This window comes from Artemia sp. Qi Xiang Cuo, chromosome 4 (assembly GCF_049724085.1).
Source record: "Artemia sp. Qi Xiang Cuo chromosome 4, ASM4972408v1, whole genome shotgun sequence".
Taxonomy (NCBI): domain Eukaryota; kingdom Metazoa; phylum Arthropoda; class Branchiopoda; order Anostraca; family Artemiidae; genus Artemia; species Artemia sp. Qi Xiang Cuo.
Window position 1 is genome coordinate 17,275,860 of NC_142797.1, and position 124,365 is coordinate 17,400,224.

The 124,365-nt window shown below is 34.2% G+C and overlaps 2 protein-coding genes across 2 annotated transcripts; both read left to right on the forward strand.

Moving 5' to 3' along the window:
* Positions 1–9,204: 9,204 nt before the first annotated feature.
* On the forward strand, positions 9,205–73,842 carry Ddx56 (putative ATP-dependent RNA helicase DDX56). The gene is made up of 12 exons (XM_089088120.1): positions 9,205–9,359; positions 29,487–29,645; positions 33,714–33,851; positions 38,803–38,996; positions 40,687–40,947; positions 47,207–47,398; positions 52,945–53,086; positions 60,038–60,141; positions 61,747–61,888; positions 66,255–66,387; positions 68,756–68,782; positions 73,536–73,842. Exons 1-12 carry the CDS (start codon positions 9,294–9,296, stop codon positions 73,826–73,828), a joined length of 1,851 nt encoding a protein of 616 aa, XP_088944246.1. The 5' UTR covers positions 9,205–9,293; the 3' UTR covers positions 73,829–73,842.
* A 14,899-nt stretch (positions 73,843–88,741) lies between these two features.
* On the forward strand, positions 88,742–100,827 carry LOC148952832 (uncharacterized). The gene is made up of 3 exons (XM_089087441.1): positions 88,742–88,835; positions 92,058–92,697; positions 100,707–100,827. Exons 1-3 carry the CDS (start codon positions 88,821–88,823, stop codon positions 100,733–100,735), a joined length of 684 nt encoding a protein of 227 aa, XP_088943567.1. The 5' UTR covers positions 88,742–88,820; the 3' UTR covers positions 100,736–100,827.
* The last annotated feature ends 23,538 nt before the right edge of the window (positions 100,828–124,365 follow it).

Here is a 124,365-nt window from a genome sequence, read left to right on the forward strand (position 1 = left end):
AAATATTTCATATAACATAACTTTTCTATTTGCATTTCTATAATATTTTTTTTTAAATATAATTCTCTGTTTATAAAAGGTTTTCGAAATATATTTATAACAGTAGATATTTTATCAATTACATTTGTTACAACTATATAACTTTTCCCATATACGACTATATACATTTTGTTTTAAAACTTTGGTTCTATTTCGAACCCACTTGTGTCATTAACTGTCATTAGCTTATAAGCCTGTTTGTTTATTCAGACTTTTAAGCTTTTCAATTCTTTTCGAATTTCTAGGTACTTGAGACAGTTTTATAACGTTTTTGTCTGTAATCTCTCTTTTTTTCAGCTTTAATGTGTTTTTGGTTTAAGGCTTTATTTACAGCTTACATCTGATAAGCCAAAAAATCTTTGCTGTTCACATTATACCTGTAATGTCATAATCAAATGACTTTGCCTGTACTCTGAAGGTTTGCTTACCAGGACTGCCTTCTGGTAGCTCCTTATAACGTTTCCAGGTCCTCTTGTCATGGGTTACAGCTAAAAAGACTATGATGAACCTGCACACACAATAATTAATTATTTAATCATTTGTGGCTACAATTTTCTCTTGGGCTATTCTTTTTTTCCAGAAAAAGTGGCCCTTCTGCCTCTGTATCATTAATACTACTAGTTTTGCACCTATTTAGTAATTTTTTGGAGCAGCTTTGTTCGGTAACCTCAACAAGTGCATATAACAGAGTGTAACTAACTGCATTCAGTTTCTTTACTTTGTTAATTCCTTTTGGCTATATTTTCAACTTTAAAAATTGTCTTTTTCTTTATTCGTTATTTCAATGGAGCCTAAGGGTTTTTTTCAAGTCTTTTCCCGCTTTTTCAGTAAAATATGTCTTTCCTAAGCCTATATTTATATGTTTCACGTATTTTTCAAAAACTCTTAACAATTTTTTTTGCTGATTGCCCTTCTATGGTCAAATTCATTATCTCCATATTTTTAATAGGTGGGGGGGGGGGTATAATTTTTGCAACCTGTATTTTTTCCAGCTGATTTTAGAACATTTTTATTTAAGTTTTGCCCCGCAATTGCTAGTTCTCATTTATTCATAAAAATGTACGTTTTTACGATATCCTGATTCCCACTAAATTGTTTGGTTTTCATTCCAGACACATATTCCTTGTCTGTGGTATTTTAATTAGTGCCTATTTCGTGCCAAGAGTTGTGTAGAGATAGGGATTATCAGCACCTTTTGTGGTTTCCCTATAAACTTTTATATTATTTGCGTCTGGAATTATCTTCAGTTAAATTTGCGCCTTAGTTTTATACAGTCACTGAGTGCTATTTGTCCCTTTCGTGATATTTTGACTATTACTTTGTTCTACGAGTTTATGGGTTTAGTGCCCGGATAAAACCTTCGCTGCTATTTATTTTAGCACGACGGATTTTACCCGAACATTCAGCCCCAACCATCTCCAAAGTTTGACTTTTATTCCTGATATACATTTGGTTAGCTTGGTGGATCCCCCCCAATGACAAGACCCTTAGCAGTTTTTGTTTTCAAATGCAAACAGTCCTGTCATTGTTTTTTTTCACCTGCAATGTCCTCACCCTGTTATTTCTGTTAATGGTGTTTTTTGAATTTATTTAATACGTGAAATTAATTATACCCGAGAAAACTTTGTTTTACACGGTGCTATACTTTTTAAATTGTGACCCATTTTATCTACGGTTTCTTGTTTATGTACACCGTCCTTATAGGTAAGTGTTTTATTTTATCATATCTTCTACCATTTATAACAAGATTACAGCTAGCTTGTACATGTAGCGCGCACTTAATGTAAACTCTCGCTTTTTTTCCTATTATAATTATTTTAAAATTCTTCAAAAACAATTTTTTTTTTAAATTATCCCCCCGATATATATTTTTTTAATATACATACCAAAAGAATCGCCTTTTAATGCTGATTCTAAGTGTATAATTTAATTAGTTTCACAACACCTATTTACAAGTTACGTGGCCTTATTAATTTATTTTATGAAACGAAACCTAATTTGTTTTGACAAGTCTTGTCACCATTCACAAAATTTTATCTCGTCTCGGAAACAAAAGCTTTTGCAAGAACCCATGATGTCACTTCAGATTGGAGCTAATAATTTAGCGTTAGAACGTGACGGTAATAATTTTTACTGGCGATATATATTTGAAAGAAAACTTGATGTTATTTATATACCGATTGAAAAGAAAATATAGATATTTCTTTAGAGGCTTTTTATTCGTTTTATTTTTATTTAATAGGCTATTTTTTTTGTTATAATTGTTTTATTCAAATATTAATCTGCTGGGGGCTGCGCTTGTTCTGCCTTTCTCCGTTTCCTGGTCCGAGTTTTGGACCCCAAATTTTTGCTTTTCTTCTTTATAATATTTGCAAGTTTTTCCGTGGTCTCTAAAGTGTGGTTTACAAGGCTTTGAGTCCGAGTGCTGTTTTGTTGCCTCGTCAAATATCTTTAATCTTTGTTTTTCTTGATGTTTGGCCTTTTTCATAAGTGTTTTAGCTACTTGTGCTGCTGACAAAAGAATTTCTTGCTGCCCCTTTGGTTTCTTTGCTGTTCTCCACAATTTTTCTCTTAAAGAAGGTTTTCTTAACGATGGCCCAGGTTTAGCTATATCGGTTTCTGTAGAAGAATTTTCAGTGTCACATTCTGTTAGCTCGCGTCTGGTAGATGGCATTTGTTCCAAAAGCCATTTTTGCGTTAAGACTGTAGGCGAGTCTAATGTATGAAAATCAGATAATTCATTGGTTCCTTCCAATTTTTATTCCTCTGTGAATTTTACCCTTGGTTTATCACATTTTAAACCCTTATGATGTGTTTGATTTTCTTCATCGCTAGTATCCGAGGAGTATCAAATATTTCTCTTTTTCTCTTGTTTGTTGTGTAGAGTTTGTAGCCAAGACTGGGCTAAATACTCCTTCCACTCCTCCCAACTTTTGTGGTCATTAAAAAGGTCATAACAATCATATGGTCTTCTGATATATACTGATGAAATCGTATCTTCCATTTCTTCTTCTGATAGTATAGGCTCTGTTTTCCATGGTTTTGAAAAATATCCCTTTTTCATTCTATTATGGTGTATTACTTCTTCCTTTTCCTTATGTTGATGTTTTAGAACATATGTTAAGTTATTTGGTAGAATTTTTATAATCCTGTAGGGTCCATCCCATTTCGGTTTTAACTTTTTTGTTCCTTCCAGATTTGTTTTGTAAACATAAACCAAATCTTCTAAACAGTAACTCGTTTTATTTTTGCTTGTTCCGTCATATTTTTCTTTTTGTTCTGTTTTCGTATCTTCCATATTGTCTTTAACTTGTTCCATAGCTTTTATCATTCGCATCACCATTTCTTGCTAATATTTGTCTAAGTTGTAATATATTCTATCATGTTGATTTCATCTAAACAAATTCTGGGATCTCTTATATGTTGCAAAAAAAAAATGGCGTTTCTTTTAAGGAACGTGAAAAAGCCGTATTTATTGCAAAGACTACAAATGGTAAATGTTCATCCCAATTTTCATTTTCCTCTCTTGCATGTATTCCCAGCATGTAAGCTAATTCCCTATGCTTACGTTCAACCTTCCTATTAGCTGCGGCCATATAAGACGAGGTAAACCATCGTCTAACATACAGATATTTTGTAATTTCGTCTAATAATTTTGCTCTAAAACATGGCCCATTGTCGCTAAGTAAAACTCTAGGGAAAATCCCGTGTTCCAAAACTAGGCGATTGATTAAAGCTTTTGTAATGGTTTTCTTTTTTTCATCTTCAATTGGAGAGATTTTTGAGTATTAATTCAAATGTTCTACTATGGCGTGTACGCACCTGTTTCCTTTCCCGGAAGCTGGTAAGCTTCCTCTTAATCCCCAAACGTCTATTGAGATTAATTCTCGTAACCCTGAAGGGGTGGGGTATTGACCTAATTCAGCCCTAAGGGTCCTTGGTGGTGACTTTTGTTTGGCGCACTCTTGGCAGCTTTGTATAAAAGCTTTTACTTTTGAGTACATTTTTGGAAAATAAAAATTTCCTTTCAGTCTCCCCATAGTTTTTGCTTCTCCCATGTGACAGCCAATCGTCGCATGTGCCATCTGTAAAACTTCTCCTTCCAGAGATTTTGGAATTACTTGGATAATTTTAAAGTCAGTTTTTCTATATTCTTGCGATGGTCTATGATATCTTACTAGCATATTTTTACTTTCGTCAAGATCGAAATTATCTAAGTCCTTTAAAAAATGTTTAAAATGCTCTGGCAGTTCCGTTCCTTTTGATAAAAAGGATTTCATTGCTAAACAAAATCATCGTTATCTTGATGCTCCGCAATATTTTCATTAGACAGTATTTCTGGCCCTTCCAGTTCGTTCTGAATGGTTATTACCAAATTTCCTTCCGTATCTGGATTTCGTGACAAATAGTCTGGTAAAATATTTGTACGGCCCTTTATATATATTGGGGTATATGAATATGCTTGCAGACGTAGTATCCACCGTGTCAGCCGGGCTGAAGTATTTTGCATCGTATGTAGCCAAATTAATGATTTTTGGTCTTACACGTAAAATAAATTTTTTTCCAAGTAAAAATTGTCGAAAATATTCTGTAAGAACTACAACTGTCAAAAACTCCCTTTCAACTGTCGAGTATTTTTTCTGCCTCCGACAGTGACCTGCTCGTGCATTGGACTATCGATTCTACTCCTTCAGAGTTTATGTTTAATAATATGGCCCCTATACCGTACCCCGAAGCATCTGTTTGCAAACAGAAGTCTTGTGACAAATCTGGTAGTTTTAGTATTGGTGCCAGTAATAATTGCCTTTTTATTTCATTTAGCGCTTGTTTTGCTTCCGCTGGACATTCGAATTTACCTGATTTCTTCAAAAGGTTTGTCAAAGGTTGTGCTATTGTGGCATAATTTTTAATATATCGTCTGAAATCGCTTGACAAACCACAAACTGATCTGCAGCTTTTTTTATCTTTAGGAGGCTGTAAATTTTCTACGACTGTAAATTTTTCTGGATTTGGTGAAATAGTACCTTGATTTATCAGGTGTCCAAGAAAAACTAATTTTGGTACTACTATTTCCAACTTTTCTGGTTTTAATTTTAAGTATGCTTTTTCAAAGTTTCCCAGTATTTTTTTAAGTCCAACCAAGTGGTCTTCCAGGTTTTCATTAAACAGAATTACTTGATCTAAATAAGCCAAGGTATCTTTTTTTCTTCCTGACTCGTTATCTTTTAACACCAAATTTATTAGTCGACTAAAACAATTTGGACTAAATTATAAGCCAAACGGCATACGTTCAAATGTGAACATTCTTCCATCGTCTAATATTACTGTAGCCTTATGCTTTGTTTCTACATCTAAAGCAACTTGCCAATATCCTGCTATTAAATCAAAACTAGTGTAATATTTTGAACCCCTAACGAATCTAAAATCGTATCAATTCTTGGTAACTTCATCAAGTCTTTAACCGTGACGGCATTCAGTGATCTAAAGACTATACATAATCTCCAGGTGCTATCTTTTTTCCCGACTATTACTAGTGGAAAGCACCAATCGCTAATACTTTCTTTAATTATTCCCTGATCTTCCATTTCTTTTATTTGGCTTTCTAGCCATGGCTTTAAATGATAAGGTGTTTTATACGGTGACTTTTTGATTGGAGGGCCCTCTGTTGATATCTTGTGCGTGATTAAGTAAGTTAATCCGTAATCCGCTTTGTGTCTTGCAAAAGTCCATTTAAAATCCCAAAGAATATTTTCCATCCTAGTTTCTGCGTTTTTCGGTAAATGTTTTAAATCAAAGTGTTGCAAAAAATCCGTTTTCGTTATTCCATACTTTTCTTGTGGTTGCGGTTTTAATGAGGATAAATGTTCGTGGCTAGTAGATTTTACGCTTAATTCTGGACTGCTTATAGATTTTTTTTCTGAATTTGAAATCTTTTCTACTGATCCAAGTTCTATCTTGTTCAGTTTTATTTTATTATTACTTAGATTTGATAGTTTTAAGTATGTTATACCATTTTCAATTTTTATAACTTGATTTTACACGAAAATCATTGGGTATTCTTTTATGGTGTATCCTCCTATCATGGCATCCATTGTTTTAACCTTTTCTACTTTTGCATTCAATGTTGCTAAAACTTGAGCTGTCGTTGCCCCTTCTATGGTAATTTTTCTGCTTATTTTTAGGTTATAATTCGAATCTTCACTTTCGTCATTTGTTGTTACGCAAATTTGCCTATTATTTTCATTTGCCTGGTTTATGGTAATTGTATCGGATATGGGTTCCCATACAATCCCATATTTTCTGATAGTATCTACTCAAAGAATAATAGCAAACTATAGCTGCTTGAATGTTGTGAATTTTGCTCTTATTGCTATATTTCCTGTACTTAATTTCAGCGCAAAGTCTCCCAAAAGTGTCAGCCGTTTCCATGCCACTGAAATCAAGGTCTTCAGACGTCGACTTATTTAACTTCTGACACTGAAAGGCCACCTCTTGGAAACATCCTCTCGAATTAATGATTTAGATGCACCTGTATCTAGTAAACACGGTAAATTTTGAAAACACTCAATTTTAAAACAACGCAGAATCGGTAGATTATTATTATTTGCATTTGTATCACAACATTCTAAACTATATAAGGGTCTTTGTAAGGAAACAGCTCTGTCGACCCTTACATGCTGGTTTCTCCGTTTAAATGCCCACTGTTTGGCCAAAAGTTTATGGGATTATCCCAGTTTTCTTCAGCGCTGCTACTTTGACCCTGGGTATTATTAACCGTTTGCCTCCTAGGCCTAAATACAGGAATATTATTAGGTGTTTTCCAAATATTATTTGTTCTCTGCCTTCCTAAATTTCTACCCTTCATGCGTTCTGAAATGGTTTCTTGTCTTGTACGACTGGCCTTCTTTGCATATTCTATGCCAACAATTTGCTGCATAGTGGTTTGATTTGGTACAGTAATAGCAATAAAATTTTGTCTTAAATTGTTTTTTTGTTTCCTGGTTACTTCTAAATATTTTTGATCTGTCCTTGTTGGTTCCCCAACTATCTGTCTTTGGTGGAGGAGGGTGCCCATATTTTCTATAGTTATTAGCTGCTAATCTCTCAAGGTCGTGGAATCTGTCAGCTATTCTCCTAGACGGCGACCCTCGGCCTCCGTCGCGCCTTTTTGGTTCACGATTTGGCTCCTCAATGCTCAGCCTTTTCTGTCCCCTTTCATATTTTATACTTTCTTGGGCTCCTGTGTTATTTATTGAGATCTGGTCAAACTTTTCATAGCTTCGTCAATTTTTACCTCTGTTTCGACTAGTATTATAGCCTGCTCTAAATTTTCAGGTTTCAGCGATAGTATTAGTCTTAATAACTTTTTTGGTAACCCTTGGGTAAAATTTAGTAGTTGTACTTTCTGTACTGTCTCGTCATTTCTTCCTTTCTCTAATTGTAAACACAAGGATCTAAAAAATTTTTCTGCATATTCCCTGATACTAGCTGAGGTATTGAATGTGACTACCTCTGTTCTTAACCTCTCGGAGATGCTTGTCTCTATGAATCTTGTTTTAAAAGATTCAATTAGAGTACTGATGTCCTTGGGCTCTTTTTCCTTAATTGCCTCAAAATGTTTAAGGGCGCTTCCCTTTAATCTGGCTGCAACGCATTGCTCTTTGACCTTATCCTCAAAGGATTCAGTTAGTTCGTCAAAAATTTTTAATTTTTCGATAAACTCATCTACATCTGACATTTCCCGCGTATTTTGGTATAATTTTTGCAATTTCAAGGACTGTTGATAGGGAAGTCATTTTTTCCTCTGGTAAAGCCATTTTATTTCAATCTACTATTTTTATCTAGCCTTCTCGACCCAGTTTTTCCAGCGACCACCAGTTGTTGTGAAGTATATATTTTATGGTATTTGGGGGGTGTAATCGTAGATGCCTTCATTCTCCCTTTATACGGGAGATAAACTCTGGCCCTAAGGTAATTTAACTTTGGTAGCGTGCTTTAGGCTATGACCGAACTAATGAGGCGTACCGACTGGGTATATTCAAGGGGCTAAAGGTAGATCGTAGAGAGGTTGTCTAAAACACAATACTTTTATTCAATTTACACATAATAATTACAGATATAGATATGCTACTGGGACTGGCTGCCCCAAGTAGACCACAAGTCTCAAAAACTACAATAATATATAATAAGATTCAGACACTTACAATGATCAAAAAAAATCCCAAGATATTTCTAATGAGAAAATAAACGGGCAGAGGTTCACCCTGCAAGTCAAAAGGTCTGCCCCAGTCTCAAAAATCGGGGTATATGTATGAAAAACTAACCAAGTCCTTCCGGTACATTGGCGCATTTAGCAGAGAAAGTGGTTATTTCGGACCTTATCTCTCCTCCTACATATTCCAAGATTTATATCCTTATCTTAGTATGTGGTAGTTTGAAACTTTGTTTTAGGGTCTCAATATATTTTTACTCAATTAATAATTAAATTAGTTAGAAATCTGTGTCATAATTTTGGCCAACCATTTAAAAATCCTTACTAAAATCGAGGTTGAACGTGCTTGGTGAAGTGAAATTTTTATTATTATTTTAAATCAGAAAAATCGGCGCGCCGTGGCGCGCCGCCAGTCTAAAATCAGCGGCGCGCCGCCAACAAAAATTTCGTCGCGCCTGGTGGCGCGCCGCCACCGATACTAAATCACACATTCGCCGCCGTCATGTCGGCGTGGCGCGGCTTCGGGGACTACTCTCAATCCAGGCAATCTAATGGTTCTATATCAATTTTAAATTCTCGGTCGACCTGCCTGAGACTCAAGGCAGGTGTGCCTTTCCAAAAAATAACACACAAGCATTTGTCCAATAAGAGAGTCATACTTACTCTCACCATTTACCCGTGGCATTTAAACATTTTTGCCTCTCAATTACTGGGACTATCTGTCTTGTTTTTTTTTCTAAAATTAGCCATATATTGATGCCTACTACAAAATAGTTGATTTTCTAAATACTCTATATTTTCACATACTCTTTGATTTAAACATAGAGTGGAACTGGATTATCAGCAAAACGTCAAATTTACAATTTGATCGTATTTTACAATTGGATAGTTAAAACGCCTCTTATTTTGCATTCGTTTCTATTACTCTATGTGCATGCTTCATCCACTTTTATTGAAGAAATAAACACATTTCGTTGGATGAATAATTTGCTTAACAGAAAAACTTGTAATTGTTAAAATCAGGCTATCAAAAATTTCAAATATGGCAGAAGAAGATATAAAAGATATGCAATTTCACAAAATGGGGCTTGATGACAGGATACTGAAGGTGAGTTTATAACCCTGTTGTGAGCCTAGGTTAGATTAAGTTTCAGTTTTTGATAGCTTAGGGTAACAGTTGTGTGGATGGCCTTTTCTGAATTAAACACTTCATATCCTTAATCAGTCGTGTTCCAAAATATAGCCCAACAGTCCTCAACATGACAATTACACTCAAGTCCCCTCCCTAATGGGACCAGAAAAGCCAATTGCTAGCTAGGCTAGGTTATTAGGGTAAGACACCCAGTAGTCGGACACTTTAATCACTTTGAAAACTTTTTGACATTTAAACTACTCTAATTACTGTATTATACCACCTAGAAACTTAATTTTTGTATCAAAAAATTTCTGAAGAATTTCTGAACAAGTAGGTTACTAATTCAAATAGTTTCACTTGTACAGCGCCTCCTATTTTTGAATTTACTAGCAAATGACAATTCTGCCTAAACTTGGACATACAAACGGCTCATTGTAAATAGTGATTAAAATAGTATAAAAGATTATGTCCGAGAATTGGCAGGTGGCCGACTACTGGGTGTCTTACCCTATTATTATTGGTAAATTTGCAAGTGGCACAATAATTGGTAAATATATACCAAAGCATATTATTGAGTAGTAACTAAAGTGAATATACCATTTGATGCCTTTTTTATGCTGATTACAAATAGCCTAGGCCTTTAGGCTAATAATTGTTCCTAGGCTATTGGAAATGAATTTTAGACCCCTCCCCCTATATATGCCAATTCAGGGTATATATTTCTACATTAGGGGAGGGGGTAAAGTTTAAACTTACCTCTCATTTACATCAGAAATAAAATATCCCCCCCCCCCCCCTAATGTAGAAATATGCATAAGTCAAACAGTTCATGGTAATGAACTGTAAGTAAGGAGCAACCTGGCTCAATAGTAACCAAAGCTCTAAAAAACCAAATTTTGATACCAATAGATACATTAAAAGAATCAGATTTTTGTTCTTATTTTAAATATATAAGTTTGGCTCAGAATGCAGGGCTGAGTGTAAGCAATGAATAGGTACTATTTGGAAGATGAAGATGGCTTTAAACAATTGTTTGCCTGTTATTCCAAGCAAATTAATGGTCCTGTGTCAATTCTAAATTCTTGGTCAACCTTCCTAAGACATAGGCGGGTGTGCCTTGTTTGCCTCTCATTCCAGGCAATCTAATGGTCCTACGTCAATTTTAAATTCTTGGACAACCTGCCTGAAATTCTAGGCAGGTGTGCCTTTCCAAAAACTAACACACAAGTATTTGTCCAATAAGAGAGTCATACTTACTCTCACCATTTATCCGTGCCATTTAAATATTTTGGCCTTTCAATTACTCGAACTATCTGTCTTGTCTTTTTTTTTTCTAAAATTAGCCTTATCTTGATGCCTACTACAAAATACTTGATTTTCTAAATACTTTATAGTTTCACATACTCTTTGATTTAAACATAGAGTGGAACTGGATTATCAGCAAAACGTCAAATTTGCAATTTGATTATATTTTACAGTTTGATAGTTAAAAGGCCTCTTATTTTGCACTTGTTTCTATTACTCTATGTGCATGCTTCATCCACTTTTGCTGAAGAAATAAACACATTTTGTTGGATGAATAATTTGCTTAACAGAAAAACCTGAAATTGTTAAAATCATGGTAATGGTAATGAACTGTAAGTAAGGAGCAACCTGGCTCAATAGTAACCAAAGCTCTAGAAAACAGACTTTTGATACCAATAGATCCATCAAAAGAATCAGATTTTTGTTCTGATTTTAAATATATAAGTTTCACCAAGTTTAGTCTTACCCATCAAAAGTAATGCACCTGAGAAAATCTGCCTTATTTTCAAAAAAAGGGTCAAACACCCCCTAAACGTCATAGAACTTTAATGAAAATTACACTATCAGATTCAGCATATCAGAGAACCCTACTAATGAAGTTTCAAGCTCCTATCTGCAAAAATGTGGAATTTTGTATTTTTTGCCAGAAGAAAGATCACAGATGGGTTTTTTTTTCCCAGGGTGATTGTATCAACCCATTTGTCCTAGAATATCACGGGAGGGCTCATTTGATTGGAAATTCAAAGGGGTAGTGCCCTTTTGAATATCTGAAAATTATTAGATTGCAACTAACCCCCCTCTCGCACCCACTATTTCCTCAAACAAATACAATGAAAATTTTGATATAGCCATTTTTTCAACGTAGCTGAAAATTCTGGAAATTATGTCTTCGAGGATGAAAAATTACAGGTTGTAAGTTATGCCCTGGAGGAATATAAGGTTTTTATAGATAGCAATGTTGTAGAAACTTCAAAAGGGGCTCATTCAATGGGAAATTGAGAGGGCTTGTCCCCTTTTAATAGTTGAGTGATTGGAGAGCAACTAACCCCCCTCTCATGCCTACCTTTTTCCCAAACACTTCCAATCAAAATTTTGAGATATTTATTTTGTTGAACATAGTTGAAATTCTTTTAAATATTTTCACTTTTCTAACTTGAAGAAATCAATTAAGATTTTAAGGAATAAATATCAGCATATGTATATTAAACTGATAATGCAGATTTTTTTCAGTAAATTCATTTGAGTTATTCTCAGTGAAACGCAAATTATATTAGGGTTATCAGAAGGCTTGGGGTTTATAACCCTAGTCATAATAATTTTTGTCCGTTTTTAGTTTGACTCTTTATTTATTTTAATTTCTGTTTGTTTTGTGTTTCATTTATTTATTGGTACTGATTTGTGGTAGTTGTATTCTTGGTAGATTATTTGATTCTATTTTTGTTCATTTGGTTTAATGGAGTTCTTTACTTTTTTTTAAAAACTTATTTTGTTGAAAAGTTTTTTTTTAATTAATATAAGAACAAAAATAGTGACTAGAACCTGTGTAGTCCCTGTGCATCTGTTCTGGATGCCTCCAAATAGTCATTTTTTGTCATTTTTTCTGAATGGAAAAGCACTAAACTCACTTTTCTTGTGCATCTTGTTGTGGCTGACCCTTGTGATGCCACAAAGGCCTACTACCCCATCCCCCCTAAAAATACATATCACCAGCTGCTGCATACGGATGCCCCCATAGATGTAGTAGCCTTTTTTAGATAAAGCCTGTACATCTATTTCTTTACCTTTGTAGAAGATCCTTCTTGGTACTATCAAGATCTCCACAATTATTTTCATTAATCCTGAGAACTTTGCCTGCAGCTTCAGACCTGATTAGGGATAGGCTAGCCTGCAACACTTTTCCAATGCATAATCTTAATGATATATTTTTCCATTCTCTTGAAATTTGTTGAAAATTCCTTGTTAAAACAGTTCTGCAACATACTGAACTTGTTGAAATCCAATTTTGCCTGAATGACTGATTAAAACACTGAATAAAAATAGAAACATGCTGAATATTATGGAATAATAATTTTGTTTGTTGAATGTTTTCTTAAAATTTGTAGGTTTTGTATTTTAGGGCTATATTTGGGACTATTGAAGGAGGGTTAAGGTGCATTGTCACAGATATAAATACAATATGAAAGAGCATAAAATAATAAATCCAATAGTGCTTTTTTTTACTGACATGTTTTCAGCTAAAGCCTAGAGATCTTACTGGAGAGAAGGAAACATGTTAAGAAAATGTTTTGTACTTTATAATATGAAGATTAATCATAGTTAACACATTTTGTATCTCCACTTATTTCAGTGCTCTTCGAATTTTTCTAATATAGGCCTATTTATAATTTCTTTAATAGCTTTTCTTCAGTTTTGAATCAACTTTGAAACAGAGCACCCTGTACACAATGTATTGAGAACATTTAAAGTAATTGCAGTGGCATTAACAAAAACTCATGAAAAAAGTCTATTGACTAAAGATAATTCTATGAAAAAACAAAAATAAAAAAAATATAGATAGTGCTTTGTTTCAGAAAAATGGCCTGAATCTTGAGTTTATAGTGCTGCATTTAGCAGACTTTTCAAAATTAAACAAAGTGTATACCAAAAAATTGATGAATTTCTTAGAAAAGTGGAAAAACACTGTAATAAGCAAAGATAAAGGCTACCTGCATGCAAAATGTTTTAACTATGATTATTCTGCATATCATGAAGTATGAATTGTTTTTTAAGATGTTTCCTTCTCAACAGATAGATCTCTAGGCAAACACCATCTTTATTCTGTGAAGCCACCCAACTAGAATGTTGCTTTTGATTGTTTCAGCTTCAGATTTGTGTATATATTTAGCTAGTAGGCCAGGCCATATGATAAAGTTGAATATTATAGTCATGTATGATGCTAGCTATCTTAAATGCAGTGATACAGTGTGGCCTATTTACAATTCAATATTTTGAATTGCAAATGTTTTTGTTTCATTGTATATAGGCAGTGAGCCAAGTGCCTGCCTCAACTCTTAAGAAGTATTTGCCTTAATTCTAAGTCTCTGAATTAGTGACAACTGAGAAGTTATTACAGAGAAGAATTTATTTATTAGTATTTTTTATTACATCTAACAAGGCCTAATGCAAACATATCAGCCCAGTTAAAGGTCATGATAGATGTGCAAGCACGTACTACTGAATTGACTGAGGGGTCTTGAGCCATTGAGTGTGACATTTGTGAGAAATGTATCTGTGGTGAATGCTTAGACCTCTCCCCTGGTGAATATGAACTTTTAAGTAAAATGATGCTGTCATTACATGTACAAGTTCCTGCCCAGCCTGTAAAGTTAGCCCTTCCCCATCCCCTAATAGTGAGCTGTCTATGATAGCTAAGCTAGCTTCTGTCATGGATAATTCCTTGAAAACTTTCAGGGAAGATCTAAAAAAGGAGTTTGCTAGAACTAGTCAATTATCCCTAGCCATTTCCCATCTGTAAACTGACATCATAAGTGACATTTCTGCCCAGGTCAGTGCTATTGTAAGTAGAGTATCACACAGAGAAAATTTGCTTCAATCTGTATGCTCTGTGTCAACTGTCAAGGACCTAGTGGGTTCCACAGTGAGTACAGAACTGTCCAAACTTCCTGTAGCCCTCCTTGACCAAGAATGATGTTTGTCTGATTACTTGTTCTGAGCATTGGCATTTTGAAAGACACTTGAATATTATTGCATATGGAATCCCCCCCCCCCCCCCGAGACTGACAATGCTGTTTTCCTGTATAATTATCTGGCCTCCACTTATGGGGTCAATATTGATACCCTCCCAGTAAATGTACAATGACTTACTAGTAGCCAACAACCCTCAGGTAGCTGCACCCCTCCTCTTCTCTGTGCCATTGACTGAATTGAAAAAGCAAATCATACAGAAATCTTCTGATACAAGAGGTACAATATGTTTCTATGGTGACAGTCCTAAGGACGATTGAAAAAAAACTCTAGTTGAGGAATTGAAACACCAAAAATGGATAGGAGGAATTGATAATTTGTAAGGGTGCAATTGTACAAAAAAACTTGGCAGTTGGAGCAATCCCCACTGATGACTGTGTTCCACTAATGACTCTGCCTCCTTCTACCCCTGTAAGTTATTTAAGTGATTACAGACTTGCACCATCTAGTCTGGTCTCTCAACTGCCTAGTAGTGTTCATAATAGTGTTTGTTCGTCTGATGCTGACCTTTCTTTTGCTTCTATTTCTAATGGTTCTTCTGCAATAACTTGCTCACCTACTATTTCTTCCTTGTAATTTCACAGCATGGTATCCAATATTATTCCTAGTTCTTTAGTTCCTGCTTATACTAGTCCTGCATCCTCTCAGATTCCTACCTCTCAAGGAATGAAGTGCCTTAGTTACAATGTTGACAGCCTTCCTAATAAACTTTCATAACTTTCTCTTCATATGCTAATGGAAGAGGTGGATGTTGCAGCAATTACAGAAGTTGCACCAAAAAACACCTTGTCAGCCTTACCAAACAATGAAATCCAAATTAATGGTTACCAACTCTTTTCTAACCTGAATTCCCTGCTTTGTGACAGAGGAGTGTGCTTATATGTAAGAGATGGACAAAAGGTTAGGTTCATTCATTTTAATTCTCTTACTACTGATTCAACTGAGTCTGTTCGGGTAAAAATACACAATTTCAATTGTAGTGGGTGTTGTTTATAGAAACCCCAGTGCTCCCTGTGCTTTGGATTCTGAATCTAATTTGGCTGTAATGCTATCACATGTGATATCCAATTTTGCAAGTTATGATCTTGTCCTTCTGGGGGACTTTAACCTTCTGGAAATCCAATGAATTGATGGATCTGGTTTTTGCACTAGAAATTCTCCTTTTTTATGTGTCCTCTCTGATAATTCCCTCTGTCAAACAATTTCCCAACCATCTCGTTTCAGGGAAGCTCAAGTTTCCAACACTCTTGATCTGGTTATAGTCAGCAATCCTGATCTTCTTATTAAGAATCTAATAATCACACCCATTGGTAATAGCAACAGTCAACTCTCTTCCAAGCAACAAATATATGTCAATTACAAACTAGTCTCTGAAAGACTTGTCAGTGCCAATTGGGAACAGCTTATCACCAATGATTTTGATGAGAGTTGGTCTAAAGTTAAAACTGTAATTTTACATGCTGAAAAGTTGTCCACTAGAATTTTTTGGGCTAAACAGGCAAAAATTCTGCCTTTTTAAACTGCTGAAGCAAGTAAGCTAATTAATATAAAACATCAAGCATGGAATCATTTCAGGAAAAAGAAAACTTCATAAAATTAACAACTTTCCAAAACTTTTTGTAACCAGACAACCAACCATATCAAGCAGTTGAAGGGAAAGTTTGAGGACCAATTGGCTGAGGATTCTAGGGAGAATCCTAAATAATTCTGGTGTTATGCCTCTCAGAGATGTCACTGCAGATGCACAGTCCCTGACATCCTGCATGATTGTCAACCAGTTGCTGATCCTGAGCTGAAAGTTGATATTTTTAACCAACAATTTGCATCTGTTTTTTCCTCCAATTCCAGCATTGTTTCTCCCCCATCTCCTATAGCCTATATGCTGTATCACATTATATGGAACCTATTCTGATTAATGATACAATAGTTCTAAAGGAACTTATGTCCCTAAATATGAATGAATCTCCTGGTCCAGGTTGCATTCATCCTTGTATCCTCCATTAATGTTGAACAGTCTGGTGCCAACCTCTTTCCTTACTGTTCTAGTTATCATTAATTCTTTTCAGACTACCTCTGGGTTGGAAAACAGCCCATATCATTCCAATATTTAAGAAAGGTTTTCAGCAGTTGTTATGGTTCTTCAAAGAATAATCAATTCTGTAGTAATTAGACATCTTGAAGCAAATAATCTCTTGCACAGCTCACAGCATGGCTTTCATTCTGGAAGATCTTTGATACCAGTCTCCTTGAATCATATGACTATGTCACAATCATACTTGATACTGGGTTGCCTACTGAAATGATTTTGATTGACTTTTCCAAAACTTCTGACAGAGATTATCATAAGTAACTTGCAATCAAATTACTTGCTGTCAAGCTTGAAGAGAAGTCCCGCTCTGGATCCTTGATTTTCTTTATGACTCTGATGACTCTGGTAGCAATATTCTTTCTTTGTCTAAGCATGTTTTGAGTGGAGTTCTTCAGGCAAGTGTTTTAGGTCCTGTGCATTTTAATATCTTCATCATTGATGCTCCTTCCACTATCAGCAGTAAACTAATGCTCTAACGCTGACAACCTGAAGCTCATTGGACCAGCCTTGTCCTGTGAAGATCATTCCCTTCTATTAAATAATCTTGGACTGCTTGATCAATGGGCTGAGTCTTGGCATCTTAAATTTAATATTGTCAAGTGCCATGTCATTCACTTTGGCAAAATGAAACCTTGTTGCACTTATTTTTTCTCAGATCACCCAGTTTCCTCTGTAAATACTGAGGAAGATCTTGGAACCACCATTGATAATGAATTAAAATTCAGTACTCATGCTAAGAAGTTTGCTGCTGGTGCTAGTTCAACTATGGGGCTGATTAAGTGTACTCTTTCCACTTGTTCCCCTAAAGTCATCTGTCTTCTGTATAAGGGACTTGTGCATCCTAAGCTTGAAGTTGGAATGTCTCTAGCCTCCCCTTGCTGTAAAAAAGGTACAAAAGTGTTGGAAGATGTGTGGAGATGTGCCACCAAAGGGATATCTGGCATGCAGGAACTTTCCTTTCCTGCAAGACTAGCAAAGCTGAAACTCCCAACACTTGTATACAGGAGAAATATAGGTGGTGCCATTTTAACCTATAAGTTAATGAGGGCTAATACACTCCCAGAATTTTTTCCCTCAAGAACTCAAGAACTGAAACTCCCACTCAAGAACTAGAGGTTACTGTTGAAACTTGTTAAGCAGACTACCCTATCCAGAGTCCGTGTTTAATTCTTTTCCTCGAGAATTGTCAACAGTTGTATAAACTCTCTGAAGAAACTGTTATTTCTGAATCTTTGGGCATCTTCAAACAAAGACTGGATGCTGAGTGCTCCTCCAGGGAGTGTAAACTCAACTGGGAAGCTATAGATCAGCATAGTGCATCTGGCCACTGAATATAGCTCAAATTTATTAATTAATACCAAGATACGGTAAGCTTTAACAAGCTTGTTGCACTAAACAATTATAAAAAAGTCTATAACAATGTCAATGACATAACAAAAACTTACAGTAACTGAAAACATTGAAAACAATATTACTGAAACATACAATAGCATAGCAACTTAACTGAAATATATCTGTTAATAATTGAAACCTACCAAAGAGTAAGCCTACAAAATAACTGAAAACACAGTCACACATCAGCTAATACAAAAGTAAAGATATTCTCAAAACGGATTGTGATAAGACCTAGCATAGAAATCTGTAGAGGTTAAACTACTTTTGAAAGACTGGACCATGGTACTTGCAACTATTTCCGATGGACGTAAATTCCAAGTCTTCCACACTTGGCTAGACAAAGAGTTTTGGCCTATTCTTTTCTGTGAACAGGGTGGGTATATTTTGTGTTGTTGATTACGGGTACTACTGTATTCTGTAAAAGTGAAGAAGTGAGTGGGAGTGGTACTATGAATGTTCCTAACAATGCGGAATGATTTTATTAGGTCGGTCCTATCACGTCTGAACTGTAGAGAAGGCCACTGTAGTCTTTGCATTCTCTGGTGGTAAGGTAGATGACTCAGGTATGGTATGAGTTTGGTGGCCCTACGTTGAACTCTCTCAACCCTCTCTCTATCTCTCTTATTAATGGGATACCATACTGATGAGCAATACTCAAGTACTGGATGTACAGTGGATATATAAAGTGAAATCAGTGAATGAAGATTAAACTTAGAAAAAGTACGCCTTAGACGTAGTGATTGGTAATTTTCCTTATGGGTGATATCTGATACATGTTTTTTAAATTTGAGACTTGAATCAAAACAAATCCCAAGGTCACGAACATATTCCACACTTGAAATTAATTTACCAACAACGAAGTAATGGTAATGTTGAGGGAGTCTATGCAAATAGTGCACAGCATTGCACTTCGTTTCATTCATGAACATAGAGTTTGCAGTACACCACTGTCCCAGAGCAACCAAATCCTCATGAAGTAAAGAAATCTCATGATCACTCATGACTGACCTATAGATTTTTACTTTATCTGCAAACATTTTTATGGTCAAACTACTAACAACGCCTAGCATATCATTAATAAAAAGACATAAGAGTACTGGCCTAAGACAACTGCCTAGTGGAACTCCGCCTATGACAGACATAGATGATGATGAAGCACCGCTTACTACAAACTCTTGGGTTCTATTTGTACGATAATCTGTTATCCATGCTTTAGTTTGTGGGCCTATACCATATAGTTGACATTTGTTTATCAGAAGTGAAATGGAAATTTTCTCAAATGCTTTGGAAAAGTCAATATAAATACAATCAAACAAAATACCATTATCAGCCATCAATTGAAAATCATAAATCACCACGAGAAATTACTTGTTACAAGATCGTCGTTTACGGAAACCATGCTTAGCAGAATGCCATAAGTTATTTTCCTCAAAATGTGCCTGGATTCTACTCACCACAATTTTCTCCATTATACAGAAAAAGATTGTTGTATTTCAAATTGGTCTGTAATTGTTGAAATGGAAGTGTGAACCCTTTTTGTACAGCGGCTTAGTGACAGTTGTTTTCCAATCTGAAGGACATATGTCAGATGGAAAACAACGATTAAAAATATATGTGAGTGGCCCAGCAAGCACTGATGCAAGTTGATGTAACATCAAATTGGGAAACCTGTCAATATCTTTTGTTTTTCCTGGATCAAGATTTCGGTGTGTCAGATAAATCTGCTGGACTGTAAACTCTGAATTAACAAATTCTTTTGTTAAATGTGGAGGAGTAAACTGAGTGTGTGTTTGAGTAAAAACTGAACCAAATACCTTATTGAAAGGTTGTGATTTTACAAAATCATCATCTATATGTGAAAAAGTTTCAGGATCTATACAGGAAGTGGATGATGGGGATTGTGAAAGTTGATTCCTTCTTACATACTTCCAAAATCTTTTTGGGCAACTTTGGACTGATGCTATAACATTTGACTCCACCTCTTGACAATTTAAACAAAGGAATTTAGTTGCTCTATTTCTAGCTCTTTTATAATTTAATCAAGAATCTAAGGTTTTAAATCTTAAATGATCACGCCACCTATCTCCTTTTTCTTTTAGTATTTGTACAATATACCAAGGAAGGATCTGTCTATTTTTGAAAAACTGTCTACTAGTATATATTGGTACATATTGATCTTTACCTTCTATAAGGGCGTGCTTAATAAATCAAAAGATGCATCAACAGTAGCATTACATTGCTGTAACTCCTCTCGTATAGAAAGAGATGAAATATAATCTGAAAATGCAATATAATTTCCTCTATCATAATCATATTTGGGAGAATGATTTGGAATATCAGAACAACCTACAACACAATTTAGTGATATCACCAATACCAAATGATCACTTTTTCCTAGTGGTGGCAAAAACAACACTAGCAACATCATCTGGTGATTTTGTAATTACACGGTCTAAAACTGAAGGAGTTGAATTAGCGCGCAAACGAGGAGGGTTTTGAATGTGCTGATACAAATAATGCTCATGTAAAGTTTCTAGGAAATGATTTTCAAATGACTCATCAGAAGGTTGTGTTGTACCCGATGTCCAATCAATAGAAGGTAGGTTAAAGTCACCAACTACTAAAAACTTAGAACTAGATAAAGAGACAGTGGATAAATACTGCAATATTTTTATATTATTAAATGAAGACAATTCACAAACACTAGGACTACGATAAATGGCTACAATGGCTCTAAAAGCGATTGAGGACCCGGGTAATTTCACATCAACTACTAAGGATTCACTTATAATTGAAGAAATTGGGTCATTAACTTCAATATACTTTAATGAGGTATGAATATAAATGAAAATTACACTCTTATAATTAGTATTTATAATGAGATTATAATCAGGCACTTTCAGGAAATATACATCTAGGTACTAATAATTCCCTGGTAGTAATTTTGTAATAACAGTAATATTGGGTTCATAGGTCGATATTAGGGTATGAAATTCATAAATTTTTGTAGATAAACAGTCTGCATTTGTATACAGAACAGTTAAATTACTTCGTTTGTTAATACTATGTAGAGGCAGGGAATAGGTTTTTAAAGGGCCATTCTATTGTTTGGGGTAATGGCTCCCCGTTTTAGCACATTTTTTGTCACTATACAACCATTTTTAATCCCTAACTTTTGACCACCAGCAGCAGCTCTTTTCTTGATTTCTTCTACTAATTCTTGTCTGTGTAGCCAGTCTTCTTTTGAGGTATCAGCATAGAAGCAAATGTCTCCCTTTTTAATGCGGGACTGTGTTAGGATGTCCATTTTAGTTTTAAAGGAACTGACTGAGAACGGTAAGGGATCTGGTCAATTGGATGAGTTGGGAGCGTTTGAGTTAGGGTTAGTGCTTGTCAGCCTTTGCAAATTGGTCACTGCACCTACATCAATTTGAAACCTGTTTTTAAGAAAATTTTGTAAGAACTGTAAGTCATTGGTTTGGGGTGGAACACCATATGCAACTAAATTCATACGTCTTTTCAGTCTGTCATTTTCTTGTAGCACCATCTTTTGAACTTCAGTTTTCAGCTTATCAACAATGGTATGATTGACCATTTCCTCAACGTTGGCCATGGGCCATGCAACAAAATGTATTTTACAGAAAACTACAATGCTCACACTATTTTTCAACAAAACTCCCCCAATTTTCTAGGCATTTAGCATAGCTTGATACAATTTATTATGTGCCATCTTCATAGAACATTGCTGTCTCTTCTGTCAACCATGTGGTAACATTTGTTTCAGCTTCTTTCATGCTGTTGAAGTGATGACAAAGGTGGTGATTATTTTTATTGCAGATAGTCATGGGGGATGAAACTTGAGTTGCTTAAGATATTCCTGAAACTGGAAAATTGATGGGATGGAAGCCCATTCATCACAAGTAAGTTAAACTCAAACAAATCTTGGCCTCTAAAAAGTCACGTGCACTGTATTTTGTGACAGATAAGGCACTTTAATGCTTGATTTTTGACCACCAGGGGAAATAATCAATAAAAACCTTTATTGCAAGACATTTAAAAAACGAAGCTGAAAAATTCAGAAACAGCACCAAGGAATGCTCACAAAGGTGTGGATTCGTTCATGATATTGCTCAGCTCTTTAATGCAGATGTGACAAAAGAACTCCCACAGGACTTTTGTTCAGATTTTTTGACCATTCTCTATACAGCTGCAATGTTGCTCCTAGAAACTTTCATTTGTTTCTCCATTTGAAATCTTTCTTTTGCAGTCATTGCTTCAATAGCAATGAAGAGCCTAAAGAAAACTCTACCACATGGTTGACAACACAGGTGGCAACATTCTGTGAAAAGTGTACACAAAAACTTGTCCTATGTTATGATAAATGCCTAGAAAATCATAAGTTTTGTCAAAAAATAGGGTAAGAGTTGTATTTTTTTGCTTTATTCGTGCATGTTTTCTTTTATATATTAAAAATGTAACTTACTTTCTGGATATACCTTGTAGGCTATTAAGTCTTTTGCATTACTTAGCTAGGTAGAAATTGAACACACCACTCAATATATTCAATTCAATTCAATTCAAACTTTTTGTTTCCTCCGAATACGAAGAGGAAAAAAAAAAAAAAATAAAAATAATAAACGCTAATCAACAGGCCATAAAATTATTTTAAACTATATAACAACAAATACGCAAAGGCCTTCAATCAAAATTACCACACAAATTAACACTTCATTCAATAGATAATAAATTAACACTTCACAAATTAACACTTCATTCAAAAATTAAATCAAATAAAATAAATTAAGCTTCGTGCGCAGCTCTATATAAATTATGAGAAAAAACATTTAATTTGGATAAAAAATTCTTTTGCTTTTTTTCCAAAACATCAACAGGGTTTTTTATTTTATATGCATTCATTAAAAGAGTATTTGATTCAGATTTAGAAAAGCGGCAAAGGAACTTAGCAAAATTAAAAAATGTGGTTTTTACATGCGCAATATTACTAATTCTAAAAAACGGGAGAAGCTATTAAAAAACTAAAATCTGAGGCAAAGCGACTGTATTATATACCCGAGCCAGTGATTTCTGAGAAAGAAGATCGCGAAGACAAATTACTGCCCTGAAACTAGACGCCATTCTACTTTTAACTGCTTTAGAAATAGAAGCACGGCATAGAGCTAAAGTTGGTCCATAAGGTACACCAAGACATAAAAAAGATTCTAAAGGTTTTAAAATACTATCATAAATACGAACAGACATTTCTGAATTAATGAGATCATTAGCCTTAGGACCAAGAATTAAAAACTGACACTTTTCAGGGCAAAAACGAAGTCCATGCTCACTAAAAACCTTTGCTAAAAAATCTAAATTTTGTTGAAGTGACTGAAGTGATCGACTCAAAAGGAGTAAATCATCTGCGTAAGCAATTCACGACAGAACATAACCTTTACCATAAATAAAAGTCAACTTAATTTGATCAAACAGCCCCGAAACAGTAATATTGAAAATCAAAGGAGAAATAATGCTTCCTTGTCTCAGCCCCCTACATAACTTAACATTATAATCACTAAACTGATTCTTCCACTTAATACAAATACAAGAGGAGCCATACCACTTTTTTAAAACCAAAACTACTGGTAGTGGGACATTATTCTTCAGAAGCGCAGTCATAGCCCAAGAATGGATAATTGAATCATACGCCGCCGCAAAATCTAACGCAAGTGTATAAACTCTATCCCATTGCTTACAAAATGATATTATTCTTGAAAGGAGGGTATGAGCAACATCCATGCTTAGACCCTTACGGAACCCAATTTGATTCAGGCCTTGGTTACAAGACTCCAAATACTTTAATAAAACTAACTCAAAAACTTTGCTAATCTGGTACGAAACAGTAATTGGCCTGTAATCAGAACATCGATTCGTATTCCCTCTTTTTTTTGAAAGGGGTGAAGTGGTAGCACGAGAAAAGCTATTGTGAGGAACTCCAGAAGAAAAACTAGTAGTAAAAAGAGTAGCGAGGAGAAGGATTGCTTTGGGGGATGCCCATTTTATATGGTTTGAATGTATACGATCATGACCAAAAGAATGCTTACATTTTAGAGCTTTAATTGCTACCATTACATCATCAACAGAAACAGATATTTTACTATTTGGGTGGGGCTTTGAAATTTCTTCCGATTATAAAGAGTCAAGCCGTGATTCAACTGCCGCATCACCGGGTGTAAATACTTGATTATAATGAGTTATCCAATCTTCTAGTTTCAGAGAACTATTAGAATCTGGTGAACAATTATTATTACGACGTCTAGAATTAACAAAACTCCAAAGCTCATTCTTATCACCAGTAATCCTTGAACCAATTTCATCTTTTATAATTTCATTATGCAAATGCAACTCAGCCCGAAAAACGCGTTTAGTTAATTTCATACCATCATAAAATGGTCCAGATCGCGGTTTTCCCGCGCAATTCCAAAGGTAACAAGCTTGAGAAGCATTCTTTTGGCTTTGCTTTAAAATCGGGTTAAGGTTCCAACCTAAAACACGAGATCCACGACGGAAAGAATCAGTTCTAAATGCTTTATTAGCCCCGACTTTTAAACACCTTGTTCCTTATTATGTGCCAATAGAAAATGGTTGCCAAACATTCTGAGAACAACTCTAAAACAATCATAAAGACTTATGTCAATACCAAAAGTGAATTACCTCGTTTGATCCACCCCCATCATGGATGAATATGCAGCCCACTATAAATATTTGCTCTATTTTTGAGAATGCCATGGCTCTTTTCTTCCTGATGATTGATTAGCATTTGGTGTAAAAAAAGAAAAAAAAGCTGCATTATTGAAAAGCATAGGCTATTTCAATTATATAGGATGGACAGTAGCCTATATTTATTCATTAGGGGGAGGGGGCTAAAGTGAAGCAAAACATTTTTGGGAATGAGATAAATAAGTTGGTCAACTTATGAATGTTTTAAGGTAGTTTTCGGAATTTCTGGTAACCATATAAGGAACAAGGTGTCACCTTGAGGGTTCAAAAAAAATTTCATTGAGTGACATATTCAAATCGTACCTAGCTAAAAAATGCGAAAAATTAGTATTTAACAAGCCTAATCTGGTCCTAATTTTGTGAAATATTGCCCAATCTTGGACGGGGGATCTTAAAGTTAGAGCTAGGTATCTAAATCACATACTTAATTATGGTTAAATTTAATCTCTGACAAGTGTTGGGAAGCAGAATAATTGTTTTTTAATTGGCTAGGAAGTAGGGGTAACTTTTTTCAAAGTTTAAATATATATAGGCCTATATATAAAAAGTTTCCCAAGATTGTAGTCAGTCAATCACCTAGCTTAGTCCCAACTATCAGCTAATCCCAACTGTATAAACTGTATACTGCTTAAGTAAATAGCCAAATGCATTGAATGTATTATTATTTGTTTTTCCCTTGGTTACTGATTGGTAAGTTGGTCAGAAATCGCAATCCCTTTTTCTGTAAGTTGAAAGTGATTGGATGGCGAACAAACCTTCTCCTGTGCCTTTTTTGCTACTGAGCCTCAAGACATCTGGGCATCATTCTAAGATAGCCATTTTGTTCAATATGAATTCCAACAAATATTCTTGCAGGGATGTGATGACTCCCATAGCTCCTCTGCCAAGGCCCATAAAAAACGCAGTTTGCCAATTGTTTTTCATAGGTTTTTAATGGCGGGAGGAGGAGGAGGGGGGTGTTTGATGTTGGGTGTGCAATCGGCTTGACAATTTCAGGGATTGTTCTCCAGGTCAAAGGGACCAAAAATATATGAGAAGGGTAGGGTTGCTGGAAATTGAGCCAAGCAAACCTTTTGTTCCTGGTCAGTTTGAAACATGTGTCAGTTAGTGCTTAGACCAAAAAGAAATCAATATACAGTAAAATGTTCTGGAGCATGGCCCCCTTAGACCCTTTGAAAATGGACCGCTAGAAGGGCCCAAAATTGTTTCCCAATCAGCTTGAGACTTTTATTCTTTTTTCCTGTGGCTAAGGGGACCCCAATGAAGATGAAAAAATAGAGACAAATCTTGCTCCCCCTTAAAATTGAATCCAATAAAAGACCAAAAAGCTTTTTTCCTCAGCCTCTTTTGTATGAAAATTTTGGTTATAGAAACTTAGAAGAGGGTTTGTGCAATTGAAAATTATAGTGCCCTTTTTATGGGCCAAAGATTGGATGGCAACCAACCTCCCTCCCATACCCTTCTTTATGGCCCCCATCACCTCATGATGCTTGATCATTTGATGCTGAGGTGGTCATTGCTGTTGTTACCTTTCTTGTCAATCGTGCCCTAACCATTTGCTCTGAATCTCACATCACATACGAACTAAACTTTATTAGAGACATACTTTTTGGAAACGGTTATCCTATTGTCTTTATTAACAATTCAATTAGCAGAAGACTGGCAAGACCCCCCATAAAATCAAGAGTCTTTTACCATTTGAAGTTCCCGCCAAGCCTCAAATATAATTTACCTTCCATATACCCCAAAAGTCACTACAAGTTTAAAAAAAGTTTGTACATAAAATAACTTTTTTGAAGTATTTACCAATAGTTTTAAAATCATGAACTTCCTAAACTCTGGTAATGATATAACCCCAGTTACTCGTCAAAGAGGGGTTTATCAAATACCATGTGACTGTGACAACTACTATGTTGATAGAACACATCAAAACTTAGAAAAATGCCTACAACAGCACAAAGATGACATAACTAAACCTTTTAGTTCTAATAGTACAAATATTGCTTTTGATTCTGCTCTAAGCAGTCATATCTTTGATAGTCTTAGCCATATAATGCTTTTTGAAGAAACTTCCCTTATTAGCAATGATTTAGGCATAAAACAAGTTGTTCCAGAGGCAATTGAAATTAGAATCAAAATAAATAATAATATTTCTTTAAATAGGGATTCGGGGAAATATTTGCTTAATGCCTAATATACAAATTTAATTAGAAATTATTTAACTAATTATATTGAAACTGACCGTATTTCTTAACTAATTATAGACTGACCGTATTTCAAACAATAGGCTGTACGAAAAATGTGGCTCAATCCCGCTTTCTAGGGCTATAATGAAAGAAAGGTTGAGATGGCTAGGGCACATTATGCAGAGGAAGGATGACAGATTGCCGAAGATTGTCCTTTTCGGGCCAACCATCTAGGGCTAAACGGAAAGCAGGTTGTCCTCGTCTGGGGTGGGAGGACGTCATAAGGAAAGATTTAATGGAAATGGGAACTTCGTGGGTGGGTGTAAAAAGGGAGGCTTTGAATAGATTGGGGTGGAGGAGGAGTCTGCGTAGCTGTGTTGGCCTCAGGCGGCTTGGTGTTGCGGTGAGTTGTTAGTAGTAGTAGTAGTAGTAGTAATTATATTGAAAACTTCCTTGAAGTAATGATGCTAGGGCTGTTTTGAAAAAATTCTAGTTTCAACAAGTGAATTTTAATGTGAGTTCTTTTATATTTGTTTTTTCTTCATTTGTTTTTGCTGAAGACGGCCCTTGGATATAAGGTCAAAATATTCATTTAAAGTTGCGTTCCACTGTCTTATATAAAAAAATTCTACTTGTTGTTTATGATGGAAAGGTAGTATGGTCTTTGTTGCTATTTGTTCTGCTTTTTTGCTTATGTTCTTTGTTTATAGATAGTGAGTCTCCATTAAACAATTTTATTTTAACCTGAAGTCTGACAAGGAAATATGTTACAATAGTTTCTACCTATTTGTGCAATGATTAAACTTTGAATAAACCTGCATATGCACATGCAAGATAAATAAACATACTTTTTCTTACCTTTTGTCTTCAATTACTGTATAGATTTCGATTTTTCTTATAGGTTTCAGATTAGCTTAAGGTTTCAGAAACACTATTGATATTGCAGTTGTTAAGACCAATGATTTGCCTGAAAAATCAGCCTGTTATTTTGTATATTGTTTAGTGATTTTTTTGTTAGTAGAATAATATTTATTTTTTGCTGGAGTTTCAAGAGAATTTAATTCACTAGTTTTACAGATGTATGTCACATAAATTTAAAAGTGATAATTTTGTTTTCTTTAAGCTTCAATTTTGCTCTTTACTTCCATCAGAAAAGATTTGTCTTTCTCTTAATCAGCACAAAGAACTAAAGTTATAGTTTGTTTACAGCTTCTATGTAAACAATAGCAGTTGAAAATACAAAGAAAATAAAATAAATAAGGCAACATTTCCTATCACAAAACTATAAAAGCAAATGCAGCAAGCAATGCAACAAAAGTAGTGAGTCAATTGATACATATTGATCTTGATATATAATAGTTTTATTGTAATATTGATAATATTGACAATAAGTAATATTGATATATAATAGTTTAATGCCACAAAGTTAATTTCTAAAAAGAATGTATTGCCTTTTTACATCACAATCATATGCAAATTATCAAACTGTTAATTCAACACATGCAATATTTCCTGTTGTTGTCCTCTCTTCGTCAATTTTTTCTTTGTATTTTTTAGATTGCTTTTAAAGTATTATTTTGATTGTTGTACATACAACAAGCTGATGATGTTATCGAAGTCTTTGATCGAAAATATTTATTTTTAAAGCTTTTATAATATTAATTGTGTATTTATTATATAAAATCAATAATAAATATTTAATTTAACTAAATGAACAATATCATCCTTGAAGAATTTTCATAAAAAACAAACACGCAACCACCTTTTTTTGTTAGATAATTCCTTTTTGAAGCGGCAAGGAAGTCAAACTTTAGCGTGAAAAGTGGGGGAGGGGGCTGATCGAGAAAGCCCCTCTGAATTTAGAATATTTACTCCTCGTTTTACACTTTAATTTAGTTCATTACTTTTATATGAAAAAACTTTTTTAAATACCTCACTTCTGTTTGTTATTAATGTCAAACTCAGGGTTGTCATACATTATTATAATTAAGGCAAACATAAATTCTCCCCCCCCCCACTCACACACGCATGTGCCTGCAAGAAATGCACTAATTAAAATAAAAAATCAGATGTCATAGTTCTCCAACTTATTTAATTGCTGGTTCGTTTTGTTTTTGAGTGAATGAATTGTTTTCTTTCAACTTCTCAGTTGTTTGCTAGTATCCGTCGATGGTAGTTCATAATTTTTTTTTTGGATTTTGTACAAATCGCGGATATTGGCGAATGACTCGCTTTTATGGTTTTTAGGTATTTGGTTTTAATTCTTGTAAATTTTTGGCTTTTACTGAGTTTTATTCATATTTTAATTTTTTTTTGTTTTTTTTCATTTTTTTCTTCGGTTTCTTTTCACATTGACTTTCCGCATTTGCTTTTGTTGTTTTTTTTCTTCGGCACTTTTCTTGAATACATTATTTCGTTTCGCGCGGAAGAAGAGAGGCGGTTGTCCTCTCGAAATATTCGCTTTGTTTGTTTTCAGTATTCTCGTTTGGCCTTAAAAACCCCATTTTTGATCGTTTCCTTTTCTTATAACACACACTTTTGTATTTTAAGACCTTATGTATTTTCTTAGGTATATTTAAATTTTGCACTAACTTGTCTTCTTTTCATCAGGCCATAGCAAAACTTGGTTGGGTAAAGCCAACATTGATTCAAGAGCGAGCCATTCCTCTTGCATTAGAAGGGAAAGATTTAATAGCCAGAGGCAGGACAGGAAGTGGGAAAACAGCAATTTTCCTTGTACCAGCTATTCAAAAGATTTTGAATCACAAGGTATTCTTTGGAAGGATTTTTTTTTACATATAAGGTATATACAACCATTGCTGTGATCTCAAAAGAAAGATGATCCAAGCAAAATCACCAATTCTTGAAAAATTGGCCTGGGGAAAACTCCCCCTCCATGGAAAATTCACCCGCGGAATATTCACCAGCGGAAAGTTCTCCCCCATGGAAAATTTCTCGTCGCGTAATATAACTATCGTATTATTAACTTTTAAAGTAGGCTAATTAAAACATCCCACAACGGAATTTCCCCCCGGAACACCCTCCCGCCTGCAGAAAAAAATTCTCCGCGGAAAATCTTTCTTAAAGGAATAGTCCTGATTCTGAGCGTGAATATTTATTATGAATATATTTTTCATGTTTGATTCAATAAAATTTACAGTGCTATTTTATTGCTACTAACCATGTGCTAAGGACACAGGTTCCAGATTTTTGTGTCAATAAGAATAAAAAATTAGTAGAAAAGGCTGAAAAATATAAATATTTTTATTAATGATGATTATTATTATAATTAAAAGAAACGCATGCAAAATGGCATCATACTATTTAAGATTGCTGTTACTGTTAAGATATTATAAATCAGAAATTTTAACAGCTTCTTCTTCATCTAGATCTTTATATGAAGTTCTTATGCGTCAATTTTTCGCATTTTTTATATCCTTATTTGTTTTTTTTTCCAATTTGTCCTGCTTCTTGAACACTTTCCTGCTTGATGGGAAAGTGGAAACACTTTGCTGCTTGAACATAGGTGTGGCACTTTTATTAAATCTAAATTTGTTGTAGTAAACTTCTCCCTGTCTATGTACAGTATCTAATCTGAATTTATTTGTGACATTCTTGGTTAGCGTGTGACATTCTGACACTCTTTGTGACATTCTTGGTTAGCTTTAAAGTTATGAAAGACTTGTGACATTCTGACACTCTTTGTGACATTCTTGGTTAGATTTAAAGTTATGAAAGACTTGTGACATTCTGACACTCTTTGTGACATTCTTGGTTAGCTTTGAAGTTATGAAAAACAACTTTTGAGCATAAGAGTGAGCGTTATGCAAGCCTAATCTTGTATCAAATGTATTTCAAAGGGGGCAAAGCTGGTGTAAGTCAGCTTGACTTTGTCTGGCTGGGCTAAGTAAAGCGATGACTCTTGCTGAGAGCTGTATATCACATAATGAGGACTAAGACTAAAAAGAAGTGGCAAAAAGATGATGCCTTTCTTCCTCTTATTCTTTATATTATTTACTCAATTTTTTTTTTATTCTGTTTTCTTGTTTTCTTATCCTCTTATTTTTTTATAAATAGAAGAGCAGAAAAGATGCCTGCATTTTCTCTTATTTTCTCATTCATCTTGTTTATTCTTATTAATTTTCTCATTTCTTATTATCTTGTACTTTATTTTCTAATTTTCTTATAAACTGAAGAGAAGAAAAGATTCTGTATTTTCTATTATTATCTTATTTTATTGTAAATAGAAGAGCAGAAAAGATGCCTGAATTTTCTCTTATTATCTTATACTTTATTTTCAAATTTTCTAATAAACAGAAGAGAAGAAAAGATTTTGTATTTTCTATTATTATCTTATTTTATTATAAATAGAAGAGAAGGAAAGGTGTCTGTATTTTCTCTTAATTTTCTTCTGTATTTTCAAGATCAGTGTTGTGGAGTCACTTGCTAATACAACCAGTTGACTCACTTTAAGCTAAAATTTTCCCCCGGCACCAATTGCATTCACAATCCTTTTCAGTTCTTCTTTAAGTTTAGGAGATGGAAACCTGAAATTTGTAGCTGATATTAAACTAGTATAAAACTACATAATAATTATTGAGCTATAACGCGGCTGAGATACGATAGAAAATGTTGTAAGTAAACTTCACGTAAATATTTGTAGTATTTTCAGGGAAGGAATTTTGGTACCTGTGTATTATGCGCCATTCACTCAAGTTTATGCTAATGTAATACTCGAGAACAAACCGGTTTCTTCGTTAGTTTTTTTTTCAGCTTAGCGCGAAACAAGGCAAAGGCAGGTGACAGAATATATGGGAAATATATAATTTGGGCTATATATTTGCACATAAGGGGGAGGGGTAAAGTATTTGGACAGTTTGAAGTCAGAAAATAATTTTTTCTTCGTAATATGCAGAACAATTGTACCTCATTTTGCATGCAGCCCTGCTATAATTTACCCCCCCCCCCCCCGGATGTGCAAATCTATAGCGCAAATTTCTTTATAAAGTAACAAACAAACTAATAAAAAACGTTTTTTTTTTCGAGTTTTACTCAGCGTAAAGTTGACTGAGTGACGCATAATACACAAGTACCAACATTCCTTCCCCCTACGGAAAAAAAAACTCAAATAAAATTCCAAAATTTGGAAAGCCTTATTTTCCACGGGGGGGGGGCACTTTCGTTGAGGGGTAATTTCCCGGGGGGGGAACCCCGGCCCCGGTTCAATACTGTTAAAGATAAAGAAAAAATTGAAATCTTAAAAATATGAAGTATCTCAAAAGCCAAATGAAATGTGGCAAAATTGGTTCATTGAGTTGATTTAGCATGAACACAGACAAAACGTGTGCAATACAGACGTCCACTTGAAATAATTTTTTTGGTACCAATCAGTTTAGTGCTTGAGCTCGTCTATCTTCAGTTTCTCAGGCTTTTACCCAGGTACCTGATCCTTTATTTTGACATTGTAAGGCAGGGCACATAGACATCTGTATCACATACTTTTGTCTCTGCATTATGAGGCAAGATGGTGAGTAGTTTCTCTCGCGCACGAAAGTGACAGTTTATTATAAGACTTGATCTGTATTGTTAATTCATTTGAGAATCAAATACAAAGAAAAGAAATATTCCAGAAAGAAAAATATGCATACTGAACGCATTAAACGCGGAAATTCCCTAGACTAAAGGTATTTAAGCCATAGCAGTAGACCTGTCCACGGACCTCCTGATAGCCGTTTTTGGTGCTGCCCCCTATTTTGCCTGTGTGTGTAGGGATAGGGTTTATCAGTTTTCTGTAATAATCTAGCTTTTAAACTTCCTTCAACAAGATGATTCACTATTTTTAAAATGTATATCTGCATATATTAAGTTTTTTCTTCTATTTATTTATTTATTACCCCTCAGAAAAAGATACTAAAGACGGAGCATTACTAAAAAAGAAAAAAACACACACAAAAAACAAATTGCAACACTTTACATATAATCGAACAAAATACAAAGACAAGAAACAAAAACTCAATTATACATTGCACTGCAGATACGCAAGAAATTTTACTTTTTAAACTCTCAAGTACTGAAGAAACATAAACATTTTCTGTCAGAATCCAGTTATCATCTTTCTTCAATTTGATCAGTCACTGTTTCGATATCGACGTTCTGTTGATATCAGTTTTTTTCTCCTTTTGGCTTCCTGTCAGAATCCAACTTATAATCTTTCTTCAATTTGATCGTTCACTGTTTTGATATCGACATTCTGTTGATATCGAGTTTTTTTCTGCTATTGATTTCCCATTGGAATCCAACTTATAATCTTTCATCAGTTTGATCATTCACTATTTCAATATTGACGTTCTGTTGATATCGATTTTTTTCTGCTATTGATTTCCCTAAGAATCCATCTTATAATTTTTCTTCAATTGATCATTCATGTTTCGATATCGACGTTCTGTTGATATCGAGTTTTTTTTTCTGCTAGTGTTTTCCTGTCAGAATACATCTTATAATCTTTCTTCAAACTGTTTCGATATCGACTTTCTGTTGATATCAAGTTTTTTCTGCTATTGATTTCCCGTCAGAATCCAACTTATAACATTTCTTCAATTGGTCATTCACTGTTTTGATAACTTAAGTCTGTTGATGTCTATTTTTCTGCCATTATTTTCCTGTCAGAATTCAGCTTATAAATTTTTTTTCAATTCAGTTGTTCACATTTTTTATATTTCTGATGATTTCGAATTATTCTGCTGTTGATGTTTCAATATTTTGCATTTGTTTCAGCTTTTCGAATAGCACTAGAGGGAATTCTTTCTGCCACTTGTTTAACTTTGTGTTTCTTTTAAGGACAAATTGAAAGAACAATGCACTAGAGTGATTATTCTGGCTCCCACCAAAGAGCTTTGCCGGCAAATTTACCAGAATTGCATACAGTTGACTAGTAGTTGCTCGAAAGATGTCAAGTGTACAAATCTCAGCTGGGGTGTGAGTATTTTTAAAATAGATGTTCAAGTTTCTATAAGCCCTTGAAGCTTTATATTGATTAACGAAATGATTTTTATGGTGTAAAATATATGTGTAATATAATGAGTAGTAATGCTTACATATGATGAATTGTGGCTTCAATTGGGGAGGAGGGGGATGGTGTCTCCAAGAATTCTTCCCCTCTCCAAATAAAATTTTAAAAATATATTCTTTTTTCGGTATTTATTGAAAAGGGCTTTTGTTTTACTTCTGTTAAAAAAATTATGAAAAAACAACGAACTCCCCCCTAGATTATGAAAATACATCTTTGTACCCCCCCCCCCCGTTAATCCGTTACGTGTTTTGTAATTTATGGGTGATTTTGAGGAATTAAACTATGACCAGGTTATGGAATCAATGGAAGCTCCAGAAGACTGTTTTATGTATCCACATCCGAACAAAAGATCTGACGCCAATTTAATCAAGAATAATTTTTAAAGTACCTCGTGATAACGTAGAAGATTAAGCTGCCCTCCTCAATCAGAAGTTGGACGGTTCAATCCCCCGTATAGCAAGGATGAGTCGCAGCAAATAACAGCTTAATATAGTTCTCCCACTTATGTAATCAATCGAAGCTCCAGAAGACTGTTTTATGTATCCATTTCCGAACAAAAGATCTGACGCCAATTTAATCAAGAATCATTTTTAAAGTACCTCATGATAACGAAGTAGATTAAGCTGCCCTCCTCAATCAGAAATTCGACGGTTCAGTCCCCTGTATAGCAAGGATGAGTCGCAGCAAATAGCAGCTTAATATATTACCAGCTTAATATAGTTCGCCCACTTATGTAATCAATCGAAGCTCCAGAACACTGTTTTATGTATCAACTTCCGAACAAATGATTTGACGCCAATCTAATCAAGAATCATTTTTAAAGTATTTCGTGATACCGTAGTAGACTAAGCTGTCCTCCTGAATCAGAGGTTCGACGGTGCAATCCCCTGTATAACAAGGATGAGTCACAGCAAATAACAGCTTAATATAGTTCGCCCAATTTTGTAACAAATCGAAGTTCCAAAAGACTATTTTATGTATCCACTTCCGAACAAAAGATCTGACGCCAATTTAATTAAGAAACATTTTTAAAGTACCTCGTGATAACGTAGAAGAATTAAGCTGCCCTCCTCCATCAGAGGTTGGACGGTTCAATCCCCCGTATAGCAAGTATGAGTCGCAGCAAATAACAGCTTAATATAGTTCGCCCACTTATGTAATCAATCGAAGCTCCAGAAAACTGTTTTTTGTATCTACATCCGAACAAAAGATCTGACGCCAATTGAATCAAGAATCATTCGTAAAGTACCTCGTGATAACGTAGAAGATTAAGCTGCCCTCCTCAATCAGAGGTTTGACGGTTCAGTCCCCCGTATAGCAAGGGTGACTCGCAGCAAATAACAGCTTAATACAGTTCGCCCACTTATGTAATCAATCGAAGCTCCAGAAGACTGTTTTATGAATCCATTTCCGAACAATGGATCTGAAGCCAATTTAATCAAGAATCATTTTTAGAGTACCTCGTGATAACGTAAAAGATTAAGCTGCGCTCCTCAATCAGAGGTTCGATGGTTCAATACCCCGTATAGCAAGGATGAGTCGCAGCAAATAACAGCTTAATATAGTTCGTCCACTTATGTAATCAATCGAAGCTCCAGAAGACTGTTTTATGAATCCATTTCCGAACAAAGGATCCGAAGATAATTTAATCAAGAATCATTTTTAAAGTACCTCGTGATAACGTATAAGATTAAGCTGCGCTCCTCAATCAGAGGTTCGATGGTTCAATACCCCGTATAGCAAGGATGAGTCGCAGCAAATAACAGCTTAATATAGTTCGCCCACTTATGTAATCAATCGAAGCTCCAGAAGACTGTTTTATGTATCTACTTCTGAACAAAAGATCTGACGCCAATGTAATCAAGAATCATTTTTAAAGTACCTCGTGATAACGTAGTAGATTAAGCTGCCCTCCTCAATCTGAGGTTCGACGGTTCAATCCAATGTATTACAAGGATGAGCTGGAGCAAATAACAGCTTAATATATTTTTTTCCGCTATTGTTCGAATATATTTTTTTCATTATTTTTAGATAGCTTTTTCAGCAAAAGCAATTTTCAACAAAAGAAGAGTAGAAATAAAGTCAACTAATATTAAACTGACAAACCATGAAAAAAGATAATTATTTTTTTTAAAGAAACAGGTCCAGGGTCGATGAAAAAGACAAGAAAGGTTAAAAATAAGGGAAACCAATTTTAAGGATATGTATTGTTGGCTTATGGCCTAAACCTGTCGCTTATTAAATCAATCGAAGGTTTTATTTATTTTTTTTAATAAAAGTTTGTATTTCCCAAAAGTGTCTATTCACAGTTTTTTTTATATATTTTTCAAAATATAGAGGATGGGGCAACTTTTGGTTTTATTCAATTTTTTCTGGGAAAATTCCAAAAACACGCATTTTATTTATTGTATGACTTTCCTCATATTTTATATATATTTTCTCAATATATATTTCAAATTTTTCAGCATGCTTTTACCGTTGGGTGGGATAACTTGACACCACTTTTTGCATTTTTTAAAGCAATTCTGGCTAAATTTTTTTAGTGGTTCATTTGTTTTACTACATTTTGTTAGTTCAAAACCTTGGCTACAAAAATCTGAGATATTTTTTTTATATAGCAATTTTTAACTGATTTTTTAAGTCGTAAAAAAATGTGTTGTCAAGTCACCCTATAGGGGGGGGGGGGGCTGAAAGCACATCTAAAATGGAGTATTTGTGATATTGCAGGCGATTTTATTGCAGGATTCGATCGAGTTAAGGCCAAATATGAAAAAAGCTAAAAAATTACCTGGAAGGTGAAAAAAAAAAAATAAAATGAAAAATGGTTCTAAAGCAACTGTACATAAAGCTGAAGAAAATGTTTCAACTTTTTGGGAAAAAATTCCAGTATGACAAAATTAGTCATTGATTGCTGTTTTAAAACAGTCCATTGTGTATCCGCAGAAACGGGAAAATATCATGAAGTACTAGAAATGTCACAAATGTCACAAAGTAGATAACACTAGTAAGTTTGTTTATTTAATGTTGCATATAAACTTTTTATAGACAGAGTAGAAGATACTTCCTAGTCTTTTACTTGTTCTATTCCTGCAAGACGCACTTCTGCATCTCAAGGACAGCATAAGTACCTCGGTCATTTATTGAACATGGGTGTTCAATGATTTTTTAATTTTCTGACTTGTGATATCAACCACAGTCCTTTACTTCTGGCCACTTCCAGTGTATGGTCACTCATAACCACTCAAAATAGTGCCAGTGCCAGTCAGGTATATAAGCACGCAGTTCATAGTGGTTTCATGTCACCTCTTACTACATGAAAAAGTGGTAGGATTTACTTCAAGTAATTACTAGCTTATCAGATAAAGTGAAAGATATGATAATTTTATATTCCCTAATAAATGAATAAAAAACACGTTTTGGCTTGTAGAAGCAATAGTCTGGGCTTTATACGCCACTTAAATTAACACGCGATATTCAGTGCTCAAAACAAAATTTTCGGTTTTATTCCTTGCATTACCATCTTGTCAAAATTTCAATTAATTTATCTCATATAATAGCCCAGAATCTAACCTTTAACTTAAGCTATTGTGGGACTCTCTAGAAGACACCGGTAGAGAACCAGGTAAACTCAAAACTTTATTTTTGCTTTTCGCGTCAAGTCACCCCTAGGCTTCAAATTACCCTGCCCTACAGTACTGATATCTGTAAAGAAAAGAGTTCTTATCGTTTTCGAATTTTTCTTTACTAAGACATTTTCTTGGTTCGTTTTACTATTAGATACTTTTCTTCCTTTTTTACCATATTTCTTTCTTTCTTTCTTTTCTTTCTTTTTTCTCTTTAACTAATTTCTTTTGCCCGATCATGACAATTACTTCTTTATTTTGATAAAATATTTAATTGCTTAGTTGTGAAAACAGAAGTTGATGCATTATAGACAATAATTTTTTTAGTGCCTTCAACGCGTTGACTATCTAGAAAAAAAATGCTGTACTCAACTATAGTGCGTAATATTTGATATTTAAATATATTTAAGTGGTTATGAGGGGCTTCACCCTCCTAAGATTAGTGCAACGGCTATCAAACCTCCCTCTAACCAGAAAAAGTGAAAAATAATGGCCTAAAACGCTCTTTCCTGGCTTTTTTGTTCTATTGTTTTTAAAATTATTTTCCTTTTTGATACATCTTGAGGATACACAGCTTCTTGCAGGCATGTAAACAAGGATACTGCGAAATTCCAAAATAAAACTGAAGAAAAGAGGATGTTCCCTGTCATGCCAAGCGGCTGTGTTCTCTTGAAAACTGTTTCACCAGTATACGTTTTAGCTATTTATATGATTTCTTCCATTATTATTAGTTTGATATCTCGTGTAATAAGGAGAAATTTTTGTGTGACAAGAAATTAATCCCTACCCCCCCCTTGTACAGGCATAAATATGAATATAATATCATATGTCACGCTTTAATTTGTTCTGATGAAGCTACCGCTCTTGATTGAGAATTGCAAACTATTATGTTATATATATCCCTGCAAATTCTTGAAGGCTCTCTCACATAAAGATGAAAAACTTCCATCTAAAGATCTACTGCCCCCCCCCCACACTCCACTAGAATAATAGATAGCAATAAATTCGACCTGAATTCAATCTTGGAAACTGGTTTATCGATAACATTTGTACACAGAGATATAAACCTTAAGAGGGAGGGATCCACAGTTTCGCCAGAGAGTTGGACTGGAAAAACGGAAAAGCAGATTTATAGAATGCATTGTTTTTAAGGGGGATCGTTTGGAAGTTCCCCATAGACCCCCTCCCTGCTAGTTGATATGGTAGTGCAAGAGCTAATTTTATATATTTTCAGAGTAACCTATCTGTCCAGAAGCCAATGCTCATGGCAGTCTGTCCAGATATTGTCATTTCAACACCCTCTAGAATTTTGGCTCATCTAAAAGCCCGCCATCTATCCCTCAAAACATCAATGGATCTTTTAATTATAGACGAGGCAGACTTGGTACTTTCGTTTGGTTTTAACAAAGATCTGAAAGAACTTGGAAGGTTCGTAATTTTTTCTATTTTTTTTTATTTTCAAATAATAATTACCAGAGATACCGTATTATATACATTGGAATTTGGGAGTATTCAAATCCAAGACACAATTCTTTTCAGATGAAAGTGAAGAGCCATGCTAAGAATAAGCAAATATAATTTATCCTGCTTCAAAATGGGACTGCCACCCTCTCAACCACTGCCTTTTGGGCTATAGTTTAACTAGTGCTTCCAGGGAAGTTTCTTAGAGTGAAGTAAAACTAGCGAGTTGGCTATTGGAAACGTTGGGAAATATTGGAAATTTTCACAATTTTTGCCTGATAGTATTTGCCCTATTCTGGCCGAAATTGATGTTTTGCGGTGCAAAATGTTAGAAAGCGGTGTTTTGCTTTGAGGAGGTCTCTATTGTTTCTTAAAAAGTATACTAAGACTTTCAATTTTGTTCTGAACCAAAAGTTCAATACTCTGGAATTCAGGGCTGTATCCAGGATTTTTGTTCAGGGGGGGTTTTACTAATTTTTGACTTTTTTTTTGGGGGGGGGGTTACTAATGTTTGACTCAGTTTTCGACTAATTTTACTGATTTTTACCTAGGTTTTACTAATTTTCGACTTATTTTCGACTCGGTCAAAAATTTCGGGGGGGGGGGGGGGTTAAACCCGGGAAACCCCCCCCCCCCCCTGGATACGGCCTTGCTGGAGTTACTGATTTGATAAGATGACCATTGGAAAATAAAAAGTAATTAGAGAGGATACTTGTGATCTAAAATGAACAGAAACTATCCTGTGAGATTGAGATCCATATGAGAGGGTGTGGCTTGCCCCCCAAGCCCCCCCCCGCTTTATGCTATGCCCTTACTCTACTAGTCGCATAACTGAATATAATTTTGGGTGCGGCAGATATAACTCCTTAGTAATTTCAAGTTTTTATTTGCCGATTGCCTTTGAACTGAAAATTGTATTCTTTTTGGCAAATGTGATTTAATGAGTTCTTTTATTTTAGGGACAAAGTGAAAAAACAAATTTTATCACATTGCTACTGTCCTTGAGTTATTGGGAGAGGTCAAAATATAGTGCCAAGAGCGGAATGTGGGGGGAGGGGGAGGATGGTTGCTCTGGTCATATACAGGACAGTCTTCGTTCGTTTCAAGTTTTGATGCCACTCTTCACGGTCATTTATAACCTTTGTTTTATTAAGTTCATTTAATGTTTGATCGTTTATAGTACCATATTCAGGATTATCCTTAATATGAGGCGGTGGCTAGAAAAAAAGAGCTAATTTATTTGCCAATTAATTTCAAAACAAAATAAGATTTATTAATTTATGAAAAAATAAAACCTCCACTTTTTCGCAGTACGAGGACATTTTGCATTAATCTGTTTTGCAATAAGAGGGAAGTTCTAATCCACCATATTGCACGACTATTCTGAACGTATTCTTCACCTTTTCTAAAATTATCTGAACCCTTTCTTCTAAATTTCTTCTATATTCCCCTTTGCTGAACCCTTTCTTCTAAAATTTTGTCATGGTTTCATGCTAATTACTTATGATGAGTGAATTTATAATATATGAATTTTGCATATTTGGAATCAGCCTAAAAACTGTTGTTTTAGTGCATATACTGTAATCCGTATTGTAGTTTTTTAGGGTTTTGGTTACTTGACTATTCATATTTCATATGCATTATTATATTATCTCAGCTATTTGCCACCAGTTTATCAATCAATTTTGACATCCGCCACATTGACAGCAGATTTGAGTGAGCTGAAAAGCCTTGTGTTGAATAATCCATCAGTTTTGAAGTTAGAAGAGCCATCCCTGCCACCTGCCAGTCAACTGGATCAGTTCATAATCTACGCAGAAGAAGAGGATAAAGCTGTTCTCATCTATACACTGTTCAAACTCAATATAATCAGAGGGAAAACATTAATCTTTGTTAGAAATGTTGATCGTTGTTATAAGTAAGGACTTTCATTTATTCTTGTAATTAAATTTTATTTACTTAGCTCTTTCAGTGTGTATTCAGACAAACGGGGTCTGATAGGGCTTAATTCTGTGGAAAAAAATATCTATAATTGCATACTGCAAAAACAAACGCATTTAGGGGTGTTGTTGCTCATTTTCGAAAAAATATTATTGCATGGACTGTTTTGGTTGTACAAGTACAAGACTGCTGAGGGGTGAGAGAGGGTTGAGGAGGGGGCAGCACCCCTCATAACCGGAATAATTTTTTCGTTTTATGTTTTGTTGTACACTGTATATGCAATAACCTTTATCAGTATTAAATATAGGCTTCAATATAAACATAAGCTTCAAAAAATTTCTCGACCTCTCCTAAATATCGTCGCTGTTACGACAAAAGGTCGCATCTAACATTTTCGTTGTCAGTAATTGTATACTGTAAAGTAATGCATATCGTGGCTGTTACGACAAAAAGTCATATGTGACATTTTCATTCAAAGGAGGTAATTAACAAAATCGTTTGCTACGCTGTTCTCAAAGAGATAATAAACAACAATTTAGAGGGTCAAAGTGTGAATTAATATATATTGTCTTGGTGTTCATAGCTTTGAGACCTGGGTCTAGCCGCTGTCATCCACATGTATTCTGTGCTTGGGTGAACCGATTTGGTGCCGAACATATACTTCTAGCGACTCTGATTATGTATAGGACAATGCTTTCAAGGGACCGTTTTAGTAGGAGTGGCAAATGTCCATATATTTTTCTTTACTTTGAGTAGTAGATCATTGAATACAAAGTGACAAGGAAATCCTTATTTTTTTCAAAAATAAAAGAAAATTTGGTTGAATTTTCTTCCATTCAGATGTAGAAGAGGATGGTGATAGTATTTAAATCCGTTCTTCCCGTGCTAAGTTCTTTCCTGGCATTTCATCCAACAAAGTATCACATAATTTTGTAAGAACCGACTTTTCTGCTAATTCTCTTTTTTTCAATTGCATCATTGATCCAAATTTTGCCATATAAAAAAAGTAATTTACTGTCCATACCGTCCATTGGACGGTCCATTGGACTTTACTATCCCTACCGGCGGTGCTGATCTCCGTTCCATGACACTTCAGCCAGGGAGTGCAATGGGGGTTTGGGGGTCAAGCCATCCTGTGCTTTCGCACACTTTTGCTCTTTATCTTCCCCAGGTTTTTCCAGGCACCCATTTAGAGCTGGATCGACTGGCTGAGCCGACAAAGTTAAGCCACTGACCCCCGTTTCAAATTAAGTAAACAGTGACACCAGAACTCCAATCCCTGTCCTCATGGGCCAAGGATTTCAAACCTAGCGTGCTAACCACTAGGCTAGCACGGCTGGAAATTATTTTTATATTTTTTATTTCCATCATTAATACAAATAATCGAGGAGTGACACACAGAAAAGAAAAAGAAATTGAAATCATATCAACATTAAATAGTAAACTCATTATAAAATATGTGACAAAGTCCTGTCAAAAACAAATAAGTATAATGATATATACAATTTTTTTTTAAAAAAGGGGAAATATATTTCTGTCATATAAATAGTTTTAGCTCCTTCTTACTAGGATCTCACTTGTTCATTCCTAACTCCAGCGGGTTTTGAATTCTACACATTCTTTTGAAAGGCGGATTATGAGTGCATAAAGGGAAACCAAATTAAAATTTATAATTAACATATAATTAATAATAAATTAAAGTTTATAATTAATATATATATATATATATATATATATATATATATATATATATATATATATATATATATATATATATATATATATATATATATATATATATATATATATATATATATATATATATATATATATATATATATATATATATATATATATATATATATATATATATATATATATATATATATATATATATATATATAAATATATTAATTCATAAAGGGGGACCAAATTAAAATATATAAAATCCTTCCCCTTAATTCTAGGAGACAAAGAAAGCCAAAAAATTGGTAAAATTACTGCCAGAAAACTTACCAAAGAGAGAACCACTGACTTATAAAGTTTAGCTAATATATCTTTTCCAATATAGGTGAAACTCTTTTAATGTATATATACATAACAACAAGGTACAGCACCAAATCCGAAGCATGAAAAACCCAATCATTACCGAAACCAAGAGGGGAGTACCATGGGCATTATTTGTTGTAATATATTGACATTTGACATAATGTTGACATTTGAAATTTGACATAATAACATTTCAAATAATGACAGTGACATTTGACATGACATAATATTGACCTGACATTTCGCAGCGTTAATTTCTAGACCTTATTTCTTTCACTGCACTAAAATTTAAAAATTGTCACCTAATATCGCTTTAGACTGACTAAGTAAAATAATGTCACCAGGATATGCTAAGTACTACAGCTAATACGACTACTACAACAACTCACCGCAGCACCAAGCCGCCTGGGGCCAACACAGCTACGTACACTCCTCCTTCATCTCAATCCATCCAAAGCCTCGCTCTTTACACCCTCCTAGGAAGTTCCCCTTTCCTTTAAATCTTTCCTTATGACATCTTCCCACCCCATCCGACGAAGACCTGCTTTCCGTTTAGACCTAGACGATTGACTAACTTTAAACGCTAAATAAATAAGTAAGGATTCTAAAGAACCAAAACAATCTACCAAGCATGAGATTAAAATTCAGAGGTCACCCACCCCTGTCTAACCCTTATTTTGGCTGACATTTTGTCAGAAGAAATTCGAGATACCGAAACAACACGGATTTAAAAATCAGAGTACCATGAACAAAAAACTTTAATCAGGCAAAACTACTTCATGTGGTACAGCATAATGTGGCGGTATAAATGATCAAAACTAAAAGTCTTTACCAAAGAAAAGGAGAGATAACTGTCCCATGCTTCCTTGTTAAAAAATAAGCTTTGAGTGTATTGGTTTATTTCTAGACGTCAATCGTTACATATTTTTCTAGCCAATCACATTGTTCCTTAAGGGGGAATGGAATAGCAAAACACCTCGCCATCTCTTCCATTTAAAATATTTTTTGTATCAAAAAGTTCATAGTAGGTAAATAAGGAGGGCATTAAGTAGCGAGTCAATCCATTGAGAGTCACTGTGGATAATCCTCTTAATTATGGTATTCTAAACAGAATTGTATAACAACCGCATAAATGTGTTAAACCACATTGTAACAAAAACTAAGCAACTCAAAGCACGTGATTTTTTGAGCGCTCTTTTTAGGTTTATCAAAAACAATATAAGGGGTCTCTGGGAGACTCGGGGGGGGGGGGTGGGTACAAAAAAACTTTAAAAAACTCGTAATTTTTTTTATATTCATTTTGTTACGTTTTTACAAGTCAGACAAACATTTCGGGGGAAGCGGGTTCAAACCCTCTAACGACCCCCCCCCCGGGATCTCCCTTATCCAGCAATAACTTATTATCAGAGAAGGTAACAATTATTTTTGAAGAGTTGAACTCTATGTCTAGGAAAATGCTGTCAAGAACAAATTCAAATGAAACAAGATTAGATCTCAAATTTGCCCAGGCTTTGACAAAGGTAGTGAGTGTCTCATTCCGTTTTTTTTTTTTTATATTTATATATAGGAAGCTCAGCTTGTAAGAATTATGGTTTAAAAAGCCCATTTTAAGCTGTCTCTGATTATAGATAATTTCGGAGACCACACTGCCTTTCCATGACGATAAAATAAAAGTTCAAAATAGGGGCAAAATCCTTTTAAATAGACAGTGTATAATAAATTTCACAAAAAATACCAGGTATTTCGGTCACATACGCAGTGACCGTCATCATTAGTAAAACATGTTTTACTTCTGATGACGGTCACTGCATATGTGACTGAAATATCTGGTATTTTTTTGTGAAATTTAGTATACACTGTCTATTAAAAAGGATTTTATCCCTATTTTGAACTTTTATTTTATCGTCTCTGATTATCCAGTTGTAATCAGAACTGCCGTCAGTTTGTTCTGAAATCGTTAATTTTTATTGTGTTATATTCATTTCAACTATTTATGAACATTAATTATCTTCATATTATTATTTATTTTCAATTTTCATTATAATTGTTCTTTACGTTCTTTACGTAATTTACCTTGAATTCTTTCTGTTGTATTTTGGATTAGTTCTTGCTCAAGCTCATACGGATAATAGTGTTTGTTAAATCTATTCATTGTCTTATTTTCTTCTTTATTTTTTTTAGAGTTTGTTCCACATAGTGTAAGAAACCGATGAAGGAGAAACGCAATTTTTCTATTAGAAAAAAGGAAAGATGACCTAAGAGGCACTGGTGCCTCTTAGAAATTTTTTTCAGAAATCCTTAGAAATTTTTGAATCTTAGAAAAAGAAAAAAGGACCTAAGAGGCACCAGTGCCTCTTAGGTCTACCCAGTGAAGTCATAACAATTATATAAACATGAAAACCTTTTTCAGTTGCGTAATGTCGTCAAAATCCTGGTGGAAGGGGGTAAAGTTGGAGCCGATTTTCCCAAATCAAGTGAAAATGACATTGAAAACTGAAAAAATGAGCCATATAGTACCATAAAGGCATACCAAAGAAAACTGCCCCGTTTTTATGGATGCTTGAATTATGTATGCCTATCACCGTTTTAACAAGACTTCTAAAGACACTAGGGGGGGGGCAGTTGCCCTCTGCACGTATACCAAATTACAGCCCTTAACTTTTTGTTTACTACTTTCGCTTCGAATATAAAACACTCAACTTTTTCGAAAAGGGCAGAGTACATATATGCTTGTATGTTTTTTTTTATAATCCTATGTTTTTGTATATGTAGTCTGAGCTGTCTCATTTAAAGAATGGTTGAAAAACAAAAGAATCTGCCGAACTTCAGAAAATTAAGGTTAGATCAAAGTAATCTTCGAAGTTGAAGGCTAGATTTCAGTAAAATTAAATTGAGTTTTAGTGTTTTATAGTCCTTAGTGCATTTTTTTTAAAGACAGTTTAGATCAGTGGTGTCAGTTGAAGGGGGGCATGTGCACCCTCCGTTATATCTTTTCCTCCCCCTAGTTTTGAAAAACTTGTTTTTTGGAGGTGGGAGAATTCATTGAAAAATGGCTTTTTTGGATGTTTCCATGAAATAAACGACAAATTTGCCCCCTCCGTAGAAATTGAAAAATAAATGTTGCCGCCACCCCCCTAAACTTTCGTGAATTGACGCCACAGATTTATATTAGACCTAAAACGTAGGAAGGAGAGGTGGCTATCGACCCGCACTCTTCAGGTCTATAGTTCTTTGGTTTTTGATGCTATACATGTATTTTATGTTTTTTCTCCATCACCCAGCAATACTTATAAATTCTATTTCCTTCCTCTCCTTAATTGTTTATGCTCATTATTATTTTTAAAGATGCATTACAGTAGATATGATAAACTTCACTAGCATGTATAGCTAAAATTTCATGCCTAGACATGGGTGCTAGGCTTGGTTTAATTTTTTTTTACAGACTGACGACTAATTTATAGGCTAATTTATTTGTTTTTACAGGTTTTTCAGGCAAACTTTTTCTATCTGAAATTGCTGTATAGTTTTAGAATAAAGTGTTTTCGTTCACCTTCAATTAAAACTAAGTCAACTAAGACGTACAATTTTCAATGCCTCAAGGATATATTTGTCTACTTAATGGCAGGGCCCTGCGACCTAGACATATTGAAACTCTTTCAATCATGACTGTTCAGGTTTTATTCTAGGAGTGCTCTCAAATGATTAGGCGGCTTTGCCCCCTAATAATTTGCCCCGTTTTGCCCCTAGCCAAAACGGGGTAAATGCATTTGTTCCGCATTCATGTGCCTTAGCAAAAAAAATACGATTCTTTTATCTGTATAGATAGATAGATTTATTCACACGAAAGCCCTATTGGGCCATGATGACCCCAGAAAAAAACAAGCAAAAATACAACAACTAACGTTATCTGACAAAACACTAAAACTGATTATTTAAGCTGATATTCAACTGATTATTAAAACTGATATTCAAGAAAGTCTTCACGATTCCTCGTACCTACCCAGATGAACCTTCCAATATTATTTATATCTAAATAACACCTGCTTTTCAAAATCGCCAAAATCCAACCTTTCCTATGATGTGTGTATAATTTTTAGTTATTTAGTAATCTTCTAATTAGTTATTCATTTAATCCTTAAAAATTTAAATTTTCTTTCAAGTTTGGTTTAATTTCGTTCTTTTTGTAGACTGAAGATCTATTTGGATTTGTTTGGAATTAAAGCATGCACTCTGAACTCGGAGCTGCCAACAAGTTCTAGGTGCCATATTGTTTCTCAATTTAACGAAGGTCTTTATGACATAATTATTGCGTCTGATGAAAGGACAGTTGAAGATGCAACTCACAGACAAGACCTAAAAGAAAAAAATCTAGAAAAAAGGTATGTTTCGCTTTTTTTGGCCTTGTTTTAGTCTTAGATGGTCTTTTCTTGCATACAACTAGAAAAATAAAAGGATTCTCATTCAACTGTAAAAACTTCTTCAGATGCCTCTGGAAAAATTTTTCGAATTTTTTATGTGAGTTAAAACGGAACTCTCTCTCTCTCTCTCTCTCTCTCTCTCTCTCTCTCTGTCTCTCTCTCTCTCTCTCTGTATCTATCCCTATCTTTGTCTCTCTGTCTCTCTCTCTTTCTCTCTCTCTCTCTATCTCTCTCTCTCTCTCTCTTTCTCTCTCTCTCTCTCTCTCTCTCTCTCTCTCTCTCTCTCTCTCTCTCTCTCTCTCTCTCTCTCTCTCTCTCTCTCTCTCTCTCTCTCTATATATATATATATATATATATATATATATATATGTATATATATATATATCTCCTAGTTGTGACAAGGATTTAGGTGTCCCTCTTCCCCCTGGCTCTCCCCGAAAGAGATTGAATCTATAATAGACCCTGGAAAGGAATAACTAGAAATTAACTGTTACTTTTGACTAAGTTTGAGTTGCGTAATTCTCCCCCCTCGCTCTTGTCTAATATTCAAAAATAATGTTTGTGTATTATGCGTATTATTGTATAAACACCATTGCGTATTGCGTAGTTCTGTATTATAAATTAGAAGGAATCATGCTTAGCAGAACTATTGATATAAAATCTGTATTTTGCGTCCGTTAAACGCAGAGGTTTAAAACGGAAGCTTGAGATTGGAGAGAAAAAATCATTAGTTGTAATAATAACTCTTTAATAATATTTTTTTTATAAAATTCTGGCTTATTATCGTTCTAGTTAAAGGTTTTGTCGGACAAAAGGTAAGAAAACGTGGCGTAGACTGTTGTATGAGTACCAGAGAAAAATATTTGGCCTCTTCCTCCAAAATTCCTACTCCCCCCCCCAGCCCATTTTAAATGAACAATTTTTTTGGAAATTCCAATTTTTTCACAGAGCCGTGAGACAAAACAGGGGATACAAACTATGCATAAAATTTGTCAAATTTTAGCGAAATCTATTACCACTAACTGTACGGTTTTAACATCTTAAAAAAGCTATAGCATTCACTTTTGGTAAATCAAAGAAAAATTACCCACCCTACTCAATAGAAAATTCGAAATTGCCTAGCCCCCCCCCCCTCCCCACCAGAAAAAAATAGTAGGTGTAATAATACTTCTATGAAAGTAAATTTTTGTATAAATATTGGCCATTATCATACCAGCAAAAGAGTCCGCCATAAAGAACAAAAAGAAACTGAACCGAACACATTTTGTGAGGATTGGGGAAAATATAGTTTGCCCCCTTCCCGTTAAGCCTCCATCCTCCCAAAAAAACTTTTCCTGAAAGTTCCAGCTCGGTTATAGAAATGTGGTGCTTAAGAGGGTACACTTACCAAGCTGCAAATGAAAATTGTTACCTTCTAATGAAACCTATTGATTATAATAATTTCTTATAATGATATTATAATAATTAATTATATATAATACTGTAGGCTATATATTATAATATAATGTTAGTATATATGATATTATATTTAATATATAATAACAATGACTATAAGGCAATCTCTGTAATAATACGTAGTCGTTCTTCTTTTGGCAATAAAAAAAAAGAAAACGCACACTCTCTTGTGAGCATCCAAAAACGACCTGACCTTTGCTGTCCAGGTGAATACCGGTTTTGTAGCATTCCTTCCTAGTTTTTAGAACAGCTCTTAGCTGGTTGGATGTCAGCGTGTCTTTAATGTAAATAGAGTAAGGTTTTTTATCAGAATTTATACTGAATAGTAAAAACCTAAAGAAAATATTCAATTTTAATTAATGATAGCTTAACTTATAATCCATTTTAATTTCAAGAAGTATATACCGTTGTAAATAGTATATATAAATGTATGTAAAGTATAATACGACGCAGATTTAGAAAATTTACATTTCCAACTTAAAATTTTGCCATTTCATTCTTATTAGCTCAATATAGATGTTACCTGTGGATTACTTATCAGTACCTCTAAAAACTGCTGATAACCAGTCAATACTTTGTACTGATTAGTAGACACCTACTAATCATTTCACTTCAAATAATCATTATTTGACATGCAATATACTAAAATTCAAGAAATATACATCATTGTTTACACCGTCAACTTAAAAAAATTGGCTTAGAATAGGTAAAATTTTTAGATCACTTATCAGTCCCTTCAAAAACTACTGACAACTTGATGTTTTGCTAATAAACTTTTTGACAAACTTAGCATCCCGGTAGTAATTATCAAGGCGATAAAATAGTGCTGGTAAAAATGAAACATGTTAGTTACAGGTACTTTACCTTATGACTATCTTACTTTAGAAAATAGGATAGATTCTGCTAATAAGTATAACATTCTGGAACTCTCAATGTCGGAATAACCTATACTGACTTGTTTTTTCTTCCGTTTTCTTCTTTTTTCCGTTTTCCGTTTTCCGTTTTTTTTTTGCTCTTCTGTTTTTTTTTTTTGTGGATTCTTGTTTTAGTGGCTCCGTAGATATATTTCAGTTGACTTGAAAAATATATTCACTCAATCATTACCCATGGAATTATGATAAAAACATAGAAGATCTGAGGCAACAGCTCAAAAATTCAGAGAAAATTTCAAAATGTCAAAGTAATTTTGACAGAAATTCCAGCTTTGTGAGCCAACTTAATATAATACACTGTTTCCCAATACCTAATTTTTTTTTTCAGGATTTATGATTTAATGCCGTTCTCTAAATTTTTCATAGACGTTTCAAAAACGCACACAACCACTCGCAATAGAAAAACAATGGATTGTTGTTGATGCAACACTATGAGCAAGGGACGTACGCATAGGGGGGATGGGCTTGGGTCCCAGCCCCCACCCTAAATTCAAAATTTTCTTGAATTCCCGGGCGCTTCTTATTCAAATTTTCAAATAAAACCTGTTTTTTCATTATCCCCCTCCAATTTTTTTTTATTATTGCCCTTACCTCCCTCAAAGATTCTCGGTACGTGCCTGCTATGGATCACTTTTTGCACGAAACACTTCCCATTAAAAAAAAACAAAGTATGCAGGATTAATTACATATCGGTTTATCTCTTCCGTTGCAACCAGTGTAATGGTATCCATTGTGTCTACTGATGCGAATTTATTCAATAATTAACTCGTACGAAACGAAATACCAAAGCACATCGTGCCTAGGTGCTCTTTTCTGCATGACTCTTTGCAATGACCAGTTTTTAGCGCGTGGGGCTGCAATTGACGCTTGAGGCTATAAAGAAATATAGTCCAGTAATTACTTGATCTAGGGTCCATTGCTGATAATAGGGACTTGTAGCTTGTTTAAACCCCGCCACTGCTACCAAACCTTTTCAAGTACCGAGGACAGTGAAAATGAAGCATGATTGTTTAAACTGGTACCGTCAACCGGGGTGAGCTTGATAATAAGGGAAAAATTACAACCATTTACAAAAACATAACCATGGAAAAATTTTTCTTTTGACTTTTGACTACAGGTGGTGTGACGAAAAAATCTGAGAAAATTCTAGATGGTTCTTTATATTATCTTCGTTAGTCAGTGTGGAAATGGCGTCCATCGAGTAAAGAGTGTCTGTTTATGAACTGATTGTGTAAAGTAAGTACTCTTCGTTATGTTTAGGGGTACTGAAAATTTGCTTGACCACGAAAGAATAGGTGACTGTTTTTTTGCTGGGAGGCTTGTAAATATGATCAGAAAGCCGCCCAGTAAGTATTTAGGGATTTACCTTAAAACGGAAGGAGACGGGTGAGTTTTCAAAGTCACTCCTTGGAGAAAGAGTATTTCGGGGGTGATTTTGACAGTTATCAAAATAAAAAACGTATGGTGGAAGGTCCTAACAGAATACAAGACGTGCTATCCAAACAAGTCCACAGTTTCCAAAGAGCACTTTAAGACCCTAATCGCTCGACTCTGAGATGAGATAGGGGAAACATCTGCAGAGACTAAAATAAACGGATTCAAGGCTTATTCAGTATTCCATATAAACAAAGATGCCGTCATTGCAAACATACCCAGGGAAGACTCAGCTACAAGCGATGCTGTCGAAACTGTCTGACAAGCAGTTACAGAGGTGCTTGCGCGTATGCGCTGTGAGAAATATGATACCGCTCCACAGCGTCGGCGTCGAAGATGGGAAATCAAACCAGGAAAAAGTATCTCGTCTAAAGACGTTATCATTACAATAAGTAGCCAGAGTTGACATATAATTTGATCTGAGCGAAGATGAAAACGAAAACGCTGGAATCGACATCGAGTTGGAAATTACATTTCTAAAGCACGTGACTTCTTCGAGCTACAAGTTCGTGCTGACAGAAGAAACAAGCTGTGTCTACACAGGCCAGGTAGAAATGGTGTTTCTAAGGCCTTCTGAGGTCGCGGCACCTCGAGAGCCTCTAGTCAGTCGGTTTTGGCGGGGGATCTGTCAGGCTTTACGATCCCCCAGGGGTTGTTTTTTTACTGAAGCAACTGTTTTGGTCAGTTTTGAAGGCTGTTTTTTGGTTTTTCTGTGATTTTTGTAATAACTGATGTTTTTTATCACTTCTGATATATTTGATACCAATAAACAAGCTTTACAGCAAATCTGAGGGTCTTAAAGCTGACGGTCCAAGCTGGTTGTGAAAGTAACCCCAAAGCCGGGTGACATTGATAATCGACATTATCGTTAAAAATGAAGTACTTGCATCAGAGATGCAATTTTAAGCGTCTCAGGCTGCCATCTTGTAGCAAAATTCGAACTTTTGCCACCAGTTTCTGATTTTTTTTTTTTTTTACCATCCTGCTAACTATTAGAGGGCCTTAAAGTTAAAAACTATCTAAAAGTCACCCGTTTGACGGTACAGTGTAAATTTACACCGTTATATATGTATTGAAAATTTATAAAATTATGCAGTTTTTGGCAGTAGTGAATGCCAAATTTGGAAAAGAAACAAGGGTAAAAATCTTCAAAAATTAAGTCGAAATCGTATGGCATTAAAAAGTTTAAGAAGCACTGCAGTTCTTTGAAGATGTGGCTGGCATGGGGAATCAATAGATTGTAAATTTTTGAGTTATCACGATTGAAAAGCGCTGTCGAATTTAACTCATTAGTTTTGCTTAGTTTGCTCCACCGTTCAACGTGGCAACAGTGACGAAAATGTGATACTGCCAAAAATTTTCTTTATTTGAAACAACGCAAAGAAAAATTTTAGAAAACGCTATAAAGCGTTTCCATCTACAAAGAGATCTGTGATTGATCAGTTGGGCAAAACACCTTTCATTGTTGATGTCCTTGGTACTTTCCACAAAATTTTATCTTTGGTAAAAAAAAATTACCTCGCAAATTTGATCTTTAGTAAAAAAAAAATTACCACAAATTTTATCCTTTTTGTATATTGCTTTCCGGAAATTTTTACCTTTTGGGGCCAGAACAGCAAAGCAATTGCTTTTTCCTCTTTATATGGCACATCCTTTTGCTTATTGACCGTTCTAAATTGTTTTTAGTAAAAGGAAGAAAGACAAAGAATCCGGAGTGGCCAGAGGCATTGACTTCCAATTTGTATCGAACGTCATTAATTTCGATTTTCCGAAATCCGTGGAATCCTACATACATCGTGTGGGAAGAACAGCTAGAGGAAATAGAAAGGTAGGCTAATTTGATTTTTCTTTTTTTTTGCATTTGGTTCCAATGTTTTTGTTAAAAAAAAAAAACTGTGTATTTGTGTCCTTTTTGCTGTTACGAACTATTGTTCAAAAGACAAATTAGTCACATTTGATGTACAAACATATGTCAAAATTTGGATTGGTGACTTAACATTTATAAGATTCTGAATTTTAGAAATATAATTCTAAAATTCATTGCTAGCTCAAATAGCTCCAGTCTTATATATAATTATAAATTTAGTATTAAAACATAATTGAAGCTTTTCCAACAGCTAAACAGGCTTATTTTTGTCAATAAATAGATAGATAGATCAGTGTATTTCAAAAGTCGAAGGGTCATATACAGAACAAAAAAAAATCATACAAAACAAGGAGATCACTGACAAAACAAACTACAAAACGATAAATACCTAATATGCAAACCAAATAACTCAGTCAATTAAACTTTTGTTTTCTTTCTAAACATTTATCTATAAACAAACTAACTCGAGTTATTGTGGTTGGGTTACTACTTTGTAAAATACCAGGAAGCAGTAAATAAATCCCATGTAAGTATTTTTCTCTTTAAATGAAAGAGCACCGAGCACTTCCAGACAAAATGGTCTGAATCTTCGTCCTCATCTTTACAAAAGGAATAAGCATACCCTACCGGAACCATTCTCTTTTTGTGTGCTCTGTATTGAATTACTTATCAGCACCTCTTGTCAGCTTACTTATCAGCACTTATCAGCACCAAAATTTTGCCATTTCATTCTTATTCGCTCAGAATAGATGTCACCTGTGCATTACTAATCAGTACCTCCAATAACTGCTGATAACTAGTCAATACTTTGTACTGATTAGTAGACACCTAAAAAATCATTTTCACTTCAAATAATCATTTTTTGACTTGCAATATACTAAAATTCAAGAAATATACATCATTGTTTACACCGTCAACTTAAAAAAATTGGCTTAGAATAGATGTCACCTCTAGATCACTTATCAGCCCCTCCAAAAACATATTTTGCCTGCTCTGGATTGGAAGGCAGTTTGCCGTAAGTTGATTCCATCGACACAAAAACATAGCAGGTAAATTAAATTTAAAATAAATTTCCTCTCCAAAACTAGGTTAAGCCAGGTTATAATGTTTCATTGTTGTATAATTTAAAATTAGCCTTTGCCAGTACTGAATTTCTTGACCCTCTAAAATAAATCGTACTTGGCTTTCTAAATCTGTAGGAATGACAAGTACCAAGACCCTCATTCCATAAGTAAGGCATTCCCAATGTCTCCAGTAATGACTTGATTTGGGATGGCCACCAAGTTTTCAAACCGTTATTGAACATCGGATTATATGCCGCTCTTACTAGTCTATCTTCATTTCTCTTAGTTAATTTCAATTAAAATCGAAGCACCAATGTAGACCTACGTAGCTTTAAAGAAAAAATTCGCATATCCCCTTTTAGAATCTGTGAAGGAGGTATCTCATGTCGTCCAAACGCTCTTTTATAATAGTGGAGCTGTAGGAACTCCAACTGCTGAGCTGCTCCTCAATCCCAAATCTTTGCTCCATATTAAATCGCTGGTAAAAACTTTTGTATTATTCTTTTATGCATTTTTAGGTTTTTAATTCACGATATCGTCGAGTTTCTAAAAATTGCAGACATGACCACTTTACCTCTATTAATTATTTCATCAGTAAGACTCTTTAAACTTCTATTTTCCGATAAAATAAATCCCAAATATTTTATTATTTTACTTACATTCCGTTCCTTATTATTAAATTTAAATCTACGATTTTCTTCACAACTTACTTTCCCTTTTTTTTAAATAACAACTTCGCTCTTTTCAACATTCAGCCTTAATTTTTTCATCTCCAAATATTCCTCTATGAAATTCAGATCTTGAGATCTGAAATCTTGAAGATCTGCAGACGATCCTTTATGAGATTTAGATCTTGCGGTGTACGAGCCACCATAGCAGCATCATCTGCAAATAATAAAAGGAATAGTTTTTGGCTCCCTAGACTAACTTTCGGGGCCCATTTATTCTCTAAAAAATCAACAACATCATTTATAAAAATATTAAATAATTTTGGAGAAAGAGTGATGCCATGTTTTACTCCCACCTTAATAATAAGGACCTAAAAAACTTATTAACGATTTGTACGATTCCACTCACGCAAATATACTTACTCACTGCCAACTTCACAAATAAATGGGGGAGGCCTGTTCTAAACAGGGCGTCTTTCAATAACTCTCTGTCGACACTGTCTAACGCCTTATGGAGGCCCTGAAACCCTACATAAAGACAAGTTTTTCCCTTTCCATACTTTTATATTAATGCCTTTAAAACAAATACTCTATCTGGCGTCCCATACCCTGTCCTGAAACCTCCTTGTTCCTCATATATGATATTATTTTCATTTAACCAATTAGAAAGTCTGGTATCTAATATTTTCTCCATTACCTTACTTAAAGCAGGGACAAGTGCTATTAAACGATAATTCTCACGAGCCTTCAGGTTTCCTCTCTTAAAAAGCCGTATAAACATTGATCTCTTCCATTCACTTGGCCATTCCTCTGTAGCACCTTATTACAAAGAAAATTATTTTCGGCCTACAAATTGAAAGAAGTTTTTTAAATAATGTTATTGGTACACCATCAACACCTGCAGCAGAACTTCCTCTTGAATTCATGAATATCAACTTAATCTCTTAATTATTCACTTCACCCACCAAATCATAATTATGTTCCCTCATAGGATAAACGACCATCTCTGGGGTATGTACTGCCTCTTGTATTTCTACACAATCACCTTCCAAGCTTTCTAGGTAATCAGGCCATGAATCTGCGACTGGAGCAACCTGAGTATTTCCATTTCTCTTTCCACGATCATTCCTTATATAACCCCAAAACTTCTTAAAAACTTTCTTAAATCATCAGCAATATCCAATTTCTTCTTATTATCAAACTCTTTTTTTCTTTTTATTAATTTATGTTTTCTCTTCTTTTATCATTATATTCAGGTAATCTTAAACTTTGATCTTCCGCACTATCACATTCTTTTAAACGAATCAATAAATATCTCACTTTTCCTTTCATTATCTTACAATCCAAATCAAAATACCGTTCATTCTTTCTTTCTTTTTTGTCAGGTTTCACGGTTTGGGGCAACTTCCCATTATTTCATTTAACTCCATAATTAACCTAAGTATATTTTTTCCATTGTCTTCTAACGCTTTCAACTTATGTTTTACATTTGACTCCAAAAGCTCCCTTTTAAATGCTTGAATATTATTATCTGTGAAATCATTTCTAATTCGTATTCCTCAACCTACTGTTCTATACTGGACACTACGGAAATTTCTTAATCGAGGAATGCCATCCTGATACTGCCCAACCTTAACCTCAAGCTTAATAGCTCTATGATCAGATCCAACTAAATCTAAATCTTCCATATTTATTAATTACACATTGTCTATTAATTAGCGCATAATCTACAACACTTGTAGTTGAACTCGGAAGGCGAGTAAACTTGCCCCTACCCTTATCGTTCCCAAACCTTCCATTCGCAATCATCAGAACATGTTCCCCGCGAAGCGCCAGGAGCTTTCTTCCCCAAACACTTATTTTTCTTTTTTCATCCTTGTTACTTTGTGGTATTCTGCAGCAAATTGGAACACAATATCCTAAATCCAGGATTAATACATTTGGGATCTCAACCTCAATACCGGTATAAGCATTAAAATACCCCATCAAAACGCACTCCAGATCACTATAACTCTCTTGTATTAGCGACAATTCTTCTTCTAAAATTACACAAGTATTTTCTAGACTATGCGAACTATTCTGCAGAGGAATATACACTACACTCAAAATTAACGGCTTCCCACATTTAAAACAAATACGTAGCCAAAGTAAGTTTTTAAGTCTACTATTCATTTTCTCATAACCATCAATAGTAGATACTTTAATCAAAACCCAAATACCACCATTATATCTATTATGACACTTTACGCACCACCATAATATCTTGATTCTTTACGCACTACCATAGTACCACCATAATACCACTTTACGCACCACCATAATACCACCATAATATCTTGATACTTTACGCACCACCTGTTCAACCAAATAACCGGGGAGAGGTGACATAGGAGGATTATCATTCCATGTTCCAATAAACAAAATGACATCAAATGAAAATAGATCATCATGTAAGTAAGACAACTTATCACGTAATCTTTGTATGTCCTATGACACTAGACTCAGTATATGGCCCTTTATTTCCTATGCATATACACTTTCTGTCAGCGCGTTAACATCACTAGCCTCTCGTTGGAGTTGCTCGTTCCTAGTCTCAGTCACTAGGCAACATAATAATACTCACGACTGTGACTATTAATACCTGTTAACACATCTTGCTGTCTTTTATAAAACAAAATCAGGTGAAAATGGACCTCGAGGTATCCCATTAAATCCCTTTCTTGGAGAATTGCTTTCTCTGGGTGCCACATTACGAGTACGAGTACCTGGTCGATGCAGGTCATTAGGGCTAACAACAGCACTAGCATGTCTTTTAGATGTCGATACGGCCTGAGAAAAGGCTGCTGATGGTACCACTGTCTTGACATCACTATCTAGCCCCATCGGGATATCATTGGGATCATTTAGGAGTCTAGCATTAGGGTGTGGACCAGGATTTTGAACTCGCATCAAATAACTTTCGACATCAACAGTAGTATTTCTATCGTACCTGAATAATCGACCTTGGATAAACAGCTTGTCGCTTTGTAACTTTGCATCACGACCATGATTCCAAACAAGATTCATCATTTCCTTCAAGTGTTTACGGGCCTCCCTTTGTGCAGCTGTGTAATATGGGAACACTGATAGACCCAGCCTTCTTAATAAGGAACCATTTCTTAAAATATAGTCTTTGATTTTGACCGAGTTTAGCTTCACTACTACCGAGATTTCATTTAGATTTCAATCTAAAAATCCCACGTATATCACTTCGATTTATTTCAAGAGATGGTATTGCCCGTTTCATAAACCCATTATTTCTTGCTTCAGAGTATGCTCGCCAGGGTGTTGAGGAGCATAATTATATATCATCAAATTCATTCTTTTCTGCTCGGCTTTGAGCCGGTTGGCTCGTTCGTAGGTGACTACTAGGTTTGATTTCGCATTTTCCAGATTTCTTTTAATCTCTTCATTTGCCTTAGCATTACTAGATAGCTGTGTAATAATGTTACTTAATTTTACTTTTAAGACAGCAATGCTATCCGAAAATCCAGGAGTTGCATCAACTTTTTGCGAAAGTGTCAGTATTAAATCCAATTTGAAATTAATCGCTCGCAAAAACTGAGCACTTTGCAATTTCTCGGCCTCTCGTGCTTGGTCGGCCATTTTCACACTTTGGATTTTATCGGTGCTCCCGATAATATATATATATATATATATATATATATCAAAACAACCTGCTTGAAATGCTGATTCCAAATATATAAGATTCATTAAGCTCATTGTTACACATAAAATGCTACGGGCCTGAGAAAATTTGCCTGATTTTCGTAAAAGGGGAGAAACATCCCTTAAAAGTCAACGGATCTTAATTAAAATCACACCATCAGATTCAGCGTATCAGAGAACTCTCCTGTAGAGGTTTCAAGCTCCTATCTGCAAAAGTGTGCAATTTCGTTTTTTTTTTTTTTGTCAGAAGAAAGATAACGGACGCTATAATAAGATCTTATCGCTCACTTAGTGGTGAGCACCTGCACTAATTTTAGCCAAAAATCACTACAAAAACGAAAAGCAGGAAAACAGATCACAAATAAACAGAGGGCGGATCTTGAATTTTGGGAAAGGTAAGTGAATAAAAAATATCCTTGGATCCACCACAGTTCATCAATTAACAACTAATATGAGATAGCGAGTATTGCTGCGGCAATTTTTGCAGCAATTCTTCCTGCAAGAATTTTGGTATTATATTTTGCTGCCGATGCAATTAGTACTTGCTGCGAGACTTTGATGAAACTTTTGGGTGGTCAAACAGTTCGTGGTAACGAACTGTAGGTAAGGAGCGACACGGCTCAATAGTAATCCCAACTTTTTCAGGGTTGACAGTATCGAACCTAATTAAATTATACTAAGCTAATTAAAAACTGAATATTTTGGCTTCACATTTGGAAACTTTCATAATATATATATATATATATATATATATATATATATATATATATATATATATATATATATATATATATATATATATATATATATATATATATATATATATATATATATGTATATATATATATATATATATATATATATATATATATATATATATATATATATATATATATATATATATATATATATATATATATATATACATATTTATATATACATGTATATGTATATATGTATTTAGAGCCAACAAAAATGTTGACGAATTTTTGTAACTTGGTGTTATCGTGGAAGGGTTGCCCTTTGATGGAGGAATAGCTTGTCAAAGGGTGAAGTATATGTTGTATTTGTTTTGATTAGTCGTAGATTAACACATTGGAAACTCCTTAAGTATTAACTGCTCATATTTTCTCGAGATAGTAAATTTTTGTAATTAATTTGTTTGCAATTGTAGGTGGTAAATAAATTCAGTTATTAGTTTTAGAAAGTAAAGAAATTAGCATCACTGAGAGGAGAAAAAATGGGGCAAAAAAAAGAAACCTTTTGATTTAAACAGTTTTTGATTCAGTAGCTTTTGAGATAGTATTAACCACCTCTTTCTATTTTGGGTACAAGCTGAAGAAATTTGTGTAATCAAATGATAATAAAGCAAAAGTTCTGCGTTGAGAAATTTTTTCGTAAGCACGGTTTTATTACTGTTCACTATTTTGAATAATCGAGTTGGCATCAGTTTTGAAAATATCTCTTTGAAGGGATCAGCATTGTCGTTCATCAGTGTAGCTGAAAAGCCACTAATGGAAGAATGTGAGGCGCATCTTCAGCAAATTGCTAGCGAGGATGAGCCTTCAGTTTTCAGGTAGGTTTTGGAACTATATTATTGGTTAGGCTATACACATTACTTTTTTAAAATTTGTTAATTTAGAAGAAGAAGAATTTAAGGCACCCTTCAACTAGAAAATAAAACTGTTGCTAACAGCTGGTCATAAGTCACTTGTGACATGTAACATTTTTTGTTAATATTTTTTTTGTATATTTGCTGCGAGTTTCCAAAATTTCAAGTATAAAAAATAAAACATATACATTTCTTTCATTAATATAAGATTTTTGACTGTTTAGTGTCTAAAGATTTCGATTCGAATTTTATTTTGAACCTTTGTAGATGATTTAAATTCTTTTTTAAAAGAAAAAGTTAGCATTAGTGAATTTCATTTGTTAAAATTATACAAAAAAATTAAATAGTGGCATGTTTCAATTGTCCCAAATGGTGTGTTTATTCCAATGTTTTGCTTTCCGATTGCCTCTGAAAACATTTGAACTTAAAATTTGATTTTTAAAGTAAATCATTACCAGCACTGTGAAAAACACCTTTTACCTTATTCCATTGCCCTTGTGTTAGAGAATTCGCTTCTGAAGTAATCTTTTGGGGGGTTTTCTTTGCGTTTGATGTACGGATAATTCTGTACGTTTTGCCACTTTTTTACTTTCATTTGAGAACAACTTCCTTTTTTCTTTAATTCATGTTTTTCGTACCATACAAAAATGAGAGGGGGATATCGCCCCCTCAGCTCCCGCTTTATGTTCAAGTGTAACTTGGGTGTTACAATACACAAGTCAACAGTTTGAAAGCTAATGGGTTTAAAATAAAGAAAACGTAAAGTCTCTGTTAAGCAAAGCGTACATTATCCAATGTACAAACAGTATAAATAATACGTCGTCTGTATCAGCAAGGTTTTTAATCAAGGCGGGTAACACAACAGGGGACTCCCAAAAGCTTTCAAATTACTCAAATGATCTCTCTTGCTTTGAGCTCAATTTAATGTGTTCATAATAGGTATGCTGGAATATTTTAGGGACTGTCCTTTCCTGCACTTAAAAAAAAAAATAAAAAAAAAATAAAAAATTTGCTCTGTTCAATTAAAAAAAAAAAAAATAAAACATTGTAATGATGTAAGTTTCATTAAATCTAAATATCTCTTTTTTCAACACAAAACAGGATATTAAAAATGGGTTTTCTAAAATTTCCGGGAAAGTAGCTGTCTCTTTGAATTGAAGCTATCAAGTATTTTGCAGTAGGTTGCATCAAGACATGGCTAATTTTAGAAAGAGACAAGCCAAGACAGATAGTCCAAGTAATTGAGAGGCAAATTTTTAAATGGCTTTTAGTTTTCTGTTGTTTATTCAGATCTCTTATCCAAGCTCTACAAGTCATTGCAACACCGCCCAACCAATTTTAAATACTTTGGCTAAAACTTATAGTGGACAAGATAGGCGATTCTTTAAGGTACCATATCCTCTTAATTGAGTTTGATCGGAAAGTGAATGCTCACTCTTCTTCACTGACTTCACTAAACTTCACTAAACCAATCATTTCACCACTTCACTAAACCCTCTTTCATTTTTTGCGCTTTGTTCATATATTCGGCATGTTTCCATATATTTTTTCTGCAATTAAATATTTCAGGCCATTTCAATTTAAAATGGATGAAGTTGATGCTTTCCGTTATAGAGTTAGAGATGCCTGGAAATCTGTCACTAGTATAGCAGTGAGGGAAACACGATTGGCTGAAATAAAAGCGGAACTTTTAAAATCGCAACAACTAAAGGTCAGTAAATAATTCCATTGTTTTTGTAGTTTTTGTTTTTAAATAAAGCGAAAAGAAAATTAAAAACTGTTAATACATTTAACTAAGACAGTGAACGAAAAATAAATTAGTACATCAGAAAGCCATGGATATACACAATACTATAGAGGAGTATCTCAAGCTTGTGTTTGAATTGTCATGTCGGATTTGCTTCAAAGACAGAATCATAGTTATATTGTTGTTATATGAGTTGCATCATTGTTTTATATAATATAATTTCTCTGATATGAGTTTCTTCCGTTTTTTTTTTGTAAAGGGTTTGTGAATTTGGTAATCTTTTTGTGTTGTTTTCTAGAATATGTTAGCTTGTCTTTTTCTCTCTCTTTTTTCCTCAGTGATGAAAGTTTCCAAATGTGAAGCCAAAATATTCAGTTTTTAATTAGCTTTGTATAATTTAATTAGGTTCGATACTGTCCCCCTAAAAAAAAAAAAACAAACAAAAAACACAATACCCAAAAAAAAAAAACACAAAATAACAGGCATTCGTGATCTTTCTTCTGACAAAAAAAAAAAAACGAAATTGCACACTTTTGCAGATAGGAGCTTGAAACCTCTACAGGAGAGTTCTCTGATACGCTGAATCTGATGGTGTGATTTTAATTAAGATCCGTTGACTTTTAAGGGATGTTTCTCCCCTTTTGCGAAAATTAGGCAAATTTTCTCAGGCCCGTAGCATTTTATGTGTAACAATAAGCTTAATGAATCTTATATATTTGGAATCAGCATTTCAAGCAGGTTGTTTTGATATATATATATATATATATATGTATATATATATATATATCAAAATTCTGTTTTTTAGAGTTGCGGTTACTATTGAGCCGTGTCGCTCCTTACCTACAGTTCGTTACCACGAGTTTTTTGACCACCCACAAGTTTCATCAAAGTCTCGCAGCAAGTACTAATTGCATCGGCAGCAAAATATATTACCAAAATTCTTGCAGGAAGAATTGCCGCAAAAATTGCCGCAGCAATACTCGCTATCTCATATTAGTTGTTAATTGATGAACTGTGGTGGATCCAAGGGTATTTTATATTCACTTACCTTTCCCAAAATTCAAGATCCGCCCTCTGTTTATTTGTGATCTGTTTTCCTGCTTTTCGTTTTTGTGGTGATTTTTGGCTAAAATTAGTGCAGGTGCTCACCACTAAGTGAGCGATAAGATCTTATTATAGCGTTATATTAACCGCTATAGTAAGATGTCAGGACACTTCAAAATTCCTGTCGCTGGTCCTCCACGTGTAAGGAGATGGGGCGTGGCTGGTCCAAACCCTGGATTTTGAACTCTTTGTTTGAAGACACAATAACAAATATCAGGCTTCGGAGCTCTATTTATTCCAAATTCAGCCAAAGATTGGAATATATAATAAAATAAACAAGGACACAAACAAGGTGGCTGGACACCATTTCCTCCAATTTTCTCAATTTCCTCCATTTCCTCCAAAACAAGGACGCAAGGGTGGCTGGTCCAAACGATAAACTTTGGACTCTTTATGAAGACACACTAACAAATATCAGACTTTGGAGCTCTATTGGTTCCATATTTGGCCAAACATTGGAGCCTATCATAAAAAAAAAAACGTCGAAGCGTTGACAGATTTCCTCCAATATTTCCTGCCAATTTCCAAATTTCCTGCCAATAAAACTCTGGCAGCATATCAAGATTCGCTCCAGTAAAGATTAGAAGACGGTTTTTTTCTTCTAGCTTTATGACTTTTAGTTGAAGGGTGACTCGAATACAGGGTTGCCGAATCAGATTGCCACCAAACGATAGTATGAATGGCACTGTATGCTCTGGTTTCTCTGATATATCAGATCTAGGCTCAGTTATGTTCTTTTGTTTCACGTTACAGTTTACTTTAGCTTGATGAACGGAAATTAAAGCACTATTTACTGCGAAAAACACTCACTGAATCTTGGCTCATATCCTAAAAGTGATGGCTATAGATCAGGAGGCAAATCCTGGGAGTTCAAACGCGGTGCACAACAGTGGCAGATGTCAGTATCAAGAAATCATTTAATAGAAATAGCTATCGTATGGCTATTGCAGCATTTAATTTACGCTACTCTTTTCAACATACTAAGCACTAAGTGCGTTATATCACATTAGTAAAAAAGGAACGAATGAATTAGTGAAACAATCAGTTCTGCAGTGCACTGGATCAAGCTTGTTTTTGTGGTGTGCGTTTTGGTTAACTGCAGTAGCGAGGCGTATTAGGGAACAGGGTTTATCCCTTAAAAGCACGGAATATCCAAACTTACACATCAGATGGTACCTGCGTTCTTTAAGGGTTGGGATTCGTAGAGCCGCAAGGGCAGACTCGTAAGTGACATATGTGGTTCCGAGGATGGTTTGTAAGGCCCATTTTTGCACTGTCTTGCCATTTTTACAATATCCGTCCTTTATATGGCTGAGGAGGACTCGGGAAGAGTGTTAAGACTTGGTCCAGCTTTTTATTTAGGAGGCTTTGATTTAAGAAGTAAATATTTTTTTTTGGTGAAAATGAAGTTTGATGACAACGTTTGTCCCTGGTTTTGTCATGGCTCTCGGTGACCCTGTTCTGAAGTATTTATGTCTTCAAGCATCCTTATTTTCAAAGCTAAAGAAAACTGCGAATTTAATTTGAAAGTTACGCGCCTGAGAAAATTTACCTTATTTTTGAAAAAACGGGGGAAACAACCCCTAAAAGTCATAGAACTTTAATGAAAATCACACCATCAGATTCAGCGTATCATAGAACCGTACTATAGAGGTTTCAAGCCCCTATCTGCAAAAATGTGGAATTTTGTATTTTTTGCCAGAAGAAAGATCACGGATGCGTGGTTATTTATTTTTTTTTTCCCAGGGGTGATCGTATCGATCCAGTAGTCCTAGAATATCGTGAGAGGGTTCATGTGAACGGAAATTAAAAGTTCTAATGCCCTTTTTAAGTGACCAAAAAACTGGAGGGCAACTTGGCCCCTCCCACGCTCAATCTTTTCCCGAAGTCACCCAATCAAAATTCTGAGATGGCCATTTTGTTCAGCATAGTCGAAAATCTAATTAACATGTCTTTGAGGATGACATATTAAGAGGTTCAAATTATTAAACCCTCCCCCTCCCGTGGATACGGCCTTGCTCCTGAGAGTCAGCGAGATATTTTTCCTGATTATTTGTTAAATTTACCAATGAAGCCCTTTACCAGACGGTTTATTCGATTGGTTAGTCTTCAAAAGCTAAGCGTGGATTCCCCCTTCTAAACACTGAAATTTAATAAGGAGAATTCAGTTTTCGTATTTCATACCCCCTTCCCCTCCATCTTCCTATAAATCTTTGAAGAGGTTTATTTTTTATGGTAGAGTATCATATAGAAGCTTTGCTATACAAAAGTTAAATATTAACGTAAAGAGGGGGAGGAGGGGGGGGGTCTGTTATTTCTAATTACCGATATTGGTCATCATTTATGGCTTACTTCGCGCGAAATTTCAATTCCCGAGGTTTATTGTAAGCGTATTGTTAATAAATGTATTAAAAAATTATTGATAATCCGATGCCTGTGTCTTTTTAAAGGAGTAAATAAATGCAATTGCTCTTTTAACTCCTCTTATATAGAATAAAGGAGTTATCTATTTATAAGAGAGAGAAAGAGAGGGAAGAAGAGAGAAGAAAAAGAAGAAAGAATACAGGATGTGTCAGCTATTGTAAAATGAAAATAGGGTTAGAGTTCGGAGTGCAACTTGAATATCACAACCATTTGTTTGCTAAGAGTTTGTACGAGTCCTTATAAAATGGACGAATGCACTGAAAAGTTGGTTTTTAGGCTAATATTTTCAAATATGCTACGAAACGGAGCGGGAGAGGGGGGGGGGGGCTTTTGAACAATTTTGGGTAGAGATATTATACTGTATTTTTCACCTGGGTTTGCTGTTCGATATCAACATAGCGTTGAATATATCATTTTATGCTAATTTTTTCATGTCATGCTTCAAAGATAATCCTCAAGAACTGAATATTCTTCGCCATGTTAAAGCAATACACATTGTTGAACCCCCAACCCTCAACACCCCCCTCTTGAATATTCTGAATTCTAAAGTTTTGTGCCATAGCGTCCGATAAATTTCATTAGCTACACTGTTTTTACTGTTTTGATAAAAATTCATTAGCAAAATTGCAATAAAAGTTGATTTTTAGATTCACATGTTCAAATGTACCTCGAAGAAGGGGAGGGGGGCCTTCGGAACAATCTAGGTGGCGGAAAAGTTCACTTATATCGTTTTCTGTGGCTCATTGTTTGAGGTTACTTTATTTGATGTCTATTTGTATGTTAAATCTGTCAAATTTTGCAGTCATACTTCGATGATAATCCTCAAGAGCTGAATATTCTTCGCCATGATAAAGCTCTACACACTGTCAAACTCCAATGCCATCTAAAGGACCTCCCCGATTATATTGTTCCTGCGTCTCTGAAGAATATCGCAGGTAGGTCTTGTGGTGCTTTTGTGCTTTTTGTGCTTTTGGTCTTTTTGTGCTTTTTGTGTTAATGTTCCAGCATTAACGTCTATAAGAGTCACTTTATATTTCTGTTTTGTTGCTCATTTTACGTTGGTCGTGAAATAATTAATGGATAGATTTACTGATCCTAGAATTAGAACTGCAACACCTTGCTAGACAACTTCATGGGGTGGGTGAGGGATAAGGTGAGCCAAGCTGGAGTTAAAACTGAAAAAAAAAAAATAATATCTGGTATAGGATTGTGCGTCGATATTCTCAAAAGTAACACATATCAATCTTTAATTGGTTACTTTGAAGGGGTTATAACCGAATTTGGGAAACAGTTACGTAATTAAATAAAAAAAATCACTGTATAGATTCTCTGAGCGTGTAAAAAAACTGAATAAATGAATTGACCTTGAGATAAGTAGTAGGCAGAAAGCTGCTGGGTGGAGTGTAATTTTGCGTGACTTTAATGGTCCATCAACACCGCCCGATGGGTCAACTACGTAAGAAACGTATTGAGTTGGAGAGTTAAACTGGTAACAGAGAATGGATCTATTTTAGCCGCCTTGGCTCTTCAGAGCATTGTGGCTAACCAATTCTTATACAATTTTTTCCCCTGACAATATGATTTGAATAAAAAAAACAAAATTTCTGAGAAAGTTGGAAAGCATGCTTGGGACAGTTCTGATATTTCACCATCAGTGCAATCGAAATTGTTCTAAAATAAATCTTTGGCGTTTTTCTGAAACAAGGATGTTTTCTTTGGGGAAGGGAAGTACTCTTTTTTGTATTTTAGTTCTTTATTTGTTGGAATATGATACATCAAATACCATGAAAGAAAAAATGAAAAGCAGATCCATATTCCAAAAACACAGGAAATTATATATTTTCCCAAAAGAGCTCAAAAGGCTGGGAACAAAACAGAACTAAAAACAGAAATACCATAAACAAATACCATCAAATACCATGAAAGAAAAAATGAAAAGCAGATCCATATTCCAAAAACACAGGAAATTATATATTTTCCCAAAAGAGCTCAAAAGGCTGGGAACAAAACAGAACTAAAAACAGAAAAGAAAAATTCGTTATCTATGATTGAAAATCATAATCAACAAAGTTAATTAGTATAATTATTGTTCATTTTAAAAATTAGATTCTAACGTGGAAATATTTAAGCCTTGGGGCCAAATTATTGAAGCCTCTTAAGACCCCTAGAGACCCAACTCACTTGTCCTTTTACGTACATCTTATGCATCTAACATTTTATGGGAGGGGAGAGGGGGGTGGTATTTTAAGCTTTGGAACCGTTCGACTTACATAAAGATAGATTACATAATTACGTCCCTCTACTTGAATTATTGTAGTGATACGTAATCGAAGGATTTGCCAAGAGGAGAAGAGGGTTGAGCAGTTGGTGTGCAGAGAGGTGCTTAATTAACAATTGTTTCTCATCATATGGATAGGTATGCTTTCGACTAGAGTTAAACTTATGAATCTACATTAGTGAACCAAGTTTTCTTATTTAGTTAAAAGAATTGTCCCCCCCCCTGTTTTTTTCTAAGGAGATTCTTAAAAACCCATTTCTGTCACCCATATGGGTGATATGTCTTGGCCTTTTCTATAAAATTTTTCAGCCAATCAGAAGATCCCGTGGAAAATCTGATTTGCTTAAATTGGCGCTAGCTACATCTTTGTATAAGTAAACTTTCATTGTGACTGGGCTACACTAAGTCGCAATTCCTATGAAATATCATTTTAAACTTGTAAATTTGATCAAAATTTCGCGGAAACATCTAAATAATTAAAAACTTCGAAGCGCTAGAATTCGATGTGAAAACCTAATATGAGTCCAAAGGAGAATATTCTGTGGCAAAAAAAGAATTTTTGTAAATCTAGATGGCATTATTCACTTGGCTTTTATTTCTGAAATTCATGATATATCCTTCGACCTGTATCTCTTTTTTTATAATCTGTTTAGTGTCATTCTCTTTCTTCTCCTCTGAATCTTTTTTTCATATTTTGTAGAGATTAGTTTTTTTTTTTCTTTAAAAAAGTACACACGCCTATTACGATCTCAAGAATATATTCTGTGGTGTGGCTGAAAAATACATTTTCAATAAGCCTAGATGGCGCGGCATCAATAGCTGTTAATTCTGAATCTCATAATATATCTGTTGGACAATGATTTTTCTTTTCTTTTTTTATGTTATCAGTGATCTTTGGACTGAATAAAATAGTCTATTTGGTCTATAAAGACGCAAAAAAAAGTTTAGGTAAAGCTGTCGAATATTTTGTTTTTTTCTTTTTGACGTTTTTTTTTAAACTGTAGTTGATCTTTTTTTTTCTCTAGGTGTGAATAGACCAACTGACAGTGAAGGTAAGAAATCATACTAATAATTTGTTGATTTAATTTTAGAGTTAGTGTGATTAATTATTAGACTAACGGAGTTAATTGTGGTAATTGAAGCATGGCAAGGCATAACTCTTTTTCAAAATATATAAATAATTTAATTAAATCGCCGAGAAAACTAGGGTAATATCAGCCAGTGGACAGAAAGGAAGTGAAAAGGACAAAAGCAGATATTTTGGCAAGGACCGGCTTTTCTTCAAAAGCTGTTTTTTTGTCGTTTTTTTTTTTTTCACTAAAGACTGCATAGCGGAGGTTCTTGCCGAAATGTCTGTTTTTGTTCTTTTCGCTTCTTTTCAGTTCGCTGACTGATGTTACCCTTGTTTTCTCAGTTATCTAATTATATTATATACATAGTTTTTTTTTCTTGTTTTTTATATGTCAAATATAACCTGTGTGGCTTAGAATGTATTTATTATAGTAACCATCTAGAATGAATTTATGCTGCTTTGATTTATAAGTTTTTCCTGTCATTTTTTAAAAATCCAATCGACCTTTTGATCTAAATTGGAGCAGCCTGCTATGTTTTACCCAATAAAATTAAAATTAAGGTTCCCTAAAACTAGGGTTGTCGATTGCTGGTTTGGGGGCTCAGGAATATAACTAAAACAGTATAGAGGATGATTTGACAGTAACTCCACGACAAAATCAAGAGTTAAAAATTTTTTTTTTACTAGAAAAACATTAATGAATAATATAGATGGAAGAAAACTCCTTTGACCCTCCCCTCCCTCAAAGACCTAAAGATGCAAAGTGACAGGTTGAATACTTGAGGAGGGTCTTCTTCCGTTAATTTCAGGAACAAGTCATCTTATCAGACGGAATATTTTGTATAATTTGGGAGGTAGGAGGAGCGTACGTAGCTATGTTGCCTCATGCAGCTTGGTGCTACATTGAGTTGTTAGTGGTAGTATTTGCAGCGAGAATTACAGTAGACCAAGTTTTTGTAGCGTATGCTCGTAACTAGCACATTCACGGGCTTTTACGACATGATGGGTACCAGAATTTAATTAAAATGACAAATGTTTTGAATAAAATTCACTTCGTTCAAAAATAAGCTGTTTTAATCACTCATTTTTTATACTAGAAGAACTTTTTTGGGGTGGAAATGACATTATTTCCAGTCAAATAGAAATTCATTCTTCTTTGTGGGCAATCATCACCTGGTTAATCATTAGCTCCTTTATGTGCAATTAATTAAAAAAATTTCCGCAAAATAAGTTTTTCAAAGAAAAGTAAAGAACTCCATTAAACAAAAAATGAGCAAAATTAAAATCAAATAATCTACCAAGCGTGAAACTACCACAAACCAGCATTGATAAATAAATGAAACCCAAAGCGAACAGAAATTACAATAATTAACCGAGTCAAGCTCAAAACGAGCAGAAATTAGCAAAAGTTGGGCGCAAAACCCCTGTGCCTTCCCAAGGCCAGAACAAAATTTGCACTTTACTGAAAAAATATAAATGTATTGTCAGTTTAATATACATATACTGATATTTAGTAATCAAAATGTTAATATTATTTGATTTATTAAAGTTATAAAAGTAAAAACAGTTATATTTTTTCAGTAAAGTGCAAATTTTGGTCTGGCGTTGGGAAGGCATAGGGGTTTTGTGCGAGCTCGTAAGAGCTCGTAACTCCTTATCAATAATTAATCTTCTGCTCTGAAAACAATCGCCTGACATTATGCAACGACCACCTGGAGCGAGTATTTCTCATTTCACACATACATTCAATACATTTCTGATCCTCCAAAGAGAGTGTGTGTATTATTTTTTCTTTTTTGTGCTGGTCGTCTGACAGACCTCCAGTCTCCTACCCGTGTATCTGAATTTTTGAAGTTTTCAAGTTATCTTGTTTGGAATGAGATGAAGATATAGGATTTCGTTTAATGTTTTTCTTAAGTTCGTTTCCTTCCCATCTTCACCTGTGCATTTTCTGCTGGACCTCCTAGGTTTTGAAACTCAAGGTTTCCGTATTAGGTATTGGCTATTGAAAACTCGTCTAAACTGTTTTGGTTTTACCATGCAATGACTTATTTGTCAATATGAGTCGTTTGTCTCATGCTTTGTTTGTTTTTTGCGGATTTTAATTTGTGCAACTGCTTTAAACATAGTTTTTAATATGAGATAACCAAGAAAATCTAAACATTTTTAATTTTAAATTAATCAAACTTAATTTACTAAGCTTTAGTTCTTATGAAATATTACTTAAAACTTGTAAACTAAAGTAAGACATGCTTCTACTTACATACCTTAGACCTTAGTTCCGTCTGTGGACCCGGAGGCACCCAGGGCATAAAGAAGATGCTGCCAATCTTCTTGCAAATTTGCGACTGCCAGTATAACCTCCCACTGAGGCTGGATTGAGGTGCTTGGGTTTCGCAAATCTGTCTAGTACGTTCGGTGCGTGGTGTTTCTGGTTCTGTGGTGTGTACCCGATGGTTGTGAGTAGAGCGGCGCATTCGGTAGCCAGGGTTTGTCTATACGTAGTACGTGGCCAAGGTATCTCTATTAACGAACTCGTATTACATCTGTCATAAGAGGCTGACCCGTTTTATCTTGGATGGAGTGGTTGCCAGTGGATGTTTAGAATTCTTCTGAGGCGTATGTTCTCGAAAGCAAAATTTCTTCTCTCTTGTTCCTTGTTCAAGTGCCAGGTTTTGGCTACGTAAAGCAGAACTGGCATGGTCTTGCTATTGAGATTCGCAATTTCAGCCATAGAATTAAGCTTTGAGACTGCCAAACTTTCTATTGTCTATTGCAGGCTCTATTGGCTTGAACAATTCTTGTGAGCACTTCTATTGTGGATATGTATTTTCAGTTATGTTTCCTAGTTGTTTGAAATGGACGACTTGTTCTAACTGTTGGTCTCCACGAGTGATTTTCAGGGCTAAGTCTGTTGTGGCCATGCTTTTGATTTTTCGATATTTATTTTTAGGCCGATCTCGAAATCACTCTCTCTCTCACACTTGGTCTAAGAGTACTTGAAGTCTTTTTTGCACGACTCTAGTACGGCGATGTCATCAGCAAAGTCTGTATCGCACAAGCGTACTTCAGGATTCAGCTGGATGCCGTCCGTGCTTCTGCTTCACATCATGTAATCAATTACAATTACGAAGAGTAGCGGCGACAAGACACAGCCTTGCTTAACTCCTGACAGGATGCAGAAGGAAGGGGTCTTGTCACTTAGCGTCTTTAAACAGCATTCATTCTCTTTAATTAGAGCAATGATTAACAAAAAAATGTTTCTGGGGATTCCGTAATGCAGTAGGATCCTCCACAGACTCTGGTGATCCATATGCCTTCTCAAAAACGGTGAACATCATAAAGATCTTTAATCCCCACTCTGCTTTCTTCCATCACTATCCGTAGCTCCGCACTAGAACGGTTCGGTCTGAATCCATGTTGCTCATGACAGAGGTGTCTATCGAGTTGGGAGCTGATTCTCCAGTTAGAATGTACACTGGTTGTCATCCAGATTGCTGCAAACAAAGCTTTCCTGACAGTCAGACACGTGAGAACCGTCACTTTTATTGTTTCCGCGGAAATTCGTTCTCCGCTTGGTGACTTCGGATTTTTTACCTTTTTTGCTGCTGTTGCAATTTCGGTGGATGACGGTGGATCTGTAATAAAATTTAAGGAGAACAAATTTGTTGCTTGAATTTCTGGAGTTTGACTAGTAGAGGTTTGTTCAACATCTCTTCCAAGTGGCTAGCCCAGACTACGTTCACCACAGACTGCTTTGTCATCAGGATGCCTGAGGGGGCTTTTGCTAATCCATGCTATATAGATTAATTCTTGCCAGTTATCTCGTTGGGGATTTTAATGACAGCTCTTGAGTCACCTCTTTTCTCTGCTTCTTCCACCTTTGGTGATTTTGAGTAGATTGAGCTTTTTAGCTAAATCTACCTACCCAACTTGAGAATTTATTTGAAATTATAGCAAAGCATCCAAAACATCTATGGTCACTAAACTTATGAAATATTCCAATTCGGTGTGTAAACATGATACAAGTCAAGTAAAATATTCGGAAGCTGAAATTTATTTTTGATGAATATAGATAGTACTTTTCCTTTGCAAACAATTTTGAATTAATAATGTATTCATTGTGTTTCTTCTTTTCGTTTTATGTCTGTTTAACGTGACTCTTGATTCTTGTGTTCTGAATCTTGCAGGGATTAGTGGAGTATCTCGTCTTTTCTTTTTTAGTGTCAACAACAGTTTTAGGGCACATTAAACCAATCTATTTCATTTGCAAATTGTGAGGGTAAAGAAGGGGGAAAAAGGGCTAGGCAAAACCGTTCAGTATTTTACAGCTTCCTTCACGTCGATTTTGTTTCTTTCTTATAAAACTTCTTATATGACTAAGCTTAGCTCGTGAGAGAAAGTACTTTGCTTTAAGAGGGCTAACATATTAATATAAGTCATATAATCAAAGCAGAGTCAACTTTCTGGGGTTTATTTTTTAAGTACGTTTATTATGCGACTTCAGATGAATTTGGGGATAATACCGAAGTAGGGTTAAAGTTGTCCAACAAGCAGGATTTCGTCTTTTTTTTTTTTTTAATATCAACAGCTCAGTCGTTAAACAAGTCAATTTGGTTTGGAAATTGCAGGGGCAAAGAAGGGAGGAAAGGGATTAGGCAAAACAGTTGAAAAGTTTCACATTTTCTTGGCTACGATTTTTTTTGTATGTTATTTTTATTTTATTTTTTTAGATTCTAGTCGACCAAATGGCAGTGAAGGTGAGAAAAAACTCCATAACAAAAAACGGAGTGCTAAACAGCAGTCGAATTCGAGGCGACAGACTAGCAGTGAATGTGAGAAAATGCGCTTTAACAAGAATAGGGGTGCTGAAAATCAGTCATACTCAAGGCGACAGACTGGCAGTGAAGGTGAGAAAATACGCTATAAGAAGAAAGGGAGTGCTGAGGAAAAATACAAAAGAAGAAAACTTGATCCTTTAATTGGTCTCCAGTTTACTGGTTTTGTTAAAGCTGAACCTGAATAAAAGCATACAACGTCTACCCAGATATCCAATAAAATGTCTCTTATACTTTTATCGTGTAGTAGGTTTTGTCGTTTGTAATGTTTGAATTTTTTTTTTTTTTACGGAAGATTTGTTTTCCATATTTCTTTCGTATTTTTTCCGTATTTTATTTTTATTTCTTTTGAAGACCACTCTCAGGTATTCGTTCGAGATATTCCACTTGTTAAACTAGAATACTAAAATAAGAACAAACTAAAATACTGAGAAAATTGGTAGCAATTAGCTCTTTGACTCTTTGACTTAATAGCTGTCATCCATTTTGCCCAGTAAACTATGGTATGCTGGCTCCAGAAAAGATGAGTTTGTAGATTGCATCATCCAAGTCGTTCACTAGGGCTCTAAGGAAGCCGGAAAGCTCCTTAGTATAGAACGATTCCAGTCACCCAGCCGTTTGGCTCCAGAATTAGAAATTGCCTTTGAATAATGACCAGGCGGACGTGTAGGACGGTGTTTAAGTTGGAACTTGTCATTGGCTATTGAACTGAATTTTTCCGCTACTGCTTTTGCTGCCTCAATTTGCGTCCCTATCTGATTTAGGTCTTCAAGGAGAGAATCTAAAATATCGCGTGTTGCCCTGAGTTTTTTGTTAGGAGTCATGCGATCAAGGTTTTCAGACTGCAACTTTTTCACAAGAATTTTCGTCCTGAACATGACCTGGCACATGAACATAAACGTCTGAATAAAGTCAAAACAGGGTATGCGGCGGTGCTAGATGTCATATCCGTATTTTTTTGTTCTTCAACTGAATTGAAAACTGGGGCACCAACCGTAAAATCACTGCACGAGTCGGTAAAACCGCTACATTTACCGACCGAGATAGATATTTCGTTATATATCATGTCAGTATCTTCATGTTCTGTGTTTAACCAAATTGAACATTGTGGTACCATTCGTAAAATCACGGCAGGAGTCTTTAAAACTGCTGCGTTTACCGACAAAGTCCGAGATTTTTGTAGATGACATGTCAGTATTTTCGTTTTTTTTTTCGACGGACATTGGCAGATAATATCACTAATGAATATAAAGATATATTGATGGAAAATAAGGCACAAGTGAACATTATTACTACTATTGATCATATACCCAATGAACCCAGTAATAGCAAAGATGAAACGAATATTGAACCTGTAGGTGACATCTCAGTAGAAATTGTGTATGACTCAAAATGGGATAACGATTATTCTACTGGTTACGAAGTAAGAGAAGAGAGTAGCTATAGTATCAAGGGAGAACATGAAGAATTATTTTATGGAACAGATTCAAAATGTCCAAATTTGTTCAATGATATTAATAATGTATGTAACATATTTTTATTTTAATATTCTAAATGTCGGCATTTCAATTAATATATGTAATGCAATACTTTGTTATATTTCGATTATTTTTAGGGTACACTAGCAAGTCAAACGTTTAAGAAGTTTGTTAAAAGGTCAGAAATGTAAGAAAAGGAATTTTCAGAGACATAGATACTACTAGCAGACTCATAAGTACATTAATTGTTGACTGAGTATTAAAAATTAATAAAAAAGAAAGTGCTTTTGCATAGAACAAATTCAACTACAGAGGTATTTCTTAGCATAAAAAGGATCTTACAACATTTCACAGAATCAAGAGACTATTCAAATGTTTCAGAATCTATGCTCTCTGCAGTTTACATGCAACTAAAATCTACCAATTACCAATTAATACAGTTATTTTTTCTTAGCATAAAAAGGATTTTACAACATTACACAGAATCAAGAAACTATTCAAATATTTCAGTATCTATGCCTTTGCAGAATGTATGTAACTAAAATCTTCCATTATCAATTAATACAGATATTTTTTTTTGCATCAAAAGGATTATACTACATTTTAGAGAATCAAGAAACTATTCAAATGTTTCAAAATCTATGCTTTTGCAGCTTGCATCTAACTAAAATCTTCCGTTATCAATTAATACAGATATTTCTTTTTTAGCATCAAACGGATTTTACACCATTTCAAAGAATCAAAAAACCATTCAAATGCTTCAGAATCTATGCCTTTGCAGTTTGCATGTAACTAAAATATTTCTATTATCAATTAATACAGGCATTTTTTAGCATCAAAAGGATTTTACAACATTTCACAGAATCAGGAAACTATTCAAATGTTCCAGAATCTATGCTTTTGCAGTTTGCATGTAACTAAAATCCTCCATTATCAATTAATCCTGGTATTTTTTAGCATCAAAAGTATTTTACAACATTTCACAAAATCAAGAAACTATTCAAATGTTACAGAATCTGTTCTTACCCTATGCTTTCTAAAAGTCAGAACATAATATTTATTTTACTGAAAAAATTCTTTTGTTTTCAAAAAACGAAAAGAGAATAAAAAGAAAAAATTTGAAAATCCTATCGATTAATGCTATTAACGAACATAGATTAAAATAAATAACAGAGTCAAACTCAAGACGAGAAGAAATTAATATGAGTAGGGTAATATTGCTTTAATTAAAATTTCGATAAACACTCGAAATATGTAAAAAAAAATTACAAAGAATATGCCTTGAATCAAATTGTAAGGTAGCACAAGAATAAAGCTTCATTAGATTCACAAAGCAGAATAGCTTCATAAAGCAGATTCATTCCACTACACTTAAGTCTGGGTACGCACACCCGACATTGACTTTCAGGACCCTAAGGAGATCCATTTTGGAATGAATCTGCTTCCAGTATTGTTGTCTCGAAATGTCTTGTCTAGGGCGAGCAAGTTCTCTTGTCTAAAAATAAAGTATCCATTAACTAGTATAGTTCAATACTTATAATTTTACATATAAGTATTTATACATAAAGCAAACTATTTTAAAAAATAGGGTATTATGCCCCTAATTTCTTGTTAAGACACAGGATAAGCCATCTCTCGAATCTGAAAAATGGTAGTTTTTTTTATCGAAAAAAAAATTGTTGACTATTTATCGACCTTCTTTTTACAAAATTGTTTAATCTTTCTTTAGAAGAAAACGTTCAAAACAACAAGAAAATGGTATGCAAGTGAAAACGATTAGATAAGCATGCCTAAGCTTACAATAAAATTAATTAAATTTTAGATAAACACTCGAAACATGAAAAAAAAATACAAAGCATATGGCTAAATTCAATTTTAAATAATAATAATTTATTTATGACCTCTATGCATACAAGGGTGTGCACAGAGGAGTATAGGAAATAAATGAAAAGAAAACTGAAAAAAAATTATACTTCATATGACAGCTCATAAGTGCATAACACTAAAAACACTTATAAAACATAATGCATAAACACTCATAATACATAAATAGCTGTTTCAGTAAAGCAATGGTGACAACGAGACAATCAAGGGGAAAATTTATTCTATTTTCTCTAGATCGTCTAGGAAATCGGTCGTATTGCTGATCCATTTTAACAGTAAAATCAAATATTCCGAATTTTCGTATAATATACCTGTTTTTGAACCATAGTGGAATTCCACGCAAATATTTACAGAATCTGAAAAAGTACACGCGGATACGCTTTTTATTACTTTTACTTTAAAACTTCAAAAATGGAACAATGAAAAATACATAAGGTTCAAACATTGAACTATAAAATATAGCAAGTGTTTGTTTATCAAAACGACCTTTCACCATGACTAGCAGGACATAAGTTTTGCCAGTACAGACGATAACACCAACTCCCGCGTAGCTTTAATTGTCGGGTCAAAAGGCAACCCAAGGTATTTAATGGAATCTTCATTAAAAATATTTATTGATCACATCCTAATTGAATGATGCTGGAAATCACTATTAATGTTTGCCACTAGGAATTCTTTTTTAGTAAGTTCAATCTCTAATCCTATCTCCCGTAGATGTGAATGTAATATGTTAATTGCATTCTATATTGATATTAAGTTGTTCGTAAATAACAAATCATCAGCATACGACAAGTGGCTACTGTCGATACTGTCAATCACATATGGGGGTAGGTACCGTGTGGCTGTTCTAATTGCGTTATTAAATATAACGGGGCTAAGAATTGACCCTTGTTTTACTCCACGACGTAAAGAAATTCGGTCTGAAAGTCGCCCTCCCGAAAAAATTCTCACAGAGGAATTACCATACCAACCCGTTAAACACTGGCTTATAAATAGGTTCACCCCACTACGCAACAATGATAAAAAAGCGTGGTTATGCAGCATACTATTATCAACATACGTGGTTATACAACATACAAACCATCTGGACCTGGGGTCTTCCCACATTTTAGTGATCTAATTTGAATCAAAACCGAAGATTGAGAAAAACAAATTAGGTTTTTGTATTGGTTCAACTGAGAAATATACTTATATAACAGTTCACGATAACTCAATTCAGTTGATGGTGGGTGACACGTGGCATTTTTTTAAGCTCTGTAATCATTTGTCAGTTAGGAACTGAGTAAAAATACTTGTTACTACCCTGATTTATCTAATTTGTAAAGTTGAGTTTTAGTTTTCAGAAATAAGAACATCTACGTTTAAAATACATCTGATTTTATTAATAATATTTGATTATTTAATAAACTTGGGTTTTAGTTTTCAGATATAAGAGCACCCACGTTTTAAATACATCTGATTTTATTAATAATATTTGTTTTTTTTTTATTAAAGTTGGATTTTAATTTTCAGAAACAAGAACATCCATGTTTAAAATACATCTGATTTTATTAATAATATTTAATTTTTTAATAAAGTTGGGTTTTAGTTTTCAGAAATATGAACATCCACGTTTAAAATACATCTGATTTTATTAATAATATTTGATTTTTTAAAGTTAGGTTTTAGTTTTCAGAAATAAGAACATTCATGTTTAAAATACATCTGATTTTATTAATAATAATCGATTTAAAAAAAATAAAGTTAGGTTTTAGTTTTCAGAAAAAATAAGAACATCCATGTTTAACATACATTTGATTTTATTAATAATACTTGAGATTTTAAGAAAGTTTGGTTTTAGTTTTCAGAAATAAGAACATCCACGTTTAAAATACATCTGATTTTATTAATATTATTTGATTTTTTAATAAAGTTGGGTTTTAGTTTTCAGAAATAAGAACATTCAGGTTTAAAATACATTTGATTTTACTAACAATATTCAATTTTCTCTTAATAATATTTGATTTTTTCAATAAAGCTGGGTTATAGTTTTCAGAAATAAGAACATCCACGTTTAAAATACATCTGATTTAATTAATAATTGATTTTTTTTAATAAAGTTGGGTTTTAGTTTTCGGAAATAGGATCATCCACGCTTAAAATACATCTGATTTTATTAATAATATTTGATTTTTTAATAAATTTGGTTTTAGTTTTCAGAAATAAGAACATTCTCGTTTAAAATACATATTATTTTGTTAATAATATTTATTTTAAAAAAAAATAAAGTTGGGTTTTAGTTATCAGAAACAAAAACAGCCATGTTTAAAATACATCTGATTTTATTAATAATATTTAATTCTCTAATAAAGTTGGGTTTTAGTTTTCAGATCCACGTTTAAAATAAGTCTGATTTTATTAATAATAACTGATTTTTTAATAAAGTTGAATTTTAGTTTTCAGAAATAAGAACATTCACGTTTAAAATACATCTGATTTTATTCATAATAATCGATTTTTTAATAAAGTTGTATTTTATTTTTTAAAACTACGAAGATTCAGGTTTAAAATACATTTGAATTATTAATAATATTTGATTTTTTATTAAAGTTGGGTTTTAGTTTTCAGAAATAAGAACATCCACATTTAAAATAGATCTGATTTTATTAATAATATTTGATTTTGACCCGGGTACCTGCAGCCAACCTAAAATCATCACTTTTTTTCAAATAACTTCATTTACATTTAAAAAAGTATAGATATTGACATATTTTCCCTACCACATCTGCTGTCCTCTTTTCATCTAGTTATAGGTGGCAGCACCCCAGCTCAAGCACAGGGACATGGTGAGAGAGAGACATGAAAAAAGTTAGGTTCACTTATCGTGGCACCACGATAAGTGAACCTAAATTAACCTAACTTTTGTCATGTCTCTGGAGTTTTAAGTTCTGGAAATTAGGTCTTTGAGGATCACAACCCCCACACAGCCTTCAGGGTAAGGGTTGTAAGTTATGCCCAGGGGGCATAAAAAGTTTTTATAGAAGTCCTTGTCGTAGAAACTTCAAAAAAGGCTCATTCGAATGGAAATTCAAAGAGCTAGTGCCCTTTTTAATAGTCAAAAGTGATTGGAGGGCAACCAACCCCCTCTCACGCCCACCTTTTCCCCAAACACATCCAACCAAAATTTTGATATAGCCATTTTATTCAAGGTAGTTTTCAGTTCTGGAAATTAGGTCTTTGAGGATGACAACCCCCTCACAGCCCTCAGGGAAAGGGTTATAAGTTATGCCCTGGGGGCATTTAAGGTTTCTCATAGACAGCGTTGTCACTTCAGAAAGGGCTCATTCGATTGGAAATTTAAATGGCTAGTTCCTTTTTTAATAGTTGATAGTGATTCTAAGGCAACTGACACCCCTTCCACGCCCACCATTTCCCCAAACACCCACAATCAAAATTTTAATATAGCCATTTTGTTCAACTTAGTTGAAAGTTCTGGAAATTATATGTCTGAGCAGGACACTTACCCCACAGTCTTTGGGGGCAAGGGTTTTAAGTTATGCCCTAGAGGCTTATATGGTTGTTATGGAAGTAATACTCATATAATTTTCAGAGATGGCTCATTTGATTGGAAATTGAAAGTCTTAGTTCACTTTTTAAGCGTCGAAAGATATTGGAGGGTAGCCAGCTCCCCCCCCCAAACCTGTTTTTCCCAAAAGCATCCAATAAAAATTTTAAGATAGCTATTTTGTTAAAAATAGTTCAAAGATCATATAACAAAAATTCCGGTGTCGACACAACCCCCAGGGCCCGGGGGCGGGCGTTGTAAGTTATGCCCTGGGGGCATATATTGGTCTTATGGAAGGGATGCTCGTATTAACTTCAAAGAGGGCTCATTTGATTAGAAATTGAAAGTTCTACTTCACTTTTTAAGAGTCAAAAGAGATTGGAGGGCAGTTAGCCCCCCCCCACTATACCCTTTTTTCCTCAAACCCATCCAATAAGAAATTTGAGATAGATTTTTTTTTAAATAGTTCAAAGACCATATGACGAAAATTCCGGGGTCGACACAGCCCCCCAGGGCCCGAGGGCAGATATGTTAAGTTATGCCCTGGGGGAATATATGGTTCTTATTGAAGGGATGCTTTTAAAAACTTCAGAGATGGCTCATTTGATTGGAAATTGAAAGTTCTAGTTCGTTTTTTTAGAGTCAAAAGAGGTTGGAGGGCAAATAGCCCCCCCCCCACGCCCCTTTTCCCCCAAATTCATCTAATAAAAATTTTGAGATAGCCATTAATTTAAAAATTGCTCAAAAGTCAGATGACAAAAATTCAGGTGTGGTATAAACTTCATAGAGAGCTCATTTGATTGGAAATTGGAAGCTCTAGTTCACTTTTTAAGAGTCGAGAGAGTTAAGGGCAACTAGCCCCCCCCCCCACGCTCTTTTTCCCAAAACTCATCCGCTACAAATTTTGAGTTAGCCAGTTTTTGGGAAATTTTTCAAAAATTAGATAACAAAGGCCCCCCCCAGGGTACGGGGGATAGGCGTTGTAAGTGTTGTCCTGCGGGTGTATATGGTTCTTATGAAAGGGATGCTCGTATAAACTTCAGAGGGGACTCATTTGATTGGAAATTCAAATTTCTAGTTCAGTTTTTAAGAGTCAAAAGATGTCCGAGGGCAACTAGCCCCCCCCCCCCACACCCTTTTTTCCCCAGGGCCATCCGATAAAATTTTTATAATACCCATTTCATTAAAAATAGTTCAAAGGTCAGATAAGAAAAGTTCCTGTGTCGACGGAACCCGCCAGTGCCCGAAGGCAGGCGTTATGAGTAATGCTCTAGGGGCATATATAGTTCTTATGGAAGGGATGCTCGCATAAACTTCAGAGAGGGCTTATTTGATTGGAAATTGAAAATTCTTGTTCACTTTTTAAGAGTCAAAAGAGATCGGAGGGCAACTAGCCCCCCCCCTCCTCCACGCCCTAAATGCATTAGATAAAAATTTTGATCAGAAGATACAATTACCATTGCATTCTCTACGATATAGTCATTTCAAAATCCAGTCAGTTTGTGGGGTTCACGTAATGAGGTTGTTAAGATCGTGGTCCGACATATATTGATAGCAAGCGAATACATGGCGGCTATATAAACTGTTAACAAGAAGTAAACAGCTTTAAGAGATACTTTTGAACTCATGTTTTAAACACATCGTAATTAGGGGTTCCAAAAACACCTGTACATAGTGACAATGACACTCATTTCTGCGCTCGCTATAAGTGCCGCTTTTGAAAGAGTTTTTTCCAAGGCTGGTCAGATAATTATGAACGGCGGAACCGACTCAGGGAAAATATTGACATGCTGCTGTTTTTGAATAGCCAGTAGTTTATTTTTCTCTTTTCCTGAACCCGAATAATTTGAAATCTGTGTTTTTATTATATTCATTTATATAATCGAAGTTTACCTCAATTATTTGATTTTATATTATTTAAATTTTGAAAAAAAGCTATACAAAATACCATTTATTTACCCTTTGCGTTACTGAACTTCGGCAAATCCATGAGATAGCAAAAAACTGATTAGAAATATCGATAGCGATATATCGAAAGTAAAAATATTGATATATGGATATATCGATTAATCAAGATATCGCCCAACACTAGTCACGGGATCTAAACCCCCCCCCATACCTGACGGAATGTTTTTTCATCTCTTAATCTTGTTTAGGAATTTTTCATTGTACATCTGTTTTCTCCTCAGACTCAAAAATCTCAAGCGCACTAGACACATCAATATTCAATACTTCACGAATTTAAAATAGCAAGTTGCTTTTTAGCGATAACTTTTTGGCTTAAAAGTATGATCTAGAATGGCCATGACTATGGAAAAATTCTCCTTTTTTTCAAGGGTGATCGTACTGAATGTTTTATAATGTTTATGACGTCATCTGAAACTATACGAGATGTATCCCAAACTACACGACAAAGCTCATAATTTGCAGCCCTTCTCCCGGGCACTGTGAGGCGGTAAGTCATCCTCAAATACATCATGGTTGCAGGGGCAGCTGCAATTCAGTAAAGAGCGAACCGCAGCCCATAGTAATCAAAAGTTGAAAAACATGTTTTCAAAAACTGCCTTGTGAAAAAAATTACCATCTGACACTGAATCAGAATAGGTAACTATTGTTTCGGTTGATCTTAGAAGTGAAAGTTTATTGCGAAAAGAAATTTTTGGTAATATCGAAAAAGAGCCTGAAACCCCTTCAAAATGGCGTCAAATCGAAATAAAAAGTGCACCATAGGAATTAGCATGGTCCAAAACCTTAGGTAGAATAATTACAATCCCCCACCTTGAACACCAAGGAAAATGACTTTTTTGCATGTGTAGCACTGATCTGTCTCCTTTTTTCTTTTGTTTTTTCTAGCAGGGCTAGGGGGTGGCCAGAGCATCATAGAGAGGTGTTTAATAGCTCATTAGAAAGGGAATTAAATTTTTAAGAGTCTTTTTTTAAATGACCAAAAAGATTGGAGGTCAAATAACCCCCCCTCCAGACCCCCTCCCCCAACTAGTCCTATAAAAATTTCGAGATAGTTTTTTAACATACTTCAAAGGTCCGATATATATGGTTTTGATGATGATAAAGCCCTCCATAGTCGCTGGGCAAGGGATGTATGTGGTATCGGGCGCATCGAGTTCGCGCGTATCGGTATCGGGTGTGTTGGTATCGCATGTATCGTATCGGGAATATCGGTATCAGTATCCGCTGTTGTTTTTTTTTTCAGTGATTTTCTAGGCTCATTTTTTAAAGCATGTACCGGCAAGGTATCATGGTTGCAGCGGCAGCTGCAACCTAGTAAAGATCGAACCACATCGCATAGTAACCAAAAGTCAAAAAACGCGTTTTGACAAAAACTTCCTAGTGAAAAACAATTGTCATCTGACACTGATTCAGAAAGGATAACTATTATTTCGGCTCGTCTTAAAAGTAAAAGTTTATTGCGAAAAGAAATTTATGGTGATTTCGAAAAAAAGCCTCAAACCCCTCGAAAATGGCGTCAGGTCAAAATGAAAAGTGTACCATTGGAATCAAAATTGTCAAAATTTTGTACAGGGAAGTTACAGTCCCCCTCCCTGAACAACAAGGAAAATCACTTTTTTGCATCGGTAGCACTGATCTGTCTCCCGTTTTTTTTGTTGTTTTTTTCTTTTTTTTCAACGGGTCTAGCAGGCTACTACAACATCATAGAGAGATTCCTAATGGCTCATTCAAAAGTCATTTCTCATATCTACGTTCTTTTTATAAATTCTACCACCTGCAAGTGCCACATGGCACTAAAATGGCACTTTTTGTGCTATTTCTCAAAGGGTTTTACCGTAATGTTTCAATCAACACGGTTTGAACTTCAAGAGTAGTTTGAAGTTTCTTGAATATCATTTAAATTTGACTATAGGACCATTGAAAGTAATATGTTCAGTATAAGTTCAATTCAAATATTTGAATTATAGCAGAAAAAGGGAAATGCTAATTGAACTTTGAGTATAAAAAGATAATTATTAGAATAAGGAAATATTTTTTTACTTTTAAATAAGTTGAGCTTTCTTGTCTGCAAAATGAACAAACATAAATTTATGTACAAAAATTATCTTTTAACTTTTACAATCGCTTTTTTAAATACATTTTCTTGTGAGTTTCTGTAGGTAGAAAATTTCTTAAGATACTACCCTAATCTTACATCATATTAGCATTTCTTATGAAATCAAATATGGCATCATATAAGTATTTTCTTGTATGATGTCATGCATAGCATAAATAAGATTGTTGAGTTTCAAACTCAACAGTTATATATATAATATATTGCCTGTTGGAAGGCCCAAGAAATGAAAATTTGCAGTTGCAGTTACTATAAATGATGATTTTTTTGAAACAACACCTGAACTAACGTGTCAAAAATGAAAATGAAGAGAAAAGACACAAGTGGTTAAAAGACATACGACAACAAACAAGTGAGGGAGTCAAAAATGAAAATGAAGAGCAGCAACTCAGTAAAATGAACCTTAACACCGAGTATAATAAGGCATCGAAATCGAAATGATGGCAATACTGATAGGGTTTGGGATTTTAACATGGTTAAGGTCATCAATGCCTACCATATTTTTGTTTAAAAAAAACAAAGGTCTGGCGATATGTATTTCATAATGACGAAAGATAAGCCGAGGTGTAACGAAGCAAACAAATTGAAAATGATAGCGATGATGATTGAGTTTTGGATGTTGATGCCTTATTAGCCAAGGTTGTGACAAATTTGCAAAATTATAAGCAAATCTGCTTTTCTGGGACTAGCCTCTTTGCTGAGCTTACCGCTTAGCAGGCCAAATAGAGGTCTATAGGTGAGTTTCGTCATTCCGGTATAGTTCCTGAAACTCTTGGTACGTGCAACAACTGCTTTTTTCCAACGGTTCATTCACTCTTGATTGTATTAAATAAAAAAAAAGTTTTTTTAACTGAAAGTAAGGAGCGACATTAAAACGAACAGAAATTATTCCGTAGAGGAAAGGGGCTGTCCTCTCCTTAACGCCTGGCTCTTTACGCTAAAGTTTGACTCTTTGTCACAACTCTACTTTTAAAACAATAAAAACTTTAGCGTAAAGAGCGAGGTGTTGAGGAGGGGACAACTCCTTTCATCTATGGAATAATTTCTGTTCGTTTTAAGTTTTTATGTCGCTCCTTGCTTTCAGTTCAAAAATCTTTTTTTTTTTAATTTTTGAACATTTTTTAACTGAGGCAGGTTAAAATTTGCCTCACCGTACATGAAAAATTAAAACAAGACTTGCATGTTAATTTTGGCCGATTTATTCCGTATATGAAGGGTTACATCCTTCTAAATACATAACTCTTTACGCTCAAGCTGTTGGCACTTTAAAAAAAAGCTTCATATTCTAATTACACATCCCCCGTGTTTCAGTTTTAGTAAACAGTCAAACTTTAGAGTAAAAAGTAAGGTATTGAGGAGGGGTAACCCTTCATATATGGAATAATTTATGCTCGTTTTTCAAATAATGCCGGTAATTCTGGCTCACCCTCTATGGGATATACCCTTCCCCCTCACGGAAAATTCCTCCGTGGTAATTTTATCCAACGTAAAGTGCACCCCCCCCCCCCTCGTCAAATTCCGTCCAGACAGTTCCATCCTCGCTGAGAATCCCTCCTCCCTTTAAAATTGCTTGCGGACGATTCAGCCTGAAAACTTCTCCTTAGCATTCTTTCATTTGAATAATACTTTAATTTCTAATCGGTTTCTCGATCACTCCGGAAATGCCCCCTTCCGTGGAAATTAATCCCCAGAAAACAAAAACCGCGGAAAAAGCCCCTGGATAATTCCCTCGTAACATCTCCTCATGAAAAATTTGGCAAAGAGAATGTAAGAAAATTAAAAAGAATTTCGTATAGTAATTTTGTTAAATCCCGTAGTGTAACATATCCCCTGGAATATTCATCCCCTCCCCCCAGAAATTTCCCTCCCCAAGGAATATCCTCCCCATAAGAATCCACCGCAAGCACACCCCCCCCCCCCCGAAAAAAATGTCTGTATGCTTCCCAATAACAAAATCTATACGCTAACAATGGGTGAATTTCACAACTTACAGGCCTCTCCTCACGGACTGTGGGGGGGGGGTGTAATTTGAAAACTAAAGACATAATTATTTGATCTTTCAACTATACTGAACAAAATGGCTATTTTATAATTTTGAGAAAAATGGGCATGGAAGGGAATGTAGTTTCCCTCCAATCTACTTGGTCATTTAAAATTCCACTAGAACTTTTAATTTCCGTTTGAATTTGCCCTCTCCGGATATTCTAGGAGCACTGGGTCGATACGATCACCCCTGGGAAGAAAACCAAACAAAAAAGCAAATAAACACGAATCCGTGATCTTTCTTCTGGAAAAAATTCAAAATTCTACATTTTTGCAGATAGGAGCTTGAAACCTCTATAGTAGGGTTCTCTGAAGAAGTGAATGTGATAGTGTCATTTTCAAAAAGATTCTATGACTTTTAAGGAGTGTTTCTTCCTTTTTTCAAAAATAAAGCAAATTATCTAAGGCTTGTAACCTTATGGGTAAGACTAAACTTAGTGAAACTTATATATTTAAAATCAGCATAAAAATCCGATTCGTTTAATTTATTTATTGTATCAAAGTTCCGTTTTTTAGAGTTTCGGTTACTATTCAGCCGGGTCGCTCCTTACTTACAGTTCATTACCACGAACTTTTTGATTTTCCCTATTATCACGGCTTCTTCAGAGCGCTCATTTAGCAAGTAGCATGCTAAACCAGGTTAAAACACTTCTCCGAAATCAGCCAGGAGTGGGCAGGTTGAATGGTCTTGCGCACATGTGTCTATCAGTTACAATGCCAAGAAGAATAGTGACGCTGTTTTAAGTGACTTTAGGAGGAGATGAGGAAGTATTAAAATAGAAGAAGTATTTGCAGTGCGGATTCAAGGGTTATAAAAATTAGAGCTCTTCAGGTTGGCTAATTAAACTCATTATTTTATCTTTTTTAATAGCATCGTTATAAATAATCTCAAAAACAGAACTATGACAGCAATAACTAAGTTGTTGGTAAGTTTCTGGACTTCCAGTGGCTTTTAGCTGGTAGCCCCCCCCCCCCACAAATAGAAATCCTAAATACGCTATTACCTAACATCTATGCGTATATATAACACATATGTTATTCAAGTTTGCTCTAAAAACTCATATGCGAATCAGCGGCGTCAATTAAGGCATGGGGATGGGCCGAGGAAGCTGTTTTAGGCACGGTGGCACTCCACGGCACACTTGGCATTATTAGATGTACATCAGTAGGCGAAAGGTGGGGGCTACCTCGAAAATAACTTAGCAATTGCTGTATTTACTTCGACGGAAGACTATTCTTCTGATAGAAGTATTAAACAAGCTATTTCACAAAAAAACAACAGTTCCGATGAGTACCTCTTTTATGACACATTAGTTGTCTTAAGTTTCGTTTCGAAAAATCCTAAAAAAAAAAAAAAATAACTGACAAAAAATAGGGAAAATATAACAAATTACTGCAAATGTGGTACAAAAAAATGTGGATTCATTTTGTTTTTTCCTTTGAAATATTTCTACAATGCATGATGGACTCACCAAGATTGTCTAAACTGTTCAATAAATATGTTCACCTTTGAAACCTTTAGTTGGATTTCACTATCAACATATTGATTTCACATTGAATTTCGCATTGATAAACATAGTTTTTATGCATTTTGATAGAAGTATTACAAAAAAAAAGCAATTCGTACATCTTTTATGAAAGACTAATTAACTTTTGACCTTTTTTCAAAGTTTTTTCAAGCAAAAAAGGCTAAATTATATAGAAAATATAAGAGGCTGGGCAGAAATACTTGAGAAAATTTATTGAGTCATATTGCTATAGTCATTGAAATTTTTTCTAAAGTAAGTTGAACAGTGGAGATTTTGCAATTGTGCAATAAAATTTTCCAGCTTTGAAATTTTTGAGCTTCCTTTCACTGTGAACAGATGAATAGATTAAATGCTACTCCATTTGTATTATTTTTTTTAAACTTAGAGAAGTCAAGCGAAACGCTTCTTGCAAAAACAAAGCAAATATGCATTAAATCCGAATAAACGTAATTTGTTCAGTGGTTTTTATGAATACTAATTTTCAATGAGCTAGGCGAACAATTCTTTTTTTAATAAGTTGAAGATAAGCATCCTTGAAATCTGTTTAAAATGATGAGAAATCAGATTTACCATATCAGTTATCTAGAGTTTACCGTTAGAAGAACATTTCCGGGCTAAGACATGTTCTTCAAAAAGGTGAGTAAAATTGTACTAATTTCGATTTCGATTAAAAAGAAAGAATACATTTCACTTGATGATAATCAACTTCATATTCTCAAGCACAAAGCCGTTAATTTACGAAAATGCAGGCGAGGATACATTTTTTTTTAAATTTAGATGAGAGAGGAGAATCCAGGAGGAAGTTTCAGCCAATAGTTCCTAAATTTGTTGAAAGAATAAAAACTTCAAAGACTGAAAAAACGAAGAATAAACGTTTGAAAGAACGAAATCTTAAAAATTATAGCCTAAAAAAATACTTTTACTAGATTTTAAGTATCTCTAGAAACACTGTCTTACCCTCCCTACACTAAAAGTTTGGCATTTGTGCACCGGGAGACATACCTTGAATGAACATTGAAACTGGAATTGGAAACTGGAAATTTTGAATGGGCAATATTGAGCCCAATAAATTCTGATTGGTGAATTTGCTGTTGTCACAGATTTACAAAACGAATTTTATGTCTTCGCAAATGCTCACTGATAGTTATCAAACAGTTCGTGGTAACGAACTGTAAGTAAGGAGCGACCCGGCTCAATGGTAACCGAAACTGTAGAAAACGAAATTTTGATACCAATAGATACATCAAAAGAATCAAATTTTAATGCTTATTTCAAATATATAAGTTTCATCAAGTTTAGTCCTACCCATCAAAAGTTACGTGCCTGAGAAAATTTGGCTAATTTTCGAAAAAAGGGGGAAAGACCCCCTAAAAATTATAGAACCTTAATGAAAATCACACCATCAAATTCAGCGTATCAGAGAACCCTACTGCGGAGGTTTCAAGTTCCTATCTACAAAAATGTGGAATTTTGCATTTTTTGCCAGAAGAATGATCACGGATGCGTGTTTATTTGTTTGTTTGTTTGTTTTTTTCCCCAGGGGTGATCGTATTGACCCAGTGGTCCTAGAATATCGTGGGAGGGCTCATTGGAATGGAAATTAAAAGTTCTAGTGCCCTTTTTAAGTGACCAAAAAAAATGGAGGGCAACTAGGCCCCCTCCTCCGCTCGTTTTTTCCCAAAGTCACCCGATCAACATTTTGAGATAGCCATTTTGTTAAGCATGGTCGAAAATATGATAAATCTGTCTTTTAGGATGACTTAATCCCCCGAAGTCCCCGGGGAGAGGGCTGAAAGTTATGAAATTTACCCAATGTTAACATTTAGTTTTGATTTTTGGGAAGTATACAGACGTTTTCAGAGGGGATATTTCCTGGGGGGGGGGGGGAGTGGGTTGGGGGTTGTGTGGGAGGATCTTACCATGAAAGGAGTTTTCATGGAAGAAGGGACATTGCTATGAAGGGGGCACCGGATTTCCCAGCATTATTTAAATAAAGATCAGAAATTATATATAAAAAAAACAACAAGTTTTTTAACTGAAAGTAAGGAGCAACATCAAAACTTAAAACGACAGAAAACATTACGTAGATGATTGGGTTCATCCCCTAGTCCATACCTCGCTCTTTAAGCCAAAGATTATTTAGTACTTTCATAAGAGCTATTTATTCTAATTAACGGTATTTGTGATTAAGGGGTCATTTTTAAAGAATTGGAACAAAATTCAAACTTTAGCTTAAAGAGCAAGGTATTTACTAGAGGGCGAACCCTCTAATATATGGATTAAAAATATAAGATTACAGAGGTTAGTTACGTAAGTTAATTCGTAAGTTACGTATATTTATTACTAATAAAAACGTTCGTAAATAAAATTAAACAGGTTTCGAGAAAGCCATTTACCAAATAAAAGTAAAATTAATATTCAAATTTTTTTTTAATTATTCATGTACAGTGAGCCAAAATCAAAACCTACATTAATTCAAAAACGTTCAAAAATTAAATAAAAAAAGTAACTGTCCCCTCCTCAACGCCTCGCTCTTTACGCTAAAGTTTGACTTTCTCACAACTATATTTTTTTTAAACAATGAGAAACTTTAGCGTAAAGAGTGAGGCGTTGAGGAGGGGACAGCCCCTTTCATATACGGAATAATTTCTGTTCGTTTTAAGTTTTAACGTCGTTCCTTACTTTCAGTTAAAAAAACTTGTTTTTTTTATTTTATTACACTGCAAAGTACAATGAGGAAAGACAATATAATTGCAACTGGTCGGAAAATTCGTAATAAGTACTTCATGACAGAAAAATTTGAGGTATTTAAGGGACTACCCAAAAAACTTAAATTAAGTGGAAAAAAATAATATGGAATTACAGAACATTATGTGCAGAAATTTCTAAGTTACAGAACACATCTATGAAGTCATAGAACATCTGACTTTAAGCTATAGAACGTCAGTTGTATTAATTAAGCGCACTTTCAGCCTCTAGGAATCAAGAGTAGACCTTCACAGGGCTTTATACTCCAATTTTTTGAGGGAGTATAAATAAAAATCAGGTGGCAATATCGTCAATTGATGATAGAAGTTGATTATTTGGCTAAATATGAGCTGATTTGGTCCAAGATGAGTACTTAAATAATGTAAAAAATGACACATCCAGGATATTCTTAAAACCTGATTCTCCCTCTCCCCGCGTCATTTAAATTGTAACAACTCTGATTTTGGGGCATATTTCAAAATACCTTTTATTAATTTTTCTTCTCTGTTTTCTTCCTGACTATACAAGAAGGGTGAAATCACAGAGTTGATCACTCTTTGATAGTTTTACAGAAATTCCCACTCCCATCGACACTTTCCTATATCCAGAACAAAATCGAGGGTAACAATTAAATTCTTTTCAGTTAAGACTTTTGAATTAAATTCCGTTTTTTTTTGGCATAAAATATATAGTTTTTAAAATTCTCTTTAATTTTGATATTTATTCAAAACTCAAAATTCATCTACTCTTAAGGAAAATTTTAAGTTATATTGTTGCCACAATAGTTTAGAAACTTAAGTTCAAACGGAGAGTTTAATTCTTAATTATTGTATAGCCAGAATACTATATCAGATAGGAATCAAGTCATCCTGAGTAGTGAGCAACTATTGACAAAATTTTGTATTGCCATTGAGCAACTCAAACTATTATTGTGATCTGATAATCCCTTTTTTGGGGATGAAGGTCATGATGCAAAAGTGTTCCACCTTATCTCATTATCAAAGGACTTAATTTAAAATGTGAATTACGTATGATTTCCCCCAAGGATGCCGTGTCTCTTGCTGATTTATTAATGAGGGACTTTCAGAATGATAAAATACATTTTTTTAGGTTTGCGTCATCTATTTCCTCGCAGTTCTGGGATGTACACTTGCTGGTTTCCTAAGTTCTGGCTATGGAGGCAGTGGCGGTAATTTCGGATTCAGTGGTGGCCAAGGTGGAGGATCGATTGGATCCACAGGAGGGTATGGTAGTGGACTCGGCGGCAGTCACGGTGGAGGATATGGCGGTGGTCCTTCGGGAGGTTCATTTGGATTTGGATCTAGCGGAGGCTATGGTGGTGGCTCATCTGGCGGATCTTTTGGATTCAACGGCGGTAAAGGTGGATTTGGATCTGGTGGAAGCTATGGCGGTGGCTCATCTGGTGGATCTTTTGGATTCAACGGCGGTAAAGGTGGATTTGGATCGGGTGGAAGCTATGGCAGTGGCTCATCTGGTGGATCTTTTGGATTCGGTGGTACCAAAGGCGGAGGATCGTTTGGGTCTAATGGAGGGTATGGTAGTGGCTCATCTGGTGGATCTTTTGGATTCAGTGGTGGTCACAGTGGAGCGTCTAGTGGAGGCTACGGTGGTGGTTCATCCGGTGGATCTTTTGGATTTGGTGGAACCAACGGTGGAGGATCGTTTGGATCTGGCGGAAGCTATAGTGGTGGATCATCTGGTGGGTCTTTCGGCTTTGGTGGAGGTCATGGTAAGTCAACTTTTCCTAACTTAATTCTGACATTTCAGGGAAACAATTTCTATCTTTGTTTTCAGTTCAGTGCCATGCAAAACTCCACAATTCTAACTTGCATTAAGTTTAGAATACTAGTTCTTTTTTAAATTAAAGTAAAGAGTGACACTAAAGCCAAACAGAACACAAACTATCGTGCTTCCGAATTGGACTGTCACTCCTTCATCCTCATCTCTTTGTGCTCCAGTTTAACTAGAGCTTAACTGAAAACATTTTAGAACGCAGAAAAAATAGTCAAGCAGTGGTGATAATTTTCTTACGTTCCCGATTGTCTTACAAAACATTGGACCTAAAATTTGGATTGTTTCAATAACATTTTAACAAACCATTGGTTTCTCAAAACATTATGAAAGAATAAATTCATTTTCATCACTTTGTTCTTTTGCTGAAACATTGGTTCACGAACCACTTATGCTAAAAAGTCAGACTTTAACACACAAAGTGGGGGGGGGGCGGAGGTTAAGGTGTATGGTATCCTCACTATCATACAGCACAATTTTAATTCGGCTCAAGTGTTAATTTAGCTCTTTACTGTCATACGTAAAAAATTGATTTTCGAATTTAATTTCTTACACCATTTTCATTGTATTTCAGGGAGTCTTCTGTGAGAAATATAGTGTTTATAAATTTCAATCCATCCCATTAAATTAACCATATGGACTTTTAGGCTCACAGTGTGTTTTTCCACGATATGACCCAGGCCAAGAAGGAGTCTTGTTACCCCTATTATCTTCTAAGTCATACAAAACATACTAAGAGATCGTAACTTCTATTCGAAAGAACTCTGTTCCAATAGTTTAATATTATTGGTTTGATGCAAACAACCCTTGTGGTCGTAGGTTTAGGGGGATATAGGAAAAAGCGCGCTGATTAAACATTGGCTTGGAGTTTTTAAGACGTGCAGGACTACATCCGCTCTCAATTTTCAGTTCAAAATGTTGAAATATGTTCTCCTTTATCCAAAATTGTTTCAGTTATTCATTGTGCTTAGAATAGTGAATTTGCTAAATTTGTTCATTTGCGAATCTTTCTATATAAAATGAACAATTCTCCTTGGCCTTTGGCTCCTTTCCTGGGCTGACCGTTAGAAGATTTATTCTATTTTTATTATATTACGTTTTCATAAACTAATATATATATATATATATATATATATATATATATATATATATATATATTAATTAGTTTATTCATGTTAGTTATTAATTAGTTATCTCATTAATTATTTATATCAGATTATATTGTATTTGTAAAAAGTACATTATATTTCTATTGCTTTGGTTATATTTACACTCTTTGGATTAAATTAGCGCCTTAGCTTGGGTTCTATCCTAATGCTAACATCCGTTTATTTTGAGGATGAAATGATTTTCTTTAGGAATGTTGTATTTTAGATATACAAGGGTATCCAAGCTTTGATTCAATGAGGCAAATTTCAAATCGCAATGAATCCCTGTGCAAATCTATTTAAGATGAATTTTTAAATTGTCCCATTAAAATTTTCAAAATGCACAACTAAAATTTGTTTTTAATTAACTAATTTTCAATTGTTATTTAATTTTTTACAGTCAATTTTTGATTTAGTTTTAGGTTAATTTTGCCGAGAAAAGATAAAATGAAAATTCGGCTCATTTGACCAAATAGTAAATAGTACTGTGATTAATAAGAAATGAAAAATGAAAAATAAGAAATGAAAAATGTTAGGAATTAGGACAATCGATCGATTTCTGAAATAAAAACAACGAAACATGTTATAACACAACGAAGACGGTATGTGCTATAAACGCAAGACTGAAACGTTTCTGTGCTGTTAGGGAGAGTCCAAAGGAGTGCAGACCCAGGACAAGAAGATTGGACGGTGAAAATGCTGTGGCTTATATAAAAATGCAAAGGTTGATATTCCTTATCACTGCTCCCCGGAGACAGAGACAAAGATAAAGTGTACGTAATAAATACGTCAAATGATTTTTTTTTCATCATTGAATTTGAAAACATTCGAGATCCCTTCACCAACGCTGTAAATGTTTCCCTCTTTGCTAGCAGCCACAAAACACCTACTGTAAAGAGATTTAAGAAGCATGCGTCACCTCATACCAATCTGGTGTCGGAAATTTCACTTTTCAATTTCTTCAGCCAAGTCTATGTCAATAGTTAGGTGAGCATATTTCACATCTTCCTTGACATGAGACCCTGTTATACTTATTTTTTCACACGTGGAACCCGTTGCAGGGCACCATAAGGCCAACTATTCTTTCTGACGCACCTCAATGAGGTCCTTTGCGCGGTAATACTATTTGGGAGATGCATTTCCTGCCGCTAGGGCCAGGTATACTAGCACCACCTATCACCCCTTTACCCATTTGTCCCTTTTTTCTTCACGTCATATTCTGAGTTCCTGTCCTTGAATCAGTTCTCTTCTAGACTCATAGAGAAAATTTTGGACAAAAAAATCAAACTGACTCAAGAGTTTGTTGTCAACTGCATCAAAATGCATTGTTTATCTTCTGCCAATATTTTGCCGCGTCTGCTTTTTACCTTGATTGGGATAAGTTTTGCAGCCTAAGCAAAACTTATCTTTTTTCCCAGCCAACTGACTAGGCTTTTTCTTATTCCGTGCACTTTTTCTTTGCTTTTTGATACCTTTGCCAACATTACCGGTAACCAGGGGCGTTTCTAAGGCCCCCCCCCAAATTTTTTGGTATTCGGTAAGTTTTCGCCAAAGGCAAAAATTTCAGCAGAAACAGGCATCGTGGCAAAGCCACGATGCCTATCTCTAATATTTCTTTTTCGTCAATTTCCATATAGCATCATTTAACGTATGAATTTGATTCCCATTTGCTACCCAATTTATGTGGATTCGGTAGTTTATCACACTAGTTTTGCCTGATTGAAAATTCGGTTATTTACCTTGTTCATTTGGTTCCCACTTGATATCGAGTTCGGTGAATTCGGTAGTTGTTTTGCAGTAGTTTCACTCATTTGCAAATTTGGTAATTTGACAAGTTCATTTGGCATCCATACATTACCGATTTATGTGGATTCAGTAGCTCTATCGCACTAGTTCCACTTATTTGTAAATTCGGGGATTTAAGGTGTTCATTTTGTTCCCTTTCGCTACTATAGAACGAATTTGGTGAATTTGTTAGTTCTATCGTGCTAGTTCCGCTCGTTTGCAAATCGGGTAATTTGACATGTTCATTACAATCCATTGGACTCCTATTGCAATTCATTAAACATCCGTAAATTTTGTTGTTGTAGGCAGTTTAAAAGCAGCCAAATTAAAACTGCCAAAAGGAACCCAGCCAGGTTCTTTCTTGTCAGTTGCTCTCGTTCTCTTCGGAAACAGTTTTATTGCAACTATTGCAAAAATCTTACTGGTTATGTCAATCAATGAAAATTTCCCGGCAATCTCCTTTTTTGAAAATAGGAATCATAGTGGCGTTGCGCTAGTCCAAATTTCTTCAAGCAGGTACTCCTCGCCTGGGATTCATGGATTTTATAGAATTCCCGACTTCTTCTGTTGACGTTGGTGACATTTCACGTTGGTTCTGCTCCTCTGGTGGCAGTGGTATTGAATGAGGTATTTGGCTCGACGCTTGGGGTCGAGTTGGGCATAAAATCCTTTTAATTTGGCTGCTTTTAAACTGCCCACAACAGTTTAATTGTTCTACTTATCCTGGTCTGCCACTAAATCTGTCAGTTTTTTCTTGGCTCCTATCTGATCCGTAGCCAAACTTGTAGAATTCGAGCGTTAGGCCCATACCGGTACTGAATTGCAAGGGTTTAGTACTTCCCCTTACAAGATTCGAAAATTTCAGCTGGTTCACATTCATTACTTAACTGTGTAGTTTGGTTATCAGTCAGAAATCCAACTGAAAAGGTTAACGGAGAATTGCAGACTATTGGATAAAATGGCAGAGAATTAAAAATGCAATATTACCAAAGAAAAATTTCAAAAAAAGTCAAATCTTGCATTTTACACAAACACTTCAACCAATTAAGCAATTGATTTTTCATTAAAGTCATTAGGCTATGGAACAAAAGACCTTTAAATTATGTCTGTTTTCCTCCATATTTTTAACCCTTAACTGGCAGGGTGAAAAAAAGTTACACTCACTGCAGGGTGGAATCTGCTGGACCCCAGTTTTTAAAAATTCGAAAAAAATACCATTTTAAATGTATTGCCATTTTACTTACTACACACTCAGATATATAAGTTAGAAACAATAAAATACAAAAATCATCCCACTTGTCGCATTTGAAGCATAGGAACTTGGCATGTTCCATACACCCCCTTTTTCGACATGCACCGCACGTATACTTTGATTTTCTGTCCTTTCTTCGGGGGGAAATGATGCAACGACCTTTTCGGTCATTGGAACCTGAAGAGGACACCTGGGGGACATTCTCAGCTGAAAAACTTGTAATGTTGTCAATAAAAAAAAAAACGCAGTTCTTGTGGGATAGTTTGAAGGGTTTCTCTGATCTTAAGTTGTGAGTTGATTAGGCATCGTCCTAGCTCTATCAGCATTTTCTTTGGGTCAAGCCATTTTCTTGGGGTCTTGAGTAGCTCAGAATTATGTTGATATTGACTCCACGTATGTTCATGATCGCATGCCACACCGCCATGAGCCGTTTTCTTATGCGGCAGCTGGTCTTGTAACTAGAACACCTTTAGTCTAAAGAGTCTACTCCATTTTTTGTTGGGTTCTACGTCATGATTATCTCTAGCTTACTATTCTAGTGATCAATATCTGGTGAAAAGTATATCGATGAAGTAAGAATTACTGCTTTGTTTTTCTTTGGAACAAACGACACCAGGGTCAAATGGTCAGCAAGGAAATGGGTGGGATTTATCTTTTGTTCTGTTTCACTGCGCCTACATAGTTAATTCCCAAGGGTCTGAGCATTTTTATAAGCTCTACAAATGTGAACCAACAGACAGATAGAATGTGGCAATTGTGACAATAGACAGAAAGAATGTCTTCAAGACTGCCAGGCATTGACTTTTCGTTCCATACTTCGTTCGGTTTTGAGGGAATGTACATCTTAAATTTGCACTGTCCTCTAATTGCAAATAGTATTTCATCAATCGTCAAGTACTCGTCTGGTGAGTAATTTGCTTTCCAGTTAGCGACAAAGGGGTCAAAAACCTCTTTGATGGGAGCTAGAGGTCCACTTCTTCTGTGGCGTTTGTGCCTATTATTGAACCAAAGACAACTTTTCAAATACTCGAATTGCTTCAGGCTCATTGTAGTGCGGAAAATGTCCCGCAAACTTCCATCAGCTGCAAAGATACTTTTTCAATCCTCATTGTCTGACCTGAACGCTCTAAAGAGATACAGAAAGCCTAAAAAGCCTTGCATTTCCTTGAAGTCGACTGGGTATAAATATTTACATCTCTGACACATTACGACTCCCAAAGTATCAGGAAGAGATCCCAGTTAAAAAAAAAAAAAAAAAAAAAAAAAAAAAAAAAAAAAATTAGCATTACAGCAGACTGTTAAATCAAATAACTCTTGGTTGTGTCAAATAATTCTTTGTTGTCTTTGTTGTGTTTACCAATGTTTTTTTTATAAATTACCAAGACCAATTTTATTGTTTTAAGATAAACACAATTCGGATAAACTTTTTCAGGGAACTTATTGTAATTTAGGTCTTTTTTTTTCTTTCTGCTTTTATTTCCCTTTTGGTTATGATATTTTGTTCCAGGCTTAAAAATAGATTAATTTTATTTCCATTAGATTTACTTTTTATCCTTTATCAATCAAACTGTCATCATTTCTTTCTTATTTTGTTTCATATTTTGTGCCATTATATATTTATCATTAATTTCAGTTATTATTATTGTTATCCCCTTTTTTCATTTTATTTGGTGTGTTGAATTGGCATGCATGATATCCAACCGGTCGCTTTTTAAATCATATTCTTTGTTTATTGTGACATTTTTTAACAATTTGTTGTTTTTTTTTTTTTAATAAAAATGTATGAACCTGAACCTATTCTACTATAAAATTCTCCTGGTTTCTCTACGTTACCCAAATTGTTAAATTACAGAATTTTGGCACGAAACCAGTGAAAAAGATGTTAAGGTGAAATTAAAATAGTCACACGGACCAAGGAAGGGCGTTGCATCAGCTGAAGTCAAACCCAGTTTAGGTTATAAGGAAAAAACGAAGGTTTATTGTCCAGTACTTGCTCATTCAAGAGTATGCTTTAATTTGTTGGTTTTCAGGAGTAAACTATAATATTGTTAATTGCTGAAAGACAAACAACCTGGTCTTTTAAAAATTGCCTATACATTAAATTCCTAAGGTCCCTAGCCTGGCATTATTTTAAATAGCTTAAACCGAAAATAATTGTTCTCTAAAAAGCTTGTAAAAATTAAGCTTAGTTTGTCTGCTAAGCCACAAAAAAGCTGCACAAACTGCAGGGTTGGGTCTGTCAGACCCCAGAGCCCTGTATCACCGCACCTGTAAGTGATGTCAATATGTACTTTCACCTCGGTTTAGAGCTCAACTGGTCCGAAGACTACACGTGATACCTCCTAGCTATACCTGGTGGTACGAGATTGACAAAACACTGTGAGCTGGGGTCTATTAGACCCCACCCTGCCAGTTAAGGGTTAAGAAGAAACAAATAAGTCAATTATACTCAGCTTGAGACTATCCAACCAGAAGTTCTCATTTCTTAGTCATTTTATTTTTGTAAACATGCATGACCAGATATTTTGACGTTTCTGCTGGAAATTCTCTGTTAACTTGGAGGGAAGTATAAGTTTTTCCAGAAATTCCAAAGATCATTTCGTACTTGTTTGTTAAACAGAACACAACCAAGAATTACTCTGTGTAAGATCTGACAGAAACCGGTTCGCCTCTCTGGGATTGGTTATTATTTGCTTATTTTGAGGTTAAGTTAGGTATTTAAAATAATGCTTTCTGCGCGCCCTTCTTTCCATAATTCTCTGTCATAGTTTCCATAATTTTGTTTCTGAAGTATTATAATATCATCATATTTTTGTATATTTCCTTAGGATTAACCTAACGTCAGTTATTTGTTGTGTTCTGTTTAACAGACGAGTACCGATGATTTTTCACTCAACTGACAAACAACTTGTCAAATCAAGCGCTTTTTGATTTAGTTTAAAAGAAAAACAATTTGAAAGTGACTACTGCGGCTTGATGGGTATTTTTACCATTCTATTTAAAGATTATTATTATTTCATATCCCGTTTCTTCTGTTCTGTAAACTTTTCAACTTCCTTTCAAAGCTTCTTACGCGTTAAAGTTACCATCCCTTTGTCTTACCCAAGTTAGGTGTTTAGTGCCTTTGGACAAGAGAATACTCTTGTTTAAGTATATTACAATTTATTAGATTATTAGTGCATCATAGAACGTTAAAGCTACCGCCGATGATCCGTCGGTGGCTGCCGTTAGCTCCCCTTCCCTCCCAATTTAGGTTCAAGATATTCATTTACGTAGTTGTAGCTTTATATTAATTTTTTCTTGAATATCTCTTACTGAATCCTAGAAACTTTACTTCCTTTACCAGTCCGTCTTAGTTATGCCAATGGGATTATAGAACAGGTGTGTAATTTGCTATAGGTCAGGGGGAATCTGCCCCTCCCAGACCTTGGTATCTCTCCTCCCCCAAGACCCTAATTCTTCCTAGACCCCAGCTGAAATTTATTTTCTTCAAAAATCTTGTCAAGACTAAGATAAATCTGCACAATTCAAGCATTAACAGAAACGAATCAGTTTTCTTTAGTATATATTTGCCTTTATAGTAGTATAAGGCTCAGTTTTCAGTTTTGACTGTCATTTTCACTGTATTTGGGAAAATTGGCTCCAAATCCCTCCCCTCTGGATTCTGACGAAATTTTGCCACTGTTATAGAGGAGAGTGAAATAGCTAGCATTGATAGTTTAATACAGTGTATGTGTTGACTATTTCTGTTCTATTTTTCAGGAGGAGGCTCTGGAGGCTACCGCGGATAATCATGATACAAGTTGACCAAAACAAAGTTTTTAGTTACGTTATTGCTTTTGTTAAAGTATTTTATATTACACAATTTATTTTTTTCAACAAAGGAATACTCCTGCTTTTGTTGTTGCTGCGTCGCTTCATTTACTGTAGAATCCTTCCTAACCTAATGGTAAAGGGCTCGAGATAAAGTTCGTTACGAGTTCATGCTTTGGGGTTGGTGTAATCAGAATTCAAGACCTTGGAGCCACAGGCAGTAGATATAAAGAAACGTTGACTCAGTACGTTTGTAAATTCAAATGTTTAATGTTTGAGAGTTGTCACGTGGCCTCGTCTTTTGTTTTACCAGATTATTCTTGTTCGTCAGTTCAGAAAGCTTGACGTTTCGGACTTAAAATGAATCTGAGATTTTGGATATCTTGACTCCAGAAATAAAACTAGTCAGGATTGGATTTGGAGCCACACTGCCAAAATTAAAGTAGCAAAGAGATGAAATTGCAAAAATTCTAGCGGCAAGAAAAAAAATGCAGGAAATCAAACAGATATCTTGTCACCTGTTAGAGCGGTGTGAGACTTGTTTTGGTTATGAATTAGTTCATCTAATCGTGCTCACAATATAATAATTTATTTGATAATGACGCAATGTCAGTAGCTGTACAAAATATGGTTTATTTATAAAGTCATGGAATATACAAGACGCCACTCAGTACAGATATGAAATTAGACTCTCTTTAACAAACGTACGCTCGTAGATTAGGCCAAGAACTTGTAATTGACCTCTATGGTATAACTAATCTAGTGCATAGTACGCAAACGACCCCTGGTCTATTACAAGCTATGGGTCAATTGTTATTACGATATACGAGTGGTCATACGGTATATGGTGGTCATAAAAATATCTAGGTTTATGTCCTTTGACCTTAACAAATATGTGTCTCGCATGATTTCTGACTAATAAAAGAAATAGACATTGATAATGAAGTTCACAACCCTCCTCCCGCCCCCACTTAAAGGAAAAAAAACTATTTTTTTTGAACTATTTCTTTATAAGTAATTTTTTTTTACTAATTAAACGGAATTTATTTTATGATAAAGTACGGTATATTGTAATTGATAATGCACTAGTTTTTATCGACAATAACACTTAGTAAGCATTGATAATAAAAATACACTCAAATTTAAAATGCGTTGTGTACATAGAATTTTATAATTCACAATAGGAAAAATTCGCTATGGCACTGCGAAATCTTTAGTTCACTTATAGTAAAATTGTCATGTTGACACCAAGTGTGAGCCTTTTTTTTCATAGATGAATGCGCAATCATCGACAATAATCCCTACACCTAAACATATAAATTCACTAGAGCACTAAAACGAGGGAATTTTTTTCTTTTCATTCCGTTTTTGAACAATTTAATTTTCTGAGTAAACTTACGAATTTGTGCCGAAATTTTGTAGTCCAAAATAGCCAAATTTTGAAGTCCGAAAGTCCAAAATAGCAAACTAAACATCCCAAATTATGAGTTTCATGTAACACACATTTACAAAAGGTTTAGAAACCTAGCTAAGAAAATGTGATTAATAAAATCAGATGTATTTTAAACTGGGATGCTCATATTTCTGAAAGCTAAAACCCAACTTTATTAAAAAAAAATTATGCAAAAATGTATCCCAATTATTAAAGGGAAATCAAATATTATTAATAAAACCAGATGTATTCTAAACATGGATGTTCATAATTCTGAAAATTAAACCCCAACTTGATAAGAAAATCAAATAATATTAATAAAACCAGACATACACCTACGAAAGGTTAAGAAACCTAGCTAAGAAAATGTTATTAATAAAATCAGATATACACCTACGAAAGGTTAAGAAACCTAGCTAAGAAAATATTATTAATAAAATCAGACATATTTTAAACTGGGATGTTCATATTTCTGAAAATTAAAACCCAACTTTATTAAAAAAACATATGAAAAATGTACCCAATTATTAAAAGAAATCAAATATTATTAATAAAATCAGATGCATTTTAAACATGGATGTTCTTATTTCTGAAAATTAAAACCCAACTTTATTAGAAAATCAAGTATTATTAATAAAATCTGACATACACGTACGAAGGGTTAAGAAACCTAGCTATGAAAATGTTATTAATAAAATAAGATGTAATTGAAACTGGGATGTTCCTATTTCTGAAAACTAAAACCCAACTTTATTAAAAAATATGCAAACATGTACCTAATTATTAAAGGTTATCAAATATTATTAATAAAATCAGATTTATTTTAAACATGGATGTTCTTATTTCTACCCAACTTGGTTAGAAAATCAAATATTATTAATAAAACCGGACATACACCTACGAAAGGTTAGGAAATATAGCTCAGAAAAGTCCAAAATAGCTAACTATACATCCCAAATCATGAGTTTCACGCAACACACATTTACAAATCAGATTAATTTTAAACATGGATGCTCTTATTTCTTAAAATTAAAACCCAACTTTATTAGAAAATCAAATATTATTAATAAAACCGGACATGCACCTACGAACGGTTAGGAAATCTAGCTCAGAAAAGTCCAAAATAGCAAACTAGACATCCCAAATCATGAGTTTCATGCAACACACATCTACGAAAGGTTATGAAAAATAGTTAAGAAAATGTTATTAATAAAATCAGATGTATTTTAAACTGGGATGTTCATATTTTTGAAAACTAAAACCCAACTTTATTTTAAAAAAATATGCAGGAATGTACCCAATTATTAAAAGGCAATCAAATATTATTAATAAAATCAGATGTATTTTAAACATGGATGTTCTTATTTCTGAAAATTAAAACCCAACTTTATTTGGAAATCAAATATTATTAATAAAACCAGACATACACCTACGAAAGATTATGAAACCTAGCTAAGAAAATGTCATTAATAAAATCAGACATACACCTACGAAACGTTAAGAAAAATAGCTAAGAAAATGTTATTAATAAAATCAGATGTAATTGAAACTGGGATGTTCCTATTTCTGAAAACTAAAACCCAACTTTATTAAAAAATATGCAAACATGTACCTAATTATTAAAGGTTATCAAATATTATTAATAAAATCAGATTTATTTTAAACATGAATGTTCTTATTTCTACCCAACTTGGTTAGAAAATCAAACATTATTAATAAAACCGGACATACACCTACGAAAGGTTAGGAAATATAGCTCAGAAAAGTCCAAAATAGCTAACTATACATCCCAAATCATGAGTTTCACGCAATACACATTTACAAATCAGATTAATTTTAAACATGGATGTTCTTATTTCTGAAAATTAAAAGCCAACTTGATTAGAAAATCAAATATTATTACTAAAACCGGACATACACCTACGAAAGGTTAGGAAATCTAGCTAAAAAAAAAGTCCAAAGTAGCAAACTATACATCCCAAATCATGAGTTTCACGCAACACACATTTACAAATCAGATTAATTTTAAACATGGATGCTATTATTTCTGAAAATTAAAACCCAACTTTATTAGAAAATCAAATATTATTAATAAAACCAGACATACACCTACGAAAGGTTAGGAAATCTATCTCAGAAAAGTCCAAGATAGCAAACTATACATCCCAAATCATGAGTTTCATGCAACACACATCTACGAAAAGTTAAGAAAAATATTTAAGAAAATGTTATTAATAAAATCATATGTATTTTAAACTGGGATGTTCATATTTCTGAAAAGTAAAACCCAAATTTATTAAAAAAATATGCAGGAATGTACCGAATTATTAAAGTGAAATCAAATATTATTAATAAAATCAGATATATTTTTAACATGGATGTTCTTATTTCTGAAAAATAAAACCCAACTTTACTAGAAAATCAAATATTATTAATAAAACCAAACATACACCTACGAAAGGTTAAGAAACCTAGCTAAGAAAATGTCATTAATAAAATCAGACATACACCTACGAAACGCTAAGAAAAATAGCTAAGAAAATGTTATTAATAAAATCAGATGTATTTTAAACTGGGATGTTCATATTTCTGAAAACTAAAAACCCAACTTTATTTTTTTTTACATGGAAAAATGTACCCAATTATTAAAAGAAATCAAATTAATGTCCTTAGTAAAAGCCTGGAAGAGATATAATGGCCTTGTTAAAGCCTGGGAAAGAGAGTTAATGTCCTTTTCATGCAACAAACATCTACGGAAGGTTAGGGAACCTAGGTAAGAGAATATTATTAATAAAATCAGATGTATTTTAAACTGGGATGTTCATATTTCTGAAAGATAAAACCCAACTTTATTAAAAAATTGTGCAAAAATGTACCCAATTATTAAAGGGAAATCAAATATTATTAATAAAACCAGATGTATTCTAAACATTGATGTTCTTAATTCTGAAAATTTAAACCCAACTTGATAAGAAAATCAAAGAATATTAATAAAACCAGACATACAACTACGAAAGGTTAAGAAACCTAGCTAAGAAAATGATATTAATAAAATCAGACATACACCTACGAAGGGTTAAGAAACCTAGCTAAGAAAATGTTATTAATAAAATCAGATTAATTTTAAACTGGAATGTCCATATTTCTTAACACTAAAACCCAACTTTATTTAAAATAATGTGTAAAAATGCACCCAATTATTAAAAATAATAAAATATTATCAATAAAAGCACATGCATTTTAAAAATGGATGTTCGTATTTCTTAAAAATATAACCCGAATTGATTAGAAAATCAAGTATTATTAATAAAATCTGACATACACGTACGAAGGGTTAAGAAACCTAGCTATGAAAATGTTATTAATAAAATAAGATGCATTGGAAACTGGGATGTTCATATTTCTGAAAACTTAAACGCAACTTTATTAAAAAATATGCAAAAATGTACCTAATTATTAAAGGCTATCAAATATTATTAATAAAAACAGATAAATTTTTAACATGGATGTTCTTATTTCTGAAAATTAAAACTCAACTTTATTAGGACATCAAATATTATTAATAAAACCAGACATACATCTACGAAAGGTTAGGAAATCTAGCTCAGAAAAGTCCAAAATAGCAAACTAGGTATCCCAAGTCATGAGTTTAATGCGACAGACATCTATAAAAGGTTAAGAAACCTAGCTAAGAAAATGACATTAATAAAATCAGACATACACCTACGACAGGTTAAGAAACCTAGCTAAGAAAATGTTATTAATAAAATCAGATATTTTTTAAACTGGGTTGTTCATATTTCTGAAAACTAAAACCTAACTTTATTAAAAAAAAAATATGCAAAAATGTACCCAACTATTAAAAGAAATCAAATATTATTAATAAAATCAGATTTATTTTAAACATGCATCTTCTTATTTCTGAAAATTAAAACCGAACTTTATTAGAAAATCAAATATTATTAATAAAATCTGACATACACGTACGAAGCGTTAAGAAACCTAGCTATGAAAATGCTATTAATAAAATCAGATGTAATTGAAACTGGGATGTTCCTATTTCTGAAAACTAAAACCCAACTTTATTAAAAAATATGCAAACATGTACCTAATTATTAAAGGTTATCAAATATTATTAATAAAATCAGATTTATTTTAAACATGGATGTTCTTATTTCTACCCAACTTGGTTAGAAAATCAAATATTATTAATAAAACCGGACATACACCTACGAAAGGTTAGGAAATATAGCTCAGAAAAGTCCAAAATAGCAAACTATACATCCCAAATCATGAGTTTCACGCAACACACATTTACAAATCAGATTAATTTTAAACATGGATGTTCTTATTTCTGAAAATTAAAAGCTAACTTGATTAGAAAATCAAATATTATTAATAAAACCGGACATACATCTAAGAAAGGTTAGGAAATCTAGCTAAAAAAAAAGTCCAAAGTAGCAAACTATACATCCCAAATCATGAGTTTCATGCAACACACATTTACAAATCAGATTAATTTTAAACATGGATGTTATTATTTCTGAAAATTAAAACCCAACTTTATTAGAAAATCAAATATTATTAATAAAACCAGACATACACCTACGAAAGGTTAGGAAATCTAGCTGAAAAAAGTCCAAAATAGCAAACTATTCATCCCAAATCATGAGTTTCATGCAACACACATTTAAAAAAGGTTAAGAAACCTAGCTAAGAAAATGTTATTAATAAAATCTAATGTATTTTAAACTGGGATGTTCATATTTCTGAAAACTAAAACCCATCTTTATTTAAAAAAAATGCAAAAATGTACCAAATTATTAAAGGTAATCAAATATTATTAATAAAATCAGATAAATTTCAAACATGAAAGTTCTTATTTTTGAAAATGAAAGCCCAACTTGATTAGAAAATCTAATATTATTAATAAAACCAGACATACACCTACGAAAGGTTAGGAAATCTAACTCAGAAAAGTCCAAGATAGCAAACTATTCATCCCAAATCATGAGTTTCATGCAACACACATCTACGAAAGGTTAAAAAAAATAGCTAAGAAAATGTTACTAATAAAATTATATGTATTTTAAACTGGGATCTTCATATTTGTGAAAAATAAAACTCGAATTTATTTTAAAAAATATGCAAAAATGTACCGAATTATTTAAAGGAAATCAAATATTATTAAGGCTGGACGGTATGAAAACCGAAAATTAGCTATGAAGAAGAAATTTACTGTGCAAAAATGGGGCGGTTATCTTTTGATGAATACAAACGGGTTTAGAAGGCGGTCTTTAACTTGACTCCGCAAAGTTTGAATAGCAGGGTTTCAAGCTCTCACCTGATTTTTAGAGACAAAATCGCAAAAAAGGTAAAAAGCGGATAGATATGTAGAATTTTTTTTTTCCTCTGAACATCAGCCTTTAGAAATTGAGAAAATAATAGAAATTTAAAAAAGAAGAAGGATCAATTAAAGAAAAAAATATGAACGTCTGATAAAACATTTACAGGAAAGAATACACTTATTTAGCAAGGGCACCGGAAGAAAATTTTCCGGGGGGGGGGGACAGACGCCAAAATAGCAGTGGTGGTTGGGGGACTGGAAATATATTTCAGGATATCTATTTTTGTAGGAATAAGTTTATTATTAAATACTTTTTGTGAAAACTCTCAAATAAAAAGAGCAATTAAATTGCATGCAAAATGAAACAAAATACAGTAAATTTTAAACAACAAGGATTCCTGGCAAAAGGATCGCTTTATTTAATCAATAATATATGTAATTATTATGCATTTAATCTTAAAAGAAAATCAAATTCAAACCAAAATTACAGAAAGATTTATTGCTTCCATAGATTATAACAGATCTAGACTTGGCTTTATGCAATTTCCTACTCCTTAGAATAGTTTACAGAAAGAGTAGAGATACTCAAAAATTATCCTGCCTGCATAGATACCTCTTCTTGATTTTATACCGGCCATGTAAAATGTACCTCTTTCATAACAGGACAATTCTCCACCTCGAACTTAAATCCCTTTTATATTCAGACATAGACCCCGAAGCCGCGCCGAAAATTCGGCGGCGCGCCGCCAGAAAAAAATGGTGGCGCGCCGCCGAGCTTGCATCAGCTCGCTGACGCCGCCGCTGATTCTATCGGCGGCAGCGTCACTAATACGCCGCCGCTTTTTTTTTGTTTTTTTCTCTCTTTTTTTGTTATCGATATTGACCTCCGGGCTTAAACCGTCATCCCCGCTAATCTGTTTCTTAAAAATAAATAATGTCATCTTGGGCTCGCCAAGTATATCGGTTCATAGGAAGGAGAAGAAGAAATTTTTCTTGAAACAAAAATTCTACCTTCCACTTTAAAATTCTGTTCATTTTTCTTTCTGATTTTTCGGATGAAAAGAGGTAGGTAACAGAGCATTAGGCAATTCAGGATGTTGTCATAGGCAGCGCAATCGAGCTGTCTAAGTAAAGAACAATGTTGGCACAATGTATTATTTATTCTTTTTTGTTTTTTTTTCCTTACCAGGGCAATTCGTATCGAAGGAGTTGTCGTAGAAACTTCAGAAAGGGCTCATTCGATTGGAAATTGGAAAAATTAGTGTCCTTTTTAATATTCGAAAGTGATTGGAGGGCAGCTAACACCCCTTCCACGGCCACCGTTTCCCCAAACACATCCAATCAAAATGTTAAGATAGCCATTTTGTTCAGAGTAACTGTTTTCCAGAGAGAAAATATGTTTTTTGAGGAGGTCACTCGCCCACAACCCTTAGGGCAAGGGTTTTGAAGTTATGCCCTGGGGTTATATAAAAACGATGTTGGCACAATGTATTATTTATTATTTGTTTTCCTTTAGACCAGGCCACTTCATATCAAAGAATTTGTCGTAGAAACTTCGAATAGGGCTCATTCAATTTGAAATTGGAGTGTCTTGTGTCCTTTTTAATAGTCGAAACTGATTGGAAGGCAACTAACCCCCTTCTCACGCCCACCATTCCCCCAAACACAACCAATCAAAGTTTTCAGAGATCCTTTTTTTCATTGGTATAGTAATTTCTCGAGATTAGGTCTTAAAGGATGACAACCACCCTCGCAGCCCTTCAGTTAAGGGTTGTAATTTATGCCCCGGGGGCATATAAGGTATTTATAGAAAGCGTTGTCGTAGAAACTCAAAAAGGGATCATTAGTTTGGAAATCGAAAAGCCTAGTGCCCTTTTTAATAATCGAAAGTGATTGGAAGGCTTGACATTTTTATAGTAGAGATCGATGTGGGTATAATGTATCATTTTTTTGTTGTTGTTGTTGTTTAGACCAGGGCACTTTGTATCGAAGGAGTTGTCGTAGGAACCTCAAAAAGGGCTCATTTCACTGAAAATAGAAAGGGCTGATGCCCTTTTTTATAGTTAAAAGTGATTGGGGGGCAACTAATCCCCCACCCACGCCCCTCCCCCCATTTGCCTTAATGTTTAAAAAGTAAATGTTGCCTTATGATTAAATCAAAATGCACTGTGTTTATATTAATTCCGAATAAGGCATCTCAGCAGTATCCCAAGAACGACTTAGGGTATTATGTTCAAACTTTCAGGGCTTCTTCCGCTTTTAAAATTTGACCAAATCAAAATAGCGTAAGTGTATCCAAGCTATCAAAGAAAGTGAACAAATTTTTTTGCGAATGTTATCAAGTTTTCCATTTCAGGCCAGCTAGAGGAGGTATGAAACTAAATTAAACACTACTATTTGTGTCCAGATTTTTATAAGGGTCTATGTTGTTAAATTTTGCTGAAAACTGTTTTCCAGTATATAAATAGCAGGCCAAACTATAAATTCTTAAAAAAACGAAAAGATTTAAAGTATGATTTTCTTTTTCCCTGAAAAGACTATGTCAATATAAAACGAACAGAAATTAATTAAAAAAACTGTTTCCAAAAAATAAGTTTTTTTCAAAGAAAAGTAAAGAACTCCATTAAACCAAAAATGAGCAAAAATAAAATCAAATAATCTAACAAGCGTGAAACTGCCACAAATCAGCATCGATAAATAAATGAAACCCAAACGAACATAAATTACAATAAATAACCGAGTCAAACTCAAAACGAGCAGAAATTAACATAAGTTGGGCTCAAACCCCTATGCCTTCCCAAGGCCAGAACATAATTGTACTTTACTGACAAAAATACAAATGAATGTGCATTGTCAGTTTAATGTACATACACTGGTATTTAGTAATCATAATGTTAATGTTATTTGATTTGTTAAAGCTATAAAAGTAAAAATATTTATATTTTTTCAATAAAGTGCAAATTTTGTTATGCCCTTGGGAAGGCATCGGGGTTTTGCGACCTACTCATGTTAATTTCTGCTCGTTTTGAGTTTGACTCAGTTATTAATTGTTATTTTTGTTCGTTTTGGGTTTCATTTATTTATCGAAGCTGATTTGCGGTAGTTTCCCGCTTGGCAGATTTTTTAGAGCTAGTATAGAAATATATGTATAGAAATGAATTACACTTTTTTTTGCGCAGTTAGCAGATCCTATTGAAGTTGAAGTAGCCTTAAACTTTAACTTGAAATGTCATGACTTGACCACTTCTTTCAAAAAATAATTTCTGAGGGTTATTCCGTGCTGATGAGAAAAGAGGGTAAAGGTGCAGTTTACTTTCTCCTGCAGTGTAGGGCACGGAAGCCCTGTGATGAAGGTGCAGGTTTGTTCTCCCTTATAAAACAACTTATTTCAGCAGATACAAAGAAGAAGCCCATTTGCGGTATTCTGTGGGACCCCAAGGTCCAATACTAGTATCAGATCCCGCGAGTGGCAGTTTACGCTCGTCAAGTTCTGGCTGTACCAGCCACATGTGCCCCAGTTAAACGGCTCTTTAGCACGACAGGACTGATAGTGACTGCAAAAAGATCAATGGCTCCAGGCAGAGTGAACAATCTCACTTTTGTTACATCAATTATAACTGAAGTGATGTAACCGCTGATTTAAAATTGTTGGTGTTGTTAAGCCATGGTATCTGATTTGTATACAGTTTTTTTTCGATGTTGTTATTTTTTTTTTTTTTTTTTTTACTTCCTTTTCGTATATATTTGATTAACAGGAGATGTTTGAACTTAAAAATTTGAAAGTTATACACACATTAGCCCAAATCATTAAAAAGAAGAAAATGACTAAACACGGGATTTTATAGGAACAATGCGATGTTAAACATTAACACAACATAGGTTTCACTGGGTCTAGTGGTTAAAAATGAGAATTCTACTTGGTCTGATCGACGGTGAACATAAACACTTTCCGCACGGCCCAAAAAATTCCTGTTTTGTCATATTGTTCTTGTATGTTTTTAGCCAACCATTTAAAAATCCTTACTAAAATTGAGGTTGAACGTGCTTGATGAAGTGGAATTTTTAATCAGAAAAATCGGCGCGCCGTGGCGCGCCGCCGGTCTAAAATCGGCGGCGCGCCGTCAAAAAAATTTCGGCGTGCCTGGCGGCGCGCTGCCGCCGATACTGAATCACACATTCGCCGCCGTCATTTCGGCGTGGTGCGGCTTCGGGGACTATTCAGACAGTTGAAAAATTTACAGAACAGCGAAAGAAAAGCTAAATTGAACTTACTATCCAGCTGTCAAATTGATCATCTTTCTTTTTATTAGCCTATTCAACTAAATAAAATGAACGGGTTAAAAAAAAATTGTCACAAGAGAATCTTATCAAATAGTTTGTGATAAAAAAAAACGGGAAGTAAAAAGTGACTAGGACCAATGTCCACCAAAACTAAAAATGGAATTCTCTTGACAATTGCTAGACCGACAGTACTGGTTTTTTATGCTGATTCTAAATATAGTTTATTGTTACCCACCCACAACTAAAAATTTGAGAAAATTTGCCTATTTTTTGAAAAAAGGGGAACATACCCTAGAAATGTGAGTGATCTTATTTAAAATCCCTTAATAAAAAAAATATCATATCAGAGAACTCTACTATAGAGGTTTCGAGCTCCAATCTTCAAAATTGGAATGGAGTTTCGTATTTTTTTTTTCAGAACAAACATCGTCGATGCATGTTTATTTCTTTTGATTTTTCCCAGGTATCATTGTATCCAAGCGAATGTCCAAGAAATTTTGGAGGGATCCTATTCAAACGTAAATTGAAAACTCTTTTTTAAATGACTATGCACGTTGGGCCAGAGGAAAGTCTAGTTTTCTGCCATTTTATGGCACCAAACTACCACTTTACCCCAAAGCGGACGAATTTGTAATCAATTTAAAATTCTGAGAAGTTAATTGATTTAAAAGTACCAATAGCTATATTTTATACTTCCCAGTTGCAAAAGAAGTAATGCCAAACGGTGGCAGTACTGGATTCAACCAAGTTGATTCACTTTATTTGTAATGAAATTAGGCTACGTTTGGGGATCTGTACTTGCGTATCAGCTACAATCAGGGGGGGAGTCATTCTATAGGCGGGGATATGCTAGATTCCTAAAAAAGTACATATTAACGAACACACTGCTTACTCTTCATGAGGCTTCACATAAATGTTAAAAGAGGTAGAAACGAGTCGGAACTAATTAAACTGTTTCTCTATACAGCTAAAATATTAAATTCCCATATCTACCAGCACAGAGGGGAACAAACAAGGCAGGACATCATCAGCCCTGCCAGTAAATTTTTTCGACGTGGCAAATACTGCTAGGAACTTAGTTTTCAGCAATTTCAAATGGTATTATTTTTCTTTTTCTACTTATGTGAAGTACTTCAATGTATTTAAACTAACAAACACAATGTATTTATCGATAAGAAAATCATATTACAGAGCTCGTGATGGCTTCAGTTATGTAGAAGATCAAAAGTCTGTCTCATCCTTAACTCCTTACTCTTTACTGTGAAGTTTGGCTTTTTTTCAAGTTTTTAAAGAAAATTTGCAATTGGAAAAAAAAATCAAAGCACTAGAAAACTTTCTTTTAATGAGCAGGGTGTTGAAAAGGGGGCAGTCCCCCTTATATGCAAAGTAATTTCAATTTGTTTTTAGTTTTAAACTTGCTCCTTACTTTAGTTGAAAAATCTTTTTTATTTGTTTAATTTCATTTCATGAGACTGTAAAGAATTATGAAAGCAATACTTTTGGTAACGCAGAAAAAAGATCAATATTTCAATGATCTCTGTTTGGATTTTGATATTAATCAAACAGATCATGATAACTGACGGTAAGTAAGGAGAAATTATAACGTACATGAGGGGATTTCTCCTCAACAACTCACTCTTTAAATTTTGTCCCAATCCTTTAAAAACCACTTCTGAAACACAAAGCTCGTTTAGTTAGAGCAATGCATAACTTTTTTTTAAAGTGCCGAAAAACTTTAGCGTTATTTCGAGGTGCTGAAGAGAGGACAACCCCACTCATATACATAATAATTTCTATTCGTTTTAAGTTTTAATGTTGCTCCTTACTTTCAGTTGAAAGTTTTTTTTTTGGTTTAATGATGCTAAGAGACAAAAAGGCAATGAAAAAGGTATATCAATTAAAGTAAAAGTATATAAAAATGAAAAAAATAAGTAATCACAAAACAATAGAGGAAAATCTAGCCTACTTACAAAAAACTAAGATATAAACTCCCAGATGTCTGTTCTGTTGATTAATGTCGAAGCGCTGGACGGATATTTTTTAACAATATCGACAGTTTTGAATTTGGTTACCAAACACCAAAATATATGATGCCTTTAGACTACTCAGTGTTCATAAAGAGTAACGCATTATCAAAGTAGTCTGGTCAAAGTAAAATGTTAAAACTAAGATTAAGAAAATCAAATAAAAAAATTTTATTAAATATTTTCGATTAATTTTGAATACCAAAACCAATATATTTGACACCTTTATACTTCATAACTGTAAAAAATTAAATCTTTTTCAAAGTGGCAAATAGGTAAATACAATCACTGCTGACAAAAAACGAAAAGACAAAAAACGTATCTCTTCAGGGGGAAAAAATTCCCAGCATTCCGCTTAGGGGAACATTTCTGATTATGGTGGTTTCATATATCAGCTCATGGGTACTCTTGCGATGCAAGCAAAAGTTGACGGTATATGATTACCGAAATTACCCCTTATTAAGTTGTTTACTATAATCATACGATATTTCTTGTGTACTAATAACTGCACTAATTACTAATTAACAAATACATATTTAGGATCACCATAAGAAGCTGATTCTTTGATTTAATGTTATAAATATTTAGGCTCTTAAACTTTTGCTGTTGACAAGGATCTTCATTTACTTACCATTTGTTACTGTGAAAAATTTAGTTATTTTTTTGTTGTTGTTGCTCGAACCAAATCATATAGCAAAAATGTTTCTGGAAAACTTGAAAAGGGTCACTCAGATCCCTTAAATTTATATGCATATGATATTTAATAGTTATATTAATCATTAGAAAAAGTGCACTGAACTGCAGCATAAAGCATTGTTTCAAAAAAGAAGCCATACAATGAAGTGAAATAAATAACTGAAAAGGCCAAAAAGAGTATATTTCTTCAGATGTATTCCTTCTCCCTCCAAAAAAGCATAAATGTTGTCCAATACAACTACTGTCTCCCTAATAAAACAAGACATACTGTTGTAAAGTGTATTTTATGGTATTCAGGTGGTATAGTCGCAGATGCCTTTATTCTCCCTTTATAGGGGAGATAAACTATGGCCCTAAGGTAATTAAACTTTGGTAGCGTGCCTTAGGCTATGACTGAACTAATGAGGCGTACCGACTGGGTATGTTCGAGGAGCTAAGGGTAGATCGTAGAGAGGTTGTCTAAAATACAATACTTTTATGCCATTAACATATATTAATTCCAGATATAGATATTCTACTGGGACTGGCTGTCCCAAATAGACCACAAGTCTCAAAAACTGCAATAGTATAAAATAAGATGCTTAGATAATTACAATGATCCGACAGGATCCCAAGGTGTTTCAAAGAAGAACGGACCAGAGGTCGGTCCGGCATAAAATTAGTAACACTCTAAAATCTGCCCCTTCCCATAAAATGTATCTTTTATACATCTTTATCAACCACGCCTTCCTTTACCCAACCCACGTATTAGCTAGCAAGTGGTGATTTCTCAATTTCCCGTTAAGCAGAAACTTGGCAAGATATGTTCCTTATCTTAATAAAAAGTGGTATTTCTAAACTTCGTATTTGCGTCTTATATATTTTTACTAAATTAATAATTAACTAAATTAGACAACTTTACCACAATGCTCCCCATTTAAAGAAGAATTGTCCCAATTCTCAATATTTTACTTTTAAAACAACTTAATTTTGTTTACAGCTATTATGCTACCATCTTTGGGTCATTATGTGTATCTACCCTCAATGGGTTTCCTTAGGGTCGTGTTTCTGGTCCAATAGAGGCCATGTTCTTTTTTTGTCGAAGGATTTCAATTTGAAATTCATCCTTGTTTCTCTTTTTCTCTGTCTCTAGGACTGAAAAATACTCTTTTTACCCTTCTTCATATGCATCTTCTGTTTTAACTTGACCCCAAGCGGCTTTAGCATTATATTAGTGGTTCTGCCTAAATTAGATTTCAAGTTATATTAGAAAAGCTTATGAATTATTTGAGTTTAAATTTAATTCTAATTAATAATTCAATTTATCGGTGTGATGTGGTTGATATACCGTTTATTTTTCGTTTTAGGAATGTCTTGGATAAATTACACATAACATTTTTGATTTTTAAATTTTCACATATTTTTCCAGCACAAAGTATTTTAACATATTTCAATAACATAAGCCATTTTGGCTATGTAGCAAATTCTCTAGGCCTAAATTAAGTTCTGATTTTATCTCACTTTCTGATGAACTTGTAGTAAAGTCTGTAATACTTCTATAGTTTCCAAAATATCAGTTGATCGAGTATGGTTTGGTTTCTGATGGTATGAGATGATAGTATCAGGATACATTTGAAGTGGCTTCAAAATTTGTTACTTTCCAAATATGTTTCAAAATATTATTGAAAAAAAATGGATCCAAAAGGATGCTACGAAAAATTTGATTTCCAAAAAAAAAAGCTAAGGCTGTATATAAAATAAATATTCACATTAGTATACACATAAAGCATAATTTTTTACCTATATATAGTAAAAAGAAACACTCAAAATTTGTATATCACTGCATTCTTTTTTTTTAAACGAAAGTTAATTACTTTTAATTACTTTCTCCTCTGTTTACTCTCAATATAGAACTATTAATCACTTAACGGACTGTTTCACAATAAAAAAATTTATACGTTGACTCGAAGTCAAAAATTTATATATAACATTAAATCACTAGTTACAACTTAAAGTAAATTAAAACAGAGTATATATGCACAAGCAATGTGTAAAAACTTACACAAGTATTGTTTTTATTCGCAAAAATCGATAGGATATTGAACTACTGGTCAAAACTTAAAGCATTTAAAAAAAAAAACACGATATAGACTAGCATTAGAATTCATTCCAATTAGTGTTTTGTTAATTGCTTATGAAGTATTAATGTAGCATACTTCTTTAATGATAGAAAAATAAAAAACACAAATACTCAACATATTGATTCATTATATGTACATGGATAGTTTAGGTTATATACATATAAATATATATGTATATATATTAACCGAAGTTATGCTGATACATAACTTAATTGTTAAAAACAAATAATAATAATGTACCCTAATAATTTATTTAATCACTGCAATATTTGTTCTTTTTACAACTTTTACTTAAGCCTGCCAAGACTTTTATCTGAGAAGTCTTAAAAGCAATTTAAAATAAAAATAAATCTTCCCTAACTAATAGATTTATACACTATAATTGAGCACTGTGATTAGTCTCCATATAAGGGCTTGGCAATTGTTCATATAACATAACTTTGCTATTTACATTTCTATAATTTTCTTTTCTTGCGATAACAACTCCATATTTATAAAAGTTTTCAAAATACATTTATAATTGTATATATTTTTCCAATTACTTTAATACAAATTTATATATCTTTTCCGTATACGACTATATACATTTTCTTATCTTTGTTTTACTTCTTTGGTTCTATTTCGAACCCACTTGTTTCATTAACTGTCATTAGCTTACTATATGCCTGTTTGTTTATTCAGACTTTTGAGCTTTTCTAATTCTTTTCGAATTTTTGGTACTTGAGACAGTTTTATAACGTTTTTGTCTGTAATCTTTCTTTTTTTCAGCTGTAATGTCCTTTTGGGTTAAGGCTTCATTTACAGCTTGGATTTGATAACGTAAAAATTTTTGCTGTTCACCTTATACCTCTTATGCCATTATCAAATGTCTCTTGCCTGTACTCTGAAGGTTTGATTACCAGGACTGCCTTCTGGTAGCTCCTTATAACGTTTCCAGGTCCTCTTGTCATGGGCTACAGCTAAAAGGACTGTTCTGAACCTGCACACACAATAATTAATTATCTATAGTATTACCACACTTTTTTTTGTGGCCACAGTTACCTCTTGGGCTATTATTTTATCAGAAAAGTGGCCCTTCTGCAGAAAAATGCCGTGCCTTCAGGGCAAATAGTAATTTATTTTTAGACATACAAGTGACAATGACTATTTTCACTTTAACTTCCCAACTTTTCGTGGTCTTGTCTTAGGTTCCAAATTTAACTTTGTTTATTATGGCTATTTTGTGCATTACTTTTAATTTTCTATGCCATGATAGTCATTTTTTTTAAACGACTCCCACATAAAAGAGCAAAAATTTTTTCCGTCTACTTGGAGCATTTCTCCAATATTTATATTAATCTCGGCCCGCGTTAACCACTGTAACGGTGGCTCCGTAGCATTAATGCTACTTATTTTGTACCTATTTAGTACAATTTTCATACTAGTCTCGTTCGGTCAGTTCAATATATGCGTATAACAGAGTTTAACTGACTCCATTCACTTTCTTCTCCTTTAGTTTTGTCTACTATATTTTCAACTTGAACCCTTCTCTTTTTTTGATTCTTTACTTCAATGAAGCCTAATGGTTTTGTTTTCAAGTTTTTATTCCGTTTTTTTTCCAGTAAAATAGGTCTTTTCTAAGTTTATATTTATATGTTTCATGTTTTATTCAATAACTTTTACAAGTGTTTTTGCTAATTGCCCTTTTATGGTCAAATTCATTATCTCCTTATTTTTAAGAGGTGGGGTGGGGGAGGGGGTTAGTCTAATTTTTGCAACCTGTATTTTTTTTACATTATTCACATTTTTCTGTCCAAAACTGTTTGTCTTAGAAAAGTACTGTATTTTTTTTTGCTGATTTTTAGAACATTTTTAATTAAGTTTTGCCCCACATTTGTTAGTTTTTATTTCTTCATAAAAATGTACGCTTTTACGATATCCTGATTTCCACAAAATTGTGTGGTTTTCATCGCAGACACATAATCCTTGTCTGTGGTATTTCACCAAAAATTAGTGCCTAGCTCGTGCCAAAAGCTGTTTAGAGATAAGGGGTTATGTGGTTTCCATATAATCTTTTATATTATTCGCGTCTGGTATTATCCTCAGTTTAATTTGCGCCTTAGTTTTATACAGTCATTGAGTGTAATTTGTCCCTTTCTGTTCTACAAGTTTCTGGGTTTAGTGCCCGTGTAAAACTTTTCCTCATGCTATTTATTTTAGCATGAAGGATTTTACACGAACATTCAGCCCAAACCTTCTCCAGAGTTTGACTTTTATTTCTGATCTATATTTGGTTTGCTCGGTGGATCCCCCCCCAATGACAAGACATTTAGCAGTTTTTTTTAAATGCCAATGGTCTTGTCATTGGTGTCTTTCACCTGCAATGTCCTCGCCCTGGTTATTTCTGTTAATGGTGTGGCGTGAATTGATTTAATGTGTGAAATTATTTATACCCGAGAAAACTTTGTTTAACCTGTGCTATACTTTTTAAATTATGACCCATTTTATCTACGGCTTCTTGTTTATATATACCATCCTTATTGGTAAGCGTTTAATTTAGTATATCTTCTACTATTTAAAATAGGATTACAGCTAGCTTATACATCTCGCGATTAATGTAAATTCTTGCTGTTTTTCCAATTATATAATTTTAAAATTCTTCAAAAACAATTTTTTTCAAATTTGACTTGAAGTGCCACCTCAGAGGGTCAAAGGTCAGTAGATGCATTGCATGTACTTAACAACGAGAGACCAGCAATGATTGAGCTCACTCCAAATTTGCTAGCTTCCAATGACCCTATTTCAGTAGACTAACCTCCTTCCTTTTTTTTTTTTAATTATCCCCAAAAATTATATTTTTTTCAATATACATATCAAAAGAATTGCCTTCTAATGCTGATTCTAAATATGTATAATTCAATTAGTTTCACTACACCCATTTAAAGGTTACGTGGCCTTACTTATTTTCCTTTTATGGAATCTAATTCTTTTTGAAAAGTCTTGTCAGTACACCATTTGCGAAGTTTTATCTCGTCTCGGAAACAAATTTTTGCAGGAAGCTATGATGTCAGTTCAGATCGGAGCTTATTTCTTTTCTGGGAACTTATGAGTATTTAGGCTAAAAATTTTTTGAATTTCTTTTCTACGTGACGGTAATAATTTTAACTGGCCACCAGTTGTTGTAAAGTGTATTTTATGGTATTCGGGTGGTGTAGTCTTAGATGCTTTTATTCTCCCTTTATAGGGGAGATAAACTATATACTTTTATTCCATTAACATATATTAAATCCAGATATAGATATTCTACTGGGACTGGCTGTCCCAAATAGACCACAAGTCTCAGAAACTACAATAATATATAATAAGATACAGACACTTACAATGATCCGACAAAATTCCAAGGTATTCCTAAAAACCACGGACCAGAGGTCAGTCCGGCATAAAATTAGTAACAGTCTAAATCTGCCCCTTCCCATAAAATGTATCTTTTATACATTTTTATCAACCACACCTTCCTTTACCCAACCCACGTAATAGCTAGCAAGTGGTGATTTCTCAATTTCCCGTTAAACAGAAACTTGGCAGGATATGTTCCTTATCTTAATAAAAAGTGGTATTTCTAAACATCGTATTTGCGTCTTATATATTTTCACTAAATTAATAATTAACTAAATTAGACAACTTTACCACAATACATCTACAAAAGGTTAGGAAATCTAGCTCAGAAAAGTCCAAAATATCAAACTGGACATCGCAAATCATGAGTTTCCCAATTTTATATACCCAATTATTAAAAGGAAATCAAATATTATTAATAAAATCAGATGTATTTTAAAGATGGATGTTTTTATTTCTAAAAATTAAACCCCAACTTCATTAGAAAATCAAATATTATTAATAAAATCAGACATACACCTACGAAAGGTTAAGAAACCTAGCTAAGAAAATATGCAAAAAATGTACCCAATTATTAAAGGAAATCAAATATTATTAATAAAATCAGATGTATTTTAAACCTGGATGTTATTATTTCTGAAAATTAAAACCCAACTTTATCAGAAAAACCATTATTTTTAATAAAACCAGACATGCACCTACGAAAGGTTAGGAAATCTAGCTCAGAAAAGTCCAAAATATAAAACTATAATGAGTTTCATGAGACATACATCTGTGGCGTTACGATTTAAAGTAACGCTAATGTAACGCTATAATAGGGTTTCCTATTATAGCTTAGCGATTATAGGCCTAATCACTTTTTCTTATAAATCTGTATCTATCAAATTATTTAAATTTAAATTAAGAAGTTTGTAGCCTTACTAGTTCGCATGTTTTCCTCCGAATTTACGACCGCGCTATATGTGGCGTTACGATTTAAAGCTGTAGAATGTAACGTTAAGATTTAAAGCTGTATACCGACCGCACCAACTGCGCCGTTGAGATTTGAAGCTGTGAACTTACACCTTATAAGTTTTCCGATAGCGCCACTTATAGCACCAAAGATTGTGCCACCCGGGGCTACACCACAGCAATGGGGAGTAAGGTTGATGGGTGACCGCGCCACTCTCAATCTTAGAGAGAAAAATAAAATATGTAACTATATAAATGTAACCTCTTTTCCTTGGGTTATCTCGAAATCAGATTCCTTAGGGAATGCTACCAATGGAGTACAAACGAACTAGTTACCTGCTGTGCGATTAGATACAGACATATAAGTAAGACAACACAAATAGAAAAGTAATAGTTTTATTGAGACTTACATTTTAGGCGTACAACAGTGCTTCACTTCAACTGACGACAATAGTGGCAGAGATAACAATAATGACCAAATCTCTACAATGACTGCATAATGATAATTCTGACAAATGAAATGCCAAATAATAGTTCTGACAAACGAAAGCCCTCATCATAATGCCTCCATAATAATAATAATAATAATGACTGAATTGCAATGCCTGAATGCCAATAATAATAATGACACGAAAAACACTTTTCATCGCCATATATCCTAAGTCCTGATTCTGTGCTGTGAGAGCTATTTCACGAGGTAATTCTCGTATAAAATTGTTCATTCGTGCACTTAGAGATTATAATTCTCTTATAAAATTGTTCGGGCATGGCTTGCATCTACTAGCTTTTGCGGTGATTCCTTGGTTAATCACAGGGGATTTGATGTTTGGATTTGGAACGGGTCGACGTCAAACTTTAGTAACTGCTTCAACGTATTGTCTTTAACTTGTGGGAGGAGTATATTGTCACTGAGGGGTTAATCAATGGGGTTAATTTTGGTTTCTGTAATTCAGTGGTTGGTTTCCAGGTCCATTTTTCAGAATTTATCTCGTAACATATATGGGTTAACAGAGATAGGAACTTTTCGCATTTGATAGAGGTGATAGGATGGATTCCGAGAAACGGTCGAAAGGGATTCGACGCGTGAATCTGCGACACATAAATAATCTTTGGGTTCATCAAATATCATGACTATACAGTGATCCATATTAAATTTGCTTAAGAATTACGATTTAGGTAGAGGGTATTTGTTATTTGAGGTTTTAATGCCATTAATTAAGTTTCTTTTGGAATTTTCCCATCTATCTAAATCATTCTCCCAGATAACTTGGATTTGAACTAAACACGTCCCCTTTTTTATTGTAATTGTATCATTTTCGTGGTTATTAGTTACCCAAATAAAACTTTCTCCTTTGTCGTAAGATATAATTTGTTCCCCGCATAACAAATTTTCAGGAATTTCATTCGATGAGATCGCAAGCCATATTTCAGATTTGCTATCTACTGGTTCAATCATCTGTGATATTTGAATTCTTTGCATTGTTTTGGGAGGGATCTTTGTTTTCTGTATCGCGAACGCGTAATATTTCTCTTCACTATTATTGTCTATTAGATTCATACTGGCGCTATGCTGCGTCATTGCGGCATCTTGCGGCGTCACATTGGGTTTTACTATGTTTTCACATAATTCTGCTATTTTCTTGATTTCGTTTGACCTATACTGTCGCATATCTCCTATTTTTATTTTGCAGATTCAATACACTTATTATTTAAATTTACTTTATTTCTGCAATGTCTCTCAGAATAATTGAACAGATTACTGATTGTGCCATGTCCTCCTTGCGAGACATGAGGTTCAAAAGATTGCGACATTATACCGCCATAAATTTTATTTACTGTTACGTTCTCTTCGTAACCTCTGTTACAATTTCTTAAGGTAGAAAGTTCTTCTCCTACCTTAGCCGGGTAGAAATGCCTTTTATATGCTACGTCTAATAATACCTTATTTGACCTTAAAAAATTTGTGCCGATGATGGCTTCATACGGAAAGTTATCGTATATCATAAAATTTGTCGGAAAAATTCTAATATCCCTTTTTACGTCTAGGCGAATTGAACCTTTTGCATCCAATTTATGCGCTGTCACGCTAGTTAAATTGGGACAATTAAAATTTCTTTGCCACCTAACATGCGGAGGCAACATATTAAATACGCATGATTTTATGATATTCACCGTGGCACCAGAGTCAATTAAAGCCTTAAAATAAGCATTTGCCACACAAAAATCGTTAAATATAGGTAACTTATTATTACTATCACTAAAGGACGATACTATTATTGGGTTGGACCTATAAAATATTATAGGCACCCTCTGGGTCCAATTTATTCTTCTGAGGGGCCTGACGCGTTTCCCTGACGATATATTTCATACGTCGGTGTCTGCAATAGAGATTCAGACGTGTGAGACTCCGTAGGTATATCTAATCGATTTGCATTTGTCTGCCTTCGCCACGTGTGATTACGGTAGTTTCGATTTCTTGCGTCAGTGCCGGCTGCTGGCGCTGACTGCAAATGTCGTTGGCTTGAAAAATTTTTATTTCCCGTCGGCCAATTAACTATTTGCCGTTGGCTTGAAACATTTTCATTTCCCGTCGGCCAGTAATTATTTTGTCTATTTGGGGGAGGATTGTACAAATTTGGTTGGTACGCGTTGTGAGGTACATATTGGCGCAATCTTTCCTGGCTATAGCCTAGTGCACCACTGGCACTAAAATTTGTTCTTCCGAACAAATGGCCGCCATAAATTTTTGTCCTACCAACGGCAATCCTTGGTGTGCGATTAGGGACATAACAGCACTCTCTCGCGATATGCCCAACTCGATTACAAATATAGCATCTTATTATTGTAGGGTTATTTTCATAACTAATTTGTTTGATGGGCTGAAAACATACTGTTTTCAGCGGGTTCTTGCGTTTTATTTCTTTGTGGCGCTGGGGAATTATCCATTGAAAAGAAGTTTGTAGAAGCTTGATCGCCCTTGATGGTCAGGTTTGCGTTTGATTCGCCTAGGCTATTTATTTTTGTTTTACTGTGATTTGCCACAATCGTATCAATTTCTATCATTGGTCCACTTCCTGAACTGCAAGGTCATACGTTTGGATGTTTTTGGATATTACCATTCTATGTAATTTTTGGGGTAGCCCTTGCAAAACGGCTTTTAGTTTTATTTTTTCATACAGTTCTCCTGAAGCTTTTCCAAACTTTGCTTCTACTGAAATCCGTATCTTGTGAAGATATTCTCTTATATTCAGTGTATGGTCAAAGATTACCATTCCGTGTTTTAATTTATTTGTTGAACTAGTTTCGATGAATCTATCTTTGAATGCCGTTAACAATTTTTCTAATGTATTTATCGGCAAGCTATTATTATCCCCTATAGTAT

What these genes read in the sequence shown, in the direction of transcription:
- Ddx56 (XM_089088120.1), top strand. Translation starts at nt 9,294, where the DNA reads ATGGCAGAAGAAGATATAAAAGATATGCAATTTCACAAAATGGGGCTT. An exon ending in GAAAAAAATCTAGAAAAAAG is followed by an intron (nt 47,399 to 52,944) that starts GTATGTTTCGCT and finishes AATTGTTTTTAG; the next exon opens with TAAAAGGAAGAAAGACAAAG. An exon ending in GTCTCTGAAGAATATCGCAG is followed by an intron (nt 66,388 to 68,755) that starts GTAGGTCTTGTG and finishes TTTTTTCTCTAG; the next exon opens with GTGTGAATAGACCAACTGAC.
- LOC148952832 (XM_089087441.1), top strand. An exon ending in CGGCTTTGGTGGAGGTCATG is followed by an intron (nt 92,698 to 100,706) that starts GTAAGTCAACTT and finishes TCTATTTTTCAG; the next exon opens with GAGGAGGCTCTGGAGGCTAC.